Source organism: Rhinatrema bivittatum, chromosome 5, assembly GCF_901001135.1.
Source record: "Rhinatrema bivittatum chromosome 5, aRhiBiv1.1, whole genome shotgun sequence".
NCBI classification, from domain to species: domain Eukaryota; kingdom Metazoa; phylum Chordata; class Amphibia; order Gymnophiona; family Rhinatrematidae; genus Rhinatrema; species Rhinatrema bivittatum.
Window position 1 is genome coordinate 127555903 of NC_042619.1, and position 144179 is coordinate 127700081.

Consider the following 144179-nt stretch of genomic DNA (forward strand, 5'->3'; position numbering starts at 1 on the left):
CAAAGTGTGAACATTTATGCAATCAACACTGTTTTTCTATTAATTACTTTTCAAATATTTCTGCAATTGTTCTTTCACTATGAAAGTGTATGTTGATTTGTATTTTATGAACAGTTGAACATGAAAAATGTACAAAGGCGCAGGCCTGAATTTGTCAACAGGTACACTAGGCCTGTGCCTAGGGCAGCAGAAGTCTTGGGAGGCAGCAGGCCAGTTGAAGATTTGCTGCTTTCCAATAAAACTAATATAAATTACTAAAATACAGTGTAAAACTACTTTGTTTTCCTAACGTAATATAAAACATGGAAATGTTTGCCAATTTGCTTTAGAATTTTTACATTTTTCCCACAGGATCTAGAGGGTCTATGCTTTAGACCTTCTGCCCTCTGTTGTCCAACAGCACCTAAGGACTTCAAAACCCTAAATCAGTCACTGCAAAGACGTGAAGACTTTTGCAAGGCATTGTAGTTTATTATGAACCAAAATGTAATCTTTTTCCAGTTTTTGGCTCTCTACCATCAATTATACTACAAATCAGTATTGTAACTACTGAACACCTCAAACTGTTCCTTCTGCTTAAAGCAATTATTTAAAACATTCAGGTTTTACTATCTCGAAATTCAGCAAGAAAATATCTTTCAGAAAGGTCAACTTGTATCAAATTCAGCTTAATTAAAATAAAAAAAAAAGGAGCTTATAGAACTATTTGCATATAAGAGGTGTGCTCATGTTCCTCTGAAATTGTGGGACTTTATAAAATTAAAATTGACAGCACTATTGTGGTGCATTAATTCACTTGGTAAGATCAACCCATCAAGCTAAACTACTACTATAATTACTAGTCTAAAAATCCTCCCTGCTTTGAAGCAATACAGTACAAGAATCCTTGGTAACTTTTCAACTAAACCTCAACATTCTTACAACAAGGCATTTTGGTTTAATACCTACACAAATATTCAATATGCACATAAAATTAAATTACAAAATTTGAACAGTGTGGTTGCTGTGTTAGTCCACTTAGATATACAGCTATAGGGAATACCATCTCATTGGACTAATTTAATACATTGTGACTAGCTTACAATGACCTTGACCCGATGAAGGAATTATAACTATTGAAAATGTCACAAATGGTTTAAAGGACAGTAGACTGGATAATAGCACAAAAAACAGATCGAGGTGAATTTCAAGACCTGTGCATGCTGGCTCATGCTAATGGATGCAGCCACTTTATAACATACACACAGGTGCTTATAAAATCAGCTATATGCGTGTACATGTGCACTTTTTTTTTTTTTTTTTTTTTTTTTAATAGACATGCAGATATGCCGTGTCTACCTCGTAAGTGGGGGGAATTTTGTAAGGGGTGTGCACTAAGGCTACTTACCCTTTTCCCAGTTCGTCCATTGTAGGACAGGACTTTCTAACCACCTTGTTTTAAAGGCTCCCTTCTCCCCGTGAGACCCAACCCTTAAAACCCTACTGACGAGCCCTGATATATTTTTTTTATTTTTTACTTATACGCCAGCAATAGCAGAAGTAAAGTTTTGCGGTGGGGACCCCTGGTGCGTGCTTGTGTAAGTATTTGTGCACATCTCTTGGTCTTCCCCTCCCCCCCCCCCGCGGCCCCACCCCTTTTGAATTTTTTGATTTGTACGCATACCAGGAGATACACGTGTACATGGGTGCTTCTTGCGCCGGCCCGAGACGTTCATAATATCCTAGCATTGGCACGTGTAGGGCTTTTAAGATCTGCCAGATTGTGTATATAGGGAAGCTGGAGGAGGTATTGCTGGGCTCCCAGAAGCTCCATCAAGAGTTTAATTTTCTTGCATTTCTTGAAATGGATAAGGCATTCCTTTTCCCAATTTAGAGATGAATTTTAGAAGTTGGGTGCATGCCAAAAATCTGGAGATACATGCACAAGTCGGGCTCGCTTGCAACCACTGAATTTTAAAAGCTTCCCAGATGAGCAAATATCTATTGCCTGCACATCTCTAAAGTTTTCAAAAAGGGGTGGAGCATGGTCTGGAAGGACATGGCATTTCAAGGTGTAGCCAAGAGATGTGCGCATAAACTCTTATGCACCTGGGCTAACATCATATAAAAGTTTACTTCTGCTAGGAACAAGGTTTAAGTTTTAAAAAACAAAACAAAGGAAAGCCATTTCTCAAAGGTTTAAAGTGTCTGGGTAACTGAGGGGAATGCAGACTATCAAACCAGAGGGGTTTAGAGGATCTCTTTTTAACTATGCGAACTGGTGCAAACTGGTGAAACTGGCAATGGATGTGTGCCCCTTTTAGAATTCCCCGACTTGTGCAGTAGATGTGGGATTTATGTGCTTAGGCGCATGCTCGCTTAAAATGGGCACAGATATACATGCGGTCAGGCTATTTTATAACATGCACATACACGCATGCAAGTTATAAAATGGCTGTGTATCTGGGCAAGGGCCAACATACATGCGCCAAAAAGCACCCGCGCGTTGGTTTAAAAGTTACCGACCCCATGTATAGCATGGTGATTAAGTTGGTGGACTGCTGAATCATTTGTAATAATCTGTTTACATCTCAAAGTCTCGCTATTTTTTTTTTTTTTGGTTGATCTCTGATGACTTATTTTTGGTTTCATAGTGGATTGGGGTGGCTGTATCGAAATAATTTTGCTTTATTTTTAAAAAAACAAGTTTATCTAATGAAAAGGTATCCCCTTCCAACTTGATAGTTGACCTTTGTTTCTACAGAAAATTATATTTGAAATGAATATAGGTGCCTCTGCTTCCACAGTGTACACGTTATAAAAAAAAAAAAAAAAGTGTGCAAACAATACATCAGAAAATTACTTCACCAATACACGAAACTAAATTGGTGCCAGAGAAATAAAGTGTCTTTGTGCATTTTTTTTTTAAATAAAATACCTTAAATTGGTTCAATAAGAATTTCAACTTTCATATTAATTTGAAATCCACATAATTGAGTTCAGGGATGGAAAAATTCTAGGCACCCAGCTGCCCAAGCAACCAACATTTCATTTTTGGTACCTGCCAGGTCATGTTGTGCAACTGCAGCCCAGTACAGGGCTCTGGAGATCAAAACATGTGGCCTGAAGCAGATCTGCTGGAATAATCTTTGGGGAGGGGGGGGGGGGCCCTCTGCCAAGCTCAGCAGGAGGACAAGGTATTACAAAGTATTACTGTGACTCAGAAAGGGCACCCCTGGATCATAAGCGGTAAAGATCTGAAAATGTTTGTGGAGAAAGAGGATGTAAGGAAGGGGGGGGGGGGGGACACACCCAAAATTCAAAAGCCCTCAAGTTCCTGCTTTCCCCAAAGAGCCATAAAGAGTAAAAAATAAAAGCCCCCCCCACAAATGTGTAAGATACAAAGAAAATCAAAGTTTCCCTAGCTCCTAAAAAGCTGACTATAACTTAATTTCCTAAACATTTTTCCATCCCTGACTGGAATGTATAACAAAAACTTCTATACAAGCTGTACGATGAGCCATCTATGAACAATTCTCATTAGATACATTTGGCTGCTATGTACCCACTGATCCTGCACATTGCTTTTTCAGTGGCAATTAGATATTTAGTCAAGGATCATCTTTATGGCTACCTACAGTGTTAAAGTCATGTTAGTATGTCTGCACAAAAAGTAACAGAATAACCTTAACAAATAATTATTCTTTTGTTCCAACGCCAAAATATTCAGAGATATCTTGATAACGTAATTTCTGTAACCTGTCACATACTGAAGATTCCATGGCTGAAGAATTTTCTTGACAGTAAGCTGCAATGGACTTTTCCAAAATATGTTCGAGTGCCATTATTCCAAAGAAATGGACAGGCAAGTCATTGAGTTTGGGTCTTCAAATACCTGAAAAACTATCTTGCAATTCAGGTCACAGACAGTGCATGTGGTCACCTTATGCAGTTTTGATGTACATATTCTTATGAAAATATCCTCACTTCTTGCAGCATATGAGCACTGGGCTGATAAAGCATTTAAAAAGCATTTGTAAAGTTACTTTCAGTGACCTGTGACCATATGTATTGTTGCAATGTCTAATTCAATATTTTACTTGTCCATTCTCTTCAGCTGTTCATATGTCACAAAGAACTGGAACGGTTAGTTAAGGTAAATGTATAATTATAATGCATTTTCAAGGAAAATATATTCAGTTATCTAATATATCTCTATTGGGCTACTGAAAACATTAATAACCACCTCTATGAACTCTTATAGAAGCACTAGATACATAACTAAAAGCCTGTCTCACTTTGACTGGTATTAACAGACCCAGAGAAAATGGCAATGGTTACTTAACCTTGCATCTCTTACATGATCCACATTTATCTAACTGAAAGTAATCAACAGTTTAATATCAGCTTGGGGTGAGAATGAGTGGATGTGTATTATATACAACTAGTGATATCTGGTCTCCCACTTTCTGATTGCTTTGAATGTTGTAGTGTCTCAAATTCTAAAAAAACACAACAACCACAAAACCAAACCAACACCAGCTTCTTATGACCAGAAAAACTTTTTTGAATTTACAACTGAAATGTAATAGAGACTGGAAGTTCAAATACTAAAGACATTTTAAACACACACATGTTGGGTTTGACACAAAGTAAAAGGTATCTTACAGGAAAACGGCTCTCACTTATATTTACATTTATTAAAATTTGTTAATCGCTCAACACTAAGGTCTAAGCAAAATACAATAAAACATACATAAAACAATCAAGACTAAAATCATACTAAATTAAAATTAAATACACAATATAAAAACATTCTGGTGCAAGAAAGTTCCAGATGTTTTACATCCAGATGTAGTTCGTTTCTGGATGTATAATATTATGAAACGTGTCACATATATACCAGTTTAAATAAAGAAGCTTTTAACAGTCCTTTGAATGTTTTCAGACCGTTGCATAAGCGTAGCTCTAAGGAAAAAAAAAAAAAAAGTTCCGAAGAACCCGGACTGCAAAGGAGAAGGCACACTCTCGGGTAACATGAGGACGTGCTGTTTTTAATGAGGAGATCGTCTAAAAGACCTATTTGTGAGGATTGCAAATGTCTGGATGGTTGGTACATCTTTAAAAGAGCCTTAGATCATGGGCATGAGTGATTATTAATCAGTTTGAAAGTTATCATGCCTATTTTATATTTGATCCGTCCATTGATTGCAAGCCAATCCAAATCAATCAGGACTGGAATAATATGGTCATAACACTTGATGCCTGCGATCAAGCGAGCAGATGAATTGATCAGCATTTGTAGCTTTTGCAATGTGGAGATGGGAAGCCCTAAGTAAAGGTTATTACAGTAATCAATAATCGGAAAAATGGATGCTTGAACTATGGTAAGGAAATCTGAGGCACATAACTTTAAGACCAGACAGGACATGCAATTTTAATAAACCCTGTCTGGCTACCATTTTGATACATGGACAAAAGGAGGGTGTACAGTCTTACTAGAGTCCAAGACTTGACTCTAAATTGAAAAAGAAATTCAAGATGAATGAGGTTATCTGGGGAAAACAGCATAAGGACTGTGTACAGAAAGGAACTCTGTTTTGGTCATGTTCAAGGAGAGTTTGTGTTCTAACCATGTTTAATAGTGCAAACAAATATTTAGGTGTGCCATGGTGTTTCTGCCAGGTGGCGTGTAGATGCAATAGAAACTGGATATCATCGGCATAAATTTTGTAACAATCACTTAAACTAGCAAGATTATTAGAAACTGGAGCCAAGTAAATGTTAAACAAAGCAGATGAAAGGGAAGCAGTACACTTTTTGATAAATTTAGCACAGTTTTGTGTCCTCATATTGCCCTTTAAACCAATTAAACACACTCTTCATGCCCACTATCAAACACTATCCCATGGCACCCCACTACTCCCTCCCCAAATTCCCACTGGATCGTCACAAAAACCTTCTTCCCATCATGACCACTCCATTTACATAAATAATCGGTCTCACTACCTTCACAATCCTTCTCCTAAATACACACTCCATCTCCAAAAAAAAGATGCCTTAATCAATGACATCCTTACAGACGACAAACTTGACATACTAGCCATTACTGAAACATCGCTAAAGGATTCCGACACCGCCCTCATCAACCAATTACCGGTTGAAAATTATGACATCTTCTCTATCCCCAGGCCCAAAAAAAAAAAAAAAAAAGGAGGAGGTCTCCTCCTAGCAGCTAAAAAGGCCTTTAAAATCTCACACAAACCCATTCCCCCACCACACAAACTAGAAATCAGCATATTCACCGCACCCAACTTGCAAATATGCCAGCCTACGTGTCTTCCCCCCCCCCCCCCCCAGGGCTTCTTGAAAAGAACCCCTCCCTCCTAATTGAATACATTTCCAAACACACAACGTTTCACTCGCCTGCAATTATCCTTGGAGACTAACATCCATGTTGATACTACTCCTATCACACCTCCCTGTGATGCCATCCTAACTGCTCTAGACGCCCTAGGCTTCAAGCAGCTTATCTCTAACCCCACACACAGAGCAGGCCACACCTTTGACCTCATTTTCACCAATACCCAAATTCAAACCAACTTACCCATATGCACCCCTATTCCCTGGTCTGATCACTACCGCATTGACATTACCTGCACTATAAATAACACCACCTCTACACCCATACAATAAAAAAAAAAAAACAACAAACAAAAAACCATTCACTTCAGACGCAACTGCAAACAAGAAGACCTAGTAGCAGCCCTCACTATGAAACTCAACAAGCTCGACTTAACTGACACAAAAACTGCCCTTGACTCCTGGAACCACTGTACAGATTCTATAGCTAACAAGCTCTGCCCCATGCAATTTCGTGTGATTGACCCAGCTAAAAAGAACAAACAACCCTGGTATACCACTGAGCTAATATCCATGAAACACAACCTCAAAACTAGAAAGAAACTGGCACAAAAATCCCATCCCCTGCATAATTAACTACCTTCAGATCCTTCCTCCATACATACAGAAAAGCTATCGATAAAACTAAAAGACTTCTACGCTCACAGAATCCACAACCTCCAATTCAATCCTCGAGCCCTATTCGAATTAATAAACAGCTTAACAAAATCCAGCCCAAATTTCACACAAGACACCGACGATCAAGGCAAGTGCGAGGACCTAGCTGCATTATTCCACAGGAAAATTGACATTATGTCACATTTCCCCACCACACAAGCATCCACTGACTTCCACTTTGACAATACCAATGCAAGGCTACCTACACTTGAAAGTACTTCCTCATTGGAAATTGAATCCATCATAAAGAAAATGAGGCCATGCACACACCCATTAGACACCATCCCTACTAAAACCCTCATCACCATCCCAGACATTATTGCCAAGCCTATTTCAAACATCAACAGATCCATCACACTTGGCATCGTCCCTAAAAATCTTAAACATGCCATTATCAAACCCATTTTGAAAAAACCTACACTTGATCCATCCGACCTTGCTAACATTCGCCCCATTTCGAACTTGCCCCTAATAGCTAAAATCCTAGAAAAGTCAGTCAGTCAATCGACAATTAACTGAATACCTTGACGAAAACAACATTCTCTCGCAGTCACAATACGGTTTCAGATGACATCACAGCACTGAGACCTTACTTATCTCTCTGATTACATCCTCAAAAGCCTCGACAAAGGTCTCTCATATATCCTGATCCTCCTTGATATTTCTTCCGCCTTTGACACGGTCAACCATAAAATATTAGCAGAACGCCTCACTGACATTGGCATTACAGGTTCAGCCCTCCAATGGTTTCAATCCTACTTACAAGACAGACAATACAGTGTCCAGATAGGCAACTGTATGTCCAAACCCATCCCCCTCTAACAAGATGTTCCACAAGGTTCCTCCCACTCCTCCACTTTATTCAATATCTATCTCCTCCCCCTCTGTAACCTGCTATCCAAGCTAGGCCTCCCGCACTTCATTTATGCCGATGATGTGCAAATCCTTATACCTGTAAATGACACACTTCACAAAGCTACAGAGACCTGGAATTCCACCCTATCGGTCATTAATACTCTCTTGACAAGCATCTTCCTTGCACCCCAAAGCATCTCCCCACCCCTTCAGTCAAGCAACACACCCTTCTCCTCCACCCAACATGTGCGCAGCCTCGGCATCACTATCAATAACCATTTCACCTTCAAAAAATTCATTAATAACACAATCAAAGCCTGTTTCTTCAAACTACACTCACTCAAAAAACTTAAACCCCTTCTACACCTCAGCGACTTCTGCACCATTCTATCCAAAATGGACTACTGTAACGCCTTGCTCCTAGGCCTACCCAAAAGCATGCTGCAACCGCTTCAATTACTCCAAAATGCTGTTGCCCGGATCCTCACTAACACTCACAAACGCGACCACATCACCCCAGTACTGAAAACCTGCATTGGTTACCAGTCACTGCAAGAATAACATACAAATCTCTCACTCTCATCCACAAAGCCCTCCACGACCAAAATATGCACTGGCTCGAGGAACACCTTACTTTTCACAACACAAACAGGCCTACAAGACAGCAACACTGTATATTCCATCACCCAGTCTAAGCTCATCTCCACTAAAGCTCGGGCACTATCCTTAGCTGGGCCCGCCCTATGGAACAAGCTTCCTTCCTCACTATGTCTAGAATCATGCCCAAAAAAATTTAAACAGAACCTGAAAACATGCCACTTCAAACAAGCATACTCTGAACACACCTCCCCCCTCTGACCTCCATGACATTCTTGTAAATAGTTATATTTTTATGCTACATATTTTTATGCCATATACTTAGTTATCGTACTTTATGATTTATAATCCCTTTACCTAATTTTATTCGCATTGTTCTTTGCTTCACTGTAAAGCTCTTGTAGCTGATTTTTCATTTAATGTGAACCGATGAGATGTTCAACGTTCATCGGTATATAAAACTTCTAAAATAAAATAAAGTTCGGTGCAGGAAACAATTCACTTTTGCAAGTTACTGGAGTCTTTTTCAATGTTTCCACAAGTACAAAAAGATCTATATACCCACATACATGATAGAAAAGGATACAATAATATTCCAAGGACCAAGTCGTAACCAGTTTGGAAAAAATCCTTTATATAAGGCCAAAAATCCTTCATTCTTCCATGTCTGAAGGGGTAACACAATTATTTTAAAATCCTCTTAAGTCCCATAAACATGGTTAAATATTAAAGATCACATTCTGAATCTTGACAACAAAAAAAAAATAGCACCAGCAGATATACATATGCACTCTACACGAGTCATCATTATACCATTCAGTGTTGAACAGCGAGTAGCACTGAATCGCTATTGCGCTTACAGAGGTGTTGTAAAAAGTGGCTGGTTAAAAAGGAGATTCCATTGATAAAAACAGATTCAACAGTTCGTAAGTTAGTTTTTGCTGATGCTTCTCTAAAGTATGATATGAGAGATCCATGCTAATCTGAGCCAATTCAAGTGGCTCTCAAGCCCGAGGCAGCTCGGATGAGCGAAACTCGGCCAGAGTCGGGCAAGATTCAATAAAAAAAATCTATTTTTATACTGATTCAACTACTTGTGTTTGTTGCCATCAACCATCTTGGATCGGTTGCCGGTTTGTTTTCTTAGACTCTGTCTTATACATTTTTCTTAAAATTTATACATTAGATGTAAAAAAATTTTTGTGTTGACCTATTTAACCTAAAGTTGTCTATGAAGAAACAATCAAAATCCATCCTACCCTCCCAAAGTTACTATGTGCCAGTTTTTGCTGATGGCTGACTTCTAATACCAGGACTAATATGCCATGTGTCATAAGAAATTCATTTCTGATCACCGTGCATGAGGCAGATAATACACAGTACAGCACAGTAGTGTGAATTTAAAGAGGCGGTCTATGAAACAGTCAATCAAGACAGCTGAGAGCTCCCAATGGCTGAACAAAAAGTATGAGACTCATACTGAGCTAGCTTCTTTTCAAGAGGACTACTGTTACGGGCCAGGCTCATTTTCCTGCATACCTGAGCTTCCAGCCAATCAGCATCTGCACCATCAGTCACTTCTATTTATGGTGGTATTTGGGGGTGTGAGTGGGAGTATGAGATGTAATTGGCACAACTAAAGCAGAGGCAATCATTTCTGGCCCTATGAGTTATCTCCACTTAGGTTCTATTTTCTTCCCTCAATCCAGCCAACACAAGTATTTTTGTTAAGTAGTCAATCCACAGATCCCTTAGAACTGGCTATTTATGCATCTTGAATCATGCCCATAACTGTTAATGTTGTGTTATAGCTAAGATTTCCTCTCCCAGCAGCTATGAATACTATCCTGGCAGTGCTCAGAGACCCAGATGAACTAGAGTCAGGTTCTGGAGCCCTGCAAGGCTATCGAGATGGCCCAAGTCACCCTCTGTTTTGAAGAACATACAGAGAATTGTTCAGAGGCAATGTGGAAAGTGAGAAGAAACAATGGTCTACAAAAGAAAACTGTTTTTGGGCTCCCTCATCCTCCACTTACCTTCATTCCTACTGTGCTATATTAAAGTCGTTTACCTGCATTAAGCAATCCATTGTACCCCTGTAGCCTGAATGGGACACATCATGTACAACCTTTTGGTTCATCATGCGTGTTCTGACAACATCAACAGGATTTGAAGCAAGAGCTCCAGCTAAACCACAAGCTAGACTGGATCTAAAAAAAAAAAAAAATTAAAAATTAAAGAAGCCCGTCAACATACAGATTTTACACATGAAATTATTTTAACATCATTTTTATTGAAAGATTCTCATATACAACCATAAGTAGAACAGTACAGTGTTTAAACATACCATACATAGAGTAACAGAAGATCAATACTACGTGGCATTCCATGAACCATTAAGTAAACAAACTCCTGTCCACGACCCACCCTCCCTCCTCCCACCCTATTTTATAAATCCATATGTTACTCTTTAAAAGCTCCAACTAATACTTTATAGAAACTCTGCTTGTTACTCCCAGCAAGGGGAAAGGTCTGTTTGATAGAAACAAAGAAAGTTTAGTTTTTGGATCAATATGGAGGGGGACATATGTTTAAGGGGGTTTAATTCTCTGAGAGAGCTACTCCTTTACAGGTGACTTAGATTTTACGAGGAGACTGGGAAGAAAGAGTCATGGGTTTTGAGGCCTGGCCAGGCTAGATATTACAGGGGGAATCCCCTACTGCTGCTGTAAAGGAGTGGAAGGATTGTGATGGTTCGACCTGGGGAAGGTGTTTTGTGGTCTCTGTGGGAAGGCAATTAAGAAAGGGTAGCCAGAGAAAGCAGGTCAGCTTCCATCTCTTAGTGGTAGACGTTGATGCCAACATGGCTTCCATGGGAAATAGCTTGACCATTTTCCCTTCCCAGATTGAATAAGAGGGAGGGTGCGAACCAATCCAACAGGCTAAGAGTTTGTTTCACAGCAAGACTGGCTCTGTCTAAAACAAGCTTAGTGCTTTTAATCAAGGGTTGGGAGAGAGAAGGGGATGTGCCCAAATAACCAGAAGTGTAAATCCATTGGGAGAGGAACATGCACTATATGAGAGGACTTCTGTTGGATGATGTCCCAAAAACACTGGACAGGCCCAAAAACTATGGAAATAATAGTTTGACTTTACACTTCTCACAGATTGGTGAAGGGCAACATTTGTGTTTAAAAGCCAAAGCTTGTGAGATGTGTAACTGCCATATGAATCTATATTCAAATTCACATAATACTGCATTTTCAGATGTTTTGGGGATTTGAGAGATGTAGGTTTGTAGGTCAGGTAGAGTAAGGGATATTACGGGTCAACGAGACCAGCGAGTGATCGCCATCGTGAGATATGGGGAGGAGGGTAACTGACAAGTGCTTAGCAAAAGAGGTGCAAGAAGGTTTTTGATTTTTAGTGAAGTGGAAGAGTGTCACTAATTTAACAAAATATCGTAGGTTGGGATTCACAGTTAGGAGAGAATTGATATAATGGCAGGTTTGTAAATATGCAAAAAAAATCAGTACGGGAGAGATGGAATGACTTTTGTAAGTCTAACAAACTGATCAGTGTATTCGAGTTGGGCAAAAACAGTTGATGGACAAACTTGAGGCTGTGCCTGTACCAACACGGGAAAACCCCTAATGAGAGGCCGGGGGGGGGGGGGGGGGGGGGGGAGAATCAGGGTTTGCACAAATTTCTGTGAGGGCTGTAGTGATAGCTTTAAGTCCCATTTTTTCTTACAAAGGGCAGCCCATGCCTTACAACAGGCAGAGAGAATGACTTTCGCTGGGCATTGGAGTAGAGCAGAGAGAGCAAACCCGCCAAGCCAGGTTCTTATTAAATTGTGGAGGGAAAATAAGGATGAGGCATGTAACCAGTCATTGATAAGGAGCATGCAAGCCAAATTGTAATGACGAAGGTCTGGACATTTAAGTCCCCCTTTAACCCATGAGGATTGTAGGATAAGTAAGGGGAGTCTGGCTCTCTTCCCCTGCCACAAAAAGCAGGAAAATTCTTTAATTTCCCGTAGGTCTTTTCTCATAAGCCATATGGGAACCATTTGTAGCAAGTAGAGCCATTTATGAAGTTCAATCATTTTTAGAAGGTGAATTCTGCTGAATAAAGGAAGCAGGAGGAGATTTATCCATTTTTTAATATTCTTTCGGCGACATCGTAGAAGTGGCTAGACATTTACATTATAGAATGGGATAAGTGTGTCGGGATATGAATTCCGAGGTATTTCATGTCCAAAGCGACCCATCTCAATGGAAATGGTCCTGGCCAAGACTGTTGAAGTTGGCCAATTATATCTAGAGTTTCTATTTGTCCTGGTTTATTTTTAAACTGGCAAATTGGTTTTGGTATGCAAGAACTTTAGGTAGGGAAAGGGAGGGGGACGTTAAGAAAATGAGTACATCATCTACGAAGGTGGCCACCTTGAAGGATGTGCCCCCTAGTTCAAGCCCCATGATGGAGGTATCATCCGCAATTTATACTGATTAGTTAGTAATATTTTCTATCAGGCAACAAGTTTCCAACCTTTGGTGTATCTGGCTGGCTTTTCTGGCTTAGTATGTCTCATTCATTGATTTTGGTTTTCCCTCTCTTGGGGTTCTATTTCATTCTCTTTCCTTCACAGGAGCTTATTTTAATATTCTCTCTTCCTTCAATCTTTCTGCTCTTTGATACTGTCTTTCTCCTGGTGAAAAGAAGGAATTCTGGTGCACCTGTATTTGGACTGGCTGATTCGAGCCAAGTCTCAGGAAGAGAGCCACCTGATGACACACAAGGTGATCTCCTTATTGCAGGAGCTTGGTTGGGTGGTGAACCTGACCAAGAGCAATCTTCATCCATCCCAGCCATTGGAGTATCTGAGGGTCCAGTTTGACATGGGACGGAACAGAACAGTTTTCCTACCGGAAATTTGGATTCAGGGATTGGATGTCTCAAGTGCACTAGTTGATGAACATCATATGCCTGACAGTGTGGTCCTACCTACAGGTATCCTGCTTGATGGCAGTTACCCTGGAAGTGGTGCTGTGGGCAAGGGCGCATATTCGTCCTCTTCAGCGCGCTCTCTCGTTGGAACTCAGTCTCAGGATTGTGCAGTTCGGCTCCACTTGCTGATAGAAATCTGCTCCTACTTCCATTGGTGGTTGCAGGAGGATCACCTGAGAAAGGGAGTTCCCTTGTCCTCTCCAGCCTGGTTGGTAATCACGACAGATGAGAGTTCTCCACGGTTGGGGGGGGGGGGGGGGGGGGGGCTACACAAATAGGAAGATGCTTAGGCTTGCTTACTGGCACCATCACTGCGGTAAATGTGCTTTGGAGCTGCTCACGCTCAAAAAAGAAATGTGCCCAAAAAATAAGCACCTACAAGAAAGCGTGGCAAGGCGCATGCCCAACCTGTGCACCAAGTTAAGCACAAAGTTTGTGCACATAAAAAGCATGCTCAAACACAGAGCACACAATGCGTGCACAGAGCTGACAGTGCACACACAGACAGCCTATAGAGAGCATCAGAACACGCACAAGAGTGCACAAAAACAGCCGCCGCGGCCTACAATGCAGCATGCAAGAAAAAAGCCTAAGTGCGTGGCCTAGCCCCCCAGGAGCCACTCAACCCACCAGGCTGCCCAGTTCCCCAACAGGAGCGGGAAAGAATGTGCACCGGCACCACCACAACCTCCTTCGCGGTGACGAACTGGAGGATCTCAAGCATCTTATGGTGGGCATCCTCTTCCGTCAATAGGTGGAAAGAAATAGCCTCTGACATCGCACGGACATACTCAACGAAGGTCAAGTCCTCCGGTGGAGAACACCAGCATTCCTATGAAGGGAAAGTATCCGATGGAAGGTCATCGGAGTACACCAATGAAGCACCAGATGATTCCTGTCCCCCGGGGTCGTAAGGACCCTCAAGCTAGTCAAGGCCACTGAAAGAAGAGAGTCATGGAGCCCCTGGCACATCCCTGGGCGGGCCCCTAGAGGACCAAGGACCCGTCTGAGCCCTCGGCACCACGAGGCCCCTCATCTCCAGAGGAATCCCCCAAGAAGACTAACTCGGATGCCCTGTGTTTCGGTGCCCAGTGGGTCACTGAGGGATCATGGGGCACTGGCATTAACTGCGTTGGGAGGATATCAAGGTGATCGAGCAACGTTCCAGCCTAGTCACCACAGTCAGCATCGATGCGGGTGCCGGCCTCGAAGGCATTAGCAATGGCACAGGAATCGGGAAAGGCATCGGTATCTGTGGTGGGGGTACTGTCTTCCGATCACACAAAGCACGATCCACCACCAGGTGCACCCAACGCTCCAATGCCACCTCGAAAGCCCCAGCCGAGAGGGCAGGCTGAAAGGGGAGGGTCGATGTCTGGCACCGGAATCGGTGCAGACTGCCCCAGACCAGACAGACAGACGAGGGAGGATGGGGCTTCCTCGTGTCAAGGCCGCTTCAGAGGCAGGGTGACAAGCACCATGATCTGCATGTACCCGGTCCCGCACGCAGACGGGGACCAATGCCGGTGCTTGCAAGATCTCCCACGGTGCTTGGCCTGGTCTTTCCCCAGCGCCAAGGATGAGGAAAACAATCCTGAAGTGCGGGACTTCAAGGAAACCAAGACCGGATGATGCCCAGAATCTCCTTGCCCTGAGGGCTTCAGGGGAGAGATGGTGACAGAGGGATCGAGGGCGAACTGTTACCCTTGGTCCTTGGGCATCGACCGTGCCAATGCCAGAATAGAGGGCTCGGACTTGCCCCAGCCAAACACCTTTTCCATTTTGTCCAGCCTGGCCCAGCGGCCCTTTGGGGGTCATTTGAGCACACAATTCACAGACACGGACATCTTTAAACATCTTTTCAACAAGCAAAAACACAAAACAAAACACTCCATTTACTCTACATTACGAAAGGGAGAGTAATTTTAACCAAAGCTTTGAAACTTACAGGAAGTGAGTGAATATAGTATCGCCCATATGGCCAGACATGATGAGGTGTTTCTTGGTGATATCATAAACTGGTAACTCTACTCCAACAACAATAGCAGCTCTCTGAGCAGTGAGAGATACCCCCTAGTGAAACAAGCAAACAGTTTGTGTAAAAAAAAAAAAAAAAAAGTTAAAAATAAACACTCACATTGAAAGGAATATCTGACAAATTCCATAAAGCCCCCCAAAATTCATATCAAACTTATAAAAACACTCATATCACTTCATGCCACATTCATTTTTTAATTTCTCATAACTTGCCATTACAGAAACAAGACATTGTGGACATCTGATTTTACAAAACGGCAACACTGAATATTAAATTAACAAAACATGAACAATTACACAGAATAAGAAAATCTTGTCAATATAAAATATAAAACTGTTCGGAGTCCGAAAGATCTTTGATTCTGGTTAGAGAGTCTGCTTATCATAAAATGGGATTCTCCTCTATAGACATCAGGATGTATTAGCCATGTCGAGGATGACATCTGACAATCCATACAGACATTTCTCTAGCTCAGTTTTACTACTGAATATGTGCAGGAGTTCCCAAGCATGCACTGCTTCATGAGCCCCTCAGTCCACCATAGAGAACATAAAAAATTACCATGCTGGGTCAGACCAAGGGCCATCAAGCCCAGCATCCTGTTTCCAACAGAGGCCAAACCAGGCCACAAGAACCTGGCAAGTTCCCAAAACAAAATGAAGATCCGATGCTACTGATGCTTAGATTTAGCTAGTCAACTCTCCAAGGAGCTAGGTGGATACTAAACATGGTTATTTCATCCTGATATTTGTGGAGAACCCCATATGGTTAGCATATTCACTTTCTTTGCTGACAAGCAGGGTTAAATTAGCCTTGACACCTGGAGAGTCCCAAGCTGAGGGCTGTGTAGTTGAGCACTTACTGAATATACAACCTGGATCTCCTGCAGAGAGTGGATTACAAGGTGAACAGGCTATGTAAAAACAGTTTTCCCAAAGTTATCACTTCTTAATAGATTATCCAGGCAATAGTAAGACATGAGGGTATGAACTGATGACCAAGTTGCAACTTTGCAGCGGTCTTCAATGCACACAGCTTAGTTGAGCAACTGAAGTAGTCATGGCTCTTACTTGATGAGTCTTGACAGAATCTGTGATCTAAAGACCAGCCAATGCATAGCAATGCACAGTATAGTCTGTTAGCTGGTTGGACAATGTATGCTTGGCAACAGCCATACCCAGTCTGTTAGAATTGTAAGACACAAACAGCTGAGAAGACAGTCGTCGTGATGGGAGTTCTCTTCAGGTAATAGGCCAAGGCCCATTTACAGTCCGAAAAACAGAGGGTCATCTTTTTGTGCACATATTACTCTTGGGGGAAATGTGAACAAAATAATTTAAAGTTTTACACACACAAATTTAAAATTCTGCACAATTTATATTTGTTAAAAACAATATACATTACAGTCTTTAATTAATTTACAATGTAATACAGAAAAAAAAAGTTATTCTTAAAGATGCAGAGTTTTAAATATTTTGAGCAGTATTTCCCTAGAAGTACATTGTCAGTGTCCCTTTCCCTCCTCTCCCCTACTCTCCTGGCCAGACTCCTTTCACTTTGCCTTCTCAGGACCCTCCCCCCCCCCCCCCCCAATTCCTCTAACCTCTGCCATCTCTCCCTTCCCCTCTAGGCTCAACCCCTTCCACTCTATCACCACTCCCAGAGTCTGATCCCCTCTCTCAGTACTGCCCCTCACACAGGCTCCCTTTGTCCTTTGCTCTCTCTCACACACACAGGCTCCCTCTCTCTCTCATGTACATACACACCCCCCTCATACAGACTCCCTCTCTCTCTCTTGCACACACCTTCACTCAGGCTCCCTCTCTTGCACACACACACACACACACACCTTCACAGGCTCTCTAATGAATACACCCTCACACAGGCTACCCTTTTTCTCTCTCTCACCCCTCTGCATACTGGCTCCCTCTCACATACACACATATTCCTTCTCACAAACAAGCAGCCTCACATACCCACAATCCCTTTTTCGCACACACCAGCTCCCAATCTCTCTCACAAACACACTCCTTTACAATCTCCTCACAGACTCCCACTCTCTGGGACATCCACCTTCACACCCCTATACACAGCCTTGCAGTCACAGTCACACACACACAGATTCACTCTCACCAGGGCTTTCACCATTTTCGCCACAAGCAGGATGAGCTCCACTCATGGCATGCTGGGACCTGCGCCACCTCTGCTGCAAATCGGATGGGCTCCACTTGTGGCACAAGGAGCCTGCTCCATCTAGATTCACATGGAGAACTGGCCCCTGTTGCAGAAGGTCCCTACACAACAGTAGCCTTAACGACCTGCTGTCGACCAGATGATGCTGGAGGTCCACATACAACAACAGTCTCTGCAGCCAATTTTGGGCCACCAGAAGAAATATGCCCAGGAGACAGGCTCTCTTCTGCAGCAATCTACTAATCATAGGCCACAGAGGAAACACCTATATGGATTTCGTCTTGCAGCTAACTTGGGACAAGAATATAGAGTCCAAGCGAATGAGAGTCCTGCCTGCACCTTCACATTCTCTTGGCTCGCCATCAGATCCAAAAAGGGCAGACCCCATTGGAGACAATGAGCTGAAAGGCCTCTTCTGCCAGTTCCCATTCCCCTGGGTCTAGGACCAGACAGCTGAGATCCTATATGCCTGAACGTTAACATCCACAATGCAGATGACAACAATTCCTGGAGATGCTGTTCCACCCATAACAGGTTGTCCATTTCCCCGAGAAATCTGTTGATTTCAGGTTCCCCCTTGATGGATTTATGTAGTCTGACAACACCACAGTGGTGGCCACTCACAGCTCTCCTACTCAATCAGTCCACAAATCTCAGTAAAGCTAGCCAAATCACTCAAACCTCCAAAATGATTGATGGACCAACTCATCTCCTTGGGAGACAACTGCTCCTATGCCACCAGTTCCTGATAGTGAGCTCCACAACCTTGGAGACTTGCATACATGGTCACCACTATCCAGTTGGGGATGGCCAAGTCCAACCTCTTGGTTAAATGTTACATCTTCAGCCACCAGAGCAGAGCTTGCTCCCAAGACGCAGGAAGCAAAGAGCACCATCAGACAACAAATGTGAAAGATCCACATACCAGGGCTACTGGGGCCAATATGGAGCCACCAGGCAGACTCAGCCCAGATGCCTGGTAATCTTTGGAACCACTCTGTATCATGTTTCCACCTTGGCCCAAAGGTGTCTGCTCTCGACCAATCCTGTATTAGGGCATCAATCTCAGAGCACTTCAGATCTTGCCTGCAACTGAAAAATTGGAGAACCTTTGCATTCTCGCCCATTTCCATAAAATCCATGAATGGCTGACCCCCACCTGCTAACAATGAGGTCAAAAGCTCCGGAGAGAAACCATTCTCCTGGAACCAGAATCTGATGACAGATAAATCAACTTGCATGTTAGGAAATCGGCCTAACTAATAACATAATCAGTTGGTTTACTTCTTTTTTTCAACAGAGATCTTTTCAATTTAAGATAGGTAATTGCTGCTCTGAAAAGATCGAGCTTAAGACTGGGGTGCCCCAAGGTTCCGCTTTATCGGCAACTTTATTTAATATTTATTTCCTCCCAATCTGTCATCTTTTAGCCGGTCTCAGTCTAAATTTCTACATTTATGCTGACGACATTCAGATTCCGATTCCAGTTTCAGATACTCTTGATCAAGCTTTCAAATTACCATCTACCTGACTGCTATTAAGCAATTGCTCTGTCATATGAAGTTGGCACTTAACATGGAAAAAACAGAACTCATTGAATAGAAAACCAAACCATACTGTTAATAGCACGCTTATCTTGCCAGTTGATATTAAGTTAACTCTTGCAGAGTCAGAGATTTAGGGATAATTGACTGTCAGTTAAACTTCAAAAAAGCAAATGTTGCTTACCTGTAACAGGTGCTCTCAGGACAGCAGGATGTTAGTACTCACATATGGGTGCAATCATAGGATGGAGCCCAATCACAGAACACTTTTGTCAAAGTTTCTAGAACTTTGACTGGCACCTACTGGGCATGCCCAGCATGGCACTAAACCTGCAGCCAGCAGGGGTCCCTCTTCAGTCTTGTTTAAAGCTACAGGAAGTGCCGAAAAATAAAAGAAAATGAATCCAACATCGCGGGGTGGCGGGCGGCTTTCGTGAGGACTAACATCCTGCTGTCCTGTGAGAACACCTGTTACAGGTAACCAACATTTGCTTTCTCACAGGACAAGCAGGATGGTAGTCCTCACATATGGGTGAGTACCGAGCTGAGGATGTCTGAGAAATGCACCAAATGTACCTAAGATGTGCAATAGGCACAAGGACTGGGGAGGAATTTGGTAGAGGGCATCCTGAACCCTAACGGGCAGGTGGAAGGTTGTTGGTACGTCAAGTTGTAAAAAGGTTGTGCAAGACAGATTGGCCGAAGATGGAATCTTGTCTTCTGGCCTTGTCTAAGCAATAATGGCCTGTAAAGGTATGGAGAGAACTCCAGGTAGCGGCACCAAGTGCAGGTGCACTACTGAAGTCGCCATGGCCCTCAAGACCGCGTTAAAGCACACTGAAGTGGAATGCCTGCTTGCTGATAAAAGGATATACAGTCCGCTAACCAGGAGGAGAGAGTCTGCTTACCCACAGGCTGCCCCAATTTGATGGAATGGAAAAAGAGACAATTGAGTGCTTTTCCTGTGGGCAGCTGTATAGTCTAGATAGAATGCTAGAGCCCGTTTGCAGTCAAGGGTATGCAGAGCCTGTTCTCCTGGATTGGAGTGGGGCCTGGGAAAGAAGGTAGGTAGTATAATGGATTGATTAATGTGAAACTCCAATACTACCTTAGGTAAAAACTTGGGGTGAGTGCGGAGTACTGCCTGGTCCTGCAGAAATTTAGTGTAAGGCGGATAGGTAACTAGGGCCTGTAACTCACTAACTCTGCGAGCAGATATGATTGCCAAAAGAAAAATCATTTTCCATGTGAGATAGTGAAGATCACAAGATTGGAGAGGCTCGAATGATGGGTTCATGAGCCGACCCAAAACCAGATTGAGGTCCCAAGAAGGGGCCGGAGGGCACAGTGGAGGCTTGAGGTGAAGCAAGCCTTTCAGAAAACGTGTTACGAGGGGTTGTACCAAAATAGGAACGTCCGATACCTTTATGGAAGGCAGCTACTGCACTGACATGCATTCTGATGGAGGAAGTTTTTAGACCTGATTCTGACAAGTGCCAGAGATAGTCTAGAAACTTCATGGTGGAACAGGTAAAGGGATCAAGGGATTGAGAAGAACACCATGACTCAAACCTGCTCCATATGTATAGGTAGACTCTCATAGAAGGCTTCTGTGAAGCAATCAGGACACGGGTAACTGGCTCCGAAAGGTTAAGTGGCTGAAGAATTAACCTTTCAACATCCAGGCTGTCAGGGACAAAGCTTGAAGACAGGTTGGCGTAGGACCCGTTGTTCTGAGTGATCAGAAGCGGGTCCTTTCCCAAGGGAATGTGCCTGCGAATGGAGAGATCCTGAAGTATTGGATACCACACTTGGCGAGGCCAGTGAGATGCTATCAAGATCATGCTTGTCCTGAAGTAACTTCACGAGAGTCTTCGAGAGAAGTGGAAGTGGATAACACATTTCAATGTGTTATCCACTATGATGCCTAGATCTCTTTCTTGGGTGGTAGCACCTAATATGGAAACGTGACCATATTACACCCATTTTGATAAACTTGCATTGGCTCCCAATCACACAAAGAATATATTTTACAAAAAACTTGCTGTTTGCTCCATAAAGCAATTTACGGCCAAAAAAATGACGGAGAACGGTTGCCCATGAGAGGGAGAACGCATCTCTTGGCTGAGAGTGTTGGCTGCGAGTAAGAGCAAAAGTTCTCTACTTTGCGGTTTTGAGGTGACGCAAAGAGGTCTATGCAAGGATGACCCCAACATTGGAATATTGAGTCTGCTACTGTGGGGTTAAGGGACCACTCGTGCGGATGGAAAGCGTGACTTAGGTTGTCCGCCAGCACATTGTCCACTCCCGGCAAATAGGTGGCCTTTAAGTACATCGAGTGGGAGAGGGCCTCCGCCCATATCTGTGCAGCTTCCTGACACAGTAGGTAGGAGCCCATCCCTTCCTGTTTGTTGATGTACCACATAGCCACCTGGTTGTCCGTCTGAATCAGGATGACCTGATTGGAAAGGCGATCCTGAAACACCCTGAGAGCATATCTGATTGCTTGCAGCTCCAGGAAATTGATTTGATGTTTGGCTTCCTCTAGAGACCAAGTACCTTGTGTTTGCAAATCGGCAACAAAGGGCTCCCCCAGCTGAGGTTGAAAGCATCGGTTGTGAGAATTATTTCTGGGTCTGGAGCCTGGAAGGGCAGGCCTTGGAGGAGGTTGATCTGATTTTTCCACCAGGCTAGAGACTGATTGAGTGAGTCGGTGATGTGGACAGTGGTAGATAGGGAGGTTGGATGGACTGAGTCCATTGTGACCTTAGAGTCCACTGCAAGACTCATGGCCAAGCGGGCCATTCGGGTAACCTGTACCGAGGATGCCATGTGTCCCAATAGGATGAGGAAGTGGCATGCAGTTGTGTGGCACTGAGACTGTAGCTGGTGTGCGAGAGCTGAGAGTGAGAGCTCTGTCGAGGCAGAAATGCCTTTGCCTGCAAGATGTCCAAGTCTGCCCTTATGAATGATAAAGTTTGAGTGGGACTAAGCAGGATTTTGCGTAGTTGACTAGAAATCCTAGCGAAATCAGAGTGTTTAAGTAAGACGTAGGGACGACAGAGCAGCTTGCTGAGTGGGAGCCCTGATCAACCAATCGTCTAGATAGGGATAGACGTGAACACCTTGAGTCCTGAGGAAGGCTGCTACTACTACGAGGCAGTTGGTGAAGACAAGTGGTGTAGATGCCAGGCCGAATGGGAGCACTCTGTATTGACAGTGCTTGCAGCCTACCAGAAATCTCAGGAACCTGCGATGAGATGGATTTATCGCAATGTGTGTGTAACGCATCTTGGAGGTCGAGAGAGCAGAGCCAGTCTCCTCTTTGCAGAAGAGGAAGGAGGGACCTTCCTTACCATCTTGAACTTTTCTCGGTGGAGATACTTGTTGAGGTCACATAGGTCCAGAATTGGACGAACGCCGCCTGATTTTTTGGGAATTAGAAAGTACCGGGAATAGAATCCTAGGCCTTACTGGGAGTAGGGCACTAGTTCTATTGCTCTGTACTGGAGGAGGGAGACCTCCTACTCCAGGAGTAGTGAGACATTCTCCACGTCAGTAGAGGTGGGGAGTCTGGTGGAATGGAGAGAAAGTTCAGGCGATAACCTTGAGAGATTATGGCAAGGACCCACTGGTCTGAGGTGATTGTGTGCCACCTGTTGAAATGGCACAAATTGACCTCCAACTGGTATCTGAGGCAGTGGAAACTAGCTACTGCTCTCTATGCAGGAGTCAAAATCTGGAAGCAGGGCCCGGCTGAGGAGCTGCTTGAGGCTTTTGTTTACGAGGTTGATGAGACTGGGCCTTTTGGAAAGGTCTCGTGGAACAAGTTCTAGACAGTGGTGGATAGGATTTCATTGGATGGAAGAATGACTTTAGTATCCTTCCTGAATGGCTGTTTGGAGGAACACTCAGAGGGCATCAGAGAGCTGGCGAAGGGTCTCATGATGCTCCTTGAGTTCCGCCACCATCAATGAATCTGTTCGCTAAACAGATTGTCTCCTATGCAGGGCAGATCAGATAATCTGTCTTGTACCTCAGGGCACAAATCAAAAGATTTAATCCAGGCTCACCTTCTTGCCAAAATAGCAGTTGCAGACACCCTGGAAGCGGTGGCGAAGATATCATAAGAGGATCTTATTTCAAGCTTCCCTGCCTCAAAACTCATGTACCAGGGTTTGAAGCTGTTCCTGGGATTGCTGAGGCAGGGACTCTGCAAAGTCCTGTATCTGCTTGAATAAGACCCTGTTGTATTGGGTCATATACAGCTGGTAAGCAGCGATCCAAGAGATGGAGCATTGATCCCTGGAAGACACGCTGGCCAATGGCATCCAGGAATTTCTATTCCTTACCTAGGGGAAAGGAAGAGTGGGGTTTTGATCTTTTCGCCCTCTTTTGGGCAGATTCTACAACCACAGATTGGTGATCCAGCTGGGGTTTCTGAAATCCTGGGGCTGACTGGACCAAATAAGTGGTATCAGCTTTTCTGTTGACTGGAGCAACAGAACCAGGGTGTTTCCAGTTCTTTTTGAGGAGATCCAAAAGAACCTGGTGAATAGGGATGGAGGTTATTTCCTTGGGGGCATCCAGGAATTGTAACAGCTCCATCATTTGATGGATGTCATCTTGTTCAGTCTGCAATTGGAAGGGAACAAATTCAGACATTTCCTTCACAAAATTTATGAAGGACAAGTCCTCTGGAGGAGAACACTTCCTGCTTTCAGTAGGAGAAGGTGGTGATGGCAAGTCATCGGTGTCTTGAGAAGAATCGTCAGTCCAGGTGTCATAGGGATCAGCACCTGCCCCCTCTAGGAACCTGAGAAGGATGGGACGATGGTATTCCTGAAGGTCCCAGTCTAGGCTCCAAAGGATTAGAGGGAAGTACTGGAGGCACCGGTGTAGGCAGAGGGCGTCGATGGATGGATCGGTGGCGCCAATGGGCACATCGGCATCAATGGTTGAGGCATCGGTAGGACACCAGATGGCAGAATGTGGAATGGTGTTTCTCCTCCCGATGACAGAGTAAGCGGGGAAGGCACCGGAGCCATCGGTGACCCAGGATCCATCGGTGGAAAAGCGGCTATATGTGTTTCCATCTTCGAGAGCAGCGGTGCCAATGCTGCTGGAATGGGATTGATGGTCGGTTCCGCAACCAGCCGGGGCACCTTGGAGTCTGTGCATCGCCTTATCGATGGCCTCCTGAACCATCTGGTCCGGTTCTTCACGGAGACCTGGAGCAAGCAGCCCCGGCAGAGAAGAAGGAGGCAGAGGCATAGCCGGAGGGATCACCATTAAAAGGCGGAGTCGCGGCTCCCGATACCTGTCCGGGTGAGGGTTGCCTTGGTGACCCGGTCGCAGAAAGGGTCAGTGCCTTTTCTGGACGGGGTTTCTTCGATGGAGGCTCGGACGATGGCAAGGTCGATGACGTTCCTTCCTCGATGGTCCAAGACATCTGGTGTCGATGCAGACATTTCTCTCTACGATTCCCTCAGTCCTGATGGGGGGTAGAGGTAGTCGAAGGCTGAGAAGTCATCGACGCCAGGCGGTCACCGGCCGGTGGCAGATACTGGCGCAAAGTGGACGGTGCCGATTCAGACTACGTTGATGCAATGGACAGTGTCAGGGTTTGAGAACGGAAGAGAAGTTCCATTTTCTCCATTCTGGCCTTGTGACCTTTTGGTGTCATTAAGGTACATTTGGTGCAGGTCAAGACATTATGCTCGCACCCAAGACACTTTACACAGACTTTATGAGGGTTTGTTATGGACATGGTGGAGTACAGTCCAGGCACCGACGGAACCCCGTCGCCATGGCCTCTGAAAAAATTGAGCTGCGGTACGGTCGACGGCCAGTAGGCCGCGAGGGCCAAACTCGACGGGAATCGACCGAAAACAGGTAAAAACTTACCAGAGTACTGCGGAGTCAAAAAGTCAAAGGAGGGCCCCCTATGGGGTATGAAAGTTTTTAGTAATTCCGTGAGAAAAATTCCTGTCAGAAATCTCTGTGGAGCTCCTTAACCCGCGTGGCTACTGCTGCGAGGAAAAAAGAAGACTGAAGAGGGACCCCTGCTGGCTGCAGGTTTAGTACCATGCTGGGCATGCCCAGTAGGTGCCAGTCAAAGTTCTAGAAACTTTAACAAAAGTGTTCCGTGATTGGGCTCCATCCTATGATGTCACCCATATGTGAGGACTACCATCCTGCTTGTCCTGTAAGAAACATTTCTACAAAACTATGAGAAGGCTACTACAAATTGCTGGTGCTTAGAAGATTAAAACCACTACAGGCATTAATTTTCTCCTCTTTAGATTATTGCAATTCCTTACTTCTGAGTCTCCCACAAACCACTTTACGCCCGTTACAGGTACTTCAGAACTCCGCGGCCAGAGTTCTGACAAACTGCAGAACATAAGAACATGCCATACTGGGTCAGACCAAGGGTCCATCAAGCCCAGCATCCTGTTTCCAATAGTAGCCAATCCAGGCCATAAGAACCTGGCAAGTACCCAAAAACTAAATCTATTCCATGCTACTGTTGCCAGTAATAGCAGTGGCTATTTTCTAAGTCAACTCAATTAATAGCAGGTAATTGACTTCTCCTCCAAGAACTTATCCAATCCTTTTTTAAACACAGCCTTACTAACTGCACTAACCACATCCTCTGGCAATAAATTCCAGAGTTTAATTGTGCGTTGAGTGAAGAACAACTTTCTCAGATTAGTTTTAAATGTGCCACATGCTAACTGCATGGAGTGCCCACTAGTCTATTATCCGAAAGAGTAAATAACAGATTCACATCTACCCGTTCTAGACCTCTCATGATTTTAAACACCTCTATCGTACCCCCCCCCCCCCCTCAGCCGTCTCTTCTCCAAGCTGAAAAGTCCTAACCTCTAATCTTTCCTCATAGGGGAGCTGTTCCATTCCCCTTATTTTGGTCACCCTTCTCCATCGCAATTATATCTTTTTTTGAGATGCGGCGACCAGAATTGTACACAGTATTCAAGGTGGGGTCTTCACCATGAAGCGATACAGAGGCATTATGACATTTTCCGTTTTATTCACCATTCCTTTCCTAATAATTCCCAACATTGTCTGCTTTTTTGACTGCCGCAGCACACTGAACAGACGATTTCAATGTGTTATCCACTATGATGCCTAGATCTCTTTCTTAGGTGGTAGCACCTAATATGGAAACGTGACCATATTACACCCATTTTGATAAACTTGCATTGGCTCCCAATCACACAAAGAATATATTTTACAAAACACTTGCTGTTTGCTCCATAAAGCAATTTACGGCCAAAAAAATGACTGGCTGAATTTTACCATTCGATTACATACCCCTCACAGAACTTTAAGATCTGCTAATAAAGGATTACTCCAGATTCCATCCGTAAATACCGCCCATCTTTCTTTAGTACATAGAAACATAGAAATGACGGCAGAAGAAGACCGAATGGCCCATCCAGTCTGCCCTGCAAGCCTCACACATTTTTTCTCTCATTCTTATCTGTTTCTCTTAGCTCCTTGTTCTATTCCCCTTCCACCCCCACCATTAATGTAGAGAGCAGTGATGGAGCTGCATCCAAGTGAAATATCTAGCTTGATTAGTTAGGGGTAGTAGGGGCAGTAACCGCTGCGATAAGCAAGCTACACCCATGCTTATTTGTTTTACCTAGACTATGTTGTACAGCCCTTGTTGGGTTTTTTTTCTTCTCCCCTGCTGTTGAAGCAGAGAACCATGCTGGATATGCATTGAAAGTGAAGTATCAGGCACATTTGGTTTGGGGTAGTAACCGCCGTAACAAGCCAGCTACTCCCCGCTTTTTGAGTGCGAACCCTTTTTCTTCTCCCTTGCCGTTGTAGCAGAGAGCTCTGCTGGATGTGTGAAGTATCAGTTATTCTTCTCCCCTGTCATTGAAGCAGAGAGCTATGCTGTATATGCATTGAAAGTGACGTATCAGGCATATTTGGTTTGGGGTAGTAACCGCCGTAACAAGCCAGCTACTCCCCTCTTTGTGAGTGCAAATCCTTTTTTCCATTACCTCTTGCTGTTGAAGCTTTGAGCGATGTAGGAGTCACAGTAAGCATGTGTATGTTTATTTAATAAGGGTATTGTGTCAATAGCCATCATTCTGGCGAGTCACCCACTCTTCATTGGCGGCCTCTTGACTTTATGGATCCGCAGTGTTTATCCCACGCCCCTTTGAAGTCTTTCACAGTTCTGGTCTTCACCACTTCCTCCGGAAGGGCATTCCAGGCATCCACCACCCTCTCCGTGAAGAAATACTTCCTGACATTGGTTCTGAATCTTCCTCCCTGGAGCCTCAAATCGTGACCCCTGGTTCTGCTGATTATTTTCTTACGGAAGAGGTTTGTCGTTGTTTTTGGATCATTAAAACCTTTCAAGTATCTGAAAGTCTGTATCATGAGAGAATTATCTCTATTGCAGGACCCACTCTCTGGAACACCTTGCCAGCCGAACTAAGACTCAAAATAGAGTTTAAAAAATGTAAAAAAGCCTTGAAGACCTGGCTTTTGGAACAAGCCTATTCAGCCAACCTAAGAAAAGACTAATAAGATTATAGATCTTAATATCTTATTTTATGCCTATACTGTCTTTCTAGAAAATTCTCCCTTTTCTCCTTTTAAATGTAAGAATTTTATTATATTTATAATATTAGATGTATACCTTGTGTTTTTATGTTTACTTTAACCATTATGATGTTTTTATACGAATGAATGTATACAAAAGTTTTTAAATAAATTACATAAATAAATATGTGAGATGCCAACAAGGCCAGAAGATGCTTTTCTGCCCAAGGAAGAAACATGTCCATCACCAAGGAGATCTACTGGCTTCGGGTTCCCCCTTGATGGTTTATATAAGTTACTGCTGTGGTATTATTGGACATCACTCTCTAAATAAACGAGGCACGAATTCAAGGAGTGCCAGACGAATCGCCAGAGCCTCCAGACGGGTCACTTCAACTCCACATTGTCAATCAGCCTTACGCTGTGAGCTCCTGACAGTGAGTTACCCATCCTGAGAAGCCTACGTCCATGGTCACTACCAACCGAATGAGGGGGATCAAATCCATCCCCCTGAAGACTTTGCATGACTTCTACCAGAAGAGGCAACCTCACTGAGTAATACTGACTCTGGGGATTCCACTGAGCCAGCAAGGTTCTCTGTAAAGGGTGCATGTGCGCTCTCACCCAGGGAACAAAGTCCAATGCTGCTGCCATGGAACCCAGAGCATGAAGGAAAAGCCATACTAACAGAGCTTGAACTGTCTGCAGCCTTTTGACCTCATCTTGCAGTGACCGAATCAACTGTTTTGGGAGATAAACCCATCCGATGGATATATCGAATTGAGCACTCAGGTACATCAGGTGTTGAAATAGTTGCAGATTGCTCTTGGCCAGGTTGACAACCCAACTGAGCTCCTGCAACTGTAACACTCTCAGGCAAGCCACCAGGCTCCCCTTTGTAGGACTTTGCACAGATCAACCAATCATCTAGGTATAAATAAATCAGGATTCCTGTCTTCTAGCAAGCTGGGATTTTTCAAGCCCCCTTATACCATCTTCATCAACTGGTTCCAAAACAGTAGCTGTCCTTTAACTTAACCAAGCTGCTGGCTAGAGTTGGACAAGATATCCAAGAGCAGCCAAAAACGCCTAAAGAAAGCCAGCCATCCCTCATGCAAACTAACCTCAGCCTCCGCTTCCCAGGAAGAGCTGACATTCCAGACAGAAAGGCCTGTTGGCATCATACCACAGAAAACATCCTCTTCCAAAGAACATGCAGCTAGCATCTCACCTCTCTGGAGCAGCTCTCATATCAGCACTAAAAATTTTGATGAAACATCCCGTAAGAGATAATACCCACTGGAGCTCTCTGTTCATACCTCTGGACCAAACCTAAATACTGGAGCAGTTTCCGGGACCAGAGACAGTTCCCACCACAGTAGTTGAGATGCATAATAAACGCCAATGCCATTTTAAAAATGGGAAGCCAGATCCTGCTCCATTGGAACAGTGGATATTGCCCAGGCCAAACCACGTCCAGGGGCCAGATAGAGGAGACCTCTCACTCTCCTGCACACAAACATGTTTGCCGTTCCCAAAAGCAGGAAGCACAACATGGCTGACCCCACCTCAGAGCACTATTCTCCTGGCAAAACATACCACCCGGTCCATTTCGTCCTAATGGTGATTTCAGAAGCAAAAAAGGTGCGACCCTTCTTTCAGGCTAAAAACATCACCGTCTGTAGCAGGGAGGTAGAGAGGGATGGCTACTACACTGAAATAAAGTGCAAGCCCAGCATGGCTCTCAATTAGGAACGTGGCTCAACTCACAAAGCAAGAATCATTACCTGCCGCAGTTGCACATGGCTGCCATGCACTTTGAGGAAGTCAATGAGCAGACTGAAACACTAGACCTGCCTGACAGAGCAGCTTCCCTGCGCCTGCATGATTCCTCAGGACATTAGAATCTAGTGACTAAGATGGCCAACTGTTCCTGCCAGGCTTCTGTCCCTGTAGTGGTAAACGGCAGTGAGACTGACCCCGACTGTCTCAAGCAGTCCATAGGATCCCAGGGAGCTTCATTCCACTGAATATCACTGGGCACCAGGAAGAAAGTCACCCGCCAGGAGCTACTCCTCAAACCCTCCATCCAGCACCAGCTGAAAACCTGTCACCCGAGCCTGTCCCAGGTACTTCCCCCAGCAGACATGCATGTTCCCACAATTCACCCCTACTCTCGCAGGCATGGTCTGCATTTAGCATCCCTCACACACAGATATCCAGTCTTCAGCCTGCCTTGATCCTCAGCTGCTGAGCAGAAACAACTGCACAAGCGATGGTGCTTCATTTTTTTTTTTTTAAACTTTATTGCACAAAGGTAACCCAAAACCAAAGAGAGAGCAGGAGCAGTAAAGAGAATGGGGTGGGGGAGGGGGGTGGAAGAAGGGAAAAAACAAATGTAAAAGACCCAGGGGAGTCAGAACTCCCCTGGAAGTCATTCCTATCTGCTCCATAGATCTATCACCTCAGGAGGCATCTCTTATGTCAGCAAAATTTTGCATCCTTACAGGATAAACATAGTCAAGAGCTATGCTCAACTGAGGGAGGGAAAATCCATCTATTACCTCAGGAGGTGCCCACCAGAATCTTCTGTTCATCTGACCTTGCCAGGCCCTAGCTTCCAACATGAGAAGCACAACCACCATCGTTGGAGATGGAGAATACTGGCAGGCTGATGTGAGTGCAGTGCTATGTGAGTATGACATCAAGTCAGTTGATCTGTCTCCATCTGCTGATTGATGTGCATAATCCATTTGTGTGAACTCCCCTGCTGAATACAGAGGAATGAATATTCTGTACCCTTAGGGCATCTGTAATGGGCCATTTCAGTGTCATTGGTGACCAATTATACATTACATAAATCTTTCCAGTGGATGGTGCCCACATACTTTGCATCAGAACTTCTTTACGGAATCGATGCATTCTATAATGTCTCTAGGCCTATTTCTGCTTGCTGGTCCTAGCAGTGGGGTGTTCAATCAACAACAATGTCCTGCAGTTCACCCTCCAATTCACACATTAGACACAAACAGCTTTTACTACCATAACAGTCTATATAATCATCCTCTGGAACTCCTCAGATCCAAATATACACCTATGGATACGGTTCTCTATATCCTCCAACTAGTCAGCCACACACACCAACTTCTGCATCTCTTTTTGAATCTGTGTCACTTATCAGCCATGTTCAGCATTCTCCACTCTCCCTCTTAACTCGCTAAAATGTCAGCACAGATCACCCGTCTCCAAAATCTCACTTTTCACAGCAGCAATATCTACTTTAGGCTCTCGGAACCAGGTGAAGAAATTAGCTCTGGTGAGTCCTCCTTGATCTGCCATCATGTCCTTAGCACCATCACATCAATCTTATAAATCGTTAAGGGCTGCCCCAGCATTATTATGCGCCTCCTTCAAGCCCAGGTTATTGTCAATAAATGAGAACTCCCTTAAGTCTACCAACTTTTTACAGGAAGCCATCATGATGTAGATACACAAATCACTACTGGGTCAGCCCCCCCCAAAAAAAGGTCTATTATACTGAGATTAAAATTTGATTTTGGGCACCAAGAGGAGCTTTGAAATTTAGTGACCATCTTTGCTGGGTGATGTCACTTTCAACATATTTGTCTATCTTGATGCACATTCTGACATCCTCTTTGTCCCCCTCGGCCACAAGCTTGGCGTCAGATTCCTCCCTCTCCTTTGCGCACATCCAAACTTTTGCTAAAATGCTTAGTTTCTTTCTGTATATCAAAATCTACATGTTCCTCTCTGAAGGATACTCTCATAACCTCCAGCCTAGACTGCTGCAACCTCCTCCTAAAACATCTGCTACTGAGACTTCTCTGCTAGTCTACACATAATTCAGATACATAACTCATCTTCCTCCAACATTACAACAAACATTTTACCCCTCTTCTCAAAGCTCTACACTGGCTCCCTATAGTGTCTGCATTCAGTTCAAACGACTTCTCACCTATAATTGTATTCACTATACAGCTCCAAGCTAACCCTCTATCATCTTTTCCTAGTCCAGGTCACTCTTGATTTATTTTAAAGACTTTTTGTCTGCACTCATCACAATAGTTTGAAGTGAAGAATATAAAAAACACTCCTAATAAAAACATCAAGGACAGAAATAACAAAAACAAACAAAATATAGAACAAATTGCCATCTTCCAAAGGCTAGGATAAAGAAATGTCTTAAGCTTTATTGAATGCTTTAGGGCAGCTTAATGTTAGAATAAGCTCTGGAAGAGAATTCCATTAAAGTGGTTCTGCTACAGAGAAAGCTTTTTTCTGGTTAAATCCAAATGAACTGCTTTTATTGATGGTGCTGTGTGCTAACTGAACCAACAGCTCCAAGCAACACAAGATAAACGCTGCAAAACCTCACTGAAATTAAAGCCTTCGATTACTGAATAGACTGGACCTCCTTCACAGCTGCAATTAGTACAGCTGGTCACAGACTTGACAAGTTCTGTGGGCCTGATTTACTAATTTTTTTCCCAGACACAGAACGGGAAAAAAAGCCTTAGTAAATCTGACCCTTTGTTATCTGAGAAGCCCATTCTGGCTAAATAGTTATCTTTCAGTACATCATTGCTTATTTTATTTGTATTTATTTCAGCAACTTACACTCTGCAATTCTCAAGCTTCACTGCAGTAAACATACATAAATACAAATAAAACAAAATACATACAATAAAATTAAATAATTAAAAGCTTCAAAGAACAAGAAAGTTTTCAATGCTTTACAAAATTTCACAAAATCAGGTTGGGTCTAGTTCCAATCAATCAATCTAGCTGATGATATTGGAGAGACCACTAATTTACACTGAATGAGCAGGCACATAAAGAGAATATATTCTTCAAACAAAAGGACGCTGAATGCAAAAGACTTGTGAATGAGGGTAAGCAACTTTAACTTCACCCTCTGCGCAACTGGAAGCCAATGCAATTCTTTCATGTATGAGGAAATGCTTTCATCATATTGTAAACCAAAAATTACTGAAGAAGCATTTTGAATAAGCTGTAATGTGTGTAGCAAATATTTAGGTAGCCCACCGTACAATGAACTACAGTAATCAAGTTGAGCACAAACTATAGTGTGAATAATCAAGTAACATTCCAGAACAGGAAGGATATGCTTCAGTGGTTATAACAATTGTAGGTTAAAACAAAAAGTCATTTTTAAAAACTTTCTGCATTTAAGCAGTAAGGACCAATCTAAAATCTAGCACTACGCCCAGATATCTTGCCTCATAACATAAAATGATTTTATCCTTACCAGGGAATAAAATCATGCATACCATGGACCAGGCTTCTGAGCAGTCTGTTTTGCAGCAGTCCTGGTTGAATGGTTCATGGTCTGCATTCTGGGTCCTTACTATGACAGAGTCCAGCTACAGCCATAGCTTAGACAGCAGACATATACAACATCCACATAATTTTAGATAGCAGATCAGGAGAGCTTGCAAATGGTTGACTGCTAATTTGAGACACGCGGAGGAAGCTTGGCTTGCAGGATACAAAGAATTTTGCAAGGGTGGACCCCCCTTCCTTTGTCTTCATCCCCTTTTTAAGGCTTTCTGCCTTATCAAGTGCTACATGCAAATGCATTGGATCCAAAAACTAGATATTGTGATTTAATATACTGTAGTCCATTAGTATAGGATCGATCGGTTTAGAAACTGCTTCTTAGCAAGCATATCTAGATAAGTCGTGCAGTAAAACAGGAACTCGTATTGAGTGTACATTTTAACATGCGCACAGCCAAGTCTTCTGGTCGTATGATGGCATATTTTAAATGAGCTGCCACGTTAAAAGGCACGCACTAGGAATAAATTGTGCATCCCTAGCATGTCCATAGCATCGACTGCCCAGGAGATGTGGCTGTACGTGGGTTAGGAAATGGGCACTCGTAATTTGAGCATCCATTTTCCTAACTTGACTGCCTTCAAAACTTTTTTTCATGATGCTTTTTGTGGTTCCCCCTACTTAGTATCATGACAATATTAAGTAGAAGAAACCATAGAAAAGCAGTATTTTTTGCTTTTTTTGTTGAGACTTGGGGCACATCAAGACTTTCGCCAACTCCGGGGCTGGCATTAATTTTTGCGTGTTAAAACATGCACATCAGTGTGCACAGTGATTTGTTTTTTGCATCAGGGTAATAGCTAATAACCTCATCTACATGGCATTTACATATGATGAACGCTATTAGCTACGCACTGGTTTAGATGTGCGCTTGGACGCCCTAATCTCATTACTGCATCAGGTGTTATTTTAGTGCGTCCAACCACGCATCAAGCTGTACACTAGGTTGAGCGCACTATATTGCATCAGCCCCTTTATTTTGCAGCACCATGTGCCTATAACGGCCTTCCAGAATTGGTGCATCTTGCACCATATCTGGCCATACTGAAGTCTGCTTAAAGACCCACCTTTCTGAGATTGCTTTTAAATCAAAATCCCCCACTCCAGTGACTCTCCGTCCTCTCGAATTAAACATATTTCACTGTAATAGTTAAATGATTACTAGAAAATACATAGATAAAACAAATATATCAACTAGATTGGAACCTCCACGGAACACAGACTGTCTTCTTATGTACCTGTACAGAGTTATCTAATCCTAGAAGCACTATAGAAATGTTTAGTTGTATATCTTGAGTAACTACTACTACTAAGTCTGTGAAAATTCTCTCATATGACTAACCTGCTACAAGCAGCAGTTTTTAGACAAACTTAACAGTGCTATCACAAGTTAGAATATGAACTAAAACATGCACCACAAAAGTTACTGAAATAATTTATTTTTTTTTAAACTTGCCTTCCATAGTCCTCTAGTTCCTTCTTGTTGGTAAATACTTATGAAGTTGCCAATCATCCCTCCTTGAATCAAGCTGCCTTGGGCCTGCATTCTTATCTGAGGATTTTTTGAAAGAAAGTATAAAGCAATCAGTTTTTTTCTTACCACTGGATCAATGACAGATTGCATTAATCAATTCCATTCTGCATGTCAGTTCATGGGTTAACAGATTAAAAAGGAACTATACGTAGTTCTGTTTTATGTGAGCCTAAAACCAACTACCCTGACTGCACCTCACAGGATCAATTGTAGGCCTCGTCTTAGCTATTATATTTGTAGCCTGAGTCACATGAGCCAAGCATTCAACATGACAAGTAAATCAATTACTACGAATCCATGTGCTCCTGCTATTTTTGAGATTATAGCACAGGGCGATTAGAGTGACAGAAGCGTTCTGCAGACTGCCCCTTGCACAATATTTTTTGCTTGACTTTATCAGCTTTCCGCTATATAAAGGTCACAATGACTAGGGTTCCAGATATAGAAACTATATCTTAGAGCAGTGATTGTCATGTGTGGCCACATGCAGTCAGCCACCAGGAAGAAGAGGGAGAGGCAGAAGGTAGTGCCAGTGGCCTGCAAGGGTCTGGGGAAAAATGGGGCAGCCCCATCCAAGCGGCCAGCATCATCATGAAGGAAATGGAACAGGTGATAGAAGACCATGTGGGCGTGTGTGGAGAGCGAGCGCGACTCTCATAAGGCAATATGCTCACTCTAGCTGCTTATGCTTTAGAGGACTTATTTAAATTTTAAATATACATAATCCTAGATTTAAAAAATTTATGAATCTCTTAACTAAGCGATTTACAATAAAACAATCAAATTTGTACCTAAGACATTTCATAACATTTAAAATATAGATAAAACATCAAATAAAAATAAAATAAACACAAGGTAAAATAATTAAAAGAAATTAAGACTGAATCCTGCTGCGGTAAATGGCAAACTGGTAAAGTAAAAAATTTTTAAGTAGCTTGCGTGATATGGATTATGCAAATATGAACTAAAAGCTTGCTCTAAGAGGTAAACTCTCAGCAACTTCCAGAAGGTAGGAAGTACCGTTTCATTTTTTGTCTGCTGGGGGAGTGCATTCCAGAGAATATGCCCTTGTTCGTAAAATAAATCGCTCTCTTGATTCATCCAAACCGTACGTGTTTAAACTATGGGATGTCAAAAAGCATTTGTGATGCTGAACGCAATGCCCTTGCAGGACAGTACAGTTTCAAAGCTGCATTCACACTGTCTTGGACAATCTCTCTGATTCCTTTATAAACCAACATTAATATCTTACATTTCACACACTAATTTATGAGTAGCCAATGATGTTTTATTTGAGAGGGTGTGATGTGTTCATGAATCAGGATTCACTCAATAATTCTGATAGCAGAACTTTGGATTTATTGTTAGGCTGGCAAGGAGTTTTGTGGCAGACCTAATTAGTGAGAATTGCAATAATCTTTAAAATCTCTATCACATGTGAAAGCTTAAAAAACACTGGTCAGACTGCCCAGAGTCAAGAGAGGCAAAACATTCAATAATGGCAGCCTTAGAGGATAGCTCCCAGGGGGATTTTTACAATCCAGCTAAAATCAGCTCATTACCATTTAGAAAACAACTCTCTCAGTATTTAAAGCACAGATATGAACAAAATAAGCTGGCCTATGAAAAAGCTCCAATTTAATAAAGTATTTCTGCAGAATGAAGCAAAAAGCTGTGTCCTAGATCATATAGCATTTGACAAGCATGGTTTTGGTGGATTGAGGAGGAACATGGTGAAAACATGATTGGATTTATCAAAAAATACACAAAAAATAGATGAAAACTTAAATCAAAGCTAAAAATTAAAAAGTAATATTTTGAGCAAAATTTACATGAATTACAAAACAATACACAACAAAAACTAGATGATCAAAATAGCTTTATAAAGTTGTTTAAATCTTGAAGTAGAGAAATCAAAGGAATTATTTCTGAAAGCTGACAACTGCCTATTTCTGAAAGCTGACAACACAACCTTGTGTTTATTTTATTTTTATTTGATGTTTTATCTATATTTTAAATGTTATGAAATGTCTTAGGTACAAATTTGATTGTTTTATTGTAAATCGCTTAGTTAAGAGATTCATAAATTTTTTAAATCTAGGATTATGTATATTTAAAATTTAAATAAGTCCTCTAAAGCATAAGCAGCTAGAGTGAGCATATTGCCTTATGAGAGTCGCGCTCGCTCTCCACACACGCCCACATGGTCTTCTATCACCTGTTCCATTTCCTTCATGATGATGCTGGCCGCTTGGATGGGGCTGCCCCATTTTTCCCCAGACCCTTGCAGGCCTGGGGAACAGTATTAGAATTAGAGGAATCCCAGAATCTATTTGCCATTCTTTTGCAGAATGGTATGAGAAGGCTTCCAAACAATTTTGCATTCAGATTACAACTGCTGGAGAAAACGCCTAAGAAAACTGAAAGTGCACAGGGCTCTGTGGACACTTAACAATGTCCCGAAACTTGATTGAGACTGCTCAAGGCAGTCACATGACGTGACGTCACGCCTTGAGCGCCGAAATCGCACGGGCATTCATTCGCTGCCGGCGGGGGCCGTGCATTCATCCAGGCAGAGGGAGCCGGAGGCCGCTTTCGCCGCCGGCTCCCTCTGCCTGGATGAATGCACGCCCACCCGGCCGCCTTGAGCGCTGAAATCGGGTGGAGAGGAGAAGGGACTATCGTAGCAGGCCCGAGCCTTGCTACTTTTTCAGTTTTGTTTTTTTTTTTGCTTCGGGAGGAGGAGGAGACAGAGGAGGAGACAGGACTGGGGCTGCACCGGAGACCGGACGGGGCCAGGGCAGGTGAGTGGGGGCTGGGGGATAGTTTGCCGAGCATCGGGGAACATAACTGTCCACTTCCTGGTACCTGTCATTTCAAATGTCATTTGAAATGACAGATACCAGCGCGGCCGTGAAGCGTTAGGACCGCGAACCCAGGATACTGTATAGGCGCTCTATACAGTAAAATGGGTTGCGCGGGCCTAACGCTTGCCTAAGGCTTCGCAGCCGCGGCATGCATTTGCATGCAATTAGAAGAGAGTATAGAGCGGTAGGTGAAGAGAACTGTGCGTGCGGGGAACGAGGGTGCGCCTGACACTGCCGCACTGTTTCTACCGCGGCCTTAGAGTATCGACCCGCTAGTAAGGCGGTTCCAAACTAATTCCCTTCTGTAAGTTTAATGGAGTCTACCACCACAAGCGAATCTGCTTTACTAAACTCAGAAGGAGGAAGACCAACTTCATATTTGGAGGCCATCAAGAAAGCAAAGAAAACTGCAGAAGGGTGTATGTGAGCTCAAGTGCACTGCATAAGATTCAAGTTGGCTGCCATGGTCCCTAATAGTTGCAGGTATTCCCAAGCTCTAGGTACTATCTGAGAACAGCAAGATGCAGAAATTTCTTTAACTTTGGATATTTTTTCTAGAGTTAGAAAAACTTGACCCACCTGGTTATCAAAAATAGTTCCTAGATATTCCATAGACTGAGAGGACTAACTTGCTTTTAGTAAAGCTTCTATAAATTTGTACTATTCATTTAGAAATGGTGAGGTTCACCTAGTAGGACTTGGCTCTATTTAACCATCATCCAAAAAGGATGCACCAAAATCATCTCCTCTCTCAAGAAAGCTGCCACAACTACCATTATTTTAATAAATGTTCTTGGAGCTGTGGCATGACCAAAAGGAAGCGTTCTGAACTGAAAGTGCATCTTAAAAATGCAAACACAGAAATCTGATCATTTTCCAGATGGGAATATGAAAGTAAGCTTCCAAAAGATCTAAAGAATAGAAAATCTCTCCCTTCCATATTATCACTTAGACCAGCCGGAGGGTCTCCACGCAAAAAATGGTAGACTGTTGTTCACGCCCTTGCTCTCAAGAATGAGTCTGAAGGATCTATCCTTCTTTGGAATAACAAAGTAAATAGAATACTAACAGTTTCCCTGGATACAACAACAACAACAACTTCTTGCAGGAGCTAAAAGCTTTTTTGTAGCCTTATTGTCAGGCGATATGCACAGGGACATCAAAGACATCAGAAACCAAAGTAGTGAATCCTAGGACATAGTCATTTGAATCGCATCTAAAACACACTGAACAGAGGTTTTACCACTTATGGTATTAAAAAAAAAAAAAAAAATAGCTAAAGGCCACCACCAACAGGTATCTGCAAGATGAGAACCTGCCGACTTTCACTGGAAAGAACAGGAGATCTCTACAGAACCGGATGACTCTTCTGATCTTTCTGGATCCCCAAAAGGCCTAATTACTTCCTTTAAACCTAAATGATTGTGAAGATGACTGGTTTCCTGGTCTATATATTTCCTGGAGTTCCTAAATTGACCATGGCAGGTGTTAGCCCTATATGGTTGAACCAAGTCCTGTGGAAGTCTCTGTGGTTTAACTTCATTAAGCTTTTCAACCAACCAGCTTGCCTAGGTCACCAAAAATTTTTCCTTTAAGGGAAGCTTACTCAGACAGGTTTTAGATGATGCATCAGTCAACCAATGTTGAAGCCATAATCTCCTGACAGCCACAGAAGATGCAACACCTCTGAAGAAATTCTAATCACACAATACAAGTCATCAGCTAGGAAAGTGACCTACCACCTGCTCTTTGAGGAGCTTCTGCGCCCAACGCAAAAGCACTAGAGCCACAATCTCAACAGATCACAATCTTAACTGTCAATGCCATGGAAGTAAAGGCATGATTTAATAAAACTTCAATTTTATGATCCTGAGGATCTTAGTACAACAGCTCTCTCTACTCGTATAGTTATTCAGGATCTGCAGAAATGAATGCATCAAATCATGGTATTTGAAAAAAGTCTCTGGATTGCATATAGTGGCAGACGGTAAAAGTTTAAAGCTTTAACATCTTAGGAGCCAGACTCCGTGGATTCCCATTCTGAAAGGAGCATACTTTCTACCTCAGAATTCAGCAGAAAGGCCTTATAGACTTTTGAACACCCTGGAGAAAAGGATGCCACTAAGGAACTTCCTCCACTTTAGAGTCTGACAGCCTACAAGAAATGACCACCTGAGGAATAAGGGAGGCAATTTCATCCTTGTAAAACAGAGAACTCTATCATCAGTCACGTCTGAGAAGACAAGTCACTGTCTTCTAGGAAATCACAAGTATCAATTTTCCCACTCTATGTCAGAAACAGGAGGAACTGCAATATTAGAGTCCCCTGAACTAAAAACATCTGAAAAAATCCTGGGCCACTTTGTTCAGTTGAAATACCTGGGACCAGGCACTGAACTGCAGGGGGGGGGGGGGGGGGGGGAAGGGGGGAAGAAAAAGAAGGATCCCCCCATAGTACAGGTGGTCTGGTATAAAGTTTGAAAATATTTGTGAACAAAATCACCCAAACTAGGAGGAGCTAGCATATTATTTTAACCCAAAAGAATCAAACAAAACATCCTAAGTGTGCAGAATAGGAGAGGATTGCAGTGGACAAGAAATACTGGATTTTGAAATGGTGGCTGTTGCCGCTGAAACAGCCACCTGAGTTGAGGTAGATTCAATAAAATTGTCCATCTTCATTAGTGCCAGCCAAAACAGGAAATATTAAGGCACATACCCCTGGAAGATTTAGCCTTTTCACAAAATGAACAGGACAGGCTGACAACAGTGCTAGCGCACTGGCTCCCACAAGCTAAACGGTCAACTATGTTCACCAGACATCACCTGAGATTGTTTAAAGACGGCACACAATAACGAAGGCTAGAGAAGATCTCAATTAGCCTAGAATTTCCCCCCACCAATCCCGCCATTAAAAAAAGAAAAAAAAAAAAAAGCCACATCCCTTTCCAGTGGGTTGTTAGCAATTGCCAATGAAAACTATCCACACTGTTAAAAGAGAAAAAAGTTAGAAAATTGGGAGGTGGAAAGGAATTCTCTTTTCACAGAGAATTCAAGGGTATAAAAAGATACCTCACCCTTTCAACTCCATCGAATCCCCTCTAGGGCTGGGAGTCTCCTGGACAAGCTCACTGAACTGGCAACAAAAGCCAGCAGCCTGGTCCACAAAGCAGAAAAAAAACAAACAAAAAAATACACCACTAAATATTCAAGAAAAAGAATTCACCAAAACTTGGGAGACAAATATCCTGCTTCACCAAGACAGTACATCCTGCTATCTGCTGAAGACAGAGAATACTGACTTTTGTTGGAGCTGCACTATGGTAACAACCAGTGATGTCACAGAAGCAGGCGAGTCCTCTGTATCTATCTGCTAGTAAGATGAGTAAACCCACACATCTGGACTGGTGGAGCAAGATAAGGATGTGATTTAAAACCTTCTGCTTGGTTTATAAATCATACCACACAGGTCTTCCATTGTATTTTTCAAAATTACTGATGCAATTCTAGAAGGACACAGAAGTCTTCCAATCAGGAATTGACAACATTGTCATCACTAGCCCAGATGAGATTATAAGTACACACTGTACCTTTTTTTTTTTTAAGTTATATGGATCTTCTTTGGAATGTACTTCCAACTGAAGCACATAAAGAATTATATTAAAATTAGAAAAATAATAAGCAAGCATACGATGCTTAATACTGGTACTATACAGCAATTTCATATAATTAGGATGTTATGGCTGGATGAAGAGTGATCATTAAGCAAATTCTCTTTTTGAAATAATTTAAATGTGCTGATCTCCCACTCAACCAGTTTCCTAACCTAGCCAGTCACTCAATTTAGGTCTAATTTTAAAAAGCATTTACACACTTAAAACGGGGTTTTACACATGTAAATGCACCTCACCCATGTAAGTGGATTTCTGAAAATTGCTACACTTGCCATTGAATACTTATGTGTAAGTGCACTTTCTACGATAGTATGTTACATTCATACATGTAACTTCTTTTAAAATTACATCCACCTGTATGAAATAAGCCTTACTGAGCAGGGGGCATAGGACAGCAGCTGCTCCTGCTTTCCTCTCTGCTGGCTCTCCACAGCAACAGAAACTGCACAGGGGTTTGTGGGCTTGTGAGACTTGCTGGCCCATTGCAGTTCAGATTGCAGAGGGAAGCTGGCAAAGGAGGAAGAAGCGGCCCTGGGTAAGCCTGCACCCAGACCTTTGCTGTTTAAGGACTGGGGGTGGGAGAGAGAAAGGAAGGTGATGATGCCAGGAATTGGAGGAGAAGGGTGGAGGAAAGATGATTCAAGGGGAAGGGGAGGAAAGGTGGAAGGAGAGGGAAAGTGATGCAAGGGGGTGAGGAAAGATGATGATGATGCCAGGAAGTGAGGGAGAGGGCAAGTGATGCCAAGGAGTGAAGAGAAAGGGAAGAGACAACTGACATGGGGAGTGGAGAGGGAAGAGAAAGTGATGATGCAAGGGGGTGAGGAAGAGAGGTGGATGATGCCAAGGTGTGAGAGAGAGGAGTAAAGGCAGAGAGAAGGAGATGACGATGATGGGGGGGGGGGGGGGAAGGGAGAGGGAAAGTGATGAAACGAGGGGGGTTGGAGAAGAGATAGTGGAAGGTGGTGATTATGCCTGGGTATGGGGGAGAAAGATGGAGGGAGAGGGAAGGTAATGATGATGCAAGGGTGGAGGAAGAGGTGGTGGGAAAGAAGGAGATGATGCCAGGGGGTGGGCGAGAGAGGCAGAAAGAAAGAAGGTGGTGATTCCATGGGTGAAGAGAGGTGATGTTGATGCCAAGGAGTGAGGGAGAAGAAAGGTGATATGAGAAAGGGGGAAGATGAAGATGCCAGGGGAGAGGCATGATTATGATGCTGGGGAAGCGAGAAGGGGAAAAGATGATGGGGAAATGGGTGGTGTGCCACAAAGAAGTGACCCTCGTGCCAGTGGTTGGAAACCACTGCTCTAAAGCATCAAGAGGGTCAGCCAGTAGAGCTACTAGAATATCTGAGTTCCCTTAATACCCTCAGATGTATCCCACTTAGCTCCATCGCTTTATCTACTTTAAGTTTACTTAGCTCCTCATCTCAAACAAAATGGGTTTACTCTGCCAGCTTGCAGGCAAAGTACCAAAATTCTTGCACTTGAAGCAATAAGAAATTAGATAAATTAATCCATATTTTCTCCCAAGACAAGCTTCAGTGGCTCTTCACTGTCAATACTCAAGCAACTATACATTCTTCTAGTTGTCTCTTTTCAACCCTGTGGGTGACCCAAATTATGCCCAAACTCGGGGATGTAAAGGACTTGAGCAGCATTATAACCAATTTAGAGTATGAATTTAGATTAATTTTAATAAGTTTCCCTAAAAGGACCTTATATTTGTATCTTTCAGCTAAAATGGACAGATTTATATCCAACTAACTTCGTGTCCAATTAAGAGACTTTTCAGTACCTCTTATCCAATATAAATTTTAGAGAGATTATCTAGCTTTTGAATACCATCTTTTCTTCTGATCCTTAATTCTTAACAAAATAACTTAGAGAGAGGGAAACATGCCATGTCATCTTACCTTTAGAACATCTGTAGGATTAGCAATGCAGGATGAGACTACACCAGAGAGAATGCCACAAAATGCATTTAGCACCAGGGTTTCATCTATCCAAGAGAGACAAAAACTTCATTAAAAATGTAATACACGAGCAAGTAGTGAATAAATTAAACGGTACAAAATATTTCATCAAAACAATTAATTCAAATTCTGATGTCAACTAATCAAGTGGATTTAAAACAATTAAATCCATCAATTTTTTTTCACAACTCTTTATTGGCATCACCAAAAAGGAAAAATATAAACTTCCCCTATAAAGGGGACAACACCATTTAGAGCAATAAACAGCAGTGAGTACAATGAAGACCCTAGACTTTCCGGTAGGACTCATTTTTTCTACATGACTTTCAAACCTTCCCCTCACTCTTTTGTCTCCTTCCTGCTCTCACACCTCTTATTCAAACCATTTTCACACCCCTCGTTCACATCCAGCTGGTCCTTCATACAGTTTGTTCCTCACCCCCTCTTCACTGAGTATAGCTCATCAGATTAATAGATGTTACCGAGTGATCTGTTAGATATTTCTTTTTTACTCTCCCACAATCGAAAGTACCCTAATTGTGACGCCACATGTTTTGTATGTTGTAAGTTCTTTTCCTACAAGTGTTCCATCTGTGCCGTATGCTTCATACTTTTTTTTTTTTCCCCAAAGGGCTGGTAATTCATCACTTATCCAATTTAATAATATCACCTTTTTGACTAACAGTAAAGCAGATTTGCTTACCTGTAACAGGTTTTATCCTAGGAAAGCAGGATGTTAGTCTTCACATGTGGGTGACATCGGATGCAGCCCAGCACAGAACACTGCAAGACTCCAGCGCACAGCCATCAAGTATCAACTCCAGAACCCACTGGTCCGAAAAGAGAAAGAGGCGACCCCCCTATCTCCTGTTCTCGGAGGTGGGTCAGCACTTCATTGGGAGGCTTGGAGCACTCCACTACCTGAACCTGCGCCCCGACTGGGCTGTCTGGGACAAAAAGGACAGAGACCTACCCAAAGGTCTAGCCCTCTGAAAAGCCACTCCTCTGTAGGGTCAAAATGTTTGGATCCACTAGTACAACCATTCGTGATGAAGGAGCATGGAGTCTCTTACCCTTTGGCAACCGAGGAACCTGGGACTCACCCCATTTATTGGCCATTTTCTCCACCTCACTCACAAACAAAAGCGAGCCTTTAAAGGGCAGCTTTGCAAGGTTAGACTTCGAGGTTGCATCGGCCGACCAATTTCTTAGCCATAACTGTCGCCTGACCGCTATTATCAAAGTCATCCTTCTGGCTAAAATGTGGACCACTAACTGCCTGCATCTGCCAAAAAGTCGGCTGTTGGTTCCATCACTGCCCTGGAATTTACACCAGATTCAACAACCTCCTAAGATAGAAGCAAACAAGATTAAGCTACCAGGGAACAAGAAGCTACCTGCAAATTCATTGTCATTGCTTCAAAGGCCTGCTTAAGGATGGCCTCACTTCTCCTATCCTGCACATCCTTCAAGACCACACCCTCTTCCTACAGGAATAGTCATCCACTTGGTAAAGCACACACAAGCGCATCCACTTTCTGAAAGTGCAATCGCTCTCATGCAGCTAGGTCCAGGAGAGGGTACATTCCTTCTAAGACTCGACCCCTTTGAAATTAGCTTCAAGGGCACCCCTATCAAGATCAATTAATTCTTGAATAGCCTCCATAATAGGGAAGCAACATGAGGCTTTATGCAAAGAAATCAAGATGGGATCTTTCTTTGGCTCAGGCATGGATTCAGCCCCAGATATTCCCAGCATCTTCACTGTCTGGGAAATCAGAGCCGGTAACCCATTTCTATGAAAGAGCTGCAACATAGTTCTATATGACGCCAATCCCAGAGGAATTTCCCCATCCTCCAGGGAGTAAGGATAGGCTTCATCATCTGTGCCATCTGGGTCCCTTTTGGAGAGAACAGCAGCCAATCTAGGTGTACTCAGACGCTTAGCCTCAGCACCAGGCGTGTGGGATTTCACTGCCTGCGATCCTGACCTGTAAATTTGATCGGGGTAAAAAGACTGTGCCTGAAGAAATGACTGCAGTCCCTGAAAAAGCAGAGGGATCCATGCCAAAACCAGAAGGTACCTGTCCTGTGCCCACTGAACTACCTTCCCCCTTTGAAGAGCCAGTTAGGGGAGCCCCAAGTCAGCCAACACTTCTGGCAGCTCTTTTCCCAGTCCCGCATCAGGCCGGGAAGAACCAGGCTTAGTAAAAATCAGATGAAGGCAATTCCCCCTAAGCCTCCAAGCAATGCTGACACAAGTTAGAGGCTGAGATGCCTGAATATGACAAGCAGCACAGAGGTTAAGGCACTTAGGTTTCTGCTAATAGGCATTATCAGTCTATCAGTATGCTGTAGTAAGCATCCAGTTGTATTTGTGCTGCAAAAAACTAGACACCCAAAATTTAGGCATTCAAAAATTTAGGAGCTCAACTTTGTGCCTTGGTGGTTGTCCAAAAACTGGGCTCCCACAAGGCCACTCAGATTGCATGCACAGTTAAGTGTGTGAATGAATGCTCAGATATAGATGCCCCTAATCAACTGGATGTCCAACCAGGAGCCCAACTAGGTGCACAAACCAGACATACTCTTACGAACCGACATAACTGGAAAAGGCAGCCTAACGCGCAGGAAAAAAAAAACCATACAAAACACCGCCACAACCTACCACAGGTTGCCCACATCCCCCAAGCTCCCCCAGAGGTGAGAAGGAACACCGAGCACGAAGACTGGAGGAAAGAGAAAAAATTAATTTACTTACTTATTAGTTACTCTTTATCTAAGCTCAGCCTGTCCTGCTGAGTACAGAAACAGTCTCCGGCTGCAAGGAAGAGGGCATAGATCTTCACCTCCATGTTCAGCTTCCTGCACCTGCTGCCTTTCAGCTGTTTTTTTCTCTTTTTTTTTTTTTTTTATAGCTAAGTCCACGTTGACTGAAAACCAGCTACCAGGCCAAGGCATTCATCTGAGGGAGGGGATCCAAGGATATCACCTCAGGAATTCGACTGAGGGAGGGACCATAAGGTATCACCACAGGAAAGTTGGGCAAATTAAGTTTCCTTCCTTTCTCCTTCTAAAACTTAAAGCAATCCACAGTAGGGAGATGCACAACCATATGCTGGAGACTGAGAATACTGGCAGACTGATGTCACTGCAGGGGTATATATATATATATATATATATATATATATGCACACACCATATCAGCTTTGCTCCATCTCCAGCTGCTGGAAGAGGTGCATAACCTATTGGTTCTGGATTCACCTATCTGAACACTAAGCAATAATCACATTGCAATATCCTGATTTGATTCAGCGATAATATGCTGAGTAAAGGAGGATTCCCACTGATTCCCCTTAGGTACTAAGAGCGCAGATGTCCACTCAGCTCTGCCTCATCACCGGAAGCGTGCCCCATCTCTTTATAAATTTAAAGATTATTTAAACTTTTTTATATACCGGCATTAGTTGTGGACATCATGCCAGTTTACAGCAAAACTGAGATTGTTCTTTAAAGAAACATTGCAGCCTAGTCAGCTGAGTTGATATGCTACCTTGAAGGTGTAAAGCATTAACACTCTAAATGGCTGAACCACCGTTTAAATTAAAAATATTTTCTGCAAGTTCAGACACAGCACCCATCAGCATATTAAGTGGCAGCACTCCAAATGCCCTGCGGAGAAGCCTTGTCATGCTCCTCCAAGATGCTACAAAAAAGTTTAAGAGGCAGCCCAAAGCAAGTCATTCACAAGCAAATCCAGAATTTACCAACTAAATTTAAGAAGTTCTCCTTTTGTGGGTCTATACAGAAGTATTTTAAATGTTACATATCTCAAAGTTGCTCCAACTTGGAGGTATTTTACTCTAGGGCAGTCTTATTGCAGCTTTTTCACAGATAAGATTTATCGTTAGGAAATGTTGCAAAACTCAAATATTTGCTATAATATTTGATGTACTTTATTTTATTGTAAAGTTTTTAAAAGAGAAATAACCATTGTAACTAACAAACAAATACTACAGCATAAATGAAAGCTGAGAAACTCAGATTTAAAGAAGCAGAGGTTATCCAGAATATCTCCTACGGATAAATAAGCTACAAAGCAGAGGAACTCGAGTTATGATCAAGACTCCCCTCCTGGTTTCCCCATGATTCTGCGATAGCCTCAGAATCTGGGCCTTGCAGTGCAGCAGTGAAAAATGGGCCCTTAACAACTTGTGCAATGACTGGTGCCTCCTTTGAGGACAGGACACTTTCTCTAATGACCCACAAAGTGCCTCTTCTCTTGCTCCATAGTCACTGCTCTCTTGCAACTCCCGCTCCTCATCTGCCACCATCTCTACTGGTCAGTACCTCACACAATCTCCTCTTTTCCTGGTACACCCCACCTTCTCCCTTCCAGCTGCTAGTGGTAACTCCTGAAAGATCCCAATGCAGTGCACAGCTCCGTCTGACTGTTGGCCTACCCCTGCCATTGGTAACCAACTGCTCCCATCAGTCACTGACAAACTATGGGTGACAGGACAGGGGGTGATATGTTGAAAGGGAGGAAAATGAGAGGAAATAGATAATTTGGGGGTTGAAAAGGTACAGTGGAGCAGAGACTCAAGGGAAGGAGAGACTGGGTCTTGAAACTAGTCACAAATGGGTTTTTTTGTGCTGGTTCCCAATGCTAAGCTAACTGAAAATTCTGATTTGATTGTAAGCTGTTCTAATACCTCTGTTCATTTAAATTTATTGTAAATCCATTGCGAGATGAAACTTTGGGAAAAGGCAGAATATTTAAATGTTCATAAATAAATGTTCTTATGTTCTTAGTTAAAGGATGACATACTAGAATATGAGCAGATGAGGCCCTTTTAGAAGGGATAAAGAGGTAGAAGAAAAGGAATGAACATAGAAAGGGAAAGAGGAGCAGTCCAGGCACAAAGTTAGAAAACATTAAGTGAAATTGTCAAAAATTAAAGTTTTATTGCGCTTAATAATAAAGTTTAAATGCAAATGCACCACAGAACTGACCAAGACCTTAAAGCAGCGGTTCTCAACCTATGGGTCGCGACCCCGGCGGGGGTCGAACGCCCAAAACACAGGGGTCGCGCGCTCCCGGTCTCTCCCGCTGCCGTTGCCGCCGGGCTGTCAGCACGTTCAAGCCCAGCGGGAACGGCAGCGGCGCTAGAAGAAGCTCTGCACCCGCGGCTGGACCTTTTCTTCTTCCTGCGCCTGCCCCCCCTCCCGTGACCCGGAACAGGAAGTGAAAGTGAATCGTGGTGCGCGGGAAGGAGAGCTGCGCCGCGCGAAAAAGTAGCAGCAGCGGCTGCAGCATCGGTCCCCGAGCAATAGAAGCAGCCGGTAATGGAGAAAGGAGACAGCAGCATGAGCCTCCCGCGGCCGATGGGATTCTTCTTTCTTGGCCAGCGGAGGCTGCTGCAGCTCCCATTTGTGCTCGGGGGAGAAGAGGAAGTGAGTGAGAGAAAGAGAGAGAAGCAGCCAGCCAGCCTTTGTGTGATTGACTGGTCAGAGAGCTGATGTGTGTGTGTATGTGAGAGACAATGAAAGTGATTGCTCAGGGAGATGACTGATGTGTATGTGAGAGTGTGAGACATTAGTCAGGGAGGTGACTGATGTGTGTGTGTGAGAGAGAGAAAAAGCATGGAAGTGAGAAGTCTGGGTATGTGAGAAAGCATGGGCGTAAGAAGCCTGGTGTTGTGGGGGTGAAAGAAAGCATGGGAGTGAGAAACCAGGGTGAGTGTGCATGCATGAGAGAGAGAGACTGCTTGGTAAGGTGATGGTGTGTGTGAGAGAAAAAGACTGGTGTGTGTGTGTGTGTGAATATGAGAGAATGTGATTCAGGGAATGAGAAGCCTGTGCACGTGGAGAGTGAGCATGGAAATGAGAGAGAATGGTGTGTGTGTAACAGAGAGAAAGTGATTATGGGAATGAGAAGCCTGTGCATGTGGAGAGAACAAGCATGGGAGTGAGAGACTGGTGAGTGAGTGTGTGTGTGTGGGTGTGTGTGTGTGAGAGAGAGACAGAGAAAGTGATTATGAGAGTGAGAAGCCCATATATGTAAGTAGAACACGGGAGTGGGAAGCCTGTGTGTGTGTGTGTGTGTGTGTGTGTATATGGCATGAGAGAAACTGTTCAGGAAGGTGACTGGTGTGTGTGTGTGTGTGTGTGTGTGTGTGTAAAAGTGATTATGAGAGTGAGAAGCCCGTATATGTAAGTAGAACACGGGAGTGGGAAGCCTGTGTGTGTGTGTGTGTATGGCATGAGAGAAACTGTTCAGGAAGGTGACTGGTGTGTGTGTGCCAAAGACTGTTTGGGAGATGATTGGTGTGTGAGAGACAGAAACTGGTCATGGGGGCATGACTGGTATGGTGTGTGTGTGTGTGAGAGACATGGGCACTAAGGAAGAGGACCATAAGTATAGAGCTTAGCTTCTACTGCTGCTTCTGGTGAGTGCCACGGCCTGCAGGGAAGGGGAGTAGGAGAGCTGCTGGAGGGGGTAAGTAAAGGTGGCTTTTTAAGTTTATTTTTCTTGACTGCCATTTTAATTGTGTGATGTCTGCTTTTTTGAAATATTTTATTGGTGTTTGGAGAATGTTTAATAGTTTTTATGCGTTTTTAATTGTTGGATGTTCATAGCTGTTTTGAAACATTTATTCTGCTTATTAGTATAGTTTTACAATTATTTCTGTGTGGGGATCTATAGCTGCTTGCTAGTTCTGTTTTCCTAATAAGAGGTGTATTGGTTTTTATTTTTTTTTTTTTAAATTAATACTTTTATTAACTTTCATTGTAACAAAGTTATTACAATAGCAAGATGAATACATAATACAGAATACTTCCCCAATTCCCCCCTCCCTCCCCAACCCCACCTATGTAGGGGAGCTCTAATCGTTCTGTTACAGAATCCCCCAAGATAAATGATGAGTGCTTATTCACACCCCCGAATACTCTCATACCCTATATGAATATTTGTAAAGAATAATCCACTCCCACCCCAGTTATCCAGGAACAGTTAAGCTCTTAATCAAACAACAGATTACATACAAGAAATATATTCCACAAACGATTTCCATGAGGCACGAAAGGCGGCCATTCTCCCATATTTGGTAGCTGTTAATGAAGCCAAACGATAGTATAAATGTAATTTATCTATGACCTCTGGCACCTTCGGTACCTGTTCTGTTTTCCACTTTACTGCTATCAAATTGCGAGCAGCTATAAAAGTATGAGAACAGAAGCGCTGCTGGTTTTTAAGAAGGACATCTGGAAACACATGCAGTAAAGCCATCAGAGCTGACGCTTGAAGAGGCACATGAAACAGGTCACTCAACCAGGCAAATAGAAGTTCCCAAAAGATTTGAAGTTTTGGACAGTCCCACCATATATGGAAATAAGTACCTCTACTTCCACAGTTGCGCCAGCAGGAGTCCGAAGCATTCGGATATATCCTGTGGATTTTATCTGGGGTGAGGTACCATCTGTATATCATTTTATAACAATTTTCACGCAGGCCTGCGGAAATGGAACACTTCCTAGCATAATATAATATGGCCTCCCAAAATTGTGGGCTTAATTGCTCCCCCAAGTCCAACGCCCATTGCCTCTCAAATGTACTAATTTCCTTACTAGCTGGAAAAAGTGCTTGATATATTTTAGAAATGATACCCTTCAGTCTGTCACTATTTTGCACCAATGACTCAAACAGTGAGCGACTGGGTCGTAACTCTTTAGCACGGTGAATAGTCTGAAGAAAATGAGCTGCTTGAGCATATGCCAGGAAATCTTTTGAACGGAAGGGGGAGATATCCATGAGGCCCTGCATAGATAAGAGCGACCCTTGGGACATCAATTGACCAACTGTGGTGATACCCGCAGTCCTCCAAGCCGCCACCTGTAAAATATGTCTATTATAAAGAAGAGAGGTTTGGTAGAAATATTTATAGTCCCCGACTACTTGCCGTCTGCTCTGCTTCCAGATGTTCAACGTGACCTGTAGGGACCATGTGACGTCCTTAACGGTCCGCCACGTGTCTCTAGGCTGCCAAAATATGGCTTGCAAGGCCATGGAACCTAAAAGAGCCTGTTCAATCGTCACCCATTGTTTAATTTCCAGATGACGGTGAATGTCAATTACCGCCCGCAGGTGAGCTGCCCTATAGTACCCTAGAAGATTAGGAACTCCCAGTCCCCCCTGGGACTTTGGAAGATATAAAACCTGACGCGCTATTCGGGGAGGACGTCTGCGCCAGATAAAATCAAATATCCTTTTTTGCCAACGGCGGATCAGAATCGGAGAGATCTCCACCGGTAGGACAGAAAATAAGTAGAGAAATTTGGGCAGGATTGTCATTTTAGTGATGGCTATTCTTCCCAGCCATGAGAAGGTGCGTCTATTCCAACGGCTCATATCCAACGTTAAGTTATCGAGTAGCGGTACATAATTTAAATAATACAGGTCCGTTAACTTAGCAGATAAGTGAACCCCCAGATACTTTATATGGGATTTTGCCCATTTATATGGAAACTTGCTGCTTATGGTTTGTATTTCTATCGGACTCAGAGTCACATCAAGTAATTCAGACTTAGAGAAGTTCACTCTGAGTCCTGCCACTTTGCCAAATTGCTGTAGCTCACGGGTTACCCCCTCCAGGGATGGTATTGGATTAGTCAAAGTTAAGAGGATATCGTCGGCAAACAGAGATGCCTTATATTCTTCAGGCCCCAATCTGACTCCGTGTATATCCCTAGCTTTTCTGATTCGGGTTACTAAGGGTTCAAGGTACAAGGCAAAGAGCAGGGGTGAGAGAGGACACCCTTGTCTGGTACCTCTTCTAATAGGAAAGGCAGTCCCATATCCACCATTCACTTTAACCCTCGCCGAGGGGTTGGCATATAACTGTTGTAACCAATGCAAGAAGAAAGGCCCAAAGTCCATTCGTCTTAAAGTGGAGAAAAGAAAGGGCCAATGCACTAAGTCGAAGGCTTTTTCTGCGTCTAGGGATAATAATACCGCAGGTGTGTGTGTTTTCCTAGCCCACCATATGAGATCAATAACCTTCCTAATATTATCCGCCGCCATGCGCTGTGGGATAAATCCTACCTGATCAGTATGTACGAGCTGCGAAAGAAATCTATTGAGCCTCTGAGCCATTACGCGTGCCAAAATTTTAAGATCCATATTGATTAACGATATGGGCCTATAAGAGCCACATTGTGCCGGATCTCGCCCAGGTTTCGGAATAACTGTAATGCCAGCTGTATTGTTGTGGGGCCCTATGCCTTTTCCCTCCCGGAGGTTATTAAAATAATGGGCTAAAGGTTCTACCACCGAGGGTGCGCATTTTTTATAATATACCCCAGAAAGCCCATCTAATCCGGGTGCTTTACCCGATTTCAAGGATTTAATCACCAGCTCAATTTCAGTAGGCTGAATTGGTGCCTCTAGGCTCTGCCGTTGCTCTTGTGTCAGTCTTGGCAAATCCAACTCCTGCAGATATGCAGTTATGTCAGATAGTTGGATGGAACCCTCAGTCAGATACAGGTTCTGGAAGAATTCCGTAAAGGTGTTACGTATTCCCGCTGAAGTGGTGAGGATCTCTCCTACTGAATTTTTGATTTTGGATATATTAGTTTGAGAGATCCATGCCCGAAGTTGGCATGCTAAATAACGGCCTGCCTTGTTCCCACCCTCATAGTATTTTTGTCGTAAAGAGTCCATAGCGTAAAGTATCTGCTTATTATCAAGTTGTGCTAATTCATCTTTGAGAGCCAGTATCTTCTGATAGCAGTGCTTAGAATGAGTTTTCATATGGAGTTGGGATAGGGTTGAGATTTTACCGAGCAAAGCTAGACGTGCCCCCTGTTCCTGGCGTTTACATGCAGTTGCCCTAGCAATCAGAATCCCTCTTGCCACTGCTTTGGAGCATTCCCATATTGTGTTAGGGGATACCTCCCCCCCAGAATTCAAGTTAAAATATTCCTGCATCTGGTCATTCAGTCTCTGTGCAAAATCTGCGTCCTGCAGTAGGGACTCATTCAGCCTCCAAAACCGACTACCTGAATCTCTATCTGCTAGGTCCACCTCCAGAGTTATGGGGGCGTGATCAGACCAAGTGATGGCCTCTATCTCTGACCCCCCCCACCTGGTTCCCCAGGAGCTTATCAATCAAAAAATAGTCTATGCGTGAATAACTGTCGTGAGGTGCGGAATAAAAAGTGTATGATCTAGATCTGGGATATCGGCTCCGCCAAATGTCTACTAAATTCCAGTCTGATATAAGATTGCACAATGCCTTTCTACTGGACCCTGGAAACTGAGAATGTAGTTTAGAGGTGTCTATATCAGGTTTAATCGAGACATTAAGATCGCCTCCCAGGATAATTGGGCCATCCGCATGCAAGGCCAATACTCTATGTAATTCCTTCCAGAAGAGCCCTGAATCTTTGGTAGGAGCGTAGACCGACACCAGCGTAATTTTCTTCAAGCCGATCTGGATATTTAAGATGAGATAACGCCCCTGCGGATCAGCTGTATGGGACAAATGCTCAAATACCAAATGCTTTGAAATCAAAATCCCTGTACCTGTATATTTAGCGTCTGCTCCCCGTGCGGCTAAAAAAGAATGAGGGAATTCTCTAAACTGCAACAGTCGCTCATGTTTACGTTTCAGATGAGTTTCATGAATGAATGCGATGTCTGTCTTGTGACGTAATAACTCGCTTTGGAGGAGGAATCGCTTTCTAGGAGTGTTTAGTCCTTTAACATTAAGCGAGGTCAACTTAACCATTTTCAATCAAAAGGACAACCATCGGTGTGGTTGCATGTGGGGTGTCCTGTTGCAAAGCAAATGTATCTTGGATTTTTTCTGGGTATTGAGAGTGCGTCAGCATATTGTTGTTGGAAACACAGAATAAACGGGATCTGACCACTATAAAAAGAATGAACAAATTTTTGAGCTCCCCTACCACCCTCGCCTTTTCCAAAAAGGATTCGCTCACCATTTTCCGCGAATCTAACCCCTAAGGGGGGGGGCACCGGCCTTGTACCGCCGGTTGCACACAATTCCATCCCCTCCACCCCTTCCCCCTCTGAACCCCAACATACTAAATGTTAACGCAACATTTCTCAGTTATGTAGCTTATCTACCAGGATACTATGAAAATAACCATATTCATCAATAATGAACTTCATATTACTAAAAACCTTTAAATTGAAACTAGATAGGAAGTCCTTTATGTAGTACGGCCTCGTTCGTTCTATATTCCAGCAATGGAAAAAGTCTAGCTCCTTCAGCCTCTCGGGAGTAAGATTCCTGGGGCCCACTGGTTGTCGACGCAGTCGTCCGCGGCCTGGTCCCTGTCGTCTCCACCGCAGATCGGCATCAGAAGACATCGGAGCCGCGGGTCGGGTGGCTATGGCAAAATCAAAGCGGATACCAGCTTGAGTGAGGCATTCGGCAGCCTCTGCTAAAGTTTTAACCCTGTACGTAATGCCTTGATGTTGGAAGATCAGCGCAAAAGGGAAGGCCCATCTGTAGCGGATTTCTTCGCGACGGAGTACCGTCGTCGCCTCTCGCAGTAAGAACCTCTTTTGCAGTGTAGCGGGCGCCAGATCGTTGTAGATGGTAATATCCTGGTTATTCCACTTCCATTGCGGGTGGGCCCGCGCCATTTTCACAATCTGCTCTTTTTGTTGATAGTGGAGAAATTTAATGATAATGTCCCTTGGCTGATTATTTCGCTTAGGCCCCAGCGCTCGATGCGCCCGTTCCAGATCCACCCTCGGGGTACCGCCGGGTTCCTCTGCGGGAGTTCCGAAACTAGTCCAAAGAGCTTGGCAAATGGATATTGCCGTCTGCATGCTATCCGCATATTGTTCTTCTTCCGGCACTCCTCTAATGCGGATATTGGACCTCCGGGAGCGATTTTCAAGATCTTCAACTTTATCGCCCAGCGCCTCGAGTTCTGCGGTAAACTGTTTTGCTTGAGTTGACAGAGCCTCCAGCTGCACGCTGTGTCCATCCGCCCTGCCGTCTAATTCGTCCACGCGTAAGCCCAAGGAGGCAATGTCTTCTTTCATATTTTCCATGCAAGCTAATATTTCTGCTTTGTGATTTCGCATTTCTGACCGTAATTCAATAAACCAGCCTCGCATTTCATCCCTCGTAGGAAAATTGGTAGTTGTGCCTTCCGGGACGTTCTCCAGGGCCTCTGCTCCCCTTCCTGTATCCACCTCGTCATCACTGCCGAGGCCTAGGGCTGGGAGTGGGGTCACCAGATTGTCTGCCATTGGTTCTTCTGCTATTTTGTGAAAGGCGAATTGCTTTAGGTCTGCGGCTTTCCTGCGGGCCGCCATTTCGCCCTCTATCAACTGAAGGTTAACTCTAAATAGGATAGGTAGACTTGTGCGGATGTTAAATAAGAACTGCTCTCAAATGAGGTTCATTGGAAGTTGCTTAAGAGAAAGATTTCCTTTGGTCCAGAGGGAGTAGCCACATGAACTACTTGATGAGGGGACATACTCAAACCGCAGGCAATTATAACACAGCCGCTTCCATCAATGCCCCCCCCCACGGATCACCTCCTAAAGGCACATGAGAAAGCTGATCTTTCGTGCTGGGTCTTCTAGCTGTTTCACGCCTTCGTATACGTCCTCTAGTTGCTGAAGAGGAATTGTTGTAGGAGGGCAGTTTTGTTTATTGAGAAGGATGCTGCCGCCCAGCACCCCCAGGCCTCGGCAAGCTGTGTCGATGGTAGATTTATATATAAACTATCTACGTGTGTTTGTTTGTCCGAGGTAAATTCTCAAAGGGGGGGGGGCACCCCGCGCCGCGGGAGCCTGCGCCGATGCCGGTACCGGGCCCCGCAGCCCCTCCAATTTACTCTGTCCTCCTCCGCTCCACTCCCAGACCTTGGTGAGATGTCAATTGTTAATGTTTCGTTGAGATTCCCACTGGTGCTTATTTACAAGGAAAGCAACTGCGTCCACGCCGATCACCTCTGCAGCTCTTCTGTCAGACTGCTGGTTGGACCACGCCACAGCTGCTTCCAGGGGGGTGTGGAAACACTCTTTCTTATCAGTATACCCCCAAACGTCGCGTAGCACTTGCCCCACTCGCCCCAAATTGCTGTATGTGTACAAAGTATGATTTCCACAGACTTAGAGACTCAAGGGGCAGTTGCCGGGCTCTGCAAGGTGATAAGTGAAGTGGTGGTTTTTGTTTTGTTTTTAAACTCACTTCTAAGCTATTAGTGCTGGGAGGACTTAAACTCCTGGTAATAAGTCTCTCTCCCCCAGTGCTGGTCAATATTCGGGTGCCGACGGCTAATGTCCCTTATCTTGGGATCCTGCAGAGTTGCACGCTGCTAAGATGGCTGCCAGTGAGCGAGAACTGCACCGGATCCGACCTGTTCTTGTGGTTTCCCCGCTACTCCTCATGCCACACAGCTGCTCTGATAAAGGGCTAGCTCTCTTACTCACAGCCCGTGCAATGTGTTGAGATAAGAGGATCAAAGTTTTCCTTTTGTATTGTTATGTAAAAGGTGTTGTTTGCTTCAATTATCCCCGGGCTCAAATAATCTCCAGTCGCAGGGAGAGCAGGGTGGAGGAGGGGCGTTCCTGTGCTAGACTGCCCGTTCGTCCTACGGCTTTCAGCACAGCTTAAGAGGAACATGTGCTGGGGGACTTTATTTTCCCCCCGTTTCCCTTCCCCTGAATATTTTCAAAGTCAACAGTACAGCTGCAATCAGATAAGCAAGAAATTCAGCCCGGAGTAGCCTGCGTTAAGAATTTAGTTTCTGCACTCGTATCCAAGATGGCGATCGGGGTATCATAAAAGCAAGAGCTTTCCTGACCTGCAGTGCTTCCGTCTTGCGGCGAACAGCCCGTTTTTGTGGGCGATTGTGTTCAGCAGGTCGTACCCGATCCGATTCTGTGTTTAGTAGCCCGTTCTGAAAATTATTTCGTGCCTGATTTATGATGCCGGGGATAACCAGGGAAAGAGCCTCAGCCTCAAGCAGCCATCTCTGTTAACGGCGAACAGCGCCCCCCCAGGTGTATTGGTTTTTAGGACCTGATTTAATATTTGTAGTGTTGCCTTTTCATAGATAGGGTTGCTCCTGTTTGAGTGTATTCCATAATACAGGTGTAACTGTGTGCGGATTAGTTTATGTGCATTACTACAGATCCTGGGAGTATGTTAGGTCGGTTCTGTGTCTGTTACCGAGATGAGATATTTTGCTAGCATGTAAGCGTTTGTATCGGTCTTATTTGTTGTGTTTTCTCAGAGGACATGCATTGGTGGTAAACTGCTGTCTTTTCATAAGTAGGGCTATTGAGCCTGGAAATAGAAGGAGTTTGAGTTGCTGTTACTGAGATGTCACTAGAACCAGAATATCTTTTTTGTAGGGTGAGTTGTATGGGGAATGTCATAATTCTGCTTTACATCCATTATTGTGGGTCAGGGGGGTTCCTGTGGATACAAACTGTACTTTTACATCTAGCCCCGTGACGATCATGGGTCAGTGTGCCATGCATGTGAGAACCTATGGTGAGTTGAGTTACATTCACATTATAAATGTCATAATTAAATGATAAGTGTGCACTAAAATCCAACCCCATCCATAACCCCGCCCCCATATGACCAAAGCCCCACCCTCACCCCACCCTCACGGGGCGAGGGCGGGGCGAGGGGTCACCGCAACATGAGGAACTGTATTGCGGGGTCACGGCATTAGAAAGGTTGAGAACCACTGCCTTAAAGACTGCCACAAGCACTTTGTTTCCTAGATCAGGTCTTCTGCTCCCTGGATTGGCAGGGGCTGAGATGCTGTGGACAGAGTCCAAGTTATCACACAATCGTGACATCTAGTTGCCAGGTTTGGGGCTCATGAACAAAGGGTTCCAGAGGTAGCCCTGGTACATGACCTCTGCAAATAAATGCTAGTCCATGACTGGACTAGCTTACCACGACTCCAGCCCCTCGTAGTCTACTCCCCTGAAACTCCCCTAGTCACTCCCCACTGTCTCTCCCCTGTCTCACCACCCTGAAACCACCCGAGTCTCATCCCTCAACCCACCCATACCCCCCCTCACCCTCCCCTATACCCCCCGCCCACCTCTCACCTCGTCGCCACCTATTTACCATGCTCCACTGTAACTCCAGTTAAAACTTACAACCTTTATGTTTAAATCAAGATACCTTTATTACCTGCTGTAAATAAGCTAATATTTTAGATATATGTGTTCAATTGTTTAAATTGTTTGCTTAAATAAGTTATCAATATAATCCACCATAACTGCTGTAATTAAGCTTTCATATATATCATATAATCTATTTATCCTTCATTAACCGCTGTAACTAATCAACCATGTTCTAACCTCGTTAAGCAACCTCTCTTGTAAATACTGATACGTTCCTTTTACCTTTCTCAGCTGCTGTCTTTCCTCCTTTACCTCTCTCCCCCCTCTCCCCCCCCCCCCCTTTTTTTCGCTCCTGCTCCATCCCCCACTCCCTGTTTTTTGTAATTTCCTCCTTTCTCAAGTTTATTGTAAACCGGCGTGATGTGCTTGCACGAACACCGGTATATTAAAAGCTGTTAAATAAATAAATAAATAAATAAATAAATGCTCACAGCACTGTAGCCCAACAGAAGACAATTTCAATTTAGGAGAAAACTAGTAGACCATAAATAAAAAGTGATTGCAGAATTTCCTAACACTTGCTGCACAACACCAGAGACTGTGGTTTTGACTGAAAAGGAAATAAGGCAGACAGGACAGATAACTAAACTGATCTCTAAGCAAGTCAAAAATTACACTCTATAATGGTATCACTGCTTTAATGGCAGTTAACAAAATATCAGAATTCCATTAGTCATTAAAGTCACTGCAACCTAATTTTTATTCAAATATTACAGAGGACACCATGCTTCTGAAACACCAATTTAGCTGCTACCATTGTGCCGATAAATAAAACCAGGGCACTGCTGTGCTGATCCTCCTCAGAACCTCATGCAGGCATCCCAAGGTGACAGGACTTTAAGGGAAAGACATTTTTTAAAAAGTGTGGCTATAAAACTTTTCAAGTTCCTACCTTATGCCTTTGTTAACAATTTTATTATAAATGTTCTCGGTATTTGACTATGGAAATATTTTTTCCTGCTTTTTCTGTTTTATGTAAACCGGTATGATTTGCATTTTAATGTAAGAATGTCGGTATATAAAAATTATAAATAAATAAATAAATATAAAATAAGAATAGGCAAGAATGAAGACCAGTACAGGTGGCAATAAAAAAAAAAAAAAAAGTTGATGCATGCTCCCCAAAGTTAAAGTAATCAAGCAATTAAGAGTAATCATCAAAAAGGAAAGCTTGTTACATTAACGAGCTAACAGCCTAGCATGTCACCTTCCCCCTTCTACTCCCACCTAACAGATACTTTGGCAATACTAAAAATTCTCACCTTCAGGACAGTCAACAAACAAGCGCTTTAAACTTTGATATGTGCCTATTTTTATGGTTCCATATGAAGCCTGACGTAGCATCGCAGGAGCAATCCTGGAAAATCAATAGAATAATAGAGCTTCTCAGAACTTTGAGACACTGCATATCCTCAGTCAGTTTCTTAAAAGTACAGTTACTTTCAGAGATAACATAGGACGATTACCCCTTATTTGTACATTTAGAAGCATTTTATACCTCAGCAAACATACTTTTGAGCTCTTATAATGAAAAGAAATGATGTATTTTAGTACTTTAACGGCAGAATTTTTAAAACGGCCATGTGAGTAAAAAAACCGGGGTTATGCTCGTGACTGTGCCTTGCGCGCACCGCACGCATTTTCAAAGGGGCCAAGTGACATGCAGAAGTGGCAGGCCCAGAGGAAGGGGCAGTCTGAGGGGCGGGACTGGAAGTGGCCATTTGCTGCTGTGCTGGGGAAGTGCACACTGGCAGTTGCTCAAGTTGCTTCTGCTCCAACAGAGCAGTGAGCATTAAAAAATAAAAATAAAAAAATAAAAAAAAAGGTAGACAAAAGGATTTAGGGGGTGGGGAGGAGAGGGGAAGAGGAAGGGAGTATGGGTAGGGAAGTTCTCACAGTCCACTCCTTAATTGGAGAAACTCGTGGAGGCACAATTGCATTGCTGTGCATAATCTTACAACATTGGGCCCCCCTGCGCGCGGTCATGGGATTTTATAACATGCACGCGCCAACACATGCATATTATAAAATCAGCGCATCCATGTGTGCACGCCGCGAAGCATGCGAACATGGACGCGCGTGCCTTTTAAATCTACCCCTATGTGTCTAAGTTAAGCTGCATCCATTGTAACTGCCTATAACTGCATGCCGTTCTTTGTAATTAGATTCAAAAAGACACAACATCCAGTATGCAAGTAATTTTGTAGCAGCCCACATATTTGCCAGCAAGTACAAGCATAGGTTACACCAGTTTTCAAAGCAAACAAGCATACAAATTTGCTTTGAAAGTTTACCCCTAGTTACAACTGCTATTACATGCATAGAAACTGAGAAAATTTACATGTTTTTAAATGATTTGGATTTACCCTGAGTAGAGTGCTCTCAATCCTTCTTCTTTGCCTATTCTCACTAGTGCATGTAGCATTCCACGGTACCGTATTTCTTTGAATTTTGCATCATTTGTTTGACCTTGAACTTGGAGACGCGTTTTGGTCAAATCAATGGGAAAAGTGCCTTGAAAAGAAAGATTGCATTTACTTGTAACAAATTTGTTTCATGGTTTTAAAATGTGTTCATCAAAAGTTAAGAGGACTGACATTTTGCACAATGTACTGTACAAGCAGAATTCGTGTGCATATTTATAGCACAACAGCTGCTGACGTTTTGCCAGCTTTGTTTATCCAGAAACACCATAGCAGCACCTTTACCCCAGATTACAAATCAAAACTGAAAAAGGTTCAGTGTGCAACAGGTAGTCCAGGAGTTCATCTTCTGAGAAATGTTATTGGTTGAAAAGTTACAATACAAAATATTATTGTTTCTCACACCACAGGGTAGAAGTTAAGTTAGGAAAAGATTAACTAGTTAAAGGAGGAAACCTTACATACTTTAAAGCACATTACTGGATGATGAAGACACCTGCTGGTAGCTGAAGGCTCATGGCCAGGATTTTACAGCAAAAAGTTTGCACAACAGTCACTGCTTCATTAGGACTGGTACACTTGACTTGCTGTGATATAGTTGCGATGGAGAAGGTACAGAGAAGGGCGACCAAAATGATAGGCGACCAAAAAGCCTTCCCCTTTATCAGGAAAGGCTGTTCAGCCTGGAGAAGAGATGGCTGAGGGGGGATATGATAGAGGTCTTTAAGATCATGAGAGGTCTTGGAACGAGTAGATGTGAATTGATTTACTCTTTTGGAATTTAAGGATTTTACTGGAATTACATCTGCTGAGCATGTTGCCAGATTTATCTTTATGATAGTTTCTATTTTTTTTGGGGGGGGGGGGGGGGGTACTGTCAAAAATATCCCAGTTGGCGTTTGGATTTTTCAGAAGGGCAATTTTATTTGCATTGGTTTTGGGGAATTTCACCATTAGGTTTGTAATTTTGTCTCTAAAGTGGGCAAGGTTGTTGCACTTTGCTTCAGAATCTCTCTCATATGTTATTGGTGAAGGTATCTTTGTTAGGTCAGTTACACAGAAGAGGGCTTTTGAGTTGAATTGAAAATAATGTTTTTTTTAAAGAAAAAAATTACGTTTGTTTTTAAGAATAGTTGATCTGTAATTGTGTAGCATAGCTCTGTAGTCTGTTAGTAGACTAGGGGTGCGGTTTATTCGCCATGTCTTCTCAATGTTTCTGAGGGTGCGTTTTTATTTTTTTAATTCAAGAGAATACCATGTGTTTTTGTTTTTATGAGAAGAGTATTTCCTTAGTCAATAAAGGGCAGTATTTGTCGGCTATGTTGTTGGTGATGGAATTCCATGTTGAAAGGGCGGATTCTGTGCTAGTTAGGTCTAAGTTGTTTAGTGCATTTGGAAAATGTTTCAATTAGGTCTCCCATCTTACATGATTTTCTGAATTGAATTGTGGAATTGGGGTTCGGCGGTGACTTGTCTATTTTCTTTATGGAGAAATCTTTTATCAAAGTGTGGTCGGACCATGGGACTGGTGTACAAGAGGGGAGTTCTGCATTGTGTGTGTGTGAGTTTATGAAAATTAGGTCGAGGGTATGGCCAGCTTTATGAGTAGGGCGGTCTATGATTTGTTTAAATCCCATGGCATTTAGTATGGTCAGGAGAGCTTCAAAACTTTCAAAAGGGAAACTGATAAAATGAGAAAAATTAGAAAAAACTGAAAGGAGCAGCTACAAAAGTAAAAAAATGTCCAAGAGGCATGGTCATTGTTAAAAAAAAATACCATTCTAGAAGCACAGTCCAGGTGTATTCCACACATTAAGAAAGGTAGAAAGAAGGCAAAACGATTACCGGCATGGTTAAAAGGGGAGGTGAAAGAAGCTATTTTAGCCAAAAGATCTTCATTCAAAAATTGGAAGAAGAAAATAGGATAAAGCATAAACGTTGGCAAGTTAAATGTAAGACATTGATAAGAGGCTTAGAGAGAATTTGAAAAGAAGTTGGCTGAAAAGGCAAAAATTCACAGTAAAAACTTTTTTAAATATATCCGAAGCAGAAAGCCTGTGAGGGAGTCAGTTGGACCGTTAGATGATCGAGGGGTTAAAGGGGCACTTAGAGAAGATAAGGCCATCGCGGAAAGATTAAATGATTTCTTTGCTTCGGTGTTTACTGAAGAGGATGTTGGGGAGGTACCCGTAATGGAGAAGGTTTTCATGGGTAATGATTCAGATGGACTGAATCAAATCACGGTGAACCTAGAAGATGTGGTAGGCCTGATTCACAAACTGAAGAGTAGTAAATCACCCGGACCAGATGGTATACACCCCAGAGTTCTGAAGGAACTAAAAAATGAAATTTCAGACCTATCATTAAAATCATCCATTGTACCTGAAGACTGGAGGATAGCAAATGTAACCCCAATATTTAAAAAGGTCTCCAGGAAACTACAAACCTGTTAGCCTGACTTCAGTGCCGGGAAAAATAGTGGAAAAAGTGTTCTAAACATCAAAATCACAGAACATATAGAAAGACATGGTTTAATGGAACAAAGTCAACATGGCTTTACACAGGGCAAGTCTTGCCTCACAAATCTGCTTCACTTTTTTGAAGGAGTTAATAAACATGTGGATAAAGGTGAACCGGTAGATATAGTATACTTGGATTTTCAGAAGGCGTTTGACAAAGTTCCTCATGAGAGGCTTCTAGGAAAAGTAAAAAGTCATGGGATAGGTGGCGATGTCCTTTTGTGGATTGTAAACTGTCTAAAAGACAGGAAACAGAGAGTAGGATTAAATGGACAATTTTCTCAGTGGAAGGGAGTGGGCAGTGGAGTGCCTCAGGGATCTGTATTGGGACCCTTACTTTTCAATATATTTATAAATGATCTGGAAAGAAATATGACGAGTGAGATAATCAAATTTGCAGATTTATTTATTTATTATTTATTTAATAACTTTTATATACCGACGAACGTTGGGAACATCTCGCCGGTTTACATATAACAGAACTTAGCAACAGGCTTTACAATTATTGCATAATTAAATAATGACACAGATGACACAAAATTGTTCAGAGTAGTTAAATCACAAGCAGATTGTGATAAATTACAGGAAGACCTTGTGAGACTGGAAAATTGGGCATCCAAATGGCAGATGAAATTTAATGTGGATAAGTGCAAGGTGATGCATATAGGGAAAAATAACCCATGCTATAATTACACAATTTGGGTTCCATATTAGGTGCTACAACCCAAGAAAGAGATCTAGTTGTCATAGTGGATAACACATTGAAATCGTCGGTTCAGTGTGCTGCGGCAGTCAAAAAAGCAAACAGAATATTGGGAATTATTAGAAAGGGAATGGTGAATAAAACAGAAAATGTCATAATGCTTCTGTATCGCTCCATGGTGAGACTGCACCTTGAATACTGTGTACAATTCTGGTTGCTGCATCTCAAAAAAGATATAATTGCGATGGAGAAGGTACAGAAAAGGGCTACCAAAATGATAAGGGGAATGGAACAGCTCCCCTATGAGGAAAGAGTAAAGAGGTTAGGACTTTTCAGCTTGGAGAAGAGACAGCTGAGGGGGGATGTGATAGAGGTGTTTAAAATCATGAGAGGTCTAGAACGGGTAGATGTGAATCTGTTATTTACTCTTTCAGATAGTAGAAAGACTAGGGGGCATTCCATGAAGTTAGCATGGGGCACGTTTAAAACTAATCTGAGAAAGTTCTTTTTTACTCAACGCACAATTAAACTCGAATTTGTTGCCAGAGGATGTGGTTAGTGCAGTTAGTATAGCTGTGTTTAAAAAGGATTGGATACGTTCTTGGAGGAGAAGTCCATTACCTGTTATTAAGTTCACTTAGAGAAAGCCACTGCCATTAGCAATGGTAACATGGAATAGACTTAGTTTTTGGGTACTTGCCAGGTTCTTATGGCCTGAATTGGCCACTGTTTGAAAGAGGATGCTGGGCTTGATGGACTCTTGGTCTGACCCAGTATGGCATTTTCTTATGTTCACAGTTGGGGGTTAAAGGAAGCCTGTCTACATGTACATTAAAGTCTCCTAGGATAATGGCTGGGATGTCCATGTCTATATTTTCAATGATAAATTCAATTAGAGGGGAGGCATTGTGTTCAAGTAGACCTGGAGAAGTGTATACTAAACAGACTTGTAAATATTTGGATTTAAAGAAACCAAAATTCATATTGTGGTTCTGAGTGGGAGGTCTGGAATAACAGTCTATGTTCTTTCTTTGTGGCAAGAAGGAGACCACCTCCTCTTCTGTTACTCCTGGGGATGGAGATGATGTCGTAGAGATGGGTTGGTAGCTAGTTAAACTAGGTCTGTCTTTTTAAGCCATGTTTCAGTGATGGCGCATATGTCTGGTTTATCATCTAGTAAAATGTCGTTTAAGATCGGGGTCTTTTTTTTTTTTTTTTTTTTTTTTACTAGGGATTGGGCATTGAATAGTATTAATGAGAAAACAGAGTCCCAGTAATTGTGTCAAGGGGGATAATATGATTGGAATTAATGGAGAAATTACTTACCTGATAATTTCGTTTTCCTTAGTGTAGACAGATGGACTCAGGACCAATGGGTATAGTGAACTCCTGCTAGCAGTTGGAGACGGCTCAGATTTCAATCTGACGTCAGCCCCTAGTACATATACCCCTGCAGGAAGTGCAGCTCTTCAGTATTCTCCTTGAAAAGCATTGCGGATATATGTGTGTCTGACTGATTAACTTAATAATTTGGTTAACTTGGATAACTTCATAACTTGGTTAAACTTGATTAACTTGAACTGGTTGATTGACTATAGCTGGAGACCGCCAGTGTACTCAACCAGAAAGCGTCGACACCCGGCAAGGTGGATGCCCTAGGTAAATGAAAAAAATGACTTACTCTTGAACATCTGAAGGCCCTGCGTGACTGCAGCCAAGGGTGGGATGCTGAGTCCATCTGTCTACACTAAGGAAAACGAAATTATCAGGTAAGTAATTTCTCCATTGCCTAGCGTGTAGCAGATGGACTCAGGACCAATGGGATGTATAAAAGCTACTCCCGATCCGGGTGGGAGGCTGCCTGTGACCCACTTAGTATTGCCCTTGCAATTGCTGTGTCCTCCTGAGCCTGAAAATCCAGACGGTAGAATCTGGAGAAGGTATGGATGGAGGACCATGTAGCCACCCTGAAGATCTCGGCAGGTGACAGCATTCTAGTTACTGCCCATGTTACTGCCTGGGCTTTGGTAGAATGGGCCTTGACCTGTAGAGCTGGTGGCTTGCTAGCTTCTACGTAGGCCGCCTTGATGACTTCATTGATCCAGTGGGCGATGGTTGCCCGTGAGGCCGCTTCCCCTTGTCTCTTTCCGCTGTGAAGGACAAAAAGGTGGTCTGTTATTCGTACGGGCTCGGACATTTCCAGGTATCTGGATAGGAGTCTGCCGATGTTGAGGTGGCGGAGACTACTGGTTTCTTGTCGTCGTTGGTAGCGAGATGGTCTGGTTAAGGTGGAAGTGTGAAACCACTTTGGGGAGGAAGGAGGGGACCGTGCGTAGTTGGATGGACCCCGGGGTGAGCCTGAGGAATGGTTCGCGGCAGGACAGTGCTTGTAGTTCCAATATGCGGCGGGCTGAACACACCGCCAGCAAAAACACAGTCTTCAAGGTTAACAGGCGAAGGGACAGGCCTCATAGGGGTCTGAAGGCAGTTCCCGCTAGGAAGTCCACAACGAGATTGAGATTCCACAAAGATACCGGCCACTTTAGTGGTGGGCGAATGTGTTTGACTCCTTTCGGGAAGCGTGACACCTCTGAGTGAGAGGCTAAGCTGTCTCTTTCGCTCTTGGAGCCGTAGCATGACAGGGCAGCCACCTGTACCTTGATGGAGTTGAGGGACAGGCCCTTCTGTAGTCTGTTCTGTAAGAATTCCAGGATCACAGGAACTGTGAATGAGCGTGGTTTGATGCTGTGGTCTTCGCACCAGGCTTCAAATACTCTCCAGATCCTTATGTACGTTAGGGATGTGGAGAACTTGCGTGCTCTGAGGAGGGTGTCGATTACCGCCCCTGAGTACCCGCTCTCTCAGGCGAGCCCTCTCAATGGCCAGACCGTAAGAGAGAACTGAGCTGGGTCCTCGTGGAGGATCGGACCTTGTTGTAGCAGGTCCTGTGTGGGGGCAGGGGTAGGGGGTTCCCTGCCAGCAGTCTTCTCATGTCTGCGTACCAGGGTCTCCTTGGCCAGTCCGGAGCCACCAAAATAACTAGTCTCTTGTGTAGGTGTATCTTGTGAATGATTACGCCCAGTAGGGGCCACGGCGGGAAGGCGTAGAGTCCCCGGGGGCCAGGGCATCGATCCCTTGGGACTGCGGTTCCCGCCTGCGGCTGAAGTATCTGAATACTTGGGCATTGGATCTGTTTGTCAGAAGGTCCATGTCCGGTGTCCCCCACCGATCCACTATTATCTTGAAGGCTGTGGGTGACAGCCTCCATTCTCCTGGGTCTAGACTTTCCCTGCTGATGAAGTCTGCCGTGATGTTGTCTTTCCCGGCGATGTGGACGGCGGAGATCTCCTGGAGGTTTGCTTCCACCCACGCCATCAGGGGGTCTATTTCTAGGGACACCTGTTGGCTTCTGGTTCCCCCCTGCCGGTTCATATAGGCCACTGTCGTGGCGTTGTCCGACCTTACTCTGACCGCTTTGTTTCGAAGTCTGTGGACGAACAGCATACAGGCTAATCTGACTGCTCGCGCTTCTAGGCGATTGATGTTCCATCCCGCCTCTTCTGCATTCTACTGCCCTTGGGTGGTTAGCTCCTCACAGTGTGCTCCCCATCCTCGTAGACTGGCATCTGTGGTGAGTAGAGTCCAGGTTGGGGAGGATAGTTTTGATCCCCGGCTCATGTGGCTGGCCTGCAGCCACCACCGTAGCTGGGTCCGAACTCTGCCCGGGAGTGGTAGACTTATGGTGTAGTTCTGGGACCTTGGGCTCCACCGTGATAGGAGTGAGCGCTGTAGGGGCCTCATGTGGGCTCGCGCCCATGGCACAACTTCCAGTGTGGATGCCATCAGCCCGAGGACTTGCAGGTAATCCCATGCTGCGGGACGAGGATCGTTCAGCAAGGTTTGTAGCCTGTTCCACAATTTTGATCTCCTTCTGGGGGTCAAGCTGACCCTGTCCTCTTTGGTGTCGAATCGGACTCCTAGGTATTCCAGCGACTCTGAGGGCTGTAGGGAGCTTTTGTTTGTGTTGACTACCCATCCTAAGCTTTCCAGTAGAATTATGACTCTGCTGGTTGCTTGGCAGCTTTCCTCCGGTGACTTTGCTCTGATCAGCCAATCGTCCAGGTAGGGGTGAACAAGGATTCCTTCCTTCCTCAGTGTTGTCGCCGCCACCACCACTATTACACCTTGGTGAATGTCCGGGGTGCTGTGGCTAACCCGAAGGGTATGCCCGGAACTGGTAGTGACGGTTCAGGACTTTGAAGCGCTGATGTTCCTGATGAATGGGGATGTGCAGATAGGCCTCCGAAAGATCCAGGGATGTGAGAAACTCTCCTGGTTATATTGCCCTTATAACGGATCGTAGGGTTTCCATGCGGAAGCGAGGGATCCTGAGGTGGCGGTTGACAGACTTGAGATCCAGGATGGGCCTGAATGTTCCCTCTTTCTTGGGAACGATAAAATAAATGGATTAATGGCCAGTATTTATTTCCTGTGGAGGTACTGGGGTTATGGCTTTGAGTGCCAGTAGCCTGGACAGTGTAGCTTCCACTGCCGCCCTCTTGGAGGGGGTGTGGCAGGGTGACTCCACGTTCTTGTCCGGAGGGTTTCGTAGGAAATCCAGGTAGTACCCCTCCCGAATGATGGCTAGGTCCCACTTGTCCAAGGTTATCTCGACCCATCTGTGGTATAGGGCTAATCTGCCCCTATGGCTTGGCTTCTTCCCTGGGATGGGTCAGCAGAATCTCATTGTGTGGTGCGGCTGGGGCCCATACCCGAGCTGGCTCCCCTCTTGTGCTTGGTTCGAAAGGACTGGTTCCTGCCCGTAGGGCGGGGCGCTTGATAGTTGTTCCTGTAGGGATTGAAGCGCTGCGAACTTCTGCCCTTGGAGGACCTGGGGAAGGGATGCTGATTTCTCTGTGTCTTATCTTTCGGCAGTCGCAGCAATGTGGACTCGCCCCATTTGTCTGGCAGTTTCTCTAGTTCACTGCCAAACAGGAGGGATCCTTTGAAGGGCATCCTTGTGAGGCGCGTTTTGGAAGATGCTTCGGAGCCAGAGTTATCTCCTGGCAGCCACCGCAGAGGACACTCCTTTGGCCGCTGTGCGCACTAGATCGGAGGCAGCGTCTTCTAGGAATGATACCGCTGGTTCCATGTCTTCTCCTGGTGTGTTGTTCCTGGTTTGTGATAGGCAGGCACGTGTCACCACGGTACAGCAGGCCGCAATTTGTAGAGACACAGTGGTGACGTCAAATGATTGTTTGAGGATGGACTCCAGACATCGGTCATGTGCATCTTTGAGCGCAGCTCCTCCCTCCACTGGGATAGTGGTGCGCCTAGAGACCGCTCAGACCATAGCATCCACGCTTGGGCATGCAAGAAGATCTTTGGTTGCTAGGTCCAGGGGGTACAGGGCCGTCAAGGCTTGTCCCCCTTTGAATGCGGACTCCGGAGCATTCCATTCCAGGTCAATCAGCTGTTGTGCTGCTTGTAACAGAAGGAAATGTCGAGAAATCTGTTGAAGACCCTCCAGCAGGGGGTTCGGTTTCGGTTCCCCTGAAGTACCTGGGCCCGGGATAGCGAGCTCCGTCAGACATTGATTGATCAGGTCCGGGAGCTCGTCCTTTGTGAAGTAGCGTCTCATGGTTCGGTGAGGCTCTGTCCTCAGGGGGAGCTCCCCTTCTTCTAGGGGTTCGGCTTCTTCCTCAGAGGTGTCTGAGTCCTCATAGGTGGACTTCTAGGTAATGGGAGCCTGTGCCTAGGTCTTGAGGGGCCTGGAGCATGTGGGTCCTCCGGTGGAGCATGTGGCTGGACAGCCAGAGGTTCAGTTTGCATTTGAACAAAAGGCGTGAATCCCCTTGAAAAACTCCACACGTGATATGGACGCTGGATCAAAGCAGAGGGGCGCTGGTTCTTGGGGGTCCCCGTCTGTGGGGGGGTCCCCCTGGCTAGGTCCGGGGTGCCCCCTGAGGAGCTGAACTCGGCCCTGGGTGGGACTGGCCCTGAGCTGGATCTCCCAGGGCCTCTTCGCACTGCGTGCACAGGGCGTCGGCCTCCTCGCTTTGTGTGGTTCTGATGTGGCATGCTGGGCAGAGGCCTTGCGCTTTAATTTCTGTTCCTGGGGGTGCCATGGTTGTCGGCGCATAAATCTTATGCGCTCCGGTGCACTTAGATTGTGCGTGTAAGTTGTGCGCGCGGCTGTGCTGTAGATATGCACTCGGCTATGTGCGTGCAAGTTATGCGCGCGTAAGTCTATGCGCACAAGTGCTTTGTGCGCCTGGCTCAGAGATGTGCGCTCGGAGGCGAACGGCGCAGCGACGGCGAGCACATGGGCAATATGGCGACCCCCTCCGAGAGTCTCCACGTGAGCAGACTCTTGGAATAGCCGGGGCCTGGCCCTGCTAGGGCGGATCAACCCGGTGGCACTGGTCCCAGTCGGTGACCTGTGCTCATCCTCGACCCTTGGAGACTGGATTTGAGTAGAAGATTTCTACCTTACCTTGTCTTCGGCGCTTCCCGGTTACATCCCGGGCAGTCTCCGGCTGCGGGGGGAGAGGGCAAATACCTTCACCGCCGCGCTCGAGGGTGCACCCGCTGCCTCAGCTGCGCCCGAAGGATCAGGGGCTAGGTGCTCGCCGCAATTCGGCTGCCGGACTGAGGCTCACCTCCGAGGGAACACGGAAATCACCTCGGGAATCTCAACTGGGGGAGGGACCTGAGGGTATCACCGCAGGAGAGCGGGGCTCGTCTTCAGGTAGGTTTTCTTCTTTCAATTTTGGGATTTCTTCTTTAAGTTTGATCTAATGCTTGGGAGCGTGCAGATAGTCCCTAACTGCTATGGCAGGGGTCGGGAACCTTTTTGGCTGAGAGCCATGAACGCCACATATTTTAAAATGTAATTCCGTGAGAGCCATACAAGACCTACCAAGTTACTTTACTACAACCCCCCACCCTCCTGACCCCCACCAAGACCTGCCAAAAGTCCCTGGTGGTCCAGCGGGGGTCCAGGGCTCGCAAACAAATCTTTAATAAAGAAGTAAAAATCTAACAAAACCCCCCAAGACTTACTACAATACCCCCCCCCCCCCCCAAAGACCTGCCAAAAGTCCCTGGTGGTCCAGCAGGGGTCTAGGAGCGGTCCGGGAGCGATCTCCTGGACTTGGGCTGTCGGCTGCCAGTAGTCAAAATGGCGCCGACGGCCCTTTGCCCTCACTATGTCACTGGGGTCGAACAATGGTGGCGGTAGCCCCTGTGACATAGTGAAGGCAAAGGGCCGTTGACGCCATTTTGATTACTGGCAGCCAACGGCCCTTTGCCCTTACTATGTCACAGGGGCTACCGCCGCCATTGGTCGACCCCAGTGACATAGGGAGGGCAAAGGGCCGTCGGCGCCATTTTGACTACTGGCAGCCGACAGCCCAAGTCCAGGAGATCGCTCCCGGACCGCTCCTAGACCCCTGCTGGACCACCAGGGACTTTTGGCAGGTCTTGGGGGGGGGGGGGGTTGTAGTAAATTAATTTTGGAGGTCTTGGGGGGGTTGTTAAGATTTTTACTTTAAAGATTTGTCTGCGAGCCAGATGCAGCCATCAAAAGAGCCACATCTGGCTCGCGAGCCATAGATTCCCGACCCCTGTGCTATGGAGACGGAAAATACTGAAGAGCTGCACTTCCTGCAGGGGTATACGTACTAGGGGCTGACGTCAGGTTGAAATCTGATCTGTCTCCAACTGCTAGCAGGAGTACACTATACCCATTGGTCCCGAGTCCATCTGCTACACGCTAGGAAAATCATCTTGGCTGAATATTTAGTCTCTTATTAGGGGTTTCTTGTTGCAATGCAGATGGCTTCTGATCATAGAAATGGGATTATTTTCCATTATAGGTTGAAACTTACGGGTGATGCAAGTAAGACGTTTATGATCTTCAGATCTATAAGATTGTTTAAGGGCGGGGCAACAAAGGGGCACACTAAGGGGCAGGCCCCTTAGTTGCGCTCCTTCGGCGAGCGACACCCGGCGCCTCTGGTATCTTTGTCCTCCCTCGACGTGCTTCTGACGTTGCAGGGGGCAGAGTCTCCCACCAAGGGGGGGGGGGGGGAGAGAGGGAGAAGTCAGGTCAGCCGGGGGAGATCACAGACAGGCTCGGGCTTCCGTGTGGAGCAGCTCCGCTGGATGCAGGGCCTCAGATGAGGCACTGGCGCGAACGGCTGGTGAGCACAGGATTAACAGCTATTAATCAATTTTACGTAGGGAATAGCCATTGTTACTAATTGCATCAGTAGCATGGGATCTGTTTGGTGTTTGGGTAATTGCCAGGTTCTTGTGGCCTGGTTTGGCCTCTGTTGGAAACAGGATGCTGGGCTTCATGGACCCTTGGTCTGACCCAGCATGGCAAATTTCTTATGTTCTTATGTGCTAGGCTATCCTTCAGGGTCCCAAGTGCAAAAGCACAACCCTCCCGCCCATCTAGTGACCCACTCTCCCTAGCCCCACTGTTCTCTATCCATATAATTTCAGTAAAATTGGGAATATCTTAGCACATACTAAGACATAATAAAACTCAACATTATATTTATTTTTATTTATTTTTAATTTTTATATACCGGAATTCCTGTATACAATACAAATCAATCCGGTTTACATGAAACAATAAGTTACCCTGGTCTGTGCGGACCGACCGGGGCTTATTACAAGGAACACTGAACATTGAACAGTAACAATAAACCATTTAACGTTTTCGTATTTTGAAACAATACACGAGTTAAACTTTTTACAAGGAACGTTGAACAGTGACAATGAACCATTAAATGTTTTCGTATTTTAAAGATAATTAGCGGGTTAAACATTGCAAATTAACTGGTGGACAAAGATAATCCAAGTTCTGTGGTTTGACTAGGTTAAAACCAAGTGCATGATAATTGCAGGGAGATAGGAACAAACTAAAACAATTTACTCTTAGGGGTACAAAGGAATAATAATAAATAAGTATACAAATATATAGTATATGTATTAAATGACTATTAAATAACTTGAGAGAAAATGAGTGTAGAAATTAAATATATATAGACATGGTGTTAGTGACAAAATACAATGAAAGGAACTGAAAAGAAGTCAGTAAAAAGGGGCCTAGTTACATTCTGGAGATTGGAACGCTTGCCTGAAGAGCCAGGTTTTTAATTTTTTAATTTTTTTTTTTTATATCAAACAACTAAAAACCCTCCATCTAAAATGAATAAGTTATACCTTTTCACAACTGGCTAATTGATATTAAAGATTGTTCAAACAGCCTTCCATAATAGAAGAGCCTGTTAGGAAAAACGAACAGGAACTGGTCCCTTGCAAGTCCTGCCATCTCTCTCCTGTTGGCTTTTTTCTCTAGCTATACCTCGCCTAGCTCTCAGGGTGTTAGCTCTGTGGAACTACATGCAAGCCCTGTCTGCAGGGCCCTACTACTGTACTCACTTCAGTCCCTTTCTCTTTTGGAGCTCCCCCCGCCGCTCTGGAGTAACATGTGCAGAAGTGCAGAGTGTCGCTATGTGCAGAGGCCCCTCTTTAAAGTTACTATTTTTCTCCCCTTTTCAACTGTCTCCCTGCAAAACTTACTATTAAGCTGACATGCTGTTTGCAGGGCCAGTTCTGCCTGTGTGGAATACCTATCCCATTACATTTATTCCATTGTATATTCTGTTCTTGCTAAAAGTAATAGTGTAAGGAAATGAAAAATGCAAGAAGTTATGAGAATGGGAAAATAAATGGGAAAAAATATTTTTAAGTACAACTTTTTGGATGATTTCTAAGGATCATGTGTTAAGACTAAAACAGTGCTAAAATGTTTATAAATCTATGTTTTGAAGGTCTACTCCAATGTTAAAAATGACTTAAATGAACACTCATCACTTTCAATAGATGGTTAAGACTTTAGAATAATTTAAAAACTCCACTCTAGTTTGTTTGTAGTATTTGCAATGCATTCAATGGTATTGTAGTTGGGGGACCTTGGCTAATAGGTCACTGTATGCATTTCTTCAGTCATATTTCCACAGCTGCATATATAGAGCCATATTACAGCAGTGACATGAGAAAACTTCTATTTCTACATTACAGGTGGAATCCATTACAAGCACCAAGTATTAAAGGACTAATTTTTAAAAATCACAAAATTTCTCTCTGGTGATTTATTAGTCTTCATTATGAAATTTATTTTTTGTCCTGCAACTTCTTCCTCCTTCAGGCTTTCCCACTCACTTGTTACCAGACATGAGTGGTGAGCAATTTTTCCTGGTAGCGCAATGCAAAAAATAAGGCACAGCTCGAAGTTTTGCTATGAAATATCAGGCTGGGATTGTATTGGTAGTGATGCAATTCCTTTGCTGATGATTGCTTGGCTGTTGGATAGAGAGCAAGCTTTGCAGCCATGCCGTGGACCCGTGGCACTGTGATGTCCTCTGGAAGTTGTATTTATTTTAAACTGCTTTGTTATTATTTGAAAAGCATAATAAGTAATCAAACTGACTAGAGATGGAGCAGCCAGAAGAACAGGGGACAGTCAAGGAGGACCATGGAAGTTTTAAAGCTACCACTCCAGGTGAGCATTAGCTTTCTAGAGGTAGGGGAACTTGTAGCTCAAGGCTAGCTAGCAGAAAGTGCACCATACAGTTTTACAGGTAGTTTAAGGTGACTGTTTAACAGTTGGGCAAGTTTGATTATAATACCTGCTATATGGACATAAGAGCCCTGATCTTAACAAGGCCCGAATTGTATTGTTACCAGTGAAGTGTCAGTCTGAGCAAAGGAAATAAAAAGACGTGGTTTCCACAAGATTGCCTGGCTGGTCGGCTTTTTGGTGTTTTCTTACAATGGACCAAGGCAGGACATGAACAGCGGCCTGTCAACGATAAACCCAATGTAAACAATACCAACGAATTAATGTACTGGTCTCTTTTTTATACAGCACTCTGTCACCGAAATACTTATGTAAGACCCTCTATTTACGAGTAGGCATATATCCTACCATCTCGTTTGTCATAGGGGTCTGAATTACTTTAATAATAAATCCTGCATGCCTTTTGTTTACTTAAGTTTTTCAATTTTCTTAAAATCCCTACACGAAAATTATAGGGAACTCCCAACTAATAACGCATGCAGGATTTATTATTAAAGTAATTCAGACCCCTATGACAAACGAGATGGTGGGATATATGCCTACTCGTGAATAGAGGGTCTTACATAAGTATTTCGGTGACAGAGTGCTGTATAAAAAAAGAGACCAGTACATTAATTCGTTGGTATTGTTTACATTGTGGTGTATTGGAATACACAGTTTGTGTGTGTGGGTTTTTGTGTGATTGATATCGTGATTACAACGATAAACCCAAACATTTTACTATAAAGTCAGCACAGTCTTAAAATTGTAGCTAAATACCAAATGTAAGATATTAAAAGAACTATCCCAGAATGTATATTTAATAAAAAGTATTGCAAAGTGTTAATAATCTCCTAAATTACATAGTTAATTGATGAGACTTACCACATTCAGCAGTTATAGATGCTAGACCTCCATAAACAAATGGCTTCCAGTTAAGGACAGACATTTTCACCAAGAAAATGTTCTTTTCTGTAAAAAGAACAGACATTTAATATTAATTTGACAGACTATCAATATCAAATGAAGCTGCCATATGGAATAGTTTCAGCAATGTGTTATATAACAGGTCTTTTATATAACTTAATGCTGCGGTAGAAGATGTTTAGTAGAACAAAAAGCTGTCAACTTTGTAGTCTATTAGTATTATTTCTATTACACTAAAAGAATAAGAAAACAGTTGAAGCAGCAAGTCACTAAGACTAGTTTACTGAAAGACACTGGTGTATCCCTTAGATGTCCTTGTCCAAGTCCACAAGTCAATGATGAGCCGTGCAGCAGAATTCACCGATTCATATGTATCTGACAGGAGCGGCAATGTGACTGCTTCTGCTATGGCCCCTGAAAATGGACATCTCATTTCACATAGGCCACCTGAGCTAGGATCTGTGTGCTGATGAAAATAAAACCAGCATGTTACATGTAGAAAAATTAAGTTAGGCTGGTCAAATGCACCTTCTCCCCTTTATGCAGAGAATACAGGTTGGGAACACCCAGATAAAAGCTATTTATAAACAGACCATAACAGCAGATAAGGCATCAGATCATAACAGCTCATCTAGTCTGCTCAATTTTCTGACATTTGCATTTCAGCCTCTCTACATTAGATCACTATTTTCAAAGCTAGTTCATTATCCCCATATTATTCCAGCCAAATCTCCACTATTTTGGACAAGATTACTACAATACAGCGAACAGGTCTTTATTTATTTTTATTTATTTAAATTCTTTTAATATACCGGTATGATAAGACCAGGTCTTATCATACCGGTTTACAATAAACTAGGGGGTGAACCAGATAACAATGAAAGCAAAAAGTTACATTATAACAGGGAATGTGGAACTAGGGCTGTTAGAAGAAAGGATAGTTTAACAATTTCAAACTGGAGAGCAGAGCATATGGAGAGAGAGTCTTCAGAGTAAAACTAGTTTTGAAGTGCTATTCCTCTACTCTTGCTCACGTCAAAACTAGCCAAGGAAACATTTAGCTGTTTCAGACATTAAATAGGTTTTGAACAGAGCCTTAGATCATGTATGCATTTCAACTAGTGTTACCAAAATTTTAAGAACATAAGAGAAAAACCTACTACTTACCACCCCACCCTCTACAATCAACTGCCCCCCCCCCTTCTCCAAAATATATGATCCATGACTCCCAGAGCCCCACCCAAACTCAGGTAGCAAAACAGCATGACAGTAATGGCAACAGCCAGAGGAATGCTGGGATGCATAAGGAGATGTCCAGGTCATTGGCAAAACCTTCACTAGAAAATTGTGCCCAAAATGGTGCAGGGGCAGGGTCTGCTTCAGAAGTCATGTGAGAGTAGGATTTTCCAACTCTGCAGTGTGCAATATGTGCACAGAAGCACTGTCCCGTTCCCCCCCCCCCCCCCCCCCCCAACATGAGTTACCAACTCACCTCAGGTCAACCAAACAGGCTGATCCAACTCTGGTTTTGCCACTCTGGATTCACAGCTCTGATCATTTAATAAAAATCAATAGGACAATCAGAACTAGATCTTCATATATGAAATGGGGCAAAACCAGGACTGAATTAGTATATTCAGTTGACTCACGAGTGAACAACCCTACAGTGGCCTTCTCCCCCCCACAGAATACGATCCTTTGAGTGGTCCTCAAGCCATTCACCTGGGACATACTAAGGGGGGTGCAATAAACTGGGGCAAGGGAGGTGGTCCTCCCCGGGTGGAAACAGGGGGAGGGGAGCCATTGCTGCCAGCATATACAAAGGTCCCGTGGTGGCACGGAGAAGTAATCTGCTAGCGGGTTTCCTACTCCCCGCCAGTAAAAGCAAGGTCCTGCGGTGGAAGAGGTGGCCCTACGGCGCTGCCGGCATTTCCTCTGCAGCCAGCAGCCGAAGAAGAGGTCCAAAATGTGTGTGAGAGAGTAAGACTGGCCCTGTCAGAGTGCCTGTATATGTGAGGGTATGTGCAAGTATGAAGGGGTGCCTGTGTGTGTGGTGGGTTTGTGAGAGATGTGTCTGCGAGAGTGCGTGTGAGAGGAATTAAAGTCTGTGCACTCTCCTCCAATCCACAACAATCTCAGGTTGACTAGAAATCTAAAGTCCCCAAATATGGAGAGCGAAAGGTTTTTTTTTTATCCTTGTTAGTTTTAATTAAATGTGATGTGTGTTATTTTGAAATATTTTATTAGTGTTTGGTAATTCAATTCATCAGCTGATTTGATATGTATATTTTAGTATGGTTTTACTATTCTGATTCATTTATATTTCTTGATTGTATTGTTTTAAGGAATAGTGATGATCTGCTTTTCCATTATTGCACTACATACAGAATCTGGCTTGCTATGATTTCCAGTTCAGTTTGCGTCTGTGTGTGTGTTAGTGCATGAGAGAGAGGAAGCATGTGTGTTGGTGAGAGACTCAGAAAGTGTGTGTGTGTGTGTCTCACACACACACACTTGGTGAGACAGTGGAAGTGTGTGTGAGTGAGAGGGAAAGAGGGTACATTTGTGCATGTACATGTGTGCCCCCAGTCTACAACAATCTTAGGATGACAGATATGGAAAGCAGAAGATTTTTTAAATCCTTAGTTTTAATTATTGGGTGTTTGATGTGTCTGCTGTTTTAAAATATTTTATCGACGTTTAGGAAATTTTAAAATTATATACGAGGGTAGGGGTGCCAAAGGAAGTATCCGCCTGGGTGGCAAATACTTCAGGTACACCACTGCCATTTACCCTTCCCTTCAGTTTCTCGTCACCAATTCCAGTACCCCCCCCCCCCCCTTCCCCAAGTTGAAGCCTGCTGTATTTACCTTCTAGCAACTCTCCTCCTCGACTCCTTGAGTAGCAGGAGCACCGATTATGGCTAATGACATACAGCCCTGTTAGTGCCCTCTCACAGACTGATACCTGGAGGAGAGGAAAGCCAACCTACACCTCTCCCCAGGTACACCACTGCCTGACAGCAAAGCTCCAAGTATCTATGAAGTTAAAGAAATAGGAGACTGAGGTAATGAGAAGATAGCATTTCTGAGCCTGGTGAGATGCCTTTGGAATGCTTTCTGCACTGTATGGATTTTACGGAGCATCTTCCTAAAATCTTGGCAGGGGGAGGGGAAGAAAGTCACAGTTTGATGAGATTTTAGATTTTGGGAGTATTAAAGCAAGTATTTTATTCTGTTCTTATTGTATATTATTTTTAAATACTTGTATAACCTGCTTTGATTTAATTTATTTTTTGGAAACTATCTTTATTGAGTTTTGAAACATGTACAAGAACAGAATAACCAGATACAAGATACATATTTTACCCCCCCCTCCCCCCCAGACTACAAAAGTCCACCAAGGATGATCCTGGAAAAGGAAAAGATCAGTGGTTCTCCGTGAGGTCCTGCATCTCCTCGTCAGCTGTGTGAGGCCTGTCCATAGTCCACGGGTCTGGTATGTGGCTGATGCGAGGAGTCAAAGAACGGGTAAAAGCAGACCATATCAGTATGGTGGCCCTAGATCGCTTTGGCATAACATCAGTTAATATGGCATATTCCAAGGAACAAAGCCGGAGCATCTGGCAAAACCAATGCTCATAGCTGGGTGCACCCCTATTGAGCCAATTGACCAAAATTACTTTTTTGCCCATGAGACTCGCCTTCAAGAGAAACAAACGTTCAAAAGATGTTAAATGTAGGCGATCCAGGGGGTCCAAACCAAATAACCATAAGGTTGGGTCGAAGGGTAAGAACTTTTTCAAGAATTTTTGACATGCTTTACGAATCAGGCCCCAAAAACGGGAGATTGCACTACATTCCCAGAAACAATGGAAGAAATTACTTCCCTCAAATAAACATTTAAAGCATTGGGAAGTGTGCGTAATTTGCATTTGCTTTGCTTGACAGGGGGTGATGTAACTTTGCCAAAGGAATCTATAGCCAGTCTCCCGTAAAAGAACATTTTCAGACACAAGGGCCAAATCCTTGAAACAGTCCGTAAATTCGGAAACTGTTAAAGAGAATAAAGGCCACACCGTCCATCTGTGATAAAGACGACCCAGCATACATGCATCTTCCAAACCAATAAGCTCTTTGTAAAAGTGGGACGTAGTAGGCCTATTAGATTTCCCTGACTGTAAAAAATCTCCAAGGGCCTGGTGTTCCACCCTCACCATCAACTGGGAGCGTTCTGTGTGGATAAAGTGATTGAGTTGCAGGTAGGCATAATAGTCAGTAGCCGGTAAATTAAACATTTGTTGGAGTCGGGGAAACGGGAGAAAGGCCCTTGTTACCCTATCGGACAAGTCGGATATAAAGTGTAGGCCAAAAGTGCTCCACTTGGAAAACGTCCCCTTACCCTGCCCTGGTGGGAAAAGATCGTGACCCACAATAGTAAGTAGAGACGTTAAGCGGGACTGGAGTCCCATAAGACGACATAATGTATGCCATGCCTTCCGATTTGTGCGAAGAAACTCCTGCGTTCTGAGGTAATGGGGAACATGGCTCGCGTCCAACTGTAACAAGGGGTTCAATGAAAGAACCCCATACCACTCAAGGAGACATTTTTGTGGGGTGAAAAGAGAGGTACCAAACAACCAATCTTTCACAAATCTAAGACTACAGGCCAAGTTATAGAAAGCTAGATCCGGGCACTCCAGCCCCCCTTGAGCCTTGGGACGGACAAGCGTAGAAAAGGGTATTCTGGCTCTCCTCCCCCTCCAAAGATAGACCCGAAAAGCCAAAGTGGGAGTAATTGCATAACATATAACCATTTGGGCAACAAAATCAATTTGAAAAGCTGTATACGACCCGTTAACGACAGAGGTAGATGTTGCCATCTGTTAAAAGCTGCCAAAGTAGTCAGTACCAAAGGGGAGATATTAACTTTGTAAAGCTGGGTGATGTTAGTAGGGATGTGTACCCCCAAGTACGTGAGGCTATCTTTCACCCAAGAAAAGGGAAAAACACCCGGCCAGGCGGCTCGAACAGACCCGGTGATATCAATGGCTTCGGATTTATCATAGTTTATTTTTAGCCCAGTGAAACACCCAAAGTCCTCCAACAGCTGTAAGACCACCGGAAGGGAACGTAACGGTTGGGTGACATAAATCAAAAGATCGTCCGCGAAAGCGGCTATTTTAAATATATGTTTGGGTCCCCCAAAACCCTTTATCTCCCGACAGGCATCAATTTTCCTTAAGAGGGGGTCAATATAAAGTATATATAGCAAAGGTGACAACGGACAACCTTGTCGGACTCCCCTCTCTATCTGAACCACATCTGAGAGGCACCCATTCACGATAATACGTGTAGTCGGCTGATGATAGAACAAAGAGATGTACTGGAGAAAATCTCCCCTAATGCCGAAACGTTGCAAAACCGAGTAGAGGTACGGCCAGGCCACGCGGTCAAAAGCCTTTTCAGCATCGAGACCGATGGCTAGAGCCGGGATATCTTGATTTTGACAGATATGTTGGGCAGTGATAAGCTTAAGGATATTTGCCGTCGGTTTTCTCCCCCTAACAAAACCCGTTTGATGGGAGGACGCTAAGTGAGGGAGGAAAACATTCAGTCTCTCAGCGAGAATTTTGGTGAGAATTTTAAAACCGCAATTTAATAAGGAAATGGGTCTGTAAGAGGATGGTTGTTGTAAGTCCTTGCCCGATTTGGGAAGGACCGTAATATATGCCTCATTAAAGGAAACAGGGAATTGTCCTTGCGTCAAGCCTGCCAAATAATAATGGGTCAAAGTCTGACTAAGGTGAACTTGCAGGATTTTAAAGAAATCATAGGAAAGACCGTCTGGGCCCGGGGATTTCCCCGACTTCGTGGCTGCGATGGTCTGCATTACCTCATAAGTCTGTATGGGCCTGTTCAGAAAAGTCAGTTGAGATGCCGTCAGCCTTGGCAGAGAAATGTCCTGGAAAAAAACATCATCAAGATGTTCTGTAACCAGGTCCGGGGTGTACAACCGACGATAGTACTGTCGGAAAATTTCACATATATCTTTTCCGTTATTGGTTATGTCACCCGAGTGATTCTTCATAGTGGTAATAAAGGAACGGTGTCGCTTAGTCCTGGTCAGGTTCACCATCAATTTACCCGGCTTGTTCCCAAACCTAAACAAGTTTTGTTCCCCTTTCTGTAGATAGTGAGGGGCTCGTGTGGTTAGTAAGGTATTGAGGCGTCCCAGTATACTGTAATACTCTTTTCGGTGACTGTCTAAATTATGCCCAATCAGTCTCTTTTTTGCCTGTTGAAGCAAAGACTCCAAATGAAGAATAGATTTATTAAGTTGTTTGTTACGGAAATGCACATATGCAATGATCTCACCCCGAATCACGGCCTTCCCGGTTTCCCAGAAAAGGTGGGGATTATCAGTGTGTTGGTGATTATTTTTTGCATAGTCCTTCCACTCATCACAAAGGGTGGATTTAAACTGCACATCATTTTTTAAGTAATGTGGAAAACGCCACAACCTCGGCTTAGTAGTGAGTGTGGGGGCCAGCATAGTGATAGATATTGGGGAGTGATCCGATATAGCCTGAGATTCAATATTCGCCTCAGCTATCTGAAAAAATACAGTATGAGAGGTTAAAATGTAATCGATCCGAGATAATGTACCATGGGACCTGGAAACATGGGTGTAATCTTTTTCACTAGGATGTAGGGTACGCCACACATCCAGCAAACCCAAATGGTGACACAGATAGGCAACCCCCTTCTTTTTCTTTCCCAGGGGAACAGTTGGGGGTGGGGATTTATCTAGAGAGGGATCCTGTACACAGTTAAAGTCACCTGCCAGATACACCGTACCCTGGCCATGTACATGCAACAGGGCGGCGAGACGCGGCCGCTGAAAAATGAAGACAGCTCTAAAGAAGCCAAGATATTAGAGAATGAAGGAGGCAAATCGCGATTTTCAAGCTGGGTAATTTGTTGAGTATCAGATACAGAAGGACATCCCCCTGAGGCAGAACTTCGGGTTTGAAACACGCGCGTGTCGGGGAGAGGGAGACCAGCCAAAATTTGGCAACAGATGAGTATTGCGGTTCCTCTCGTATCTTTTGACACCTTTGTGCTATGAACAGCGGTGATTTAATGCCTATCATCGATCATTTTTGCTTGACATTTAAAAAAAAAAAAAAAAAGGAAAAATTGCAAAAAAAGTTTAAAAATTTAAAGATGTTATAATTAAAGCAAGGTGGCCCTATACCTAATTAGGAGTCTGTATTACTTTGACAGACCCTTAGAGTGAGGGGCCTACATATATTTGGCGAGATTGATTCATATGAATTAATTACCAGTGTTACAATTGTTTTTGGTTTTGTGGGTTCACAAATAAGGTACGCTGGAACACAGTTGTGAAAGGGTAGAGGTTTGTGATTGATATCATGCAACAGGTTAGCCATACTAACAAAGAAGTCATGTGAATAGTCGTTAGGGGCATAAATATTACAGATAGTAACCAATGCATTATTCCACAAACCCACCAACAGGACGTAACGCCCAGCTGGGTCAACTATACGCTGTTTAAGTTGAAAATTGGTGTTTTTATTAATCAAAATGGCTACTCCCGCTTTCCTATGGGCAGCCGGGGCATAGACACATAAGTTCACCCACTCCCGTTGCAACTTTTGGCTCTCTACATCCGTAAGGTGCGTCTCCTGTAAACATGCTATATCTGCATGTAAGCGCTTAAGATGGGACAGCACCTTTTTCCTCTTGATAGGCGTTCCCAGACCATTTACATTCCAGGATATTAATTTTGCCATGAGAAAAAGAGAAAATTATGCCTGGATAGGCAGGAGATCTCAAAAAAAAGAGAGGTGCCCCCAGCCTGGCATCCCCTCTGCATAACCCTGTGGGGCAACATCAATAACCTCTGAAGAACACAGCAAAACTGACAGCCCCGTGAACCACTGTAGCCTAGGACCAAAAAAAAACAAAAAACACTGAGGATCATATTCCATTGATACAAAAGTAGTCTGCAAACCCCCCAAACCCCCCTCCCATCCCCCCACCCACCCCCTTTCCCCACCCCCAATTCTTCCCACCCATGGATCCTTCCCCTTCGCCCCCTCCCCCACCCCCCCAAATTCCAGTGCCCACAAGATCACAGACCCTCCCTTAAGAAAAAGGAAGAGAGGTGGTACGTAGCAATGTGACCAGGCACCATCCACTATTAAGAAAACACATAAGTAAAACCACATCCAAAATCAACCACAATTCGTGATAACCAAGTGTAAACTCCAAACAAGGAAACATGACCGTCGGCATCCTCATTGACGACCAGTCCAACGTTTACTGTCCGTTTGGCTTGCTGTGTTGTTGTCGTTTGGTTTTTTTTTTTGGGGGGTTTTTTTTTGCACTGATGACCAAAACGGACGGGCAAAACAATCCCCCGATCTCCACGGGGAGAAACCCCATCAATGTCCCGCTGATATAAAGAGGCATATGCTGCCAACACACAAAGCCATGTCCAAGTCCAGAGGGACAAAACCCATAGGCCTCCGCTGCATAAAACAAAGAAGAGGACCTAAAAGAACATGGTCCATATGACCAAAATAGCGCGGCAGGCCGCAAATCGCCTGGAAGAGCATAAGTAGGAAAAGTCAAAAAACAAAATTAGTCAGTTCCAAACAGTGAGGCGTCTCAGGCGGAAAGGTCCCACTGAATCGGAACCCGTCGCGAAAGAAAAAAAACCCCTGTAAGGCCATCAAACCAAGCTGGTTCCGCTGAAGCATCCACAGGGCCCGATCCCACGCCACAGTCCTGGCCCCAGACTCAGAACCCAAACAGTTCAAAACAGAACAGTAAACAGTCCATAAGGAATCAAATAAGAGCGTGCCCAGCAAAAAAACAGGGCACTCACTGCCAACCGGCATAAGAGGTCGGACGAGGAAAACCGCCCAAGGCAGAGCTAACAAAGAACTCAGTCCCCAGAGAGACCATCAACAAAAGATTTTGCAGCCGTTACGTCCTTGAAAATATGAGCCGCTCCTGCGTGCCAGATTTTAAGGGTGGCGGGATATTGCAGTTGAAACTTAACGTTTCTCTTGAAAAGGTCGGTACAGAGTGGGCTATAGGTTTTCCGTTTGAGCGAGAGCAGCGTGGAAAAATCCGGACCGGCACGCCCTGGTACTGTAAGTCCTTCTTTAACCGTGCGGCCTGCATTATCCTCTGCTTCTGAGCCCAATTTAGAAAACGTACAACAACAAGACGTGGCCGTTGATCAGTCTCCCTGCGTCTCCCCAGTCTGTGCGCTCTTTCGACACCCAGCTTCCCTTCCAATTCAGGGATCTCCAACACGCTGGGCAGCCATTTTTCCAGAAAGGGAGCTAGGCCCTGCTCCTCGATAAGATTCAGGTAAAGCGGTAATCCTAAGATTATTACGACGTGCCCTGTTTTCGATATCGTCCAATTTTTCAGTGGTATCTCTCGCCGTTTTTTCCAGCGCCACTATTTTTTGGGTTAAAGAGTGAGTGTCGTCCTCCAAAGTCGCTATACGCGATTCAGCCTGCTCGAGTCTTGGCGGGAGATCCGTAAGGGTTTGTTTCAGGTCTCGAAACTGCTGCGTGAGATCGGAGAACCGAGAGCACTCACGACCGCCGCAGTAATTTGCTCAGTCAGGTCGGCCGAAGGTATTTGTACCGGCGATTTTGTGAGGTCAGTCGCGGCTTGCGAGGGAGACTGACGACCGGGCGTCGGCGCCATTTTGTCAGAAACGTCCCAGATTTTTTCTCTCTCCTTTCTACCCCCTCGCAAGGGCATAGCGGCGGTCGATTTTAGCATATAGGTATCTATGGACATCTACCTTTATAGGAAAGTCAGTCACAATCCAGTGGTGAAAAACGGTGTAAAATGCCAAAGTAAGTGGATGGTGCCCGGAGCTGAAGCGAACGCGTCCGTTCAGCTACACCACATCACGTGACCCCCGATTTAATTTTACTGGAAAAGCAGATTAAATATTTTAATTGTCAAATAACTAAAGCTTGCAATGCTTTTTAAGTCACTTGCTGAGCTGGTGGGAACAGTATTAAATTCCTTCAGCTTGATCAGTATCGTATTTTTCGCTCCATGAGACGCACCTAGGATTCAGAGGGGGAAAATAAAAATGTTTTTAATGGTGTACTAAACCAGCTCTGTGCATCTTATGAAGCAAATTAGGGGTGTGCATACAATTTTTTTTGTCCCCGTTTTGTTTTCGGGTCTGGGGAGGGCCATTTCGGTCCACTCCCCAGATCAGAAAATTTTTTACTCTTTTGTAGGAAAAAAAAAAAGCCCACCCCCAACCCTTGCCAAAAGTCCCTGGTGGTCCAGTGGGGCGATCTCCTGCTCTTGGGCAGTCTGCTGCCAGTAATCAAAATGGCGCTGGTCGTCCATTGCTCCTACCATGCGACAGGGGCTGACCAATGGCACCGGTAGCCCCTGTCACATAGTAGGAGCAATGGACGGCCGGGGCCATTTTGATTACTGGCAGCAGACGGCCCAAGAGCAGGAGATCGCCCCGGGACCCTGGCTGGACCACCAGGGACTTCTAGCAAGTGCGTCTTATAGAGCAAAAAATACGGTAGTTCCAATTTGCTATGCCTCTAGAAAAAAAAAAAAAAGTTCAAACACACACACAATCCAGACTCCTCTGTGGATAGCTGGTTACTGGATGAGATTTGATGAAGAACTGATCTTCCTACCGATCCATTTGCATTAGCTTGCTCATCTAGCCAATAGTGCGATGTGAATTTGTGAACAGAAGACCAGGTTGCTGCCTTGCAGATGTCTTCAATTGGTATATTCCCAAGGTGTGCTAGAGAACTTACAGTTGCTCTGGCTTGATGAGCTTTCACAGGGTATTTATTTATTTTATTTATTTAATATTTTTTATATACCGAGGTTCTGGTAACAATGTTACAAATCACTTCGGTTTACATATAACATTAGGATGACTTAACATATGAGTCTTACATAGAACAGGAAAATGAACTTGGAGAAAAATTGAGTTAAATAATACATATTAAGACAACAAATAAATAACAGCATGTATGTTAGCGCGAGGGATTTTGTCGCATAACAATGCTGGATACAGTTTGTAATACAATTGGAAAGAGTTTTTTGCAATTGGTGCTCCCAATCTGTTTGGGTTATAGGAAACGAAAAGTTAAGACAACTTCCTATGGATTTGTGTCCATTGTTTATAATACGCCAAGGTTCACTTGCAGTCCAACGAATGCAGCTTCCTCTTCTGATCATGTCTAGGCGGTTTAAAAAAACAAACATGGGAAGCGGTACAGATTGATTTTTATGAAAAGCAGAAACCACCTTTGGAAGGAATTTTGGATGGGTGCGCAAAACTACCTTGTCAAGGAAGAATTGCAGGTAAGGTGGAAAATGAACTAAGGCGACAACCTTCCAAGTCAGAAACTTTAGTGAGGCTTTATCCAAAGGTTCAAAAGAAGAGTCCAGGAGAACTTATAACATGATGCTGATATCCAAAAGGTCTAGATGCATTTGCATAGAGGGTCGTACGTACAATAACCCCCTCGTGTACATAAAACATGAGGATTTTGTGAAATGAAAGTTCCACTTTCTGAGTCATGGTAAGCTGATTACCTTCACTACCTGTCCCAGTGTGGGACAAGTAGTGAAGGTAATCAACAACCGTTAAGGTTCGCATGTGAAAAAGGATTGCTTGCACCATGTGCTGTATCATTTCCATTTACAGAAGTAGTTACGACATGGGGATAGTTTCCTTGCTGAAACTATGACATCCTCTATTTCAGCGGACAGGTTGAAGTGGGCTAGAGTCGTGTGCTCAATTTCCATGCAGTTAGATTGAGAGAAGATTGTAAGGGGTGGAATAACAACACGTTTGCCTGGGTTAACAGGGAAGAATGTGATCCCAAGCTACGAGGTGGTGCTGCTAAAAATTGATTGAGATGTGTGCCATGGCTGCTCTGGCCACGCAGAAGCTATTGGAATCATTCTGGCCTTATCCTGTATGCACTTTTGCATGGTCTTTCTTATGAGTGGAATTGGAGAAAAGACAAAATAGTCCCTGAGACCAAGAGATGAGAGACATCCAGTGCCTCCCTGTCCCAGCTCATATAGGGGTCGATACTGTAACGTGCGGTTGAAGATTTCCCATCTGTAACGTGCTGGGAGCGCACAATTCGGACGCCTAAGGCAATCCAGCGATACAGTCTCCAGTTTCACGCGTCCTTAGCGCTTCTTAAAACAGACGCATAACCCTTTCCGCACGCATGTATATGATATGTAAATGAACGAATTAGCTGTATAATGAAGGAATTAGCTATTCCCCTCCGATACTGTAACGCGCGCCCCGACTATCGCTGCCATTTTGCCCCGCGTTTAACCTGCTAACTTACCGCCTACCCCTGCGTTAGAGGCAGGGGTAAGGGTAGGCGGCAAGCTTTCCCCCAGCCCCCTCTCACCTGCCCTGGCCGCGTCCATGGATGCTGGCCTCCGGGGCAGCCCCAGTCCTCCCCCCTCAGAAAAAAAAAAAGCGAAAAAAAAAGTTGCGAGAGAGGGGAGAGGGCGGCAATCCTACGCTCGGCGACTTACTTTTGCAGCCCCCCTCCTCCGGACATCGTGGCTTCCCCGTGCCAGTTCCCCCTCCCCTCCTCCCGAAGCAGGGCACGAAAAGCAGCCTTGCTCCGGGAGGAGGGAAGAAGGGACTGGCAGTGTAAAGCGACTCACCTTTTGCAGCACCTTCCGGACATCGGACGACCTCTCCTGCTGCTCGCGAAGATGGACTCCTGCACGGCCGCTGAAGACGTGACGTCACATGCCTGACGCCAAACGTCGTGACGTCACGTCTTCAGTGGCCGTGCAGGCGTCCATCTTCGCGAGCAGCTGGAGGCAGGAGAGGTCGTCCGATGTCCGGAGGGGGCTGCAAAAGTAAGTCGCTTCGCGCTTTTCGTGCCCTGCTTCGGGAGGAGGGGAACTGGCACGGGGGAAGCCACGATGTCCGGAGGGGGGCTGCAAAAGTAAGTCGCCGAGCGTAGGATTGCCGTCCTCTCCCCTCTCTCGCAACTTTTTTTTTCACTTTTTTTTTGCTTCGGGAGGAGGGGAGAGGGGACGGCAATCCCGACTTCCTGGTATCTGTCATTTCAAATGACATTTGAAATGACAGATACCAGCGTGGCAGTGAAGCGTTAGGCCCGAGCACCCAGGTTACTGTATAGGCGCTCTATACAGTAAAATGGGTTGCGCGGGCCTAACGCTTCCCTAACACTTCACAGACGCGGCATGCATTTGCATGCAATTAGAAGAGAGTATCGAGCGGTAGGTGAAGAGAACTGTGCGTGCGGGGAACGAGGGTGCGCCGGGCACTGCCGCGGCCTTAGAGTATCGACCTGAAAGAGAGAGCAGAACAGAGCTACCTTTGTTCTGTTCCAATGCAAACAGATCTATCCATGATCGACCCCATTCTTGGAATTGTTCGTTTGCAGTTGACTGAGAAAGAAACCATCCTTGAAGTCAGAATACTCTGATTCTGTCCGCTTTCATATTTGCAATGCCTGGAAGGTAAACAACTTGGAAGGTGGCCCAGTGGAGCTGTGCCCAGTCCCATATGGCTAATTTCTCTTTGTAGAGGATCCAGGAGCCCTTACCTCCTTATTTGTTTAGATAATACATTGTAACCTGTTTGTCTGAATCATACACTGTGAATGGAGAAGGTGCTCGAATACTTTGAGGGCATACCACACCGCTCTGTTCTAGGAGGTTTATTTGGCAATGTGACTCCTGGAGGGACTATACTCCTTGTGCTTTGAATTGAAGAAGGTGTGCTCCCCAACCTCGGGTAGAGGCATCTGTAGTTAGGATCGCTTGATATAGATGAGGCTGAAGAGGACTTCCCTTTTCTACAACACGTAGATCTATATCAATTGGTGGCTCTGTCTTAAATTGGTCAATAGTACTCTTTGAAAGGTTGTAGATATTGACTCCACTGCATTCGCAAACCCCAAAGCAGGCATCACATATGTAGATGAGTTAAGGGAACCATATAAACCACTGCTGCTAGATGGCCTAAAAAGGCTAGAATAAGGCTGGCAGGAGCAGTATTTTGTGTTTGTAGAGTCCTCGCCAGATCTCAGAGCCTGACAGCTCAGTCTTGAGGAAGAAAAATCCTGGATGACATTGAGTCTATTGAAGCCCCTATGAATTCTATCGTTTGGGTAGGATGGAGGCTAGACTTTTAGTTGATTACAAATTCCAACTGTTCCAGACAGTGGATTGTCGACAATGTGTCAGAGTGCAAAGCCTACCACGAAGGAGCTGTGATCAACCAGTCATCCAGTACGGAAATAGTCTAATTTCCATTTTGCACAGGGGCACTGCCACCACAGCCAGACATTTTGTGAATACCCTCAGGGCTGACAAAAGGCCAAATGGGAACACTTTGTATTGGTAGTATTTGTCCCTAACTTGGAAACAGAAGTAACGCCAAGATGAGTGCATAGGCATGTGTGCCTATGCATCCTTGAGGTCCAGTAAACACATCCAATCCTTTGGCTGAATAAATGGCAGGATGGTTCCAGGGAGGTTATCTTGAACAAGATGCTTGTTGAGAGCTCTGAGATCTAGGATGGGTCAGAAACCCCCCTATTTCTTGGGGATGAGGAAATACTTGGAATAGCAGCCTTAGTTGTAATTGGCCTGAGACAACTCCTGTATGGTGTTCTGCTTGAGAAGGGAGGCCACCTCTTGCTGTTGCAGGCTCTGTTGGGAGTGATTGATTGCTCAGAGGAGCAGCTAGGTGGGGAATTTTTGTCAGATATTTTCTTGGGCCAGGATGCTGCATACAGCTGTAATCTGCCACCTATAGATATCTCTAGCTATGGCAGGGGGTTCTTTAAAAACCCTATTGCTTCAAGGTGGTTAGCAAAGTTGGCTTCTGTTGATGCTGTTCTCTTGATCTTCCCCTTTGCGGAGTAGATTGCTGCTGTGTTTCTTGGGAACTGAATTGGAAGTTGCCAATAGCCCTGGTATGGGCAGCAAGGCCTTCGCTGGTAAAATACTGGGGGTAATATTGGTGAGATCCCGAAGCTGATCTCTCCCCGTGGACAGTGACTGAACAGCTAGGTTCTATTTGGTGACAGTCCTTTAATTTCTCCCCAAACAGATTTTCACCAGTGCAAGGAAGGTCTGCTAACTTTTCATGGACATCCGCTTGAATACCACTGGCTTGCAGCCAAGCCATGCAACATGCTGCTATTGATGCGACTGAGGTCCTAGCCACAGCGTCAAATCCTTTGTACACCATACACAAGTGGCGGCACAAGCCCTCCTCCATATCCAGAAGGGGTTGTGAAGCTATGTTAATACCTTCCTCTGATCTCATAAGTGGCTTGAGCTGCTGATAACACACAAAGGTACTGCACAATGTAGAACTGATACTGCTGTATCCTAGACAAGAGCATGGAACCCTGGAAAAAAATTTCTTCCAAAATCATCCAGCCAAATGTGCTCTTTATCAGGTGGTGAATTGGAATGGAGCCTGGTCTTCTTTGCTCGCCATATGGCTGATTCCAAGATCACCTATCCCGTATCCTGGTGATATTTGCATACAAAATTTCAAATCAAGTTTCCTTGCCATTGTCGTCCCCTTAGAAGGGGGTTCCCAAAACTTTAATAAAGATTTCTGTAGCACTGGATGTGATGGGAAAGCTGTTTGTTCACTTGGGAGCTCTAAAACTTTCAACAAGCTCATAACTTCTATGCGGGGGTCGGGTTCTTTCCCTTTTCTACAAAGCAGGAGAATGACAGGTCTTCTGGTGGAGACGAACGGTCTGGAATCTCCTCTGGTGGATCACAAGGGATACCAGTGGAACTAGCATAGGCCTCCCCGGGTGATGGCAGCAATGGACTACCCAACTTCAGGGACAGTGATGGTAAATGTTCCTGCGAACGTGGAGATGGCAGAGGAGGGTCCTCTTTAGCAACACCCAGAGCATCTGGAATAGGTAATGGCACACTCATGTTCCAGTGGATGAATTGGGTAGGCCAGTGGAAAAGATGTGGGAGGGTGCGGAAGCAGAGAAGTGAAAAAGTTATACAAATCCGTTAATCGTTCTACTGCAATGCAAAGGAAGGGCAGAGGTTTCTTGATCCATATCTTGTTGAGTATGCACTGGTGCAGCCGGAGTCAGTGGTAAGATGGAGCAAATGGGCTGGACTGTAAGCAATCTGAAGCCCTGCTGCCATAGGTCTGAGGGAAGCAAGGTGCTCTGTGTGCTTGACGGTACCAGTAGGGGGGTGGTACAATGGTTTTTGGCATCCTAGGAGGCATAACGGCCACTGATAAAGTGTCTAGGGACTGCTGCAGGTGCTAGAGAAGTAGGTGGGAAGATGCTGTTCCCTAGAGGCAGCTGATGTGAGGGAGGAGCAGAACTGATCTTCAGCTGTATCCTTCCTATGCCCTCTGTGCTTTTTTGAAAGGGAGGCAGTAGTTGATGCAGAAGTATGCTTGCATTTTTTTGTGAGCTTCTGAGAAGTAGGGGATCCCTGGGTAACACTCTGCGCTGCTTGTACTATGCGCATAGAATGATATGCAGATTTCTTTGCCTTCAGCACCTCAAGTGCTTCATGCATCAACTTTTTCGGCTTCTGCGCCATATGCATCATAGCCCCATGCATTGGCATTGCATGTTCTGTAAGCATCATGTGAATCATCTTGTGCGCTGGGTATTCCAGGTGTGGCACCGGGCATGCTTTCTTCAGTGCCATATGCACCAGGCTCAGTGCAGTCCGCATAGTCAGAAGAGCCCCATGAATGGGCCTAGACGCATGCAGCATCTTTTGCAGCACTTTCTGAAGCTGTAAAGGCATCGAAAGGCATGAGCTCATATGGGCTGTTCCAGGTTGCGCTGCCTGCTTGCATGCCAGAGATGTAGCTGGCAGTGTGCCTGCTGAGGCTGGATGGTGTTGTGGCTCATAGGAGCATCAAGATTGACCTGGAGAAGACTTCACAGATCTGAGAGGCTTTCCTATCTCTTCTAGAGATGAGAAGGTTGAAAACTGGGCCGAGATGTCTTCTGCCCGTAAAACGAGCAATTATTTCTGCTTTTTGCCTTTGAGCCCAAGCCAACATTCTGCCCACAATCCCAGCAGTTGGCCTGATTGTAGTCTGAGCCCAAACATAGGTAGCAATAGTTGTGGCTGTCTGTAATTGTTTAAGCCCCCTGTTCTCTTATGGACCATGATAGCACTGAAAAGTGCTGCTTTACGTGACCCCAAAACAATTGAAGAAAAAAATCTGAAAAAAAAAACTGAGGAACAGAGACAAGAATCCACATCCATGCAAAGCGTGGATGAAAAAACGACTGAGGAGACCTCTGGAAGGCTCATTCATGTGGGAACTACCGCACATGCCCTGTAAGCCAAAAGCCTTAGCTTTGAGAGACAGCTTCGCCTAGTGCCGCCCTGATGTAGTCACAAATTCAGCATGGCTAATTCAGCCTGCTTATTGACAGAAAATAAACTTGTACCACAGGCAGAAAAGTTTCCGAGGGATATTTTAAAACAGCAAGGAAATATTTCAACACATCAGAAATATTGGGATCACTAGCAAGGCCATTGATTGGATTCAATCATATCTCCAAAATCGTACTTTCACTGTCACTATGGACAATAATGAATCTGATCCCATCAGTCTCCCCCAAGGTGTTCCCCAAGGTTCCTCACTCTCATCTACCCTGTTTAATATATACATGCTTCCCCTTACTACGCTTCTCACTAATCTACACATTAAGCATTTTATCTATGCTGATGATGTACAAATCATTTTCCCTTTCTCGGACACCATCCAAACTGCTCTACACAGCTGGGAATCCTGTCTTTCCTCTATCAACCAGCTCCTAAAGGACATGCACCTAGCTCTTAACTCCAACAAAACTGAGCTTTTAATCATATCTAATAAGCAACCGCTCCCAGACATCCCTCCTGCCTACTCTGCTACCAACTTCCCATCACACACTCGCAACCTAGGAGTTATTATTGATAATCACCTCTCTTTCAAACCATTCATCAAATCCATCATAAAGGATTGCTACTTTAAACTGCAAACAATAAAAGAAACTCAGACCCTTGCTACATTTCAATGATTTCCGTACAGTCCTTCAAGCTATTATTTTATCGAAGATTGACTATTGTAATGCACTCTTACTTGGCATTCTTGCAATACACACTAGACCACTCCAACTCCTACAAAATGCCGCCGCCCGAATATTGTCCAACACAAAGAAAAGGGATCACATCACCCCCACACTTATTGAACTACACTGGCTCCCTATACAGTCACGAATTCTTCATAAAACCCTCTCGATCATACACAAGAGTCTATTAAATTCCAACCTCAACTGGCTTAACCCCCCCCCCCCTCTTACCCCGTACCTCCATGAGACCTACATGCCCAGCACTCCAAGGAACACTCCATGCCCAATCTATCAAATCTTTTAAGCTCTCCTCCACTATTAACAGAGCCTTTTCTCTTGCCGGCCCCACTATATGGAACTCACTACCCCATGATATTCGCATTGAGACCTATACCCCCGCCTTCAAAAAGAAACTTAAAACCTGGCTCTTCCAGCAAGCTTACTCCATCACACCCCCTATTACATAAATCCCCCCTACGAATGTTACCCTACCAATGTTACTCTGATATCCTGGTATGAACGCCTTTATGCCTGCCGATTTTGTACTGTGCACTAATCTGTATATAGTTATTGTTATAGTTCAATTCCATAGCATATACCCATAGCATCTAATCATTGATGTGTGTTTTATGTAAGGGCTCCTCCCAAAAATTATTTATATGTTGCCTAGTTCACTATGTTATCTGTTATATGTAAGGGCTCTGCCCAATGGTTTTTTGTTCACTGTAAACCGATGCGATGTGCGAACGGTCATCGGTATAAAAGAAACGTTAAATAAATAAATAATCTAGTGGGAAAACCGTAGAAGACTTAAGAAAACCAAACTCAGATTTCTTCTCCTAGCTTGATTTTTCAAAATCTCCAACTTATGCAAAACCTGATTAACCTGAGCAAGAAGCCAACAAAGTTTCAATATTCTTTTCACATGTCACAAGACCTTAACCTTGTTCAAGCAAATGTTTAACTTAGGAGGTAATTTTATCCAGAATCACTTTTGTAAATTTACAAAAGTTGACCAATTACCAAAACAGAAATCCAAAAATCAAATGCAATAATACAATATCTCCACTTATAGCATCCAATATTAGTTTTTCTTTTTAGTAAATTGTAATTTACACTTACAAGCACAATGAATGTGACAGTTTGTGGAACAGGACAACAACATTCATTGTGGAGGCTACCTTATTATCACCTTTGAAAAAAACCTCATTTCAAATGCAATGAAAATTTTTTGGGTTATTTTTTTTTTTAAACTTATAAGAACATGCCATACTGGGTCAGACCAAGAGTCCATCAAGCCCAGCATCCTGTTTCCAATAGTGGCCAATCCAGGCCATAAGAACTTGGCAACTAGTAACACAAGTATGTGCTCTTATAGATTTTGTGCTATTTACTTATATAAAGAAACACAACATTAATGAAGTCTCTCCTATTGATGGCAACTGCTGTAATTTGTGGATTTTCAGACCAAGTCTGTCTCTTTTTCCAGAGTATAGAACTGGTAGAAAATTACACAGTTACAGGCTATCTGCTAGTCAGATAGAAAATACCAGTGCTCTAACCTTGAAAGCTGGAGTCATGGGAACCAGCAGCTTTAAGATAAGGACATCTCATCTTGGGAGCATGGAAAGGGCTGTACTCACAGATATACAAATGGAACAATTTTGCTGTGTTAACCATAGAGTGCAATAGGCAAAAGGTCAGGAAAAATACTTATGGATTTGTGCAAAGGTTGCATCTATTAGATGGCACTATAGGCTAAGTACTGGTAATTCTTAAGTTATACCAATATCCAATCAATACCAGATCATTATTATGTCACCAAATATGAGCATAGCTAACTTATAAATGTTTGCATATTTGGTAACACATAGATATACAAAGGGTAAGGGGGCATTGGGGTACCTCCCCAAGAGCCTTTTTTTCTGGCAGGGATTTTCTCTAATTTGAACTGGGAAGGGGAATTTGACAGCCGTGGGGGTTTGGGAAGGGGCTGAGATGTCACTGTACAGGTGATAAAATACTATTTTTTTTGTTTGGGGGGCCAGAGCTGCCTCGGAAGGCTGCCATGAGGAGACAGGGATCTCCAAAGACCCCCACCCCAAGAACTGGGAAGTTTGGGGAGGGAGAGATTTGGGCCATTTGGCCCTTTAACTCAATGGCAGCCCTGGCCGAGGTGGGCCACCATCACGAGTAGGCCCCGTAACATGACATGATTTTTTGTCATGCATTTGTGTCAATAAAAAAAAAAAAAGTCATACTAAAGATATTTTGTCAGGGAGGGGCTCAACACTGGGACACATACCTAGTGATATACGGCCCCCTCCCACAATAAAAAAAATAAATCATGGCTTGAGAAGTCTCCCCACGTTTTTACCTGAGGAAATGGAGGGTGAAGAAACTTGCCCAAGGTCTCAAGGAACAGTAGTAAGATTTGAACCCCGATTTCCCAGGATCACAGCCCGCTGCTCTAACCACTAGACGACTACACTCCATTCTTTGTGATCTTGAGCAAGTCATTTCACCTTCCATTGCCTCTGGTACAAACTTGTGGGGTCATTTACTAAATTGCAATAATGGTATAACACATGAAAAATGCTGTTTATTGCACCATATACCCATATCGCGGCAATACTGCACATTTTTTGTTTAGAAGAAAAACCCACCCGCTATTGAAATTAACTGCTTTGCCTGCATTTGCATGCACAAAATGTACTAATGTATGCAAAGCAGCTAATATATAAGTAATCATATGCTAATAAAATAACCAACCAGAGCTGTATTTTCCAAAAAGGAGTTGTAGCTCTTTCCCAAAGCATCGGAATCTTAACATAAGGCCCGATGCTCCCAGGCAGCAATTTAAAGGGCTACACGGCCCAGAACTTCACCCTTAAAGTGAAAAATCCCTTGGGGTTAAAAATAAAAAGTCCTTGGTGTCTAATGCTCCTTCTAGCCTCCCCCCCCACACACCATGGGCAAAGGCTGGCAGGTGCCATCTTGGAAAATGGCATCAATGGCAAGGGGAGGGCAAGCCATCACTGTACAACACCTCAAGCAATTTTTTGAAATTTTATTTTACTATGGGCTGCCTCAACAGGCAATGGGAGGATGGATAGGAGTCTAACCAGAAACCTATAGGAGTAATTTACACTTTTGGAAGGGGGGGGATTTTTAGATTGGAAGGCTCTTTAAGACTATGGCACCCCCATTGAGAAGTGAGCAGCCATCACATTTTTTGTCCCATTCCCTGGAATATTTTTCTCTTGGAATTTTCCCACAAAAATAAAAATGATAGCAAGCACCCTGTGATATTTTGCCCTTCTCGGCTTAGTAAATGACCACCTTAGATTGTAAGTCCTCTGGAAATAGAGAAATACCTATAGTACCTGAATGTAATCTGCTTCAAAGTGTCTAAAAAAGCAGAATATAAATCAAATAAATATTAAATAATAATCTCTCCATTGACTGCAGGTTCCGAGAATTAAACTCAAGGTCCTCATATTCATTCAGAAAGTCTTAAATCATGAAACCCCAATATGTATCAGTACACTGCTAAAGATCTGCAGTCTGCATCTCCATTCACAAGGATCACAGGACATATCTGAAGTTCAAAATAGGAGATCATTACCAGTTATGGTATTCTCTTTTTTTGGCCTAGAAGCAGTACTGAGATGCTCCTCATTCCATCAAATGCATCTTGATGAAACAAGTGAGTAAGGACTCATCATAGCTAACTGGGAGCTCTAGAATTCCCAATCAGATGAACTACATAGTGATCCTTTTATTCATACATTTAAGCAGCAGTTAAAAACATTTTTTCAAACATATTTGGATTACCTGAACAACCATCTTAAAGCCTTCTATAAATATTGCAGTACATGGCTTCAGCAGAGAATGTAAATGATGCAAATTTACAAAATAACTAACAGCTTAATATAATACCCTTTAGAGACTTATAGCAGGATTTGACTTAAGGAGCAGCAAGGAGAAACAAAATTCTGCCCGTGCGTCGATATATTATAGTATATGTGAATGTTTTCATGTGCCTTGCCAAAGACATTGGATTGCGCAAGTAATATATATTTTTTAATAAATAAATGCAGCATGCACCTGCTTAAGTCGGGTTCAGCAAGTAAAACCAGCTTCACTGACAAGCCCAAGCTTTGATTCACTGACTTTGTGAAACTTCAGTAGATGAGTGTAGTTTGGGGTGGCGCGAGGGGGAGAAGGGACCGATTTAGCACTAGCGCCACGAGCATTTGGAAGGGAGCAGTGCTTCTGGACCCACAATGGCATACTGGGGCTTCAAGTTTCCCTGGTAACAACAGGCTACCAGCACATCAATACAGAGATATGCTCAAGCCATCATCGCATGCGAAGGAACCGAGCACCTTTTCAGTCCAGGACCCATCGCTCAGAACAACTCCCGATGTCGCTACTTTCACAGGACCGTCGGCATCCCAAGTCCTTTACCAATGCCTCAGGCCTGCCAACCGCAACCAGCCTCAGTCAGCTGCCCCATGCTACTGTGCTCCTTCCTTCCTTAACTGCTCTTCAGCAGCGTGGTGCGCACATTCATAGCACGGCACAGTCCTCTTATAGAATAAAAACAAACACTAGCTGTAATAAAAGCGGTTAAACATTTCTTACCGCCCTCAAGTTATTTTATGAGTCTACGCATACCTTACTTGCTCTCTCCACAGCCAGAAAAAGCTACAGCGCCCCGTACCTGGGAAAGAAGCAGCTGCCCGGAGCAGGCGGAGTATTATTAGTCACCGCGTGACCGGAAGCGGCACTGGCATTCCAGGAGTTTCTCCTCGGCAAGCAGTCTGTGACGTCTCCCTATTGGTGCGCATGCGCGGAGCAACACACCCCCCCAACCCTGCCTTTCAAAGGCGTTGGCTACCAGTGTTGCCAATTTAGCTATTTTATGTGACTTTGAACTGTGAAAAGTGACAGTTTAGCTATTTTTTTGACAATTTAGCTATAAATCTAGCTACTTTTTCACAGCTCTAAACTTTCCATCAGCTCCCTAATTACAGAGCACATTATCTGGAAGCAGAAAAGTGCCAGAGTGAGACCTCTTTTTGTTAGAGTCCTTCAAGAGAGTGAGACTCTTCTGGCTGGAATGGGGTAGGAAAGTACACAAGAATGAGACCTCCTTTAACTAGAGTGGCAGTGCTGGCTAATTCTAATGTATCTCCCCCACCACTGAAGACAATTGGCCGCAGAAGACGTGTCACGTCTTCAGCGGCCAATTGTACGCTTTCCCCGTGCAGGCGGCCATCTTGTCGGGAGGAGCTAAGGCAGGCCAGATCGTGTTCCTGCTCAGGGCTGATGGCTGCAAAAAAGTAAGTTTTTGCCGGCGTCCGGGCTGGGGGAAAGCTTCGCCGCTGTCATCTCTCTCCCCCCCCCCTCCCGGAGCAAGGCTGCTTTTCGCGCCCTGCTCCGGGAGGGGGGAGAAGAGATGACAGTGGCGAAGCAACTTACTTTTAGCTTTTAAGTTTTTTTCGCTTATTTTTTGGATTCGCCGCTGTCATCTCTCCCCCCCCCCCCTCCCGGAGCAAGGCAGCTTTTCGCGCCCTGCTCCGGGAGGGGGGAGAAGAGACAAGCGGCGAAACAACTTACTTGCACGGGGGAAAGCGGTCTCCGTGGCAGCCCCAGTCCTCTTCCCCTCCTCCCGAAGCCAAAAAAAAAAAAAAGCTTTTTTTATATACAGAAAAATTTCAATCTAACCACTTTTTCAAAAATTGACCAGAGAAATACTTCTGTAGCGCATCGTGACAGATGGCAGTAAGTTTTTCCATGTATTTAACTCTTTGTAACTTAGCTATGACCTGTCCAGTATCTAGGACCTCATGCCTTTTCCATTGTGCAGCCACTAGCATCCTTGCCACAACTACTCAGAATGAAAGTACACATTGTTGGGCTTTATTTAAACCTTGTTTCCCTTTTGGCTTGCATGCTGGCAGACTCAGAAAGGCTGTGCAGTCTCTCCCGTCGGTGTTCAAGAGTAAGGCATTCCAGCTGCAAAAATCCTTGAATGTAGATCTATTTTGCCAAAGAATCCTCAATCAGAAAATTACTTGGTTTGGTCCCATCTTGAAAATTTAGTCTGTGATATTAATAAATAGGTGAAACAGTGCTGTGAATGCAAAAGTGTGCAATTCATAAAAGGTGCAAATCTCTGGAGCCCATTTTCAATTAATTTTATTCAAAAGTGTAGAATATGTTTTTAATACAGTTTTAGCCTTCTCTTTCTTAATAGGTTTTTTTTTGGTTCAATAGAAAAGGAAAAAAAGATTGGTGTTCCATTCCTTTATCCTCCACCCTCCAAACTGTACATTGTATACCTTCACAGTTTACAAACTAGGTGTATTTGATGACTATTTAGTAACTGATGAAAGCCTGAGTTTCTTTTCTGTTTCACAAGCAGAATGATTACATTTAGACCATTTTAGTCATGACACTAAAAGATAACTGCACATACTTTCTGGAATTATGAAGAAACCTGTTTTCAGCAGCTTAGATTAAGTAATGAGCAACGTGATCTTTGAAATGTGCAGGTTAGTTTGTTTTTTCTTACCTCAGATAGATTTTTAATACCATTTGTCAATCTGCTGCAAGTACAGTGAACCTACTTGGCTTATACTGTTGATCTCTAATTTAAACCCTACAAATGATTATCTTGCATTGTACTATGATGGTAAAATTAACCAAGATAATTCTGATTCTCCTGCAAACTATGGGGAAAAGTTGGTTTCAGTGTCTATATTGACAAACACAAACCTGTTGGGAATAGTATTTATATGTTTTGTTTTCTGTTGGCATGTACTACTATGCTAACAACAACGCATGCCCATATCTACATTCTGGGATTCACCCTCTTCTCTGGCATCTTTCCATTTATGTCACAGTGGTTGCCCTATGCAAATTTATGAGCAAAGAAAGAAGACTAATCAATTAAAATAAATTTAGAAGATGGTCTCCTCCATAAGCAGACAGTCTTCCTTCAAGCTTATGGACTTATTAACAGAAATGAACATAAGAAAATGCCATACTGGGTCAGACCAAGGGTCCATCAAGCCCAGCATCCTGCTTCCAACAGTGGCCAATCCAGGCCACAAGAACCTGGCAAGTACCCAAAAACTAAGTCTATGCCATGTTACCATTGCTAATGGAAGTGGCTATTCTCTAGGTGAACTTAATAGCAGGTAATGGACTTCTCCTCCAAGAACTTATCCAATCCTTTTTTAAACACAGCTATACTAACTGCACTAATCACATCCTCTGGCAACAAATTCCAGAGTTTAATTGTGCGTTGAGTAAAAAAGAACTTTCTCCGATAAGTTTTAAATGTGCCCCATGCTAACTTCATGGAGTGCCCCCTAGTCTTTCTACTATCCGAAAGAGTAAATAACCAATTCACATCTACCTGTTCTAGACCTCTCATGATTTTAAACACCTCTATCATATCCCCCCTCAGTCGTCTCTTCTCCAAGCTGAAAAGTCCTAAACTCTTTAGTCTTTCCTCATAGGGGAGTTGTTCCATTCCCCTTATCATTTTGGTAGCCCTTCTCTGTACCTTCTCCATCGCAATTATATCTTTTTTGAGATGCGGCGACCAGAATTGTACATAGTATTCAAGGTGCGGTCTCACCATGGAGCGATACAGAGGCATTATGACATTTTCCGTTTTATTCACCATTCCCTTTCTAATAATTCCCAACATTCTGTTTGCTTTTTTGACTGCCGCAGCACACTGAACCGACGATTTCAATGTGTTATCCACTATGACACCTAGATCTCTTTCTTGGGTAGTAGCACCTAATATGGAACCCAACATTGTGTAATTATAGCATGGGTTATTTTTCCCTATATGCATCACCTTGCACTTATCCACATTAAATTTCATCTGCCATTTGGATGCCCAATTTTCCAGTCTCACAAGGTCTTCCTGCAATTTATCACAATCTGCTTGTGATTTAATTACTCTGAACAATTTTGTGTCATCTGCAAATTTGATTATCTCACTCGTCGTATTTCTTTCCAGATCATTTATAAATATATTGAAAAGTAAGGGTCCCAATACAGATCCCTGAGGCACTCCACTGTCCACTCCCTTCCACTGAGAAAATTGTCCATTTAATCCTACTCTCTGTTTCCTGTCTTTTAGCCAGTTTGCAATCCACGAAAGGACAAAATAGCAACTGGCTCCAAGCCAAGATTGTAAAAGGTTGGCACTAGAAGCCAGCAATGCGGTAAACATTGCCATGACATATTCTTGGTTCAATGTTTTAAGAGAGAATTTGTAGCTGCATGCACTTACCAAGTAAATTTAAAAGTTGCAGATGCAATAGATGACACGCTTAGAGTCTAGGGAAGGAAGACGAGTCTTACACATGTAGAATAGGTTACAATTTCCTAGTTATTAGGATTATTTCAGCAATGGGATGTTTCAAGGGAGTGACAAAGTGGGCACATTCCCTAAAGCAGAGCTTTCCAAAGTGTGTGTCGCGACACTTTAGTGTGTCGCCTGAGGTGTGTCGCGCAAGCCCGGTGCACGTGACACACCGGCAAGTGGGAGCCAATGCGGCCGCCGGTGGAGCTCATCCCACTGGCGGCTAAGCAGTGAAGAATCGTACAGCAGGAAGATCGGTAAGGCCGTGGTGAGTTCACGTCACCACGGCCCGAAGAAAAAGGGCATGTCTAAACGTGCAGGTGCTCCGCCTCCTTACTGCCCACGCGGCCCCGGAAGAAAAATGTTGCCGGAGCCGCATGGGCGGGAAGGAGATGAAGCAGCCGCGTGCAGAAGAGGAGCCGCGTTGTTGCAGCGGGCGAGAAGAGGCCCGGTAGCAGGGCCCCCACCGCGGATCGGATCGGCCCGAGAAGATCAGAGTCGCCGCGATCGGCCCGAGAAGATCAGGGCCACTGCAGAGCCGATCCTGCAGCGACCCGTGAAGAGGAGGCCCAGAGGTAAGAGAGAGGCTGAGGGCCCGTAGAGTGCGTGTATTAGCTGAGTTGAGAGATTGGGTGCCTGTATGAGCTGAGCTGAATTGAGAGATTGTGTGCGTGTATGAGGTGAGTTGAGAGATTGGGTGCCTGTGTGAGTTGAGAGATTGGGTGTGGGAGTGAGGACCTCAATGTTTGCAGAGACAGCATGTGAGAGCCTGTGTGTGTGAGAGAGAGACAGCATGTGACAGAGCCTGTACATGAGCAAGACAGCATGTGGGAGTGAGAGAGAGCCTGGGTGTGTGAGAGTCAGACAGCATGTGCAAGAGAGAGACTGTGTATGAATGATTGTATGAGAGAGAGAGAGCATGTTAGAATGAGAGCCTGTGTGTGTTTGAGAGAGAGAGAAAGCATGTGAGAATGAGAACCTGACTGTATGTTTGAGGGAAGAAGATAGATGGAGAGAAAAGAAATAGAAAAAAAGATAATATGAAATGAATTGGCAAAAAAATAAGAAAGGGGAGGTGGAACAAAAAAGCCTGGGACCAACCGATTAGAAAACTAAGATCAGACAGCAAAGGTAAAAAAAAAAAAAAGAAATAAATTACTTTTTACTGATTGGCATATGAAATCTTTGTTAATGTCAAGAGTAGCACTTTCTCTATGCGGATCTCACAATGTACGAGATCAACATGGAGGAAGTGGAAACCCACGGGGCCTGCACAGGGGAGGCAGCAGAATGGGCTTCAGTGCCAATAGCAGCAATCAGCGCCTCCCCAATAGCCATGCGGCATCAGTGGCAGCAGAGGAATGAGAGAGGCTCTGAGGTTGCTGGCAAAAGAAAGAGAGGGGGTCTGCCTTTAGTGTGTGCATGTGTATGAATGGGTGCCTGCCTGGGGGTTTCTGTGTGTGAATGGATGGGTGCCTGCCTGGGGGATGGTGAGGGAGTGGTGTGAAAATGAATGGGAGCCTGCCTGGGGGTCAGTTTTAGTGTGTGAGAATGACTGGGAGCTTGCCTGGGTGTGTGTGTTTGTGTGAGAATGATTGGGAACTTGCCTGGGTGTGTGTGTTTGTGTGTATGTGAGGGAACCAGAGAGAGTGTGTATGAGAAAATCCAGGGGAGTAAGAGTTTGTGTGTGGGGTGTGTGTGGAGGGGGAGAGAGTGTCTTAGAGCCTGAGAGTGTGTCAGTGTCTGTGAGAGCGAGAGGTTATGGTGGGTATAAGAGCATGAATGTGTATGTATGTGACAGTGTATGTGTGAGAGAGAATGGACATGTGAGTCTGTGTGAGAGAGGATAACCTCTGGGAAATTGTAAAAAATGTATATGATTTTAATTAATAGAAATTCTATTTATCAGTAGTTTTAAAATATTCTTTTATTAGTATGGTTTTACTATTATAACTGATGCTTTATGTTTCTTGATTTTATTTGTTTTATGAGGAATGGTGGTTCTGTTTTTCCATTGTTAATACACAGAGTCTGGCTTCTTGGAGTTTCCATTTCAGTTTTTGTCTAATTTGTGCTCCTTTATTTTGTATTCTGTATTTGGTGAGGGTCTGTCTCTGCTCTGTGTGTGTGACCATGATGAGAGATTCTGCTAGCATAAGGATCTATAGCAATTGGGTTTGTTTGTTTCCTCAGTAGGTGGTGTATTGTATTCTAGGACCCAGTGTAATATTTACCCATGCTTTTTCACAGGGAGGGTTATTGTTGTTTGAGTCCTTGGTGTTATTACTGTTATGTTACAATGGGATTGCAGTATAGATTTTGAGTGTCTTTTTTGCGAGGTTTTATTTTAGTTCACAATGTACCTGGCAGTGAAAGGTGTTTGTGCTGCTGTTACTGTGAGGTGACACCAGCATTTGAAAATATCTTTTACTATGATGAGCTGTAAGGGAAACATCCAAGCTCCATTGTTTGGGGGAATTTCAGTGGATGCACAGAGTTACAGAACTGGAGGTGCAGGATTTATATTGACATTCTGTCCCTTCCTATAAATTCCAGATTTCACTCTCATAGCCATATAGAATTAGTTGAATGAGGCTATCAAATAATTATATAGTGTGAAATTGGCCAGCTTTTTAAAATTATGCAGAAGACCCTTTGGACTTTTTTATTAACACCAAATATTCAAAAGCTGTGTTCATCCCATCAAGCTCATATATCTCATTAAAGAGGTAAATTGAATAAATAAATTAAATAACTTTGTTTTATTATTGTTACTCATAAATTATAACAATAACATTAATCTTGGAATATTATATATATTTTTAATATAAACGAAAGGTTTTCACAAGATATGTTGTGTCGTGAAACATTTTATTATGTATATATTTAAGGAAACATACATAAATTGTCGAAATACATTTCATTAATTTAACCTTTAACCTCCGGTTTGCTTGTAGACTAATTACTGTGTCCTGAAATTATGTTTGTCTAAAAAGTGTGTCACCAACATGAAACGTTTGGAAAGCTCTGCCCTAAAGGATGGATCAGTATGGAGGTCAATAAATGGAGACTCAATGAATCACTAGGGGGAGTTGGACTTTGACATTGAAGAGAGCTGGTGAGAGGTTGCTTTGGGTTGTGGCTCTTGCTGTGCTCCTGGAAGGGAAAGGGCTGTTTTCCTTTCACAGTTTTTAAAGAGAATTTTGTGGGGGTCATGTGGTATCCAAATCTAATACAGATTCATCTATTCTAAGGGTGAAGGAAGAAGGAAAGGCCTTGTCAAGATGCTGGGATGCTCATCAGGTACAGTATTATCATTCTTGTGTAGTGGCAGAGGATTTTCCTGAATTCCAAAGGGTTTTGAAGGGATAAGAGAAGGTACCTTTTGGGCTAAGATACCTGAAGACCTGCCTCAGTAATCAAGTGGTTTGAGGATTTATCTTTGTCATTTTTGGGACTGTAGCCGATCTATTGTTTTACAGCTTTGTATACTTTAGACTGTTTTATTCTTGTATATGCTGGCTGTTTTACAGCTTTGTATACTTTGGACTGTTTTATCCACCTTATAAATTGGCTCTGACCGACGGCCCGCAAATGCGCAGTAGAGAGCAGCTCTACTGCTCATGCGTGGGTGAGCACGTCGGCCAGAGTTTGCCTGTTGACAAAAATGGCACTGGGAGGACCCATAGCAGCAGCGGCGAGGACCCGTAGCAGCGGCGAGGACCCGTAGCAGCGGCGAGGACCCGTAGCAGCAGCTGCGGTGACGAGGACCCGTAGCGGCGGTGGCGCGTGCACCATCCACAGGGGTTGTGAATGAGCTGGGAGAGGAGGGGATTGAGAGAGGGGAGTGACTGAGGGGAGGGGGAGGGAGGAGAGCGTGAGGTGAGAAAGAGGGAGAATAGAGGTGGGAGGGGGAAGTGGAAGGGAGAATGAGGGGGGAGGGGGAGGTGAAAGGGAGAATGAGAGGGAGGGGGAGGTGGAAGGGAGAATGAGGGGAAAGGGAGAATGAGGGGGAGGGGGAGGGGGAGAGGAGAATGAGGGGGAGGGGGGAGAGGGAGGGGGAGGGAGAATGAGGGGGAAGGAAATGGACCGAAAAAAAAAAATGTAATGTAGCCCGTTGTTACGGGCTTAACAGCTAGTTCTTGTATATGCTGGCTGTTTTACAGCTTTGTATACTTTGGATTGTTTTATTCTTGTATATGCTGGCTGTTTCATGTTTTACACAGTAAACTTCATTTTTGTTTGAAACACAATGCTTAGTGTGAAAACTTTTTTTTTTTTATAACTGAGCTCCTTTAAGGTTCTACAGGTAAAGTCTGTCCCCATCACAGAATCTATATCCCCCAACACTGCACCTACTGGCCACTGCAATAAAGTGTGTTCAACTGAACGCAGGGTTCACCTACACTGAAATGCACATTTTGTGCAGGTAAACATTACTCCCGATGCAGGAAGGAGATTTACCTGCACAAAATGTGCACTCAGCCCCATAACATGGAAAATCCATGCAAATGAGGGTATGAAGCATTCCCTCCCAATGCAAAGAGGTGTGCTGGCTGAACCCCCAGGGGTACATTTTAAGAAACAGCGCACGCACGTACTTTTGTTCGCGCACCAGGCGCGAACAAAAGTACGCTGGATTTTATAAGATACGCGCGTATCTTATAAAATCCGGGTCAGCACGCGCAAGGGGGTGCACATTTGTGCAACTTGCGCGCGCTGCCCGTTCCCTCTGCCTCACCCCACCTTCCCCTCCCCTTCCCCTACCTAACCCACCCCCCCGGCCCTATCTAACCCCCCCACCTCTGTCGCAGAAGTTACGCCTGCTCAAAGCAGGCGTAACTTTGCGCGTGCCAGGCCAGCTGCCGCACACCGTGTTCAGGTCCAGGGGCTGGTCCGGAGGCCGAAACCACGCCCACGGCACCGCCCCCAGATGACACGCCGACATCACGCCCCCCCAACACGCCCCCAGATGACACACCGTCCGCGTCACGCCTCCCAACACACCCACCCCAAGAAAGCCCCGGGACTTACGCGTCCCGGGGCTTTGCGTGCACCGGAAGCCTATGCAATATAGGCTCGGCGCACGCAAGGGGGTTTTATAAGGGTGTACCTTATGCGCGTAACCCTTTTAAAATCCAGCCCACAGTTTCTTAACATTAGAAGCTTTACTCCTACTCAGAGGCAGAAATGTTATTCTAATGCTGAATCCACTGCCAGTGCGCCCCTTTTACCCATTAGGACAAGTGCAGAGGCTCAACCATGCGTTTATTTTTTTTTTAAGTCGAGTCATGGCCAGATAGCCAGCTAGGAGCACAATAAAAGTTGTACTACATTAGTGTAAATGTGGCAGGTAGGCTTAAGGAAGCCCAGGTCTGGAGGCCTAACGTGTTGCTGGGGCTAGAAAGGCCCCAAAGAAGTGCCCCAATGTTGGTTTGTTTTTTTTAGTTTTGTGGGCCCGGAAGGAGAGGCAGCCTCCTACAGCCAGCGGCATTCAGGAGCGATGATGAGAGGTGCCACGGGGCTTTGCAAGCTCCCCAGGGAGTTTTGGAGGGGCCAGGAAGGAGACAGCCTCCTGCTGCTGGCGTCGCAGGTGCCAGGTTGAAAATTAAACCGGGGGTGAACCGTGAAGAGATGCCGGCTGCTCTGGAGATCCCGGCCTCCCCTCCTTGACACGGCATTAGGCCGCGAAAGAAATTTAAAGCAGCGGGTGAGCCACGACAGTAGAGAGGCTGTCCGCTCTAGGAATCCCCCATGCAGCAGAGAGCCGCGAATAAAGTTAAAATAGCGATTGGCCACGGGAGTTTAGGGAGCTCCCGACGGCCTGAAGAAGTGCCGTGACATTTTTTGTAAATAAGTCAATGCGGCTGTGGCCAGCGTGCTGTGTAGCAGCACTGGGGCCACTGCCTCAGCGATAATTAAGCAGGCAGCCAACAGCATGGACGCAATTACAGAGAAGGCCAAGGCGTCCTCGTTCACGTTGGGAATGACGGCAGCGAGAGGCTGCCCCAAATAGTGCCCAAGGCAAATTTTAAAGTAAAAAAAAAAAGTTAACAAAATTAAAACTATCAGCTATAAAGGTTTAAAAACTTGGTAATTTTGGTGAGGAGCATTTTGAGATGCTTTCGCATGCAAAAAAAAGCACCACAGCGCATGGTGTGATGCTAAATAAAAGGGGAGGGATTGGGGTGGAGTTGGGGACTGGATTTTTGTAAAGGTGGGCTGGCTTCGCAAAGTCTGAAGCCATTTAATTACACCTTTTTCATTGGTGTTGAGCTGTGCGATGTAATGCGATATACCCATAACACAAAATGTGCTTTGTTCACAACTTCTGTTTTGGGGGGAGGGAGAGAGAGAACCTCTGGAGGTGGCACCATAGTAAGCAGCTATTTATGCTGCTATAGGAGGCCCACCTAGTAACTCAAGGTGAGGTTTAGGGAGTAGGGTAGGGGTTAAGGGCCACTTTGACATGCGGAGTGAGACGAACGAACAGAACAGTGCACTCTTGTGAAGATTTAATGTCTTTCGGAGTGTGGAAACCCACACAACGATGAGATTTGTAAAATGTTCTCTCAACCTTGCTTGATGGACTCTCTACCTGGGTAACATCAAGCTAGGTTGAGAGAACAATGTACAAATCTCATCATTGTGTGGGTTTCCACACTCCGAAAGACATCAAATCTTCACAAGACAGACAAATTTTGGGCTATCTAGGAGCTGTTGGACCCAACACAGTTCAGCTTGGGCCACAAAGTTTCCACAAATGGAAGCCTGAAGGACCATTGCATTTGTCAAAGGCTTGTTTTAGGGTTACATCTATTTTCCTGTCTTTGGGGTCCTTCAATGCTGAACCACCTTCTACCAAAGTGATGGTCTTGTGTGTAACTGCCAAGACCAATGCATCACCTCTGAGGATTCTGAAGATGCTATTCCACACCACCTTGCCTGGAAATCAATTCGATTTTATGTAGTTATTCATTTTTTTTAGCAGCATTTTATATGCCATCTTTTTGCAAACAGTCAAGACAGCTTACAAGATTATATAGTAACCATAAACAAGCATACAATAATACAGAAATCCATACCCAGAAAATCTACCTAGTAGGGTTCATGATGAAAGCCATCCTAAAAAACTACACCACCCGATCTCTAAATAACCTCTGCATGGTAGTGACTGCACATAAACTGTATCCCAAAGTGATTTGTCAGCATGGAGAAAGTTATCTCTCTTGAGAGAAAATAAGTGAAGGAGAGAAATTAAGGAATGGAGTGAGGTTAAGCAGAATATAAGAACATGCCATACTGGGTCAGACCAAGGGTCCATCAAGCCCAGCATCTTGTTTCCAACAGTGGCCAATCCAGGCCATAAGAACCTGACAAGTACCCAAAAACTAAGTCTATTCCTGTTGCTAGTAATAGCAGTGGCTATTTTCTAAGTCAACTTAATTAATAGCAGGTAATAGACTTCTTCTCCAAGAACCTATCCAATCCCTTTTTAAACACAGCTACACTAATTGCACTAACCACAACCTCTGGCAACAAATTCCAGAGTTTAATTGTGCGCTGAGTAAAAAAGAACTTTCTCTGATTAGTTTTAAATGTGCCACATGCTAACTTCATGGAGTGCTCCCTAGTCTTTCTATTATCCGAAAGAATAAATAACTGATTCACATTAACTCGTTCTAGACCTCTCATGATTTTAAACACCTCTATCATATCCCCCCTCAGCCGTCTCTTCTCCAAGCTGAAAAGTCCTACCCTCTTTAGTCTTCCCTCATAGGGGAGCTGTTCCATTCCTGTTATCATTTTTGTCGCCCTTCTCTGTACCTTCTCCATCGCAACTATATCTTTTTTAAGATGCGGCAACCAGAATTGTACACAGTATTCAAAGTACGGTCTCACCATGGAGCGATACAGAGGCATTATGACATTTACCGTTTTATTCACCATTCCCTTTCTAATAATTCCCAACTTTCTGTTTGCTTTTTTGAGTGCTGCAGCACACTGAACTGATGATTTCAATGTGTTATCCACTATGATGCCTAGATCTCTTTCTTGGGTAGTAGCACCTAATATAGAACCTAACATTGTGTAACTAAAGCATGGGTTATTTTTCCCTATATGCATCACCTTGCACTTATCCACATTAAATTTCATTGACTGACAAGATCACATAATAAATATATGATGGTGATGAAGTGGCTTTCACTGCTCTATTTCTAACCTACAGACTGTGCAGTTAACTCATTCATTTTCCAATCTTCCAGGAATTTGTACTTTACCTAAGCATAAACCTAGGCCTAGGACAAAAAATGTGAAAAGAAGTGCAGAATGTTGAAGAAATAGTTTGAAAGTGAACCATATCATACCTATAAGGGAGCCCGGACCGACGTGCTGCAAATGCGCAGTAGAGAGCAGCTCTACCGCGCATGCGCGCACATCGGCCAGAGCGCAGCATGTCAGAAAAAAAAAATGGCGCTGGCTCCTTAGGAGTAGCGGCGAGCAGGAGCGGCAACGAGCAGGAGCGGCGGCAACAAGCAGGAGCGGGAGGAGCCAGGTAGCTCTGGCGATGCCTGCGCGATGGGAGGGACACGCCCTGTCTGCCGGTTGTGGATGAGCTGTGAGGGGAGGGAAGTGAGAGAGAGGGAGGGTGGAGGGGGAGGGGGGAGAGAGTGTGGTGGGGATGTGAGGGGGAGTGGGGAGAGAGTGAGTAGGGAGGGGGGGAGAAGAGAGAGAGGGGGGTGGTGGGAGGGTGGTGGGGGGAGGAAGGAGGGCGGTGGGGGAGGTGAGGGAGGAAGAGAGAGGCTCGCCGTCTTTGGGGGGGGAGGTGCGAGGGAGAGAGAGGAGAGGGATTTTTGGGTTAGAGGGGGAGAGAGTCTCTCGGTGATGTTTCTTTTTATGAGGGGGGGGAGGAGTGGAAAGGAAATGGACCAAAAAAATTTTTAATGTAGCCCGTTGTTACGGGCTTAACGGCTAGTTTACTATATTTGAGTGATTGCTTGTACCAGACCATTGTGGTGCTGCGTTTTAAAATAGTGGTTCTGGCAACAGATTTAGAAAATTCAGGACTAGAGACCTAGGAATAACACACAGGAAAGAAGCCATAAAGCCACGAAACAGTCACAATGCTATCTGAAAACATCTAGTTGCTACAAGTGCATCAAAATCATGTGTTAATGACTGAACTTTCCTCAAGGCATCATATGACCAAATCAGTGTGTGCCAGAGCATAACCTACAATGATCTTTTTGACCAATGAGTGTTCTCTTATGCCTAATATTTGACTTTTGTTATTCTCTGCCTAGGTGCCTTATTAAAAATTAAATAGGCTGCTTTCTGCTTTGTGATTAAAGCAGAGCTAAATAAAATGTGTGAAAAGTTTTAGCATGCATTACAAGAAATCTTCCACATCCTACAGATAGAGGTGTCCACAATACATATAAAGAGAACTTGTTTTGCATGGAGTTAGCAAGAAGCACTTCCTCTTCGTCCTGCCAGACCATCGACATGTGGGATTTCCCCTCCTATCAGTAGAGAGGGGCACAGTGCAAAAGCTTCCCTTCTAAAGTCACCACCATAAAGGCTGGCTCAGCAGAGGGAAAGTCAGTAGTCTTGCCTCCAGAAGATGGGGAAGGGCTCAGACAGAACTGGTCCAGGAGCAGAAGGAGTGGCCCAGGGCAACAGCCTTCTATAAGGTCACTTTCCCTTGGAGCCAGGGCCAGGGTGTGGGACCCCATGGGACGACAGCCTCCACAGGCCTGATCTTCCCTTTCCGAGGCAACCAGGTGGTTTGGTCTCCTGGTTTCCTTGAATTCTCCCAAAATGTGAGTAAAATAAAAAGTGGCGAAGCAACCTGGCCCGAAGCAGCCACGGCCCTCCTTGGCCATGGAGAAGGGGAGGAAGTGTGGGCGGTGTGGTGCTGGCCGGAGCCCCAGTTTAGCAGGCTCCTTTTGCCATATCTGTGACAGCAATAGGCAGGCTCCGGTCAAATAAGTGGATGGGTTGGAGCAAGCGAGTAACATGGTGCGAGCGCATCCGGCACTGCTGGAGACAACAGTGGACCAATGGAAGCACTCGTCAGCAGCATCGGAGGGATGGGCAGGACCAATTAAGTCACAGCATGTAGGGGGAAACTTCAGAGTTCTTCATGGACTTTATCCTGGCTATGCAGCATGCCTATATACACCTAATGGAGATCAAGGCAGCAGACCTAAAGAGCACATATATCCACAATGCTTTTTGAGGAGAATACTGAAGAGCTGCACTTCCTGCAGGGGTATATGTACTAGGGGCTGACATCAGATTGAAATCTGATCCGTCTCCAACTGCTATCAGGAGTACACTATACCCATTGGTCCTGAGTCCATCTGTCTACACTAAGGAAAACGAAATTATCAGGTAAGTAATTTTCCAATTTTTTAGCTCAGGTGAGTTTTTAGTTACAGACACTTGGACTACTTTTCTTATTATTGGCATCTCACTGTCAGGATGCCCTAATTCTAATGCATCATTAGTATCCTTTGAAGATACCTCTCTCCGAACCATGTGCTGCTGAGCGACTGTCGGCTTTCCCCTATGTTCTAGTTTAAAAGTTGCTCTATCTCCTTTTTGAAGGTTAGCTCCAGCAGTCTGGTTCCACCCTGGTTAAGGTGGAGCCCATCCCATCAGAAGAGACTCCCCCTTCCCCAAAAGATTCCCCAGTGCCTAACAAAACTGAATCCCTCTTTCTTGCACCATTGTCTCATCCACGCATTGAGACTCCGGAGCTCTGCCTGCATCTGGTGACCTGCGCATGGAACAGGGAGCATTTCAGAGAATGCTACCCTGGAGGTTCTGGATTTAAGCTTTCTACCTAAGAGCCTAAATTTGGCTTCCAGAACCTCCCTCCCACATTTTCCTATGTCGTTGGTGCCCACATGTACCACGACAGCCGGCTCCTCCCCAGCACTGTCTAAAATCCTATGTAGGTGACGCGTGAGATCCGCCACCTTCGCACCAAGTAGGCATGTTACCAGGCAATCCTCACGCCCACCAGCCACCCAGCTATCTACATTCCTAATAATCGAATCACCAACTATGACGGCCGACCTAACCCTTCCCTCCTGGGCTGTAGGCCTTGGGGAGATATCCTCGGTGCGAAAGGGCAATGCATCACCTGGAGAGCAGGTCCTTGCTACAGGATCCTTTCCTGCTGCATCAGGTTGATGCTCTCCAATCATGAGACCTTCTTCCTCCAAGGCAGCACCAGGGCTGCCAGTCTGAAGTTGGGACTTGGCTACTATGACCCTGAAGATTTCATCTATATATCTCTCTGTCTGCCTCAGCTCCTCCAGGTCTGCCAGTCTAGCCTCCAGAGATCGGACTCGTTCTCTGAGAGCCAGGAGCTCTTTGCATCGCATGCACATGTACAACTTCTCACCGGTGGGTAAAAAGTCATACATGTGACACTCGATGCAAAAGACTGTGAAGCCCCCTCTTGCTGCTGGGCTGCTGCCTTCATCTCAATTTTGTTCAGTTCCTAGTTAAGTTTTAGGTTGCTATGGGAGTAGGAATGTGTCTAATTAACGTCCTTTAAATGTATTAGTGAATTCACTATATGTCTAGTAGTGGCCTACAGGGAACTGATCAAACTCTCAATAAAGTTTTTGTTGTTTTGGGGGTTTTTTTTTTGTGAAAGTGGCTCCTGCCTATAAATTAAAGGATGAGCTAAGGGTGGGTGGATTGGGAAATACAAACAGTCTAACTTCAGTTAGTCAGCCAGAGTGACTCACTGCTCTCTTGATTAACAAATGTTGGTATCTATTCAAACCAAATTACACTAACTCAACACCTTTCCAAGGTAAATAACTGAATTGAACTTTTCAACCTTTTTACTTAGGTATACACTGCTCCTAGCTTATTTCTAGCTTCTGGCTACTTTTTTTTTTTTTTTTTTTTTAAATACATACACTAATTTCTGCTTATTAGCTGCCTTACAGACTTTTAAAAATAAACACACTAACTACTGCTTACTAGCTGCTTTACTGACTGATTATTTAAAAATACAAACAGTCTAACTTGTTTATTCGCTACCTTACTGACTATTAAAAGCACAAACACACTAAATAATATTCCCAAATAGTTTACTTTGTCCCAATACTTTTTAAAAAAGACAATGTCCCAAGCAAAAACTTACTGATTCCTTTCAGCCACCAGCAAGGTGATCCTCTCCTCTCAGTGCTCCCACTGGAATGTTATTTACTCCTTCAAAAAGTATAAAGACTAGGGGACACACGATGAAGTTACTGGATAATACATTTAAAACTTAGAAGAGAAAAATTTTTTTTACTCAACGCATAATTAAGTTCTGGAATTCATTGCCAGAGAATGTGGTGAAAGCTATTAGTGTAGCTGCGTTTAAAAAAGGTTCCTGGAGGAAAAGTCCATTAACAATTATTAAGGTAGAGTTGCAGAAATCCACTGCTTATTCTTGAGATAAGCAGCCTTGTGACCTGGCTTGGCCACTCTTGGAAACATGACACTGAGCTTGATGGACCCTTGGTCTGACCCACTATGGCAAGCTTTATGATCTTATGTTTCAAAATTCTGAATATGAAGAATCCTAAGTAATAAGTATTTATGAACTTATTGTGCTGTTCTTCCCAACGCAGCCTTTGGGTGAAACACGGTGTCCGTGTTAGGGGACAATTTTAAAGACATTATGTTGGATATATATGAACAGAGGAGTTGTCATCTACCTTATCAATGGGCCATGACCGACGGCCCGCAAATGCGCAGTAGAGCACAGCTCTACTGCGCATGTGCAGGCAAGGACGTCGGTCTTAGCCAGCGTAAAAAAAAACAAAACATGGCGGCGTCGGGTGGCAGCGGCGATGGCGGCGTCGGGTGGCAGCGGCGATGGCGGCGTCGGGTGGCAGCGGCGGCGGCGATGGCGGCGTCGAGTGGCAGCGTCGAGCGGCGGCGGCGGCAGCGAACGACGAGGAGCAGCGGCGGCCAGTAGCGAGGGAGGGAGGAGAGAGAGAGGGAGGGAGGGAGGAGAGAGAGAGGGAGGGAGGGAGGAGGAGAGGGAGGGAGGAGAGAGAGGGAGGGAGGGACTGAGTGAGAGGGAGGGACGGACGGAGTGAGGGGGAGGGAGGGACTGAGTGGGAGGGAGGGGGAGGGAGGGGGAGGGACTGAGTGAGGGGGAGGGAGGGACTGAGTGAGGGGGAGGGAGGGACTGAGGGGGGGAGGGCCTGAGTGAGGGAGGGGGAGGGACTGAGAGGGGGGAAGAGGGAGGGGAGAGGGAGAGGTGAGAGACAGGGATGTGAGTAAGTGGAAGGGTAAGAAGTTGTGGAGCAGAGAAAAAGGGAGTGGAGGAGGGCTGAGGGAGAGGGGTGGGGAGTGACTGAGGGAAGGGGAGAGAGGTGGGAGTGACTGAGGGAAGGGGAGGGAGGTGAGAGTGAGGGGAAGGAGGCAGTGGGAGACAGAGTGAGTAAGACTGAGGGGTGGGAAGGGGGTGAGTGACTGAGGGGAAGGGGGTGAGTGACTGAGGGGAAGGGGGAATGAGGGAGAAAAAGTGTAGGAGGGTGCTGTTTTCGAAAATGGACCGAAAACAAAAATGTAATGTAGCCCGTTGTGACGGGCTTAACGGCTTGTTAGAAATAAAGAATTAAACGCTTTTAGAACTGTGTATGGACCATCATTTGTTCCACACTCTGATTGCTATATGTATTGCCTGTTGGGTGTTGGACCCTTCTGCTACTACACCTAAAATTCTGTAAACAATTTACAAAACCCCTTTTCTAATGTATCCATAAATATGTTTGTAGATATGAAGGCAGGCAGAGGGACATAGGGACTTTCACCTCTGGCTGGTGAGCTCAGACCAGGCAATGAACAAAATCATTACTGTCTGATCGGCCTTTGGTGGCCTATTTGGAAAATTCAAGCAGCCTTGGCCAGGTTCCCAGAAGACAGGCATCTAATTCACAACTGGCTCAAATCTGCATTCGAGCTGGTAACCCGGGAGCTGCCAACTGACTTCATGTCATCGTATCACGAGGGACAGGTATGAGCTGACCCATGCTTCTTTCTCTAAGTATGCCTGGACATCTCTTGGTTTGTCAGTACAAAAAATTTTAAGAGAGGAGATTAAAAAAAAACAAACAAACAAAGAGAAATGGACTTTAGCATGCAGCAGATGCAGTTGGGAGTTTACTAGTAAACGCTGCATGATTTCCTTTACTTCTCTGTTGGTACAGTTATATGTAGCTCCTGGGATGGCTGTACCCAGATATTGGTACCAGAGGCCATATCTCAAATACAGGTTTAGGTGGTAAACTTTCTATAATGTTAAAGTGTCAAACTGCAGGGTTCCCTGAAACGGGGGGTGGGGGGGGGGGGGGGTGTTGTACATAAGAACATGCCATACTGGGTCAGACCAAGGGTCCATCAAGCCCAGCATCCTGTTTCCAACAGTGGCCAATCCAGGCCATAAGAACCTGGCAAGTACACAAAAACTAATGGGTAGATCTTAAATAAGTACACGCGTGCGTACCTTTGTTCGCGCAACTGGCGCGAACAAAGGTACGCCGGATTTTATAAGATATGCGTGTAGCCGCGCATATCTTATAAAATCCGGGGTCGGCACGCGCAAGGCTGCGCAAAATCGGCAGCCTGCGCGTGCCGAGCCACGCAGCCTGCCTCTGTTCCCTCCGAGGCCGCTCCGAAATCAGAGTGGCCTCGGAGGGAACTTTCCTTTGGCGTCCCCCCACCTTCCCCTCCCCTTCCCCTATCTACCCCATCCTACCTAAATCCCCCCCCTACCTTTGTTGTGCAAGTTACGCCTGCTTGAAGCAGGTGTAACTTGCGCGAGCCGCCTCGGAATCCCCTGGCACAGGCCGCAGTGCCAGGGGACTCGGGACCGCCCTCCCAGCCCGCCCCCGAACCGTCACCACTCCCCCGGACCTGCCCCAGACCACCCCCTGACTCCAGACACGAACCCTAGACATGTCCCCTCCCAGCCCTTTTACGAAGCCCCGGGACTTACATGCGTCCCAGGGCTTTGCGCGCACCGACAGCCTATGCAAAATAGGCACGCCGGCGTGCAGGGCTTTTAAAATCTAGCCCTAAGTCTATTTCATGTTACTGTTGTTAGTAATAGCAGTGGCTAATTTCTAAGTCAACTTAATTAATAGCAGGTAATGGACTTCTCCTCCAAGAACTTATCCAATCCTTTTTTAAACACAGCTATACTAACTGCACTAACCACATCCTCTGGCAACAAATTCCAGAGTTTAATTGTGCGTTGAGTGAAGAAGAGCTTTCTCCAATTAGTTTTAAATGTGCCACATGCTAACTTCATAGAGTGCCCCCTAGTCTTTCTATTATCTGAAAGAGTAAATAACCGATTCACATCTACCTGTTCTAGACCTCTCATGATTTTAAAGACCTCTATCATATCCCACCCTCAGCTGTCTCTTCTCCAAGCTGAACAGCCCTAACTTCTTTAGTTGTTCCTCATAGGGGAGCTGTTCCATTCCCCTTATCATTTTGGTTGCCCTTCTCTGTACCTTCTCCATCGCAATTATATCTTTTTTGAGATGCGGCGACCAGAATTGTACACAGTATTCAAGGTGTGGTCTCACCATGTAAGGTGTGGTCTCACATAGCAATGATGATAACAGCACTGATAAATGTAAAGTCACTATACTGCAAAAACACACTGGAAGCTGACTTGGCTTCCAACATTACTTTTTACTGAAATAATGTTGTGAAATAATGAAAATATTATTTATAGTTATTTGTATTTCTTATCGATGTTACAATTGCTTCTCAATAAATTTGTGACTTCTTAAAGTCTTGTTTAAAGTTTAAGATGATAAAGCCAATTAAATCAGTATTCAGTGTAATGTTTCTCCCATCCCATTGGCAGAGGGCAAGTTTTAGTTCTTCCCTCCCCATGTGGGTGAAGTATTAAAGATGAAATCCATTTTACACAGTCATTTGTCTCTTACTTCTCCAGTCTGTGTTCTCCTCACAGTACATGGATTATTCTTCTCTTCTCCTTTTTAGTATCAGAACTATATTGCTGTTACTCCTCTTCTCCCAAAATCTCCAGTAGATATTCATGGGGGTCTATCCCAACTCGTTTCTTCCCTCTCTCCTCTTCTCCCAAAATCTCCAGTAGATATTCATGGGGGTCTATCCCAACTCGTTTCTTCCCTCTCTCCTCTTTCTCCTTTCGATGGGCTGTAAGTCGCCCCTCCTCTGGATACTGATGATCCACAGATTCCTTCTCAGTGAAGAGACCCTCAACCTTTGAAGTCAGAACAGCAGAGAAAATAACTTAACTGAGTCCCTAGTTAATGGGAATAAATCAATTTAAGATTACCAAATGGACAGGGAGGATGGAAAGAAACTCCCAAACAAATAAGACTCTATGGAGGCAATAAAACTTAAATAAGAAAATCAGGGGACAGCCATGGTATGCTGCTCCTAGAAAGGAAACAGAAAATTCACATTGTAAAATGGTGGTCTGAGTGTTTATATCATAGAAGCACACCATGTATACTTTTTCCATAGGAGAACTACCTAATCACAATTTTATTCTGTCCTCCCCACATAAATAGTGTATTCTGATGACTCCTAGTATGGATCTCCCAGGATCGTTAAATATTGATCAACCCAGATCTTCTGAAAATAATCCCAAATAATTTGCAACCCTGGGCAACAACTAGAATTCTGAGAAGCAGAGGCCTGGTTGAAAAACAGAGATTCCTAGAACCACAGGAGATTAGCTCCCAAAATCGGATTAAGGATTATTCAAATGCAAACACCGTATTTGTAATTAAAAGGGGTATTTAACAGTGAGGAATGTTCTAGGCCTCTCACATTTTTTTTAAATAGATTAGTATCTCTAGACAAAAGAGTTTTATTTAAAAATATGAATGCTGCTGTTGTAAGAGAGTAGAAAACTGAAGTCAGGATATATTAAGGCATTGAAAAAGGATGTAGGGAGGAACATCTTTCATAGGATTACAAAAAGAAACTCTATTAGTGTTGTTTCCCAGGAGAGTGGATGTCTTCAAACTTCTTTATAGATGGTACTATACCAAGGGAATAAGAAATAACAGAATCTGTGGATAATGTTATGGTGGGAGGAGCTTCTGGTCTATCGATAAAGGACTATTGAGAGGAGAAGGTTGAGTGTATTTATAAAATTACAGATATGAGGTCGCTCTTAGAACCGTTAGTGATAATATGGAACTTCCAATCAATGTTAAATTTAGGTATATCCTTTGGGGGAAAGTCTGACTTTCTCTGAAAAACTTAGAAGCCCTCCTTCAAGGAAGATGCAGTAATTCTTTTTTTTTTTATTTAAAAAATGTAGAATTTGAATGTCAGAAATTAAATATTGCAATTACAAAAGAGTAATTGTTTACATGCTTATATTAACAGCACAGCACCGTCACATCAAGTGAGAATAAAATTTACAATTGTATGCTTTTACTTTTGGATTTACAATTCCAAATTTCAATTTTCACTGTTTTCATCGTAGCAGTTTTGAGAACACATTTTCTCTCCATTACAGCTGCTCTCTCCATGGTGTGTAGCTACTGAAATCGAATAGCCTGCTTGTGGAGCTGCACATTGAGCATCCCTGTCTCATTTCCACGTGGTCATAATTAGCCTCGGTTCTCACATTTCCTCCATCCTTGCTTGGACTGAGTGTTTTGTGAATGGCATTTTTTAAATATCCTAGCATGCTACAGGAGAACATTTCAGCACGTTTCTTAAAGAAAACTAGAATAAAGATGATACCAGAAACCAAAACAGTAATAGTAAAACCAATGACATAGGCTGTACTGCATACATTTTCAAAGAGCCATTGAGTGGCTGAGAGATCTTGCTATTTTAAGCCAGCCATCTTAGATTAATATTCCACCACAACCTAGCTGGCTGACAGTCAAATGGTTTACTGAAATTTTATCACTCTTGAGTATCTACCCACTCTGGTGGAATGGGGATCTTTGTACCTGTTGAGATTTTTTATTTTCTACTGAAACCTTTTTGTTTACCCAGCAAAGCCTTCTTTCCCTTGCAATCCTGGAAATGACAGGCAAGTGGTAGCCTAATTTTTCCTGCAGCTAGGACCTGCTTGCATACCCCAAAGTGAGGCTTGGAATGCATACTTTCCTAGTTTTTACAAGGTGGTACAATGTTGAAACATTTTGTATTGCTATTGATCAGGAAGCTGATGCCTGTAGGCTCTCATTGGTTGTACAATACTAGCCCCAGGGTAACTCAGCCCAGAATTTTGCCAGAAAATATCAGCCTTGACTGAAAAAAACAGATGGATCATATCTGTGCCAAGACCCTGTTCCAGCTCATGAGGTCAGTCTTTCCTGACTTCCCCAGACACTGATAAGTCCAGTGAAATTTGTCTAGTTAGCATTTACTGTTTAAATCCTTGTTATTTTCCCTGTTATTGATTGCAAGTTAAATCTTTTTTTTCATTCACTGTTTTTCTTTTTGTTAATAAACTATTTGTTAGCTCTGTCTGTCCAAGTATTTTCTGTTTTTGGTCTGAAAATGCATTTCTAGGTACTGTGTGACACCTGAGTTGTGTGGGGTCTCAGTATCTCGAGAAACCACCAGAGGATAGCTTATAGGCAGGGTACTTGCTCCTTCCTCAAGAAGCAAGCAGGAACTCAGTTGGTGGGTGGGAGATGGAAAGTGTAGGGGCATGTACACAGCTGCAGGCAGGCCTGAGCAGTGCTTGGCTGGACCTTCAAGAGTCTAAAGGGTTAACCTTGAGTGGGTATCAGGGATAGTGCTAAGGCATTCTGTGACACCCATCTATCTTCATGTTAGATACTTTGAACAAAAGTCCCTCCTCCTTTCCACTAGATGTTAAAATCCTTCCTTCTAACCAGTGACAAAATTCAAAGTTCCCAGGATCAATGAAATTGCCATCAGGTGCCCACCCCCTTCTGTCTACTAGAGCATCAGCAAGTGTGATGCTCTAGTAGACAGCAGTAAGCCACAGTGCTGGCAGGAGGGATCTTAGGTTCCTCCTCCTGGTAAAGACTGGAAACTTCCAGAATCATAAATACAGATTCTGGAGGAGTTGCAGGTAGGAGTTGTGGCCTAGGAAGGGGGGCACCGAATGGCTACTTTGGAAATCAGTCTGAGGGGTCAGGGAAGCTGTGAGGGAGTATACAGGAAACTCCCTCAGAACACCATAAGGATCGGCCACAGCTATCTGACCCAGTCCTCCTTAAGAACAAAGTCCGCGAGGGATTCTGAGTGGCGGGAGGCTCCCCTTACCATACTATAAGGCATCAAGGGCCAGAAGGGTTATATAGTCCATGGGAAGTAGACAGGAAGCCAGTATACGCCAAGACCAGTTATGTTTGAGTTGTTTGTACCCAGCACTGCAAGGTGAGCAATTTTCTTGTTGTTTTGTTTTGCTCTGTAAATAAAGTTGTATATAAGGAAACAGCCAGAGAGTCTGCCTCCTTTTATCCTTCTGGCTGTTTCCCAAGCTGTAACCGCTCCAGTTACCACTGAAGCTATAGGGGGACCTTTTAGATTTTCATGTCAGAAGTTAGGTGGAGGAACTGAACATAGCTTGTGAGCCATGAGAAGATGAGGGGAACCCCATTCAGAAACTCGTTGACTACATTCTCCGGATGTAAGAGCACCTAGAAAAGGCCCAGACTACCCAAGTCCGATATTACAATCGCCCTGCAGTCCAAAGAATATTCCAGCCAGGGGCCAAGTCCTTGTCCTCTTCCCATTTTTGGAAAGCAATTTCTTAGCCCAGTTGTAAGGACCCTATGAAGTTTTGGAGAAAACAAGGCCCATGGATTACAAAGTAGCCCATCCAAATAAATGGAAGAAAACTCAAATCTATCACGTAAACCTTCTGAAGAAGTGGGCTGCACTGGTGTGCGGACTGGTATGAGAAGAGTAATTTGGCCCAGAATTCTCCCTGGAAGTGGACCAAACCCAAGTTCCTTTTGGAGAGCAACTCTCCCCTGCACAGGGAGCTGACTTAAAAGCAGCTAGTGGAGCAAAAAATGGAGATCTTCTCAAATCTAGCGGGTCAAACACTCCTTGTACCCTGACATCATTAAACCTCCTGGAATTGTGATGGGGCAGCGGCCATATCAGATTCCCGAGGCCAGGTGCCTTATCATTGAGGCCCAAGTGAAGGAGATTCTCCGGTTCGGAGTTAGAGAGGAATCTAACAGTGACTTGTTCTCACCTATCATATTAATGCCAAAGCCAGATGGTAGCATCAGGTTTTGAATTGCCTTTAAAAAGCTCAATGCATACCTGATGCTCCGAGTGGATGAGCTGATAGCGCATCTGAAGTCAGACCAGTGCGAAATGTAATGTGGACAAGTGCAAGGTGATGCATATAGGGAAAAATAACCCTTGCTATAGTTACACCATGTTAGGTTCTATCTTAGGAGTTACCACCCAGGAAAGAGATCTGGGCATCATAGTGGATAATAATTGAAATCGTCAGACCAGTGCGAAATGTAATGTGGACAAGTGCAAGGTGATGCATATAGGGAAAAATAACCCTTGCTATAGTTACACCATGTTAGGTTCTATCTTAGGAGTTACCACCCAGGAAAGAGATCTGGGCATCATAGTGGATAATAATTGAAATCGTCGGCTCAGTTTGCTGTGGCGGTCAAAAAAGCAAACAGAATATTAGGAATTAGGAGGAAGTGACGTCATCGGCTTAAGATGGCGGCTTAAGCCCTTTCTCCAGCACCCTCCATAGCATTTTATACCCCTTTAGCTGGCTCGAGCGAGGTTTCAGCTCCAATTTGCTGAGCAGAATGTGGGGAAAGGCAAGGAATATGTCTACCCGGAAAAAAAGCGGTGGATTTGCAGCAATTCACCTTCGATGCCGGCGGATCTCGTTTTGCGGCCCTGAGCGACACACTGACCCATGATCGTCATAGGGCTAGATGTAAAAGTACAGTTTGCATCCACGGGAACCCCCCTGACCCACAATAATGGATGTAAAGCAGAATTATGACAATCCCCATACAACTCACCCTACAAAAAAGATATTCTGGTTCTGGTGTCATCTCAGTAACAGCAACTCAAACTCCTTCTACTTCTAGGCTCAATAGCCCTACTTATGAAAAGACAGCAGTTTATCACCAATGCATGTCCTCTTGAGAAAACACAACAAATAAGACTGATACAAATGCTTTCATGCTAGTAAATATCTCATCTAGGTAACAGACACAGAACCGACCTAACATACTCCCAGGATCTGTAGTAATGCACATAAACTAATCCGCACACAGTTACACTTGTATTATGGAATACACTCAAACAGGAGCAACCCTATCTATGAAAAGGCAACACTACAAATATTAAATCAGGTCCTAAAAACCAATACACCTCTTATTAGGAAAACAGAACTAGCAAGCAGCTATAGATCCCCACAAAGAAATAATTGTAAAACTATACTAATAAGCAGAATAAATGTTTCACAACAACTATGAACAGAATAACATCTGAACAGAATAAAAACTCATAAAAACTATTAAACACCAATAAAATATTTCAAAAAAAGCAGACACATCACATAATATTAAATAATTAAAATGGCAGTCAATCAAGAAAAATAAACGTAAAAAGCCACCTTTACTTACCCCCTCCAGCAGCTCTCCTACTCCTCTTCCATGCAGGCTGTAGCACACACCAGAAGCAGCAGTAGTGGCTAAGCTCTATACTCATGGTCCTCTTCCTTAGGGCCCATGTCTCTCACACACACACCATATCAGTCATGCCCCCATGACCAGTTTCTGTCTCTCACACACCAATCATCTCCCAAACAGTCTTTGACAACCACACCAGTCACCTTCCTGAACAGTTTCTCTCATGCCAAACACACACACAGGCTTCCCACTCCCGTGTTCCACTTACATATATGGGCTTCTCACTCTCATAATCACTTTCTCTTTCTCACACACACTCACCAGTCTCTCACTCCCATGCTTGTTCTCTCCACATGCACAGGCTTCTCATTCCCATAATCACTTTCTTTCTCTCACACACATACACAAACACACACACCAGTCACCTGATCTCTCTCATGCATACACACACACAGGCTTCCCACTCCTATGTTCTCTTTCAGATATACAGGCTTCTCACTCCCATGCTGTATCTCACACACTCCCAGCTTTCTCACTCCCATGCTCACTCTTCACATGCACAGGCTTCTCATTCCCATAATCACTTTCTTTCTCTCTCACACATACACACAAACACACACCAGTCACCTGATCTCTCTCATGCATATACACACACACACAGGCTTCCCACTCTCATGTTCTCTTTCTGATATACAGGCTTCTCACTCCCATGCTGTGTCTCACACACACACTGGTTTCTCACTCCCATGCTCACTCTTCACATGCACAGGCTTCTCATTCCCATAATCACTTTCTCTCTCTCTCACACACACACACACACACACACCAGTCACCTGATGTCTCTCATGCATACACACACACACACACACACACAGGCTTCCCACTTCCATGTTCTGTCTTACATATACAGGCTTCTCACTCCCATGCTGTGTCTCACACACACCCAGGTTCTCACTCCCATGCTCACTCTCTTCACATGCACAGGCTTCTCATTCCCATAATCACTTTCTCTCTGTTACACACACACACACACACACCAGTCTCTCTCTCACTTCCATGCTCGCTCTCCACGTGCACAGGCTTCTCATTCCCTGAATCACATTCTCTCTCTCTCACATTCACATACACACCAGTCACACAGTCACCTTACCAACCAGTCTCTCTCTCATACATGCACACACACACAGGCTTCCCACTCCCATGCTCTCTCTCACATAATCAGGCTTCTCACTCCCATGCTTTCTTTCACACACACCCCCACAACACCAGGCTTCTTACTCCCATGCTTTCTCACATACCCAGATTTCTCACTTCCATGCTTTTTCTCTCTTTCTCACACACACACACATCAGTCACATCCCTGACTGTCTTACACTCTCACATACACATCAGTCATCTCCCTGAGCAGTCACTTTCATTGTCTCTCACATATACACATACATCAGCTCTCTGACCAGTTTCTCTCAATCACACACATGTTCTCGATCAAATACATTCTCTCACTTACACACAGGCTCTCAATCACACACACATTCTGTCACTTACACACAGGCTGGCTGGCTGCTTCTCTCTCTTTCTCTCACTCACTTCCTCTCTCTCCTCCCCCCCCCCCCCCCCAGCACAAATGGTAGCTACAGCAGCCTCCTCCTCCAGCCCCCGCAGGCCAAGAAGGAAGAATCCCATCGGCCGTGGGAGGCTCATGCTGCTGTCTCCTTTCTCGATTACCGGCTGCTTCAATTACTCGGGGGCCGATGCTGCAGCGGCCGCTGCTACTTTATCATGCGACACAGCTCTTTCTTCTTCCCGCGCACCGCGTATCACTTCCTGTTCCGGGTCATGGGGGGAAGGCGCGGGAAGAAGAAAAGGCCAGCCATGGGTGCCACAGCTTCTTTTAGCACTGCTGCCGTTCCCACTGGGCTTGAACGTGTTGATAGCCCAGCGGCAACGGCAGCAGGGAAGAAAGAGCAGCAGGAGAGACCGGGAGCACGCGACACATCAGCCGGTGCTTGGCGACACACCGGTGTGTCGCGACACACCGGTTGAGAACCGCTGTTCTAGGCAATTACCCATCCTGCCCATTCCTGTTCGACTTCAGAGATTAGGCAAAATCATGCATATTCAGGCTTTCTGAGTTCTTTTGTTGGGTATGAATGGTGATCATGATTTCCTCTGGGTGAGGAGGGAGGGAGTAAAGGAGAAGGGGAAGCCATATCCCTGGCAAAGGGTTCTTAGGCGTCCTAACAGTCTCAGTTAAGCAGATGGTTTGGTGGACCAGTAAGGTGAATAAATCTGCTGGGAGGGCTGATTGCATAAATCCTGCTGTGATCTAGGGAACTCTCCTCTGATGACTTTAAGGTACTTATAGCTGTTAAATACCACTTTATTACTTCATAAGGGAGCTGTGAACCAAAGTAATGAGCTCAGACCACTCCAGTTTATTTAGTTTGTTTGTAACAGGCCCATTCACAGGTAAAATAGACAGATGTAGGTATTTCTTTAGCCACAGAAAAATTGCAGCAAATGCATTACCACTATCAGGCTCCTCTTCCTGAGCCAGACAAACGGTTTCAACTCTACAGATTTGTAAGCACTTCTCAGGCCACTACACCTGGCTGTGGAGCTCCTGCTGTTATGAGCTGACTAGTTGCACTAAAATTGGACAGAAGTCTCTGAACTGACCAGGAGAGGCCCACATTCAAAGTCTGACCCTTTCAGAACTCTGTCTTGGAAAAATTGATTACTCACAGTCACCAGATGCATGAAGGCAGAAAGAATTCCAGAAGAAAGGACATTCCTAATGGTTGTTCTGCATCTTTCCCTTAGGAACCACAGAAAGGTCAGCCTAAAAGATAGCTGGGCAACTGTAACTCCCAACGTGAACTCCTGGCCTTTGTCCTAGACTCCTACTGGGAGTCTGAGAAAAAAAATCCCCCTAGAGGGCTCTGACCAACATCTTAGGGGGCTTAAAAGGCTCAAACATCTTTATTTACAAAGCACAGCTGGTTATACTACACCAGGGCTACAGGTGATCTCTTGCTTTATAGACCGAGCATCTGTGGCAAGGCAGGATCTCTACAGCCAGTCTGACTTTCTAGGCTGCAGGCCAGACTTCTTAACCCTCTACCTCATTAGAATTGTGCCTTCAACTGGAAGCAGCCAGCTACACAGCTACTGGCTACACTCTTCTAGCCTCAGCCAGTTTAAGCAGGAGAATTGGAAACTCGGGCCTTAATTCAGATGTACAGAAAGATTCCATACCTGGGAACATTTGAGTTCAGCTCACCCTGAGATTTGTGTAGATTAGCAGGTGAGGGATTGAACAGTGCAACAAACTTTTCCTCTTCCTGCCTCTAACAGATATAACACATTCATTCTTTTTTTCTTCACGTTTTCATTTCCTTTAATGCAAATTATGTCTGCAAATATAATACCATTCTAAACATGAAAAAATTACTCAGTTCTCTGCCTGTCTTTCCCAGCTATGATGCCCCCAATCCACTGTTGTTGGTGCCTCAGTTTCATCAAGGAGCAAGGGCCTGATCCAGTTCCCCTTCCCCATGGCCTTCACCATTTCATCTACTGCTGTACTGCATCTGTCTGCACTCACCCTCCTCAGACTCCCTCTTAGGCAGAAAAGGCCTTGATCCATCCTCTCCCCCTCCCCATCATCAAATAAAGTGTCTGACCTTTGCTGTCCTTACTCTATCTTGAGTTTTCTCCTCACTCAGGCTCTCCAGAATACATCTGGAGTTGTGCTGGTTTAGGCAGACAGGCCTTTTACCACAGCACCGCGGGTCCTTTGCAGCCCCCTTCACAGTTTGCTCCGGTGGGGCTGCATTCATCAATGCTACTGCAGGAAGATGAAGCACTGCCATGCCTGTGTGAACATGCCAGCAGCTCCAGCGTAGCTGACATGCATGCGGCTAAAGAAAGGAAGACAGAGCGCGGCAACAGTGTGGAGACACGATTGGATGATTGCAAAGAGAGCGTTGCACATGTGCTCTTCAGCTTCAGCCATAGCACCCAAAGATTTCAGCATCAACTCTGGTTCCCCCAGCATTATGTCTTCAAATTCGGAGTCTCTGGGCCAAATCCAGTGAGTTCCCAGGTAATCGGCATTTCTGTGGGTGAGAGTGCTTTACCTGTGGCAATGCCTGTTTCAAAACTGCCTGCCCATAATGCAAGTAAATAAGAACATATATAGCCTGTATACATGTAAGTTTACCCATAGTGAGTGTGGGCATTTCAGAGGGTGAGTTTGAGGAGGGGCTTGCACTTACATACTTACTTTTGCATTTTCAAAAGCACACGTATATTTCTCAGACAAAATCTAAGCACAAATTAGCAGGTTGTAAATGTGCGAAGGTAGATTTGAAAGGAACATTTTCAAAGGAAAAACATGCATGCACTTTCCCTTTGAAAACTAGTGTAACTTATGACAGGCAGTGATGAGTGCCAGAAGAGTGCTTGAGTGCATAAGGGGAGGTATTACCAGTAGGAAAAAAATTAGTTGTTAATGTCTCTGAAGAGATCATTGATGAGACCTCAACTGGAGTATTATGTTACATTATGGAGGCTGTATCTCATAAGAACATAAGAACATGCCATACTGGTCAGACCAAGGGTCCATCAAGCCCAGCATCCTGTTTCCAACAGTAGGCAATCCAGGCCATATGAACCTGGCAAGTACCCAAAAATTAAGTCTATTCCATGTTACTGTTGCTAGTAATAGCAGTGGCTAATTTCCAAGTCAACTTAATTAATAGCAGGTAATGGACTTCTCCTCCAAGAACTCATCCAAACCTTTTTTAAACACAGCTATACTAACTGCACTAACCACATCCTCTGGCAACAAATTCCAGAGTTTAATTGTGCATTGAGTGAAAAAGAACTTTCTCCGATTAGTTTTAAATGTGCCATATGCTAACTTCATGGAGTGCCCCCCTAGTCTTTCTGCTATCCGAAAGAGTAAATAACCGATTCACATCTACCCATTCTAGACCTCTCATGATTTTAAACATCTCTATCATATCCCCCCTCAGCCGTCTCTTCTCCAAGCTGAAAAGTCCTAACCTCTTTCCTCATAGAGGAGCTGTTCTATTCCCCTTATCATTTTGGTAGCCCTTCTCTGTACCTTCTCCATCTCCAAAAAGATATAGACACAGTACAGGCAGCACAGAGAAGGGCTACCAAAATGATGCAAAGTCGGCACCATAAGGTCTATAAAATGAGACTTCAGGACCTAAATATGGATAACAAAGAAGAGAGAGGGGCGCATGGTAGAAATATTCAAATACTTCAAATGTGTAACTAATGCACAAGAAGCGAACAATTTCCAGTGGAAAATGTGAAGGGCGGCGTTTGTGTGAGCCCTTTGTGCTGTGGCGTAGTACCAACAAGGCCTACATCAGTAACTGGTGAATGTGGCCTGTAGCAGGACAAACTGGAGCTTCACCTATACCAGCCGCCTCGCCCACAGGTTGAGCCCTTGGGTTCTGGCAGCCAGCAGGTACTTAGGTGGGTCCCTAAGACGATGAAGAGAAATAGTCCAAAGGTATGCCAGGGTCAGGGCAGGCAGCAGAATAATGGAGTCAGAGACAGGCCAAGGTTGGGGCAGGAGGTAATAATGGTCAGCTCCAGGCGGCAGGCATTCGTAGTCAGGTCCAAATGACAGTCAATCATGGTCAGGTCCAAGCAAGAGGTCAGGCCAAGGGTGGACAAAGACACATAGAAGATACTGGACAAGATGGACAAGGCAAGGCTGGATGAGGCAAGGCTGGAAAATGAGGCTGGACAAAGAAACAGGAATACAGTTCACAGGAACCAGGAATACTAGGCAACATGCACTGCAAAGCAGAAGATCTGTTGCTGAGGGACCGCTGATAGTCTGAGGCTGCCTTAAATAGTATGAGCTGTTGACATTATTGGAAAGTGCCAAGTTCAGGTTTATCGCACTGGGCCCTTTAAACATAGGCACGCACCTAGAGCGAGGTCTGAGAGAAGCAGGAGCATGGTGGGACCTGGATGCTGCGATGGTGTGTGAACTGCATGGTACACACTGGTAGGCTAGAGTGGAATTCCTGCCACTTGCGAATTGAAGCAAGGGGGTAAGCGAGATGGCTCGCAGGACCTTCCCACGAGCTGTACATCATAACACATCCAGAGCCCCCTTCCTAGTCTTCTGGGCCAGGATTTCCTGAAAAATCTCCTGTGGATTTCAGATATGAGTTGGAGAACTTGCAGATTGGACACCAGCTCCCAAGAATTCTCCTCAGGTCCATGGTTTTTCCAGGAGATATGATTCTGGAACTGGTTGTGGACTCTTTGGGAATCTAAAATCTCCTGGACCTCAAATTGTCTTCTTCCATTACAACTTCGGTGGTCTGGAGAGTTGGTCTGCCCAGCCAAGAGCAAACTGCAGGTTTCAACTGATTGACATAGAAAACATTATGAATCTGTAAAAATGCTGGTAATTTGAGCTTGTAAGCCACAGGACACAGTTCGCGCTCATTGGGAAATGGACCCAAGAATCGTGGTGCAAACCTTAAAGAAGGCATCTTCAAGTATAGGTTTTTACTGCTAAGCCAAACGAGATTTCCTGGATGAAGTTGAAGTGCTGGGCGACATTTCTGTCTGAGTGTTTTTTTAAAATGCTCCGCCGTTTGCTCTAGGAGGTGGTGTGCATTCTGCCAAAGTTCCTCAAGTTCCTGTCCCATTAGATTAGCTGCTGGGCAAGGGACAGAGATTAGAAGGGGTCTTGGTGTATGGGGATGGCACCCAAACACTATGAAGAAAGGTGATGACCCTGTGGAACTGTTCATGAGGTTATTATAGCATAATTCAGCCCATATGAGGAGGGCTTCCCAGTTATCCCGCTGTTGGTTCACATTGGCTCATAGAAAGGCCTTGAGGCTCTGATTTACTCGCTCTGTTAATTAATTCATTTATTTATTTATTTATTTATTTATTTAGTGCTTTTTTATACCGACATTCATGATACAGATCATATTATATCGGTTTACAAGGAACCGGGATTATAACATTAACTTAAACATAGAAGAAAAGTCAAAAGTAACATTAAAACAGGGGTATTGGAACTGGGGAGAGGAGGAGCCAGTAGCAGAAGGTAACTCGGTAACTATAACAATAAAATCATTGTCCATTGCTCTGGGGGTAGTAAGCAAAGGTGAAATCCAACGTAATTCCAACCTTCTTGCACAAGCCTTTCCAGTAGTAGGCTGTGAAACTGAACAGCCTGGTCTGAAAGGATGTGAATGGGGAGCCTGTGCAGAAGGAAGATGTGTTGGACAAAGAGTTTAGCCAGTGCAGGTGCCAAAGGAAGGCCTGGAAAGGGCTTAAAATGAGCCATCTTAGAAAATCTATCAACTGCCACCCATATGGTGGTATTGCCATTAGAGAGAGGAAGGTCAGTGATGAAGTCAGTGGCCAAATGGGTCCAGGGTCCCCCAAAGTCATGCTCACACACATTATTCATAGTACATGTGGGGTAGGACTCTATAAAATGCTTCATGTCAGTCCTCATCTGGGGCCACCAATAGTGTCAGATGATTAATTCCAAGGTTTGTGTGATACTTGGGAGGCCCGTCAAGCAGGAGCCATGAGCCCACTGAAGAACCTTCTGTCATAGGTGTCAGGGAACCATACTCTTCCCAGGAGGAAGTGTGAATGTGGCTGCAACCACAATCTTCTCAGGGTTGATGATATGCTGTGGAGATTCCAGACAGCCCTCAGTATCAAAGGAACATGAGGGGACATCGACACATTGATTCTTCTCAAAGTCAAACCGATTAAAAAATGACCAACGGATTTGTCGGGAATTCAGTCTCTGCGCTTGAGCTAGATGTTCTAAGTTTTTGTGATCCATATAGATAGTCACTGGGTGCTTGGCTTCTTCCAGCAAGTGTCACCACTCCTCTAAGGCTAGCTTGATCGCTAACAGCTCACAATCACCAATGGTGATTGTGAGCTGTTAGCGATCAAGGGTAAGTAGGAGCAGGTGTTGTAAGTAGGAGCAGGTCACAAGTGTACCATTCTGGTTATGCTGCAGGAAGTCAGCACCCACCCTGAGGGTAAATGCATCTATCTCCAGGAAGAATGGCTTAGTCAGATCTGGGTGGTATAGGCACGGATCAAATTTGAACTCCTGTTTGAGATGATCAAAAGATGGATAACGTCATAGTTCAGTTTTTGATGTCTGAGCCCTTTTTAGTTAGAGCTGCCAAGAAGGAGTAATCATGGACAAATTACCTATAGTAATTTGGAAATCTCAGGAAGTGCTGCAGTGCCTTAAGGCCCAAAGGCCAGGGCCATTCCAGTATGGCCTTTAATTTATCTGGGTCCATGTTTGGCATTGGTGAGGGATAATATATCCCAAGAAGGGAAGTTCTTGTTTGAAGGTACACCAATTCTCTGGAGGACCTGTTTCACATTATGTTCATGCTTCATCAAAGACTTAGAGAAGATTAAGATATCAGACAGGTAAACTACCACATTGGAGTAGAAGGGGTCCCAGAAGATCTCGTTGACCATGAATTGGAAAACTGCGGGGGCATTTCATAACCCAAAGGGCATCACTAGATATTCAGTGACCATCACAGATGTTAAAGGTAGTCTTCCCATTTGTCACCTTCACAGATTCTGATCAGGTTATATGCCCCCTGAAGATCCAGCTTAGTAAATATCTGCGCACTCCAAAGGCAGTCGAAGAGTTCGGAGATTAAGAGAAGAGGATAGCAGTTCTTCTTGGTAATTGACTTAACACCACGATAGTCAATGCAAGGAAGTAATGAATTGCCCTTCCCTACAAAAAGAATCTAGCCCCGGTAGGTGACGAAGAGGGGTGAATGAAGCCTCTTTCCAAATTGTCTTTAATATATTTGGTCATAGCCTCTGTCTCGGGAGCAGAAAGTGGGCAGACTCTGCCTCTGGGTGGAATCTTGACAGGGACCAAATCTACAGCACAGTTGTAGGAGTGGCAGGACCTCTGCCTGTTTGCTGAGCACATTTGCAAACTGAGTATTCTGGTGGCAGACTCAGGAGCTCAGAAGTAACTAACCAAGCTATGGAGAGCACAGGCAAAACTTTGGTAAGGCATTGGTCCTGACAACTAAGACTCCATTTGGTGATCTGTAATGTGGCCCAATTGATGTGAGGCTGATGAAGTATAAACCATGGTAGGCCTAAGATGACTGCATTGACTACCTTAGGCAAGATGTAAAGACTGATTTGTTCTTTGTACAGAATTCCTGTTTGTTATGGTTGTGAACCCTTGGGCCGGCTGAGACAGTGGATGGTATGCTGCGGAGGGCCACAGTGAGTGTCCCAGCCGGAGATGGCACTGAAAGATCTCAGAAGAAGCTTCACCACTGGAAGTCCGAGGTCCCCCCAGGAGGAGCCCGTAGGGACTCGGACCTCTTGGACATAGGTGGGACCCTATGCGACCAAGGATCTGGCCAGTCGCCGAAGAGATGGATGAAGGACAGCTGGGCCCAGGTAGTTGAAGAGTCTTCACCTTGGAAGCCTGCGGCTGCCCCGGGAGGAGCCCGTGAGAGCTCGAGCCGCTGGGACTTAGGAGAATCCTCTGGGCCAGTAAGTACCGGATACCTGAGATGATGGAAGAAGCCGAAGCCCAAGAGCGAAGCCGGGTCAGAAGCCAGAAGTCCGAGATCCAAACCAAAGCGAGGGACGTAAGCAGAAGACTGAGTCGTGGGACGGAGCTGAGTCAAAGCCAGAAGTCAGAGGACGAACCAAAATCAGGAGCAGAAGCTGGAAGCGAAGTCAGGAGACGAAGCCAGGTCAGAAGCCAGGAGTCAATGCCAAAGCCAGGAGCGGAAACCGAAGATGAAGTCAAGGACAAGCCAGGTCAGGAGCCAGAAGATAAGACAAAGGACACACTGCAGTAACTAAATACTCAGGGGACCTGAGGAACCTCGTTGCAAGGCGCTGTCTAGGTGAAGCTGCAGGGTTTAAATACCCTGCAACGTCTGACGTCATTCAGGGCGTCCTCAGTAGATTTCCCACGCTGGCCCCTTTAAGAATGGCTCCTCCTCGCACACGTGCGTCTAGGGGGCGGGGCCAGCCACCGCGGATTGTCGGCATCTCTCTCACGAGGAGGGAGAGACGTGCTGGGGGCTTTGCAGGCCCGAGAAGACCACGAAATTGCCCGGGCCATCCCCGAGGTAGGTGGGGGGACCGGGGCACGGCCCAGGACTGCAACACTGTTTGCATAGCGCATCTGCAGAAGTGTACTCATGTTTGACTGATAGGCACAACGGGCAGAAAAACCCAAGCAACACTTGGAAGAATAATCAGCAAAAACGGCAGATTCTGTGACAAACTTTATGAGCCAAAGCACCAGACATAGCTAATCATGCAGGACAGCATCAAGAGTTTCAGGGGACGAAAGGGAATCCTTGAATGGGATTGCTAGCCCAAACCCCCGAGCAAGGAGATAAGTTAGGCCTGAAGCTCACCGACACTGCACCCTGTCGAGGGCAGGGCTATCCATCCTGTCTACAGGATAGTTCAGGTGAGCAGGAAGGCACTTCGGACAACCTAGTGAAGTGAGAAAAGCTAAAGGCAGTACTGGCCAGAACTTGGCAAAAATATAGGGAAAAAATGGTGTATCTTTCCCTGCAGGTATACACTAAGACAGTGGTCCTCAACCTTTTTTCTGTCATGACACACATTTAAAGAGCTATAGTAAAAAAAAAATCCTAAATATTTTATTGTTGAAAATGATGCAGGAGACATAACATTCTTTAATTTCAATAACAACTTATAAAATATTATTAAATGGTATTTTTTTCACAAAAATGTTAATCTTTACTTACTGCATTAGTGAGAAATCTAGGACTGATGTGCATATGTAGCACACAGCTTTTTGATACACAGTTTTTCTCAAGCATTTCACTGTCAACCTCAGGAAGTTCTGACCTCTTCTAGAGTTTATACAGAGCAGAGTTAGGAAATTTCCCCTTTCAATTCAGCGCAGGATACAGCATGCCTGCAATATTTCTGGCTTGGATTGGTGTTGGCAATCATTGCCAGGGTTAAGGGAAAAGCATTAACAGGGAGCAGTGATGAGGAATTTTAAGTTCCAGCTCCTTACTCTACATTCTCCTCAAGCAGCAAGCACATGTGGCTGTTATAGAAAACATAGGCTTGCTATGTCAAATTTTTGGTGACACACTGGTTGAGAACCACTGCACTAAGATATACCATGAATGCCCTAGCTTTTCCTCACCTCGACATTCCAACTGGAAGTTGGAAGGAGTGAAAAACACAAGGAGGCAGACTGCTGGACTGCAGGGGTAAGAACAAGTCGCTAGATTGTATATCTCAACCGCAAGCAAATAACTCACTGCTGATTCCAATAGGGAGTTACCCACTGAGATAGAGCCCTCAGCCTGCTTGGAACAGCTGAATCAGAGCGAATCCCCCAGGGAAGAAACACTCCACCAAGAGACAGGAAGCCGGAGAGCTGCAAGTGCACACTCATGTCGAACAGGATTTCTTCACTGGCCTGGAAATCCTAAAGAAACCAGGGCAGGGTCCGTGTGATCTCAGAACAGATTGCCATGAACCTGGCTTAGGTATCAATACCTCAGCCATGATTACATATACCTCCCCCAAGAAAGCACGCGGTACAGTAACTAGAACAATTGTTGCATGAACCAGAACTCCCCTGTCTGCAGACAGGGTTATCTCTAAAATGGGAAAGTATAGCTTGCAAGCCACTGCAACCAGAGAGCACCACCTCTGTTGCGGGGTTCCTCGTTCCCCAACTCCCTCAGCCATGGATATGGTAATATGCTGAAAAGCATACTCGCCAATTAGATGAACTAGAACCCTCTACACTGAGGTAGGGTCCCTGAGGCTTGAATGACTGGCAATAGTGGTCCTCATCAAAAAATGTCCATTGAGCTCAGCAGCTATTAAAGGTAACTCCTGCATGAGAGAAACCCCTAACCTTCGCCGGGAAGATACTCTGGAATGGCTCCCACATGAAACAGACTTGCTGTGCCTTAGGACGACCTAAGGAGAGCACTACCACTCAATCAGCTCTTGGAGCCCGTGAGGAACCAAGAGCAACAGTCAGGCAGAAGCAGTGACATCCCTTCTCTGGAAAACGGAGAACAAGAGACATCCCTTGCAGTGGTGGACAACTGGGTGTCCAGAGGGGAACCCATAAGGGTTGCCATGGAGCCAGTCAAATTTTTCCTTCCTGAAGGGACAGGAAAGCAACAGGAATCAGGACCTCCTGATCCCAAAAAAACTTTCAACTCTTCAGTTGAGAGTTGAGTTACAATCACTGATCACTGAGGTTCAGAAGCGACTAATCTGTCACTGGCAGCTACCCTCAGATGATGTAGGCCACCACGGTAATCAACGGAAGGACCTCAGCCAAAACAGTCCAATGAATGCCACTGCTGTCCCCCAGTCCTGGCCTACAAAGAGAGGCACTGATTCAAAGAATTGAGGCTCCAGACCAGCAATAACCTGCAAGGGATGTAGCCCCACATTCTTCCCCACTTAGGGGATGTGTGACCCAGGAGGGATCAAAAGACCTATTCTTCCTTCCTTAGGAGACTCCCGACACTGCCCTCCTGATGTCTATTCTCCTAAGGGTTCAACCAGGAACACAGTTCTAAGTGAGTCCTGTGGCTGCAGCACACAACCTGTTGTGCTTGCCATGAAGGAAACACACACACACACACACTCATACAGTAGAGGGCAACTTGAAGAATAGAGCCTTCCACTGTAAAAGCACGTTGACTAGTACTCATACAGTAGTATCCCATCCTACGGATGGTGACCCACCTATGAACTCACTCACCATGCTTGTGGGTAGAATCCTCAATGTCGAGGGCACCCCGACATAGTCCTGACATCAACGTGTCAGATCAACAGTACACTAGTCAAAGATGTGCACGGGCATCCGTTACTGTACATGGCACTGAAGGTGTGACAGCAAGTTGCTTGCCCAGGCTCCTGCTCACCCTCTCTCTCAGGGAGACTGCACTGCCAACACAGGCAAACAGGAGGGGAGGCTACATTGTCCAGGGCTCCTGCCCATGGAGATTTGTTCCTTTGCATGTGGGGAGGGTGGGGTGGGCTCCTCCCTCCCCCCCCCCCCTCAGGAATGGTGTGGTCCACTGTCTGAACCTCCTTCATTGCCAATTGATCAGTGAAACGACATGGAACTCCTGCCCAGGTAGAACTCAGGAGAGTCCCCAGGCTCAGCGGTCTACACGAATCAACCATGGACTGCATTCAGTCAGTCCTTTCAGCGCCTGATAAAGGTACAAAAACAGACAGGGCAAAGAGTGGACACTGATATTAAACTGCTGGTGCAGTATTTATTTAATAAGAGATAGAAATAGACTCTGCCAGACTGAACAGTGACTAAGGCCAACCATGCGGATGGCAGACAGTGGAAAGAAGAGGGAAAAGGTAAAGAAAATGAAACTACCATAAGGGATAGGAAGAAAAACAGCTGCAGCTCTAGAAAATATCACTTACAAAAACTGTGAGGAGAAAGCAAAGCTGAATACCATGATACACAAGGCTCCCATGACCATACAGCTCCATGGGAAAAAAAAAAAAAAGAGACTGAGGGACTTTGCCTAGGGGGCAGGGTGATTGAACAGCTGCACATGCAGGTTTGAAAGTTCTAGAATCTTTGAGATCAAAGTTCCGGACAGGGGCAAATCCACTCAGTGCCCTCTAGATGGACTGAAGAGGCAAAGGCACAATGAAGTTTGCATTCCTAATCTTCTTGCTGAAGAGAACCTTGTTTGAACCTGACCGAGTCCTTATCATAGTGATTTTAATAAAAAAAAATGTTTTATATACCGTGTTCTTCAATGGGGGTACATCGAAGTGGTTTCCAGAAATACATAATCTTTTAAGTTTTATATTTTATTATCATTAAAACAGTTCCCCCCCTTATCACTAGGCGCGAGCAAGAAGGGCGACTGCCCTGGGCACTAAGTCAGGGTGGCACCAAGCTGCCCTTTTGATTTACTCTGAGTCCTGATTCCTCGAGCATGAAAGTCCAAAAGGGAAGGGAAGGGGGGGGGGGGTCGCTGAAAGTAACCTTTGAATAGGGTGCTGTTTTATCCAGCGACTGCTATGGTTCTTGCTGTTTACTGGAGCAAACTCCCTCTGCCTACATCTGGAAGGTCTTTCGTGCCTCCCTCCTTCCTATTTCCTCTCCTTATGTGCCCTCTATGTCAATATCATGGTGTAGTGTTGTGTGTGTGTGTGCGCTGTTAACCGTGCACTCACTGCCCTCTCCTGGCAGTTTGTGGTAATTACAAGCCACCGTTTTATCTGTGATTCCCATTCCTGCGAGTTTAAAGATTATGGAACTTTTTGGGAATACTGGTCTGTGTTTCACCGTTCTGCATCTGTTCCCATACTCACCTCCTCTTTCCTATTCATCAGATGATGAAAATTCTCCTTTCTATCCCAGTTTCTTGCCCTCGCCTCCCTCCCTGAATTTTTTTCATTTGCTGCTGTGGCCCACCAACCTACATCTGCCTCTTTCCTGTTGTGGTTGCCAGGATCCAATGACACTATGGAGAGGTTGCCACAAAGATGTTCCAGTGGTCCTGCGATCAGAGACTGCAGTGGTGTGCTAGGATAGCTCAATAGAAAAAGTTGCAATGGCAGGAGAGACTGGTGCTGATTAGAGCAGACCAGTGAGAGGCCGCTGAGGGTCAGAGCAGCTATGAGAAATAGGCTGCAGCATCAGGCACAAGCCAGGATTTCAGCATAGGCAACAACCTAGGAGGGACAAATTTTGAAGGCTCCAAACACTCAGGCCAAATAGGATCCTGTTCCCACTTGCTTCTTGTCTATGTGTCGGTACTTCCAAGGGGTACCACCAGGGCACTCGGCTTCCTCTCCTTCCTACCAATGGGGCCGATGCAATACAGTGCGCTTAGCCCAGCGCACTGTACAACCCGCAGTTGGACGTGGGTTTTAGAGGCGCTAACTAGTCCCCTTATGCAAAAAAAAAATGTGCGTCTAGGACGCACATTTTAGCAATCAGAAATTAACACCTGCCCGGAGTAGGCATTAATTGCTGAGCGCTACTAAAACTAGTACAGAAAAGCAGAAAAAAATTGCTTTTCTGTACTGCGTCCTACTTAATATCGTTGGGATATTAAGTAGGAGGAACAACGCTTTAAAAAAATAATTAAAAAAAAAAAAGTTTTAAAAAAGCGCTGACGGGTTAGGAAAATGGACGCTAATAAATTCAGCATCCATTCTCCAAACCCGACTACCTGCACCAGAAGGAGTGTATAAATCAATATTAAAGTGTCGGGCACTTAATATTAATTTATTCACTCCTTCACTTATTGCCCATTGGTTCTTTTCACTGACATTTGTCGGTGAAAGGACCAATCCTCTTTCAGGACAGCCTTCTGAAAGGTGATTGGTCCTTTCACTGACATGTGACAGTAAAGGGACCAATTGGCAATAAGTGAAGGAGTGAATAAATTAATATTAAGTGCCCGACACTTTAATATTGATTTATTAACTCCTTCTGGTGCCCCTAGTCAGGTTCGTAGAATGGACGCTGAATTTATCAGCGTGCGCTGGTTAGGAAAATGGGACACTGATAAATTCAGTGTTCGTTTTCTTAACCAGCGGATAGCCACCGACAGTGGACCTCTCTCTCCTGCTCGCGCTGTCAAGGAGGCGCTAGGGGCGCGCATCGCCCCTAGCGCCTCCTAGACAGCGCGAGCCCTAATTTAAATATTGCATCGCGCCCCCAGGAGAGGTGCCTGGGGGTGCATTAGGAAAGCAGGCGCTAAACACACAGCGCCCGCTTTCAATGCAACCTTTTTTGCATCGGCCCCAAAGGGTGCAAAATCTGGCCTTGACCAAGCACCAGCAGAGGAAGAAAAGCAACATCAACCCCAAGTGCCACAGAATGAAGAGTTTGACATGATTCTGCAATAGTAAATGCTCTGTCACTTCCATCTCTAGCTCATCATTTTCTGTAGTAAATGGCATTTTCTTTTCCCACTTGCAGAATATCATGATCCAAAAAGCAATTTCATGGGAAAAAAAAATAAGGTAAACAAAATTAACAAATTATTTAAAACTGTGTGTTTTGGTGCAAATGCCACAGGTATGTTTGTAATGTAAGGCAAGTATAAAAATGTAAAGAAAGTACATGCCTGGTGCAAGTAGAAAGGACCCACAGAGAGTGGCACCTGTTTTTCTGCAGATATCTTTTTTGCTCAAAAACAATGCCTGATGTTTTGAAAATGCACAAACAGGTGTGTTCATAGCCTGTGCTAACCTGGTGCCCCCTGGGAACACCTCCGCTCACTCTGGGTGAACGCACATGCACTGTGGAACAAAGCACATACTTTCCCCTGCTTAGATGATGGGCAATTTAAAAAAAAAAATCCCTTTCATATGGGTAAGCCATCATGTGCATGGGCAAATGGCTTTTAAAAATTGTCTTCTTATAGTCAAGCATGAGCTTCCATCAGGGAAAAAGAGTTCGAAAATTACCAACGGATCTGCTGGTATACATCTTGAAGCTCTTGATCACATTTTACCAGATTTAGGGGGCGATTCTGAAAAGCCCATCTGGTGGTAAGGGGCACATGAACCTTATAATTAAATTTCCGAAGAGAAATGACTTGGGCAGGTTCCCTTTGAAATGTAGAAATAGTGCACATACTCTGCACCTTCTTTTTCTGCAGGCAGCCAATCAGGGTAAAACAGCATATGAACAATATCAATGTACGTATGCTGTTGACTTCCCGATCTAAACGCCCCTTCCCCCCAGGAACACCTTTTCTCAATCTGGCAAAAAGTGTATTTTTCGCCCTTCTGAAGAGAACAACTTTCAACCAGGCCAATCTGCCCAGGCAAATGCTTTTGAAAATTAACTGCTTTCTGCATGACTTTCACTACTTCAAAGTGTTTTTATTTTATTTTTAAACTGGCAGTTTCCTCCTCCTTCTTTGTGATTCTGCATTAATGACAACCAAGACTGGGATCTGCAGCCTTCGTTTGCAACTACTAAGGGATTTTCCTCCCCCACTTCCCTTTTCCCCCATCCAAAGAATCTAGTTTGGTCATTGCAATGGCGATCCTTAGCCGAGAACCCTATAATCATAGACTCTGAATCCAGGCACCAGCTGTTACCCTTAATGAGGAGCTGTGAAGACTGCCCCCACATCACCCCCGAACTGGGTACCTTCTGTGGACCCACCAAGCTGGCCCCGTTTAAAGTTAATTTGAATAAAAGTGAGATCTTGTTTCTTTAAAAAATGTATGTAACAAGCGAAACACACACTGATTCCATACAAAGCATGAATGTAACAAGGGGAAGCACTCATACAACTGACATCCCAAGAATATAAAAAGAAAAAGACATAAACCTCAAAGATACCCAATATATTTATCAACTCCTCCATCCGCTCAACTTCCGTTCAGAGGCATGCCAAGGTAATATTATCGTGGTTTGTATACCCAGAATTTTTATAACTGAAATCTTAAATCTTAGCGTCACACATGACAGGATGTGACAACTTAAAGCTAAATTTACCATTTAGTGGGCTACACAGAATGTCTGATAGGCATAAACACTACTGAGTCACTTTAAAATAATCAAGTTAGACTACGCAAGATGGCTCAACTCCCATGGACCCGTAAAATAGGAGTATAAAAATAAACCTTCTCCCTCAGTTGTATTTGTACTAAATGTCTTAGGCTCTACCAACCATTCTACTGTTTAAACATTATTAAGAACTTGTAATCACGGGTCATGGAATCCATCTGGAAAAAATCATTTCATGGAGCTGCGCGATATGTTTTGAATATTGACCTCATAGAGAACTTGCTAAGTGCTATTTAGCCACATAAGTATACCTCTTGCAGTTAAATAGCCGCCGCTGAATATGCACCTATGTTCAGTGGCTGCCGCTTAGCCACATAAATCTCTTATGCGGCTAAAAGGTTAGCCACATAAATTGTGGGAATGTAGTGGGCAGATTGTGCAGAGTGAGTTAGCTATATAAGTTATGCGGCTAAGTTAGATCCACCATAGAGCAGGTCTAACTTACATGGTAATAATTTATATGGCTATGCACAGATATATATACATATATATTCGGTGGCTTGGCCATGCCACTGAATATTGCATCTAAATTAGCCGCATATGTCTATCTGGCTAACGTCTGAATATCTATTCCCTATAAGTTTAAACTTAAGGGGGGGCTGGTGGTTCAAAATATATTACAGTATTATTAATTAATTTATTGCAGTATTAAAAAGAGGAGAAAGATAAAATAGGGAATTAGTCCTTGCACAGATTTCACGCTGGAGTCGGGGCTAACCTCTCTGCATTTTCCTCTAATACCTCTATCTGGTAATCATGTATTCCCATAAGGAATGAGTCCTCAGAAATGGCTTGAAGGAGGGTCTATGGATAATGGATAAATATGAACAGAAGGGAAAATTAAAAAAACAAACAAAGAAAAAACACAAGACAATCAAAAACAAATCTTTACATGAAACTCAAAAACTGTGTGGCAAATACATTAGAACAGCTGATTCTGAAAAGCTTACAGCCTTGGAAAGGCACTCAGTAATGAATATTCTATGAGTGAATTAATAAACAGATAACTGATTGATGTGGCAAGAAAGCCACACACATGAATCAACAGGGAAAGCACCTGGGGATAACTCAGTGGGAGGATATTGGGGCAAGAGCGACCAAGGTATCCATCTGTACTAGAATAAAGAAATATCGCAACAGAATTATTTATAGCTGGTGTTTCATCCCAAGAAATTTGGACTTGTGTTGGAGAAACTGGACCAGAAGTCTCCACAATACATACATGGTGGTCCTGTCCTAATATGTAGACATTTTGATCTGTTATGTGATCAGATTATGCATATTACAAATATATAGGCCAATGTAATAAGACCCTGGGTGAAATCATCGCTAGTTGTCAGCTTGTAACTTTTAGCAGCGCACACAACAAAAGCAGGCACTTCCATGGAATTTAATAAAGGACATGTATACAAATGCGCACATAAATCTGCACAAGAGTAAGACAGCACAGAAAAGCACACAAATACGCATGGTCAATGCCCTATGTAATAGACCATGCAGAAATCCACACCAAAACCCGCATTAATGTGGTAACCTGTGAGTGATTCTCGGGGCAAAAGCCTTCCCTTTTATAAAACAGTGAAGTTAGTAGTCCAGGAGTAGAACTGAAGGTGGGTAGAGCAATGTCTAACCCTTTCATGTTCCATCTCTGACTGCTTAGCAGCTGTACCGGTGGATGCCGGGAGGCGCTGGAATGCAGCAGTGATTTCTACAGCCGACCCACAAAAAATGTTCCAAACATCGGAAAAAGTGAAAGTCATCCACGATTACCCCAGAGTAAACCAGACATGCCTTTTAACTCCTGCCCTGACCTGGGCATATGTTCGAAAACCTGTACTACTACTAACCAATGCGCAACTCCCTGCATAAGTCTGTGAATAATTTCCTCATTTGCATGCACTCATGCTAGACAAGCCGCATGTTTTAAAGTGGGTTTATGCACGCATTTTTCTCGTGCTGAACACTTTATTACATACCCATGTAAGGCTGGCGAGGTAAAAACACATGCAAAAACCTGCAATAGCTTTAGCACCACTTACTACAGCAGCCCCATAGTACTTCCAATAGAGCCTGCTGCAATGTTGCTAAGTCTCTCTGTAGAGCAGGGATTGACAAATTTTCTCCGGATCTAGGAGCCAGTGGATTGAGAGTAAAGAGTGGGAAGGGAGCGGGGAGGGAAAGCGTCCCTGCAAAGTCAGTCATTGCTCATTAAGGCCTGATTTACTAAGGTTGTTTTCCTATTCTATGTCTAAGGGGAGAAAAAAGCTTTGCAAATCAGGTCCTTAATTTCAATTTAATGCAGGTTCCTAAGTCTCCCTCTCTCTTTTTCTCAGATTCCCCCCTTCTCCCCACCAGTCTCCCTCTCTCAGCTCCCCTTCATCCCCATCAATCTACTCTCAACTCTTAAATCCTGAGTAATTTCAACCCTCCACCCCTGCAGCAAAGTTATCCACCTCCTCCC

General features: G+C 44.5%; 1 protein-coding gene across 4 annotated transcripts; it reads right to left on the bottom strand.

The window, feature by feature from the left end:
* Positions 1-1285: 1285 nt before the first annotated feature.
* Positions 1286-98781, bottom strand: SLC25A30 (solute carrier family 25 member 30). 4 transcript variants are annotated; one of them, XM_029602900.1, is made up of 10 exons: positions 98687-98781; positions 75693-75779; positions 60890-61037; positions 59786-59880; positions 43256-43341; positions 34727-34822; positions 15470-15594; positions 10583-10721; positions 9098-9178; positions 1286-4117 (listed from the first exon to the last, which is right to left on the bottom strand). In XM_029602900.1, exons 2-10 carry the CDS (start codon positions 75754-75756, stop codon positions 4076-4078), a joined length of 876 nt encoding a protein of 291 aa, XP_029458760.1. In that variant the 5' UTR covers positions 75757-75779; positions 98687-98781; the 3' UTR covers positions 1286-4075. The 4 variants fall into 4 exon arrangements, with proteins under 4 accessions (XP_029458760.1, XP_029458759.1, XP_029458762.1 ...); XM_029602899.1 differs by having other exon boundaries at positions 98641-98744; XM_029602902.1 differs by lacking the exon at positions 98687-98781 and adding an exon at positions 98349-98527.
* Between the last annotated feature and the right edge of the window lie 45398 nt (positions 98782-144179).

Bases quoted from the DNA above. Each gene is read 5' to 3' on its own strand.
- SLC25A30 (XM_029602900.1), bottom strand. From the start codon at position 75,756: ATGTCTGTCCTTAACTGGAAGCCATTTGTTTATGGAGGTCTAGCATCT. The intron at 59,881-60,889 runs GTAAATCCAAAT...TTGATTTTCCAG, and splicing joins TTGAGAGCACTCTACTCAGG to GATTGCTCCTGCGATGCTAC. The intron at 4,118-9,097 runs GTATCCTTTTCT...TAACCGTTCCAG, and splicing joins TTGGTCCTTGGAATATTATT to TTCTTTGTGACATATGAACA.